Raw genomic sequence first — 144,179 nt, 5'->3', positions numbered from 1 at the left:
GTCTATATTTGCTGTAATTGCCAGTGCTTTTGGTGATACATCCAAGAAATCATTGTCAAGATCAATGTCATGAAATGTTCTCCTATATTTTCTTCTAGGAATTTTAAACTTTCAGGTTTTATATTTAAGGTTTTAATCCATTTTGAGTTGATTTTTGTATTTGTTGTTAAGGAAGAATTCAATTTCATTCTCATGCATCCAGTTTTTCCAGTACCATTTGTTGAAGAAATTATCCTTTCCCCATTGAGCATTCTTGGCTCACTTGCCAAAGGTTAGTTGACTGTAATATGCATGGATTTATTTCTTGGCTTTCTATTCTGCTCCATTGGTCTATATGTTTATCTTTATACCAGCACCATATTGTTCTAATTACTGCAGCTTTGCAATATGTTTTGAAGTCAGCAATGTGAGGCATCCAACTTTGTTCTTCTGTCTCAGGAATGCTTTGGCTATTCAGGACCCTTTGTGGTTGCATAAGAATTTTAGGATTTTTTTATATCACTACAAAAAATATCATTGGAATTTTGATAGGGATTGGATCCAATCTGCAGATTGCTTTGGGTAGTATGGACATTTTAACAAAATTAAATCTTCCAATCAATGAACTCAAGATATCTTTCCATTTATTTGTGTCTTGTTTAATTTCTTTCAGCCATATTTTATAGTTTTCAGCCAACAAGTCTTTCACCCTCTTGGTTAAGTTTATCCCTAAGTATTTTGTTATTCTTGATGCTATTATGAATGGGATTCTGTTCTGAATTTTCTTTTCAGAAAATTTGTTGTTAGTGTATCGAAACAGGACTTATTTTGAATGTTGAGTTTGTATTCTGTAATTATGCTGAATTCATTTATTAGTTCTAACAGATTTCTTTTGGTGGAATCTTTAGGGTTATCTACATATAAGTTCATGTCATCTGAAAATAGACAATTTTACTTCTTCCTTTCCAATTTTGATGCCTTCTACTTCTTTTTCTTGCCTGCCTAATTGCTCTAGCTATGACTTTCAGTACTAGATTGAATAAAAGTGGCCAGAATGGGCATCCTTGCCTTCTTCCTGATATTAGAGGAAAATGCCTTTAATTTTTTACCATTGAGTTTGCTAACTGTGAGCTTTCCATATGGCTTTTATAATGTTGAAGTAGTTTCTTTATATTCCTAGTGTTTTGATCATGAAAGTGTCTTGAATTTTGTCAAATGCTTTTCTGCATCTATTAAGATAATCATGTGATTTTTATATTTTGTTCTCTTAATGTGGCGTATCACATTAATTTTCATATGTCGTAACATCTCTGAATCCTAGGAATAAATCTCACTTTGTCATGGTGTATGATTCTATTAATGTGCTGTTGAAGTAAGTTTGCTAGTATTCTGTGGAGGATTTTTGCATATATATTCATCAGGGGTATTAACCAGCTATTTTCTTTTCCTGTAGTATGTTTGTCTGGCTTTGGTATCAAGGTAATGTTAGCCCATAAACTGAGTTTGGAAATTTTCCTTCCTTTTAAATTATTTGGAAAAGTTTGAAAGGGATTGACATTAGCTCTCCTTTAATTGCTCACCATTGAATATGAAGAATTCACCAGGGAAGCCATCTGGTTCTGGACTTTTCTTAGCTAGAAGGTTTTTGGTTACTGAGTCAATCCCATTATTACTTATTGATCTATTCATACTTGCAGTTTCTTTATGATTCAGTCTTGGTAGGTTGTATGTTTCTGGAACTTAAACAATTTTTTCTAGGTTATCTAACTTGTTGGCCTACAATTTTGCAGAGTAGGCTCTTATAATCCTTTTTATTTCTGTGGCATCAATTGTGATGTCTTCTATTTCATTTCTACTTTTATTTATTTGGGTCTTTTTTTACTTTTTTCTTAGTCTAGCTACAGGTTTGTCAATTTTGTTTATTCCTTCAAAAAATCAACTCTTACTTTCATTGATTTTTCCTATTGTTTTTCTATTCTCTATTTTGTTTATTTTTGCTCTAACTTTTATTATTTTCTTCCTTCTGCTAACATTGAGCTTAGTTTGTTCTTCTTTTTCAAGTTCCTTAGAGAGTAGTTAGATTGCTTACTTGAAATGTTTCCTCTTTTTTTAATGTAGGCAATTACTGCTGTAAACTTCCTTCTTAATAAGCTTTTATTATATTCTATAAGTTTTGGTATGTTGTGTTTTCATTTTCATTTGCCTTAAGATATGTTCTAATTTTCCTTTGATTTCTTCTTTGACCCATTGTTCAGTAGTGTGTTGTTTAATTTCTACATATTTTTGAGATTTTCAATATTCTTTCTGCTTCTGATTTCCAGTTTTATTATTTTTATTATACTGTGCTCAGAAAAGATACTTGATATGGTTTCAATCTTAGATTTGTTAAGACTTGCTTTGTGACCTAATATGTGATCATCCTAGAGAATGGTCCATATAGGCTTGAGAAGGATGTGTATTCTGCTGCTCTTGGGTAGAATGTGCAGTATATGTCTGTCAGGTCCATTTTGTGCATAGTGTTGTTCAAGTCCTTTGTTCCCTTATTGATCTTCTGTCTGGATAATCTCTCCATTATTGGAAGTGAGGCATTGAAATTTCTTACTGTTATTGTGTTGCCATTTATTTCTCCCTTCAGTTCTATCAATGTTTGCTTCATTATTTGAGTGCTCTGATGTTGGGTGATATTATTATCACATCTTCCTGGTGAATTGACTCTTTTTTATCATTATATAATATCCTCTGTTGTCTCTTTTGACAGTCTTTGACTTTAAGTCTATTTTGTCTAATGTAAACGACCACCCACTCTCTTTTGGTTACATTTTGTGTGGAGTATCTTTTTCCATCTTTTCACTTCAGCCTATGTGTGGTCTTTCATCTAAAGTGAGTCTCTTGTAGATAGTACATAGTTTGATCTTGTTTCTTTTTTTTAACTCATTCATTCACTCTACGTCTTTTGATTAGGGAGTTTCATACATTTCATTTAAAGTAACTACTGGTAGGGAAGGATTTACTATTGCCTCTTTGTTAATTTTTTCTGTCTGTCTTATAGCTTTTTTGACCCTCTTTTCCTCTCTTGCTGTCTTCCTTTGTGTTTTGTTGTTTTACATAATGATATGCTTTGATCCCTTTTTAATTTTTTTTTTGTATATTCTGTAAGTATTTTTTGTGATTACCATGGGGGTTACACAAAGCATCTTATATAACAATCTATTTTAAGCTGATAATAATGTAACTTCAATTGCATACAAAAATTCTATGCTTTTACTTTTCTTCCCATACACTTTATGTTTTTGATGTCACAAATTACATCTTTCTATATTGTTTATTCATTAATATATTTTATAGTTATACTTTAAAAAAAATTTTGTCTTTTAAGGTATGTACCAGGATTAAAAGTGATTTGTGTACCACTGTTTCAGTATTACAATATTCTGTATTTGTCTATATATTTTCCTTTACCAGTGAGCTTCATACTTTCACATGTTTTTATGTTGCTGTCTAGAGTTTTTTGGTTTTAACTTGAAGAACTCCCTGTATTGTTTCTCATAAGGCAGGTTTATTGGTGATGAACACTCAGCTTTTGTTTACTTAAGAAAGTTTTTATTTTTCTTTTATTTTTGAGGGACAGTTTTGCTGGTTTTAGTATTCTTGGTTGGAAGGATTTTTTTTCTTTTAGCACTTTGATTTTATCACCCCACTCCCTTCTGGCCTGCAAACTTTCTTCTGAGAAATTCACTGGTGATCTTATGGGAGCTCTCTTGTATGTGATTTTTCTCTTGCTGCTTTCAAAATTCTCTCTTTGTTTTTGACTTCTGACAATTTGATTATAAGGCATCTCAGTTTGGACTTCTTTGATTCCATTATAGTTAGAGTCCAATGGGCTTCTTGAATCTGAATGCACATTTCCTTCCCCCAGATTTGGAAAGTTTTTGGAAATTAGTTCTTTAAATAAGCTTTCTGCCCCTTTCTCTTTCTCTTCTTCTGGGATTCCTACAATTGGCATAATGTTGGCCTATCTTATGGTGTCCCATAAGTCCCTTAGGCTTTCTTAACTCTTTTTATTTCTTTTTGCTGCTATAACTGCATACTTTCAAATGATCTGTCTTCAAGTTTGCTGCTTTTTTCTTCTGCTCGATCAAGTCTGATGTTGAACCCTTCTAGTGAACTTTTCAAATCAGTTATTGTACTCTCCAGCCCCAAAATTTGTTTTATTTTTTAAATTTCTACTTCTTTCTTAATATTCTCATTTTGTTCATTGTTTTCCCAAGGATGTAGATCATCTTTATGATGATTATTTTGAATTTTTTCTTAGTAATTCATATACCTCCATTTCTTTAGGGTTGGTTTCTGGAGAACTGTTTTGTTCCTTTGATTGTATCGTGTTTCTGTTTCTTTATGTGCCATGTAACTTTGTGTTAGGATCTGCACATTTGAAAAAATAGTTGCTTCTCCCAGTGTTTACAGACTGGCCTTATACAGGAAGGACCTTCACCAATCACCTCACCCAGAGATTTGGGGGACCTCTCACTCATTTTCAGTGGGTGAATCTTCTCTGGACTGGTGCATGTAGGTTCACAGTTAGAGAGGTTGCTCATTTCTTTTTTTAGGATCTCATAATCTCTTATTTCCTGTGGTGTCTGTGTGTAGTACTGCAGGTTCTTTGGACTACTGCAAACCATCCAGCTCCCTTTTGTTCTCAGCAGTCTCCACACTTCTAGAATAGACTAGGTCCTGTCAGTGCTCTGAGTCAGGTAACACAGAAACCAGTCCCTCAGACACACAACTCAAACAGTCTGTATATTGGACACATACATCAAATCTTTTTCTACCCAGGGAGAATCCAGGAGTTGGTATTTTTCCTCCCACTTATTCCATATTTAGCTGGAGGGAGGAACTATAGCAAGTGTGTGCTGGTCCAAACCATTGCCTTTGTTCTCAGTTGCCTCCATCCTAGTGCTCCTTCCTGTCAGCATGAGATTCAGGTAAGACAGGCTCTGAGATTCAGGTCCAAAACCAGTTCCTTGGGTATCCCTTCAAAGTGTCTGAACATTGGATGTATATTTCACTCTTCTCATTCCCTTCTCCAGGGAGAAGCCGGGAGCTGAAAATTTTCTCCTGATCTCACCACACTGAGCTGAGGAAAGCAACTATGGCAAGTGAGTGCTACACATTTTCCTACTACTATAATGTGGCTGGTTTTACACTCACCTTGGGTTTGAGAGCCTCTTTCTTTGGTTTCTGGATTTCTCAGAAATGGAATTGATCCATGTATTATTGTTTGGTCAATGTCTCCATGGGGGTAAGGAAGGTCTGGGGCTTGCCATTCCACCATCTTGCTGATATTCAATCAGCATTTCTTTTTGACATTTTCTCAAATTTATCTTCAAATAAATTATTAAATATTACTCATTTTTGTCTGCTTTGTTTCTGATGTTAATTTTGCTTTTGAAACATTATTTTTCAGCATCTTTCTTATCTCATCCTACTTACTTTTTCTTCTTGCTTACCAATGAGGTTGTTAGACACACACACACAGTTTTTCTTGAAGTAAAATTGATATACCATAAATTACATACATTTAAAGTACACAATTTGAAAAGTTTGGCATATGTATGCATTCACTAAACAATCACCACAATAAGATAATGGACATATCCATCACCCCGAAATTTTCCTGACACTTTCTAACCTTATACGCTCCCTGGACTCCTTCCCTTCCTTAATTCCTAGGCAACTACTGATCTAATTTTTCTCATTATAGACTAGCTTGTTTTTTCAAGATTTTTATATAAATGACTCATACACCGTGTACAACTTCCTGTTGTTCCTCTCCCCATGGGCTTTGTTTTAATCCCACAGACTTATTCATTTATGTTGTTGCATGAATTACTATCTCCTTCTTTTTCATACAGAGTAGTATTCTGTCGTATGATTTGTTTATCCAGTCACTACTTGAAGGACACTTGGGTTGGTTCTTGAATTGGCTACTGTAAATAAAGCTGCTATAAATATTCATGTAGAAGACTGTGTGAACACATGTTTTATTTTTCTTGAGTAAATATCTAGGAGTGGACTGGCTGGGTCATATGTTTGGTGTTTGTTTAAGTTTTTGATAAACTGCCAGCTCTCCAATGTGGTGGCATCACTTTACATTCTTACCAGAAGTGTACGAAATTTCAAGTTCTTCCACATACTTGACAATACTTGGTATAATTAGTCTTTTATATTTTAATATTCTAATAATTGTGCAGTGGTATTTCATTCTGATTTGTTTTCTTCTCTCTCTCTCTCTGCTTCTTTTCTATTTTGTTCATTTTCTGTGTGATAATTATTTCCTGTATTTTGATTTCTTTGGTTTTGGTTTTCTTTTACTTTTAGTCTCTTTCTAGTTTCATAGTTTATTTTCCTAATTTCTTATAGTGAAAGCTAAGATTTTTGATCAAGATGGTCTTCTTTTCTAATAAGGGGTTTAGTTCTGTAAATTCCTCACTATGTACTGATTTAGCTGCATTCTGTACATTTTAATATGTTGTAATTTCATTTTCATCTAGTTTCAAATACTTCATAAATTTTCACTGTGGCTTCACCTTTGACCCATTGACTGTTTAGAAATGTGTTATTTAGTTGGCAAGCATTGGAGGATTCTCAGTATTTTTTTCTGTTATTGATTTCTACTTTAATTCCATTGTGATAAGAGAAAATACTTTGTGTGGTTTGAATATTTTAAAATTTATTGGACAAGTTTTTACAACCCAGAATGTGGTTTATCTTTGTAAATGCTCCATGTGCACTTGGAAAGAAGGTATATTCTGCTACTGTTCTTGTTTGGAATATTCTATAAATATGAATTAGGTAAAATTGGCTGATAGTGTTGTTGAAGTCCTCTATAACTTTATTTGATTTTCTACCTCTACTGATAACATTCATTATGAGAAGTATGAAATAGAAATAGTGAAATCTCTAAGTATATCTGAGGATTTGTCTGCAACAGTATTTCTCTTTGAGTTCTATCAGTTTTTGCTTTAGGTACTTTAAAACTCTATTAGTCTCCTCAATATGATACTAATATATCCATTCCAGCTTTCTTTGATTAGTGTAGCATGATATCTTTTTCCAAACTTTACTTTTATCTGTGTTTTTATACTTAAATGACTTTTTTTTTAAGGCAGTATATATGGGTCTTGGGTTTTTTAATACAATCTGATAATCCCATAGAGAATTCAATTAAGTACTGATCAGTGCATGCATCTGAGGAAATACCCAAGGATAGGGGAAAGAACCACTCGGAAGGAGTAGCAGGAACAGTACCCAGAAATCAGACAATGCCAAGAATAGTGGTGATAATCACTACCCGCATTCAAACTACCGTATTTCAGGGAGCATCATGTTGAGTAGAAAGGTCTTACCTCACCAGCAGGAAAAAAATTAAACTCAGGTAAATGCAGTTCTAGTCCCATCTAACAAATCTAAAGGCAAGATCTGAAAGCATCAAATGGTTTCTCCATAAATTACCATGTTAAAAAACAAAGTTCAGAAATATTTACTGGAATATAAAAATATCAGCATCCAACAAGGTAAAATTCATATCTGACATAAAATCAATTACCAGAAATGCAAAGAATCAGGGAAAAACCACTCACAATAATGAGAAAAATAAATAAATCAAAACAGACTCATTAGTGATAACAATGGTAGAGTTAATAGACAAGAACATTAAAGGTTAATTTAACATATGCCTGTATTCCATATGTTCTGGAAGTTATGAGAGCTCTTCAGATACATGGAATTCTCTCTTCATGCAGCTGTCTTTTTCCTGCTATTCTGCCTGGTGAAATCTAGCCTCCTTGAGTTCCCCAGACACCAAGCTCCATCTCCTCAAATGAGGGAGACTGCGGGCTCTTCCTGGGTTTCCCGTCCTGAACTTCTGAAACTTTCTCCAGACAGTAAGCTGGGGTCAATATAGGGTTCAATTTATTTTTCTCTATCTCTTAAGGGATCACTCTTCTTCATTGCCTGATGTCCAATGTCCTGAGTGTCATTAATTCATATATTTTGTTTAGATTTTAGTTATTTCCTTGTCTTATTTTTTAAAATTTATTTTGCTTCATAGAATTTATTTGAATTATGTGGAAATACAAAGTATAATTTTTAAAATATCCTTTGATTTGTATAGTAAATCACTCTAAAATTATGCTGCTGCTTAGAATTTTGAATTGATGTTCTGTCTTTCCTATTGGTAAGTATTTTCAGAAGCCATTTTTTTTCCTGATAGTACTCTCCCTTAAAAAAAGATTGCCTAATAAAGACCAGTATCTGTACAGATATGTAGCCAGTTTATTTCCTTTTGATTTTCTCACGTATACCTGATTGCTATTAGAATCATAATCCTGGACATAGAATGATAGTCAGAAGTACAGGCCGACTCAGTCAGGTGTTTCTCTGTACCACATTTTTCTCTATGTTAGGTGAAGCCCCTTCACTGTGGCAAATTGTATCTATCTTTGTGTTTAAACCAACGTTGTGCAAAGAATATGCTACGAATAACCCCAGTGTACTTCTTAGTTCCATTGGCCACTGCTTCCATGATAAGCCTTTCCTAGCAACTGTTTAAAGATTTAAATAGCTAATTATATCTGAAACTTCATGGGAAACAGGTACAGATCTGTCCTCTTTTTTTTTTTTAAATAGGATTCTATAAGCTCAGACAGGAAAGGAAAGGGCATCCAGAAAACAAAACAAGTGAAGTATAATTAAACTTCGTCTCAATAGTAAAAAGATAAAGTTGTTATGGGGAAAACCAATGATATTTTGAGAGAGTATGGTAAGCAATTAAAGAATATTGACCTCCAGGCAAATCAGAACTACAAAATCATTTGATTTTTATCCACACTCAAGACCTCTCCTGGGCAGGAGTGGGATAATTGAGGACACATGTGAACCATGAGCATGTTTGCTTGCCCAAGAGAAAGTAGGTAAAAGATATTCAACAAAATATTGTTCTTTTGGGCAATGGCTGTTTCATGGGCATTACAGACAGTGGATACTTTGCCCATTAATATAAACTAACTCACTTCATCAACTTCATAAAATACGGGGTGAAGATAATTTTTGTCCAAACAGGGAATCTCTTGAGAGTGAAAGTTTGCATTATTAAAACTTGCACCAGACATAAATAAAAACCACATCTTCGGTGAGTAAATAAGTGTATGGTCACTATACTAAAATTCTACTTTGACTTGGATTTCTCCTCCTCAGGAAACCACATACCAGATAAATTGCAAACTCTTCTGCATGGTTTTCAGGGTCCTCCATAATCTGGCTCCACTTCACTTATCTATTACTCCACTGCTATCAGACTCTCATGGAAAAGAAAAATTAGCATGAGCTTTGCAGTGTGACTAGTCTAGTAATGAATCATGGCAGTCCTCCACTTCAGCCAAGATCTCAGTGGCTGTGTCAGGTTATTGTCTTCAATGTACGGATAATGATGGATGACTTTCGGGGTTCCCATCAGCTTGTGATTTAGGATTTACTTTTCTTCCACCAAGTCAGAGTAGTAGAAAGGAGGAATCTTCTCCTCCTGGGTTGTGATAATTGGTGTAATCTGGGCATGATCTTGAGCAATGACTAAGAGAGGAATATGTGGCTTATGAGAAGTAAGGTTTAGCTAGCTATATTAGCAAGAGCTCAGCAAGACGTCAGGGGAATTCTCATGGGCTGAGGGCTGAGGGGCTCAGGCTGATTGGGAAATGTGAGTTAGAGGCAGTGAAACCCAAATGTAAACACAGCCAGTTGGTCTAGAGTGTTTGTTAATAGAGTAGGTAACAGCAGATTATACAGGAAACTTTAGCTAGGACATTACAGATGCCTTGGGGTCACTCATTGTGCACAAACAGGTTCACCATCAGTGGAGATGATTCTAAAGTTGAGCTCACCTGAGGCTACTGACAACCACACTGCTCTCTTTGGGTTTGACTTTCAAACTACAATAGATTTGGAACATGTAGGTTGCTTGGGGATAAGGGTGAGTGTGTAGATCTGAGCGGTTGGTGAAGAGGAAATAAGACAGGAGCTAACAGCAGCACAATTTTGGACAGATGGTGGATACTCAAAACCTACTTACTAATGCATTAATAAAATAATTTAGAAAGCTATTTGGGTTTTTATTTGAGTACTTGCAAGTTCTATTGACAACAGACATTTTAAACCTAGCTGTTGATTCGCTGACTTCTTATTAGCTCAGGTAGCACTTTATTTGTGATGAAAGGTATATAGATTTAGTCAGTCTCTTATCTTCTTCTCAGAAACTATAATGGTGGATCCTCCTCACTCACAACTGGACTGTGAGCATTGATTACTCTCACATCCTACACAGATTTAGGAAATTTGCTTGAATTTTTATTGACTGTGTGAAATGGGAAGTCATGCTAATTAACATGACAAAATTTGTACTTTGTGGTTTCCCATTTCTGTGTGTTATAAATCGCCTAAACTGATACCTCTGCAGTTTTCCAGTATTGCAATTGTGTTTTATTGCATTCATTTACTTATTCATTAATGTAAGAGCAAATGTACTGCATTTATGAGAATGGGTCTGTTATTCTCAAAGTATAGCCTTCAGACATTTCCTAGCATAACTCTAACATTGACTGTGATTCATAGTTTTGTTCTGTTTTTCTTTGTTCTCATCTAATCATTATCTTCTAGATATTACTTTAAAATTGAAGGATCTTGTCCATCATTGCCTTAGACTGTCCAAACATTTACTCATACATCAGTTGGAAAGTTGTCATGATCAATTCAGTTCAGGAAACTGAGGCAGAATTAGTGGAGTATTCATTGCACAAAAGAAAATAGAATACTCAGCCATTTTTTGGAAAGTGTTAGATGCAGTGGCGCATTGGGCACCCAGCGACGGAAACTGAAGACAAGGGAGTTGAAGACGATGAGATTTGTTTTTTTCCTCTGGCCATTTGAAGTTGAATTTGTCTTTGAAATACTCTTCGTCCGGCCCTAATATTTTATGATAGTCCAACATTACCAGATAAGTTTCAAAATACTTCTTATTTGGTTGCTTCATGCTTGCTGGGTAGGTTCATGAATAACCTCAAGAACACTGCAATTATAGGCTAATCTCTATCTTTTATATATTTCACTCTTTTCACATAGAATGACAAACTCTTCAAACTCTTTCTGGTAATAACGATTATATAGATATATCTGGCTTTAAAATTTATTGTGTCCTCTGCATAGTAGCTAGTGTAGGAGTCAAAGCAACATTGTAAGATTGGCAGAACAAATATTTTATCTCTGCTACATAGACAAGGAAACAGAGACATATAAAAATTAATGCTCTGTTCGTGTTAACACAGCTGTTACAAGACGAAGTCAGAACACAAACTCAGGGCACAATGGGGTCTCATAAGTGCTGCCGCTCATAATTCACTCATAAATGACTTGATGAGATTTGAATATATGTAAGTGTGTCATATCTGCACATTGACAACAAATGCATTGAACACAGCAAATAAAGAACAGTGTAGTGGTGGGAGCATGCAGTTAGAGTAAGAAAGATCCCAACATGAGTCCTTTCTTTGACACTCACCAGCTCAGTTGCTAAGCCACTTTAGACATAGTACGTTTTTAAAATGAGCATAAAGTTCATTCCAACTTCATAAAATTATGATGAGAATTAGAGGAAATAGTGCACATAAAGTGCTTAAAATAAGAGGCCAACATCAGTAAACACAATAAATTTTAGCTTTTTTAAAACTTTGAATCTAATATAAATGGACATGTTGTTATAACTGGTTATCGTTTGTGGGCAGCCTAAGATCTGAGTTTTTCCTTTTCTCTACAGAAATCTTCCTAGCTTGGAAGGCTAGCTATCTTGCTCAGCAAGTTTTCTAGCACTCTCTATTGATGATCATTCTTTTGGTAGTTGAAGTGAACTGTGTTTTGTCTTTTCTTATATGACTTCTTGTCTCCTTAGTGAAATTTTGCTCTTTGGGCCATGTCTAATTCTGTTTTATTTCCTTTCATTGAGTATAGCATTGGAGAAGAAAGTTGACTCCCTGCTACTGTACTATCTTATGATACATCTTATGAGAACAATCTTGCAGATGATGGATAAACAACCAGACCTTAGGTACCAAGCAGTAAATTCCAAGCTAGATGTGCTTCCATGGTCTCACTCCACATATCCCTGCTTATCTTCTCCCCAGAGCATAAAAATGCTAATTTGGCTCAGTTTAAATCTCTAATGACTAAGAAAACCTGGAAGTGAGTGAATTTTCCTGCAATTTATTAGTTAAGATTTTTTTGCTGCCAGACAAAATGGGTATTTGAGACAGATAGGTACTTCAGTAACAGGAAAAAAAAGTTAGGTTTTTCCATACCCAGGATTTTTGGCATGTGTCCTCAATATACATAATGTATGCATGTATTAAGCCGTAACTCTGGTAGTTACTTCTGCTGCTTGCTAAATATTTGTTATTCTCAGTCTTTTGGAAACATGATAGGATTGTACTGTCTGATCTCTTGCCGGCTGACTGAGGCTAAGTCATAATTGAAAGTGACATGGGTCCCTACTGAGACAGAACACTTACTTCCTTGTGTAAGAGTCACCTGAATTTCCTTTCTCCCTCTGTCATCACAGCTACCAACACTAAGTAATAGCTTCTCCGTTAGCCTGAGTTTCTGGGTGTCCCAGTTCAGTAGTCTGGCCTACAAAAATATAGAGAAAAATCAAAATTAAATTTCACTTCAGAGCAAGAATGTTAATGTTTACAGTCAAGTGCATTCTGCTTAAATCCCCTGACAAGGGGCATAAAAACACTGAAAATGAATCCTTCTAAGATATGCATGACTGACACATTCTTCCCTGAGGAAAAGTAAAAGCAGAAGTGCTATCCTGAGTTGAGGGGAGGAGGATGCCCTAGTGAAATCTGAAAGCAATCCTCTTTTCTGCAACAATTACAAGTGTGATCCTTGGTAAAGAAATAAGGTGACGCATTGCTAGTATTTGAGGACTCCCTTGTTTGGGTGTTTATGTTACTCTGTCATTTTATCTTTAACACAAGGATACAAAGTATGTGTTATTTATTATCGTCATTTCACAGATCACAATCACAACCTACTCATTTCAAAGATGTTAAATATTTTGCTCTTAATCAAATGACTAGTAAAATGTTGAACCACAATTTTAACCCAGATCTGTCTGACTAAATTCGATAGACACACCTTACATCACTCCATTTGGTCTCTCACAGAATGGACATACACCTGGAAAGAAGGTCTCCAAAACTAGATCAGTCCTTAAAATACGAATCACCCTTTAGAGAAAAAATATATCAACGATTATTCATAGGCACTTCTAAGCAATACTCTCATCAGAAAGCAAATTAACTTAATGGAAAAGGAGTGTAGTTAAAAATCTAATTCACTGGTGTATAACTGAATTCTATGATAAATACCAGGGCTAATGATACTTTCTTAATTTATTGCCTCAGAGTTTTCATTTACTGAATCTAGTTCATTAAATTTTCTATTGCACTATGATAATGCTAAAGATGATATAACACTCTCTGTTTTTAACTCAGGAGTTATTTATCTCTGATCAATCTGTTTCTTCTCAGATAAAACATGGATATTTCAGCTCTTTTTGTGTACAGTTGCCAATTAAACTTATTCTATTGTTTGCGTGCTTTCTATTTTGTATATTTTAAAAGAATATACATTCTTTAGAAACAGAGATCTTCTTCCATGTCCTCTTCTGAGCATCTAGTGGTCCATACCTTGCTGACTTTCCTGGACTTGTAAATAATCTATGATCTAATATTTAAGTAATCACATTTTCTTTCTTAGAATAATTCAGATCAGTTACTCAGGTTTTACAAGTTTATCCTAATTTACAAAATCCAAAACTCTTAAATGCTGTAAAGGCTGATTCATGGAAAGAGAACTGACTTTGGAAAAGAATTAACTGGAAGTCATTGAAAGGTTTTAAAGACATAAATGATTGATACCCAAATCTCAATACCCAGCCCTTAAAAACGAACCCTTCCGTTTAGATATTCCACAAGCCTCTCGGACTGAGTATCTTCAAACTGAACTTCATCATCTTTCCATTTCAACTGAGGGATACGCCTGTGTTCTCTTTGTCAGACAGTGACATTGCCATACTCTAATCTATTCCCTCCATTTAACCTCCTTCATATGTAATGACTCACCAAACTCTGTTTTCATTTATTTTTCCTTATATTTGTTAAATTTACCCCTAACTTTGATATCTTCAATTATATTCAGGGATAGACCTTATGTCTTGCCATGAATACTAGAAGGTGCCTTCTAACTGGTCTTTCTGTTTCCTTTACTGCCTATGATGGTGAACAAAATGCATTCATAGGCTGTATCCAAGTGGATAGGATATTGAAACTAACGATTTATCATTCATTTTTGGTGTTTCTCTATACTTAATGTGATAAACTATCAGGTGTTTTATGAGTCTTTTTCTCCCTTGGAGGAATAGAGGTAACCTAAGTTTCAAAAGTCCTGTCTCTATCTTTAGGAATTCACTTTTCCAATCCAATCAATCACTCTTTTATGTTTACAAGAACTCAAGCAATGATAACTTCAACCCTTCAGTACAATTATAAATGTCTCCTTGACTTGTTCCCAGAGGATTTTAATATGGGCTAACAGACACTAAACTTATATTAACTTGACATTGTGTTTACATTATATACATGCATGGACATAGTATTCTATTCATGATCTCAAATTATCTTCAATTCACCCCTCACTAGACAATAATATGCAACGAGTATAAATTGACAGTATGGACTAGAAGAACAATCATGACTTCAGTGGCATTTCAAACGTTCTATTATGTCATTTATTTTCCTATAGCAGTAAAGCCTGGCAATATTTTATCTAATGATGCACTTTCATTTCTCTCTGTGATTATCCTACACTTTCGTGCAGATTTAGCCAGGTGGCTTTAAACTCTAACCTACTTATTAACTCAATTTTGCTCCTTGTCTTTCCTTGTATAGCTGGAATGGTTTGCCAGATGGGTCTCCTCGTCACTCCCCCGCCGCCCCCCTCCCCACCTTTTCTTCTTTTCCCATGCTTTCTATCTATTTTAAAAGTCAAAACCTGGTATCTGTGTGTGACTGTGTACTGTATCTGAAAGTTGATCCCCTTTCACTTTGGGGAACTTCTGTTTCTTTTCTAATGTATGCACAATAGGTTATTCATCACATACTAAGTTCTGAAGGCCTTCTTGCTCTTTCTCTGCATCTATCTAATTTTCAGGGTTAGGGTATTCCGGCAGAGAACACCTTTATTTTTGTCATGGTCCTGGAATTTATGATAAGTCTGTCATGGATTTCTTTCCCTTTACAAACAAAGAAGAGGACAGCCTTCACAATTACACTGCCAGATTTCAACATGTGGCACCAACATTTACTCAAAATATGACAATGGGTCAATTATTTAATTTTTCTATAATTCACTTTCTTTATCTGAAAAACAAGAGTAATACTAAATATGCTATTTTTTTTTTTTTGGGTAGAAAATGTGATCTCTTTGGCCTTCTTGGAGGCAAGACAGGAGTGCAAGAAAGGAAGGATAAGAGAGAGGTAGAAGTAATTAAAAGCATATTCCAAGAAAGGGATGTATTTCTAGTTCTAGAATAATCATTAGATTATAATACGGGGTAATTTATTTGATGTTATGATTTCAACATCACACTCCTTTCTATATGTTTCTAAATAATATTAATATTTGTAAATCATCCCAAAGTAAATATTTGTATATATTAACTTCTGGGTCAATTAGTTAAACGCCATAGGCAGAAATGTGCTTCGTTTTTATTAATAAAGACCCTTTCATATCTCATCTTTAGATAACTAACTGATTTTTAGACTAAGCAAAATTAATTTTTCATTATGTTCAGCTGATAGTATCACTACATTGACATTTAATATACTTTATCTTGTCAGAATGCCTTTTTTCCTTAACATGACATTCATGCAACAATTAGTATGTCAATCTTAAGGAAGTTATCATATTGATTCCAAAGCAATCTTCCACTCAATCCATCAGTGACACCTTTGTAGTATCTGTTATTTGTTCTTCAATTAGTATCTGTGACGTGGAAATCATAACATTCCAGAAATTGACCTAGTATTGAACCAAGTAACCCAGTAAACGTCCACTTCAATAACATGCTATACACCTGAAAGAAGTAAATATTTGGACACTACTGTGTGCTCATAAAAGCATAGCATTCAGAGGAAGATAAAGGTGTCAAGATCACAAAAGCAATTTTGGAAACCACTCAGAACATCATATTTCAAATAAGCTAAGAAACAAGTTTAAAATATATCAGGTGGCAATTAGGCTGAGCACAAGCCTAAGCCTTTTCGTGCTAAAAACTGTGCTTCATCTGTGCTTTTCTATTTCTTTAATATATAGTAAAATTTAATCCATCTACACACTATAAGAATAGATTATAAATACATTTATGTAATTGACATTTATATAAGTGGAAATGCAAGAGGTTATTATTTAGAAGAATTAAGTTCTAGTTCAGATTCTATATTTAATTAGTCGAATTCTTGGGAAATGACATAGTTATAATTTCTTTATATAGAAGACTACATACAACCTGTCTCACAGGATTGCAGGGAGATTAAAATGATAAAAGTGGAAATGCTATGTAAATAATTGAACTTAATTCTTCCCTGTTATCTTATTTACTTATTTTTTTGCAGAGGAAGATTCACTGTGAGCTAAAATTCATTGCCAATCTTCCACTTTTTGTTTGAGGAAGATTTTCCCTGAGCTAACATCTTTGCCAGTCTTCCTCTGTTTTGTATGTGGGTTACCACCACAGCATGGCTGCCAACAAGTGGTATAGGTCTGCACCCAGGAACCAAACCCAGGCCACCAACGCAGAGCATGCTGAACCTAACCACTAGGCCATGGGGCTGGCCCAAATTCTTCCCTTTTAGAGAAATGTATGAGCTTATTTTTCTCCTAAGTTCAATTTCAATCATATGGCTGGGCATGGTTCCCATACGGTTTAGATGCCAAGCTAAGGGGGAAAAAAAGCAAAGCTTACCAAACCTTTTTGGCTGATACTATATCCTTGATCCGATGTATATGTTAGAGGGGTGGGGGTAATGTTGGAGTTTTTGTTTATTGAAGAGTGACCTGAATTATGTTCTAGCTCATATCAGTCCACAGCACCTAGAATAGACCTGAATTCAAAGGTCACTTCTGCTATTTACAAGTCATATGCCCTTCAGAAAGTAATATAACCTTTTAAATTTTCTTTCAGTTTCCTAATTTTAAAAAACGGCATAGTTTTGAGGAATAAATAACAAAAGAATGTATATAAAACACTTAATTTAACTGAAATATAGTAGCTATTAGAGGTCTCCTCTATTCTTTCTTGTTACTAATCTATTGAGGAAATCAATTCCTTCTTCTATGTAATACTTCTTCTAGTAATACCCCTTCATATATTTAAAAACACATAATCCTACTTTAAATTTTTTCCAAATTATTTGTCTCAGTTTCTTCAAGTGTGCTTTTAATTAACAGAAAATATTTATGCAATTTATAGGATGATCTTTCCAAAATTGTATTTTTAGGCATTTGATTACCCTTGATTTCTGAGTCATTTTGATGACTGAATGCAAAAGGAATATTTTTGGTCCCCAAACCATTTGAAATGCATTTCTCATACTTGTATACTTCTTGCTCCTCTCTTGAAATTTTATGGTTTACTTTATCCCTTTCCAAAATCTTCAGAGTGCTCAGCTGTGTGTTGTCCTCACTTGATTATTTTGAATTATGTAGATCACAAGCAAAACTCTTATGTATTTCATAAAGGAGAAGATGAATGTCTTATATGTTTATTCAAACATCTTATCCCTTTATTCTCTTACCAGGGAGATATTTTCCATCCATCTATGACTTTTTGTTCCAAAAAGAATTCCTACTGTGTGGGTTCTACCCTTCACTTTCTTTATTTTTAGCACTAGAGTTATGGAATCTCATTGTTTAGTTGGATGGATGGTCATTTCATATTTTGAGGTCCATCGCCATTCCAAATATACCACTCAAATCATATACCAATTTAGATGCCAAACTTGCTGTATGTCATCTGTAAATTTGATAAACACGACATCTCTATTAACAACATGCTATAAAAGTAGATTGGGCAGAACAATCTTTATGTAAGGTCCTGAGATAACCACTAAAAATCACCATCAATTGACCAAAATCCCGTTCGCACTTAAGCAAAATCATTTAATCCAACTGACTTCTGATCCAATAAATTGCTGTTACATCTCATCTTTATTTTCCTTTGCAGATTCAAGTATTTCATAAGAAATATTATCAAATGCCTTACTGATCCTTATGCCTGCCTGGTTTTTCTAACGTCTACTTATCTTTTATATTTCCCAAGGAAATGAATGGGCTTAATGTGATAGCACTTGTGAACCCAAGTTTATAGTAATGGTCGTTGATTACAGAATCTTGCCTAGGATCAACATTAAGTGAGCCAGCCCACAGTTTGTTCATTCCATTTGAGTCCCCAATGTAAAATTCAACATATTTGTCAATTTTACAGATATTATTCTTCTATTTGCAATAATGACTCAATGATCACCAATGGCCATTCAGAAATCACATTTACTAGTTCTTTTACTCTAGCATCAAACTTGTTTGTTGGGGAACTTGAAATGACTCCAACAGCTAGCTCCTCACATGAAATACCTTGATCCATCATAAGCATCATCTTAGGAAACTTCACCCAGTATTTGTTTGTGCTGCTATTTTAGTCCAGTGGTCATTTTATTTGAAAGAGAAGATAAAAGCCAAATATGGATTAAAATGTTCTGCTTTTCTTTCTAATTCATCACTTAGCAGCTTTAATACCTCTTTGGAAAAAGCTCAGATATAAATAACATAAGAAAATCATCACAGCAACGCCACTGGCCCCAACATAAAGTACTATATTTTCCTTGATCTTTTGAACTAAAAATAACAAAAAGAAGCATTTATGTTTAACTTAGCAATTTTATGAGCTCAACTCATTTTGTGACATTACCATTAATGCTTTGAATATTTTTATTTTATAATTCTTGATTTTATTTATCCTTGACTATCTTTCTACCTCTTTATGTGCCCTTTTGAAACATAAACACAGTAGTATGCAAAGGCTCCTTTCAGATTATACATCACATTAGGTCTGAAGAATAAATTCAAATTTCATTCATAAAAATTTATTCAATCCTGGATAAGTCAATAATTCTACTGGATCCTTGGTTGTATCCTCTGTAAATTGAATGTGATAAAAACACCTACCTCAACTTTTGATTTAAGTGGCATATAGGGCTTCCTTTCACAAGAAGACAGAGACCATTTAGGAAGTCCCTTCCCCAAATATTCTGAATAAAATATGAGATATAATATATATATATATATATACACACACACACACATATATATATGGGCAAACATGAAATCTAGAATGGCAAGTCTTTAAATGTCAGAAATTAGGACCTCAAAACAAAATCAACTTACAAATATCAACTGTGTTTCTATATACTAACAATGAATTTTCTGAAAAGGAAATTAAGAAAAAAATCCCACTTCAACAATAGCATCAAAAAGAATAACATAATTAGGGATAAATTTAACCAAGCAGGTCAAATACCTATAAAATAAAAACTATAAAGACATTGATGAAAGAAATTGAAAAGGACGTAAATAAATGGAAAGATATTCCATGTTTATGGATTGAAAGAATTAATATTGTTAAAATGTCCATACTACCCAAAGCAATCTACAAATTCAATAAATTTCTATCAAAATTCCAATGGCATTTTTCACAGATAAACAAAACAATCCTAAAATTTGTATGGAATCACAAAAGACCTGAATAGCCTAAGCAATCTTGAGAAAGAAGAACAAAGCTGAAAGCATCACGCTTCCTGATTTCAAACCATATTACATAGCTATAGTAATCAAACCAGTATAGTACTGAGATAAAAACAGACACATACACCAATACAATACAATACAAAAGAGAATTGAGAACCCAGAAATAAACCCACACATATACCATCAGCTAATTTTTGACATGGGTGCCAAGAATATACAATGGGGAAAGGATAGTCCCTTGAATAAATGGTGCCTGGGAAACCGGATATTCACATGCAAAAGAATGAAATTTGACCCTTATCTTACACCATACGCAAAAATCAACTCAAAATGGATTAAAGACTTCAATGTAAGACTGGAAGCCATAAAACTCGTAGGGCAAAACGTAGGCGAATAAGTTCCTTGACATGGGTCTTGGCAGTGTTTTTTATATAACCCCAAAAGCAAGACAACAGAAGCAGAAATAAACAAGTGGGACTACATCAAAATAAAAAGCTTCTGCACAGCAAAGGAAAAAAATCACTGAAAGGGAAAGTCAATCTACACAATGTAAGAATATATTTCAAACGATATATCTGATGAGGGGTTAACGTCCAAAATATATAAGGAAGTTATATAACTCAGCAGCAAAAAAACAAATAACTTGATTAAAAAATGGGCAAATTATAAAGATATGGTCATCCAGATAGTGTGGTATTCATGAAAGAATATACAAATAGGTCAATGGAGCAGAACAGATAGCCCAGAAATAGATCCTCTTAAGTATAGTCAACTGATCTTTGAAGAAGCAAAAGCAATACAATAGAGCAAACAGTCTTTTCAACAAATGGTGCTGGAGCAATTGAGCATCCACATTCAAAAAAATCAATCTAGACACAGCCCTCACACCCTCCACAGAAGTTAATTCAAAATATATCACAAACCTAAATATAAAACACAAAACTGTAAAATTCCTAGCATAACGTAGGAGAAAACCTAGATAAACTTGTGTATGGTGATAAGATTTTATATACAACACCAAAAGAATAACCCATGAAAAAAATTATTGACAAACTGGAATTCATTAAAATTAGAAACTCTGCTCTGTGAAAGACAAGGTCAATAAAATGAGAAGACAAGTCACAGAGTGGGTAGAAAATATTTGCAAAAAACACATCTCATAAAGGACTGTTACCCAAAATTTACAAACAACTGTTAAAATGCAACAAGAAAATAAAAAATCCAGTTAAAAAATGGGCCAAAGACCTTAAGAGATACCTCACAAAAGATGATATACAATGGCAAATAATCATGTGAAAAGATGTTGAAATAATATCTTATCAGGGAAATGCAAATTAAAACAACAGTGAGATACCACCACACACCTATTAGAATGGCTCAAATTCAAACACTGACAACACCAAATGCTGACAAGGATGTGGAGCAACAGGAACTCTCATTCATTGCTGTGGGAATGCAAAATGGTACACTACAGCCACTTTGGAAGATAATTTGACAGTTTCTCACAAAACTAAACATACTCTTACCATATCATCCAGCAATCACACTCCTTAGTATTTATCCAAAGGAGTTCAAAACATGAGTCCACACATGTTTACAGAAGCTTTATTTATACTTGCCAAAACTTGAAGCGACCAAGATGTCTTTCAGTAGGTTAATGGATAACAGAGTGTAGTATATCCAGACAACAGAATATTATTCAGTGCTGCAAAGAAATGAGCTATCAAGCCATGAAAAGATACAGAGTCACCTTAAATGAATATTACTAAGTGAAAGAAGCCAATCTGAAAAGGCTACATACTGTATGATTCTAACTATAGGACATTCGGGAAAAGATAAAACTATGGATACAATAAAAATATTGGTAGTTTCTAAGGGTTGGGATGGAGGAGAGAGGAATAGGCAGAGCACAGAGGACTTTTTAGAGCAGTGAAAATAGTCTGTATGATAACTTAATGATAGGTATAATAATAATAACATATAATATAATAATAATGTCATTATACGTTTGTTCAAATCCATGGAATGTACAACACCAAGAGTAAACTAATATAAACAATGGAGTTTGGATGATTATGATGTGTCAGTGTAGGTTCATCAATTGTACTGTACCACTCTGATGGGAGATGTTGATAATGGGCAAGGCTATGCATGGGTGGGGTCAGGAGGTATATGAGAATTCTCTTTATCTTCCCCTCAATTTTGTGGTGAACCAAAACTGGTCTAAAAAAATAAAGTTTTAATTTGAAAAACAAAACAAAGCATATTTTTTAAAAACTAGTATTCTAATGGGAAATATTGAAAAGTAATGACAATGTCAGAGAGTGACAATGAAATGGGCAATTTCATATTCAATAAATAGCAGTAGAAATTTATACTTTTAGTTTTGAAAACAAACCTGTTAGAGGGAAGGAGAGATGAATAGGCAGATCATCTGACTGCTCTGTCCACACTTGCCAGACATAACCATGACCCCCGGATGGAGAATACACAGTCAATGTAGCCATGAAGACATTTTCTTAGAGCTGTTCTAAAAAAGTAATGACAAGTTTCCACCGTATCCTGGGAGATGGAGATGGGAAATGAATGAGAGATATTCGCGTTTATAATTAATCACTTCTTTTAGAACAGATTCAACAACAGAAAGCTTCAGAAACAATGCAAGGACACTTTAGATCATGGCCTGTTGGGAACAGGTATTTGGAAACTACGTGAAATCTTTGACCTTGGTTATCCTACTGTTTGCCTATTTGCAAATCTAGTACAATACCACTTCCTTAGGCCCACAACAATCCGAATTCCAATGCATTCACATAAATAATGTGGTTGAGCTCGCCCAATGGATAGCCATAGTATTTTTCTGTAAAATATTCTATCTCAGTAATAGCCTTGATTACCTACGGTAGAAACTGCTGGCGACATCAGCAGAACTGAAGACTAAACTGTTTCCTTAGGAAATCCCGTGAATTCAGGAATTGTGGCAATAATAAGCACCATGGCAAAATGTATCTCAATTAAGTAAAGGTGGAATTAATTCCTCCATTTTTCTGAAAACTGTATGATTTTTCAATTTGAATCTACTGGTTTGGGCAGAACCAATATATCTAATGCATTTACTAGTGATATATTGATACCTACTAATCATGATATATATAGATGACTTGAATTTGATTTTTATAAATTTCTAATCATTGAAATAAAGACATACATATTTATTGGTTACTACTTACATGCTAAGGACTGTGATGGGTGATTTCACATCCTGTAACTTATTTACTCAAGCTGGGTGTGTTTATTCACATTTTCCATTCTTATGGCTGAGTATTCTGAAGGTAAGAGAGCTAAGTAGTTTTTTTGCATAGGTATTACATACCAGAGCCAGATGAAGCACTATTTAACACAACTGAATTATAGTTCTATGGACAAATAATTATACAGGTGAACGGTTCTTGAGAGATGACACAGTCCAACTTTCTGTAAGCACAGCAATGCCACTGCATAAACCTTTGAACCTTCTTGAGCTTAATTCACTGGCGCACAGTGCACTCATTTCCATTGTTGTGTGGCTTCCTTTGTTAGAAATGTCTTCTTTAAGCCACGCTGAGATAGCTCCCTGAAATTTTTACCAAATCAGTCTTAGTTTCTTCCTCTAGTATTACATACAAAACTGCAAAATCTTCTTCCCCAGGGACTCCGTGCTTCCTGTAATTGAAGACAAAATCATAATCACTCTTACTAAGACATCTCCCCTGTGGCCTCAGCTATATTAACTGCTCCTCACTTAAAGGATTTTAATTTCTTGTACAAATACAATTGCTCCTATCCAAATACACTTATCTTGCAACATCCAATGCTAATATATTACATAATTGATTATACATATATATATAAATAAAATATACATATCTATATTATATAAATTATGTTTATATATAATAATATATATATTCCATACATATAAAATAACTACATTGTGATGTGAACTTAGTAGTAGCCTATCACCTCCCTTATTCTGGATTATATAACCTAATAATGCATGTTTCAGTTTGTTTAGTTTTTTCCCTAAGTTCTTTTGAGATGATTTTGACTTGTTTCTCTCATCCAGAAACTAGTTCTCACTCTCATTGTTTAAACACACTAGCATATCATAATCCATGCAGCACTTAATGTGTCTCAGACATTTTCTTCCAACAAACAACATTTATAAAATGAGTTACTTACTTCAATATTATTACAGTGAGTCAAAGTTTTAGTTAATGTAACTAATTTACATTTCAGTCCTCTTTATTACATAACAAAGAAAACATGAATGGTCCAAAATTTTTGATCAATGAAGAATGCCTACATTGGGATTATCAAATATGTGTGCTTTGATTAAAAAGATACACAGATGACATAGATAGATAGATAGATAAAAAAATCCGCAAACAATATGTGATATTGATTTGCAAGTTCTTTTTTATTTCCCCAAAATAATGTTAAAAATTGCTTTATGTGTTTATCTTTTCAAACGTGTTTAATATATAAATATGGCTTTTTTTCAAGTTTATTGAGTATTGACAAAGTGTTTTTCATATTGATTGTAGAAATATGCACATTTTTCAGCAATATATTAGAATTCTTACAGCTCCACATTCTTCTTTTTCCTGGTTCCTTGTTTTTTTTCCAGTTTTATTGAGACACAATTGACATATAACATTGTATTAGTTTGAGGTGCACAACATAATGATTTGATGTATGTACATATTGTGAAATTATCATCAGGATAAGTTTAGTTAACATCTATCATCTAAAATAGCTACAATTTTTTTCTTGTGAAGAGAACTTTTAAGATCCATTCTCTTAGGAACTTTCCAGTATATTGTTAACTATAGTCACTATCCTGTAAATTACACCCCCAGAACTTATCTTACAAATGGAAGTTTGTACATTTTGACCCATTTCCCCTAGCCTCCCAACCCTGGCAACCATCAATCTGTTCTCTGTTTCTGTTAGTTGGATTTTCTTTAATTCCACATATAAGTGAGATCATACAGTATTTCTCTGTATATATATATAAGAAAGATAGATAGATATACATACACACCACATTTTCTTTATCTATTCCTCCATTGATGGGCACCTAGGTTGTTTCTATGTTTTGGCTATTGTAAATAATGCTGCAGTGAACATGGAGGTGCAGATATCTCTTCTAAATAGTGATTTTGTTTCCTTCAGATATAGACCCAGAAGCAGGACTGCTGGATCATATAGTAGTCCTATTTCTAATTTTGTGAGGAATCTGCATAGTGTTTTACATTGCAACTGCACCAATTTACATGCTTACCAACAGTGTACAAGAGTGCCCTTTTCTCCACATCCACACCAGCATTAATCTCTTGTCTGGCCCAGCTAACTGGGAGCTCATAAGAGACAGAGGATCAGGAGCATCAGCTGCTTCATTCTGTGTGGATTTTCCTTATATTTATCTCACTTGTTACTATTGCACACATGACATTTCTTTTGGTTCACTTGTCTACCCCTGTTTCAAGTATTATACTGTGTTAATTTTTGTTGATTTATGGTAAGACTTTCTTTTTTTTTTTTTTTTAAAGATTGCTACCTGGGCTTACAACTGTTGCCAATATTTCTTTTTTTTTCCCTGCTTTATCTCCCCAAACACCCCCATACACAGTTGTATATCCTAGTTGCAGGTCCTTCTAGTTGTGGGAATGGTAAGACTTTCTTTGTGATAGAGAACTCTCTTCCAACACAACTTTTCTTCCTGTCATCATTTCTTCATCAATTTTTAACTGATCACATCATTGTGGGCTTTTTTACTCTATTGTAATAGATTTTTAGAATAAGGCTGAAAAATAAACAACTAAACTATAACTAAACAACTAAAAATAACTATATTCCCTTTGAAAATTAAGGAAATGTTTTAAGTTCTTCTGAGATTCAATGACATCAGAGTATCTAGCAAGTGTTTACACATTGTCAGTACTTAATTAAAGCTTTAAAATAAGAGATAATGCCAGAAAATGCATTAACAAGTAGGTGAGTTATAAGCTTCTCAAACAGAAACTTCTTGTAGGCTAGGGCCATTCTACTGTTGCTTTTTGCTCCCTGTGCATTTAATAGCACAGTTAATCTAGCAGATGTTTGATAAACCGAATGATTTTATTTGGAGTTCACTGGATATATTTTTGTTGCGGGTAACAGAATATCTGCCTAAAAGTGATTTAAAAAATAAAGATTAATAATCTTGCATAATGAGATTTCTGAAAGCAAAGGTTTCCAGGCTTGGGTAATTCACCAGATCAGCAATATTAAGGTGTGTAAGGAGCACCTTTACATTATTTTGTTGGTTCTCTTCTCATAGTCACATCGTAGCTGTCAAAGCTCCAAGTTGATAGCCTCATGCAACAATGCCCAAAAGTAGAAAGAAAGGGCAGGGTTTCCCCTCACGCTGTCTGCTTTATCATGGAGTGAATCAGGCCCAGAGGCTCCCAGCTACCTTCTTTCTGCGCCCAGTGGCTACATGCAGACTCCTATCATTCACTGGCCAGGCCTAGTTATGATTTATCATAAGGTTGAGGCCACCTTAGCTGAGGATAATGCAAAGGGACACTGGAATAAAACCAAGTTCCTTTTACCAGTGACAAAGGATGAAATTTCTTTTAGGAAGAAGTCAATAGTTTCTGTCACAGGGAGTTTCATGTTTTCAAGTCAGTAAGAGGAACAACATAGCAAACATACTGAAAAGAGTGATTATTTAGGATTTTTCTTATTCCAGTTCACCCATAGAGCTCTTTTTTTTAAAAAAAAAGTTAATTGTTACTTATTAATGTCTTTAAATTTCTATAATTTAAACTATTTTTAAAGGTGTTTGCTCCTAATTAGTAACATAGCAATCTGGTTTTTTGCCCCAGTTATCTTGTCAACATAAAATTGTGCTATTTCTTAATCACTTCATACAAACTTCAGAAAAATAAACAGTATCACAGAAAAGTGATAGATTCTCCAGAATGACCTATATTGTAGGAATCCCAATAAGTAAAATATTGTATACATTAATAAGAAAATTTTCCACAGATAAAGCAGAATTTATATATCCAAAAGATGACTTTTTTTCATCAAAACTAACATGTACAATTTACGGTCTATTATGATGATCATACTAAGCAAATCTCTCCCAGAATTTCTATTTAGAGATTGTCTGTGTCACATTTAATCTCTCTCTTGACTTTCCTTTCCTTTTCTTTTTTTTAGTAGGAATAGATGAAAAAGAGTTCTTGGGACAATGATTTAATTGATTGATTCCCATCGTTAGAAATAACTTCTACATACAGTAGTTTACTCATGGACTGATCTTCTTATGGAGATTTAGGGGTCAAAAATAAGTTTTGATTTAAAAAAATGTGACTTCCTTCTTTGTTTTTTAAGCTACCCCAAAAACAGTTTTCTAAAGTAGTTCCAGTAAACTTTGAGCAATTGGAATAAATATGTAGGTTTATAGATTGTAAAGTGAAAATATTTATTCTGATCTGTTTGTTTTGTTCTCACCGTTATTTGTTACTTTGTCTAGTTTCTTTTATATATCTAACAATGATACACATTTTAAATATCTCGAGTTTTCTTGCATCAATATTTCAGTAATTTGCATTCAAGGTTGACAAGTGATCCTAACGTATCTACTGATTTTTTGTACTACTATATGTGCCTAATAATTGCAATAAATCCAGTACTGTCTTTCTGATGAGCTGGGCAATCCTAGGATACGAAATACATGATGGACAATTTCCCTGAATATCCTTGCTGGTTTCATAAAATAGGCATCTTGGAACGTGCTGAGCTTGTGAAACAGGTAACCAAAGTAGGAAGTGGTTAAGATTTCTAACTCAAATTGGCCACTACAGGAAATGAACAAAAGTAGCTTCCATTTCCTGAATAAGCTCCCCTTTTCCTTCTGTAACAGCATCTTTTCCTATGAACACTGTATTTGTCTTTTTCTACTTCTACTCTCATTATCTATAATTAAAATCTTAATTGCATCTTGTCTTATACAGTTTGCTACTTTGCTTATAAATGTTATGCTTCTCCTCTGCATTATACTATAAGCCCACTGTGAACAAGAACCCCATTTTTAATTTCTAAGAATTTTCCACATTGCTTGACATACAGTGGGCATTCAAGAATAACTGTGTGTTGAATGAGTTAAAGTGCATCCTTGAGGGCCAGCCCCAGTGGCCTAGTGGTTAAATCTGGCATGCTCCACTTTGGCAGCCTAGGTTCAGTTCCTGGGTATGGAACTACACCACTCCTGTGTCAGTGGCCATGCTGTGACAGTGGCTCACATACAAAGTAGAGGAAGATTGGCAACAGATGTTAGCTCAGGATGAATCTTCCTCAGCAAAAAAATAAATAAATAAATAAATAAATAAATAAAGTACATCCTTCAAGGCTGAGAACACTGAAAATGTATAAATGATTATATCTTGATTGATCTATTTGTCATCATAGACCAACCATTTTTCTGTGGGATGACAAAAAATATACATTAAAAAGTATATACAGTTATGTGGACAGTGAAAGTGAAGGCACAAGTTAAGAGTCTGGTTATAAAGTTGATTTAAAGTTTTAGGTCATACATACTCAATATTTCCTTCATAAACCTTTAAAACCACTCCATAAGTACAAAAGAAAATAATTTTTATTATATCTCATTAAAGATAAAATTCTTCTTATCTTTCTCTCTCATTATATATACACCACACACACACACACACACACGAGTCATACATGTGTCTTGGTATTTTAACCATTTTGCATTTAAGATAATGCTTGCTTAGAGAGAACAGGATTAGGATTATTGTTGGCTATTTTAAACCATTTAAAAAAAAGTCTGTGCTTACTTACAGTGTTTACTTAATTCTGTGTTCGTGTTAAGCCTCAAACTCTGAATAAGCATAATAATGGATATTTTCTTCATAGGGATTAAATGAGATAGTATGCTTGTTTCTCATCAGTGGGTTTTATGTATTCATCTATAGACTCATTCTCCTGTTCAACAGATATTGACACAGTGCCTACTACGTGTGGCTGGTACTCTAGACAATGGAAACAAGAAGGTAGCACTTATCAAAGCAGACAAGGTCCCACCTCCCCTGAAGCTTCAATGTCCTCGACAGACAAAAAATAAACATACAAGCAAGCAAATATCAAATAGTATTAACGTTAAGAATAACATTCAGTTGGATGTTGGTTCACTATGAGTACTGCAATGAGTCAGTATAAAGGCCCTAAGGCAGAAGACAGCCTGTGTTGTCATCTGAAGAGGAAGAAAGCCATAGGCTGGCACTCAGGGACTGAAGAAGAGAGTAGCTCCTGATGTCATCAAAGAGGTAAGCAGGTGTCAGATCATGTGAGGCCATATAGGCCAAAAAAATTAATTTGAATGTTATTTAAAATTTGAATAGAAGTCATTGGGGTTTCCAATAGGGAGGTGACATGGTCAGATTCACATTTTAGCAAAGATTACTCAGGCTGCTATGTGGAAAATGCATTGCAGGGGGATACGAGGGGAATCAGGGCAATCAGTTAGGAAGCTCTTGCTGAATTTCAGTCAAGGGATGATCTGGAATTGTCTAGGAAGTTGGAAGTGGAAATGGAGGGAAGAGAATAGATTCAGAATATATTTTAATTCTAAAGTAATTCTAAAGTGAGCAAGAGAATTAAATGTGAGTAATTATGGTCTGAATATACAGTGTGTGTCATGTGCTTTGCTAATTATTCTTATCATCATTGTATGCGTAAACTCCAGAATGACTATGGGTAATCATATAGCAGCTTAGCAAAGCAGTAGACACAGATGGCCTGGATATTAGAGAAGCTGTAAAACCTTCTGTGCTTCAGTGTTCTCATCTATGAAATGGGGAATAATAATATTACATAGCACAAAGAATTAGTGGCAGGATTAATATGTGCAAAGTGCTAGCAATAGTGCCTAGTACTACATAACATGATAAAAATTATAGTTATTTTTGTTTTCTTTTAAGGAAGATTAGCCCTGAGCTAACATTTGCCGCCAATCCTCCTCTTTCTTTTCTTTTCTTTTTTTTTGCTGAGGAAGACTGGCCCTGAGCTAACATCCATGCCCATCTTCTTCTACTTTATATGTGGGACACCTACCACAGCTCAGCTTGACAAGTGGTGTGTGGGTCCACACCCGGGATCCAAACTGGAGAACCCTGGGCCACCAAAGCAGAACATGTGAACTTAACTGCTGCACTACTGGGCCAGTCCCCTAATTATACTTATTTTTGAATGTCTGCTACGCAGTATCAATATGATTTAGTGGAAAGATGGATGACTTTGGAACTGAATAGACCTATACTTGAACTCCTTCTCCACAATACATTATTTCCTCTTGGCCTTGAACTTACTGCTAAGCTTCTCTGAGCCTCAGTTTCCCCTCCTATAAAATGGGGATATTGAATCCCGGATCACAAGAGTAGTTAAGGATTAAATGGGAGATTTATAAATCATTCAGTACTGTGATTGGCACTGGCAAGAAACAAATATTAGTTACTGTGGCAAGTTGAATGTTTTCAATTCTTCATTCCCTCCCTTCTATAGAATTTACTGATGTTGATCTTAGCCACGTCACTTTCTTGGCCAAATACGTTTTGCCAACGTGACTCAAGGACAGACTTTACACGTGCAGGTTTTGGAGCATATCTGAAGCCAGTCTGAAACCTGGAACCAAGCTCAGTGAAGCCACAGCCGACTCAAAAAAAGTGAGCAAAAAAAGAAACATTTATTGTAAGACACTGGGACTTTGAAGGTGTTATGCAGTTTTATTGTAGCAAAAGTTGATTAAAACGTTACCTTTTTTCCTTCCTTTCTTTTAAATCATGCCAATTTCCAATACTTTAAATTGTATCCAAAACATAATTGTTTCATGTGACTTCAAGAATTTTCAAGTATAGCTCTCTAGGATTCTGAACTGTGTTAATATTGTCAATAAACTAGGATTTGTTAAAAGTAACTATGTGGCTAGCATTGCGATAGATTCTCTTGGAGAAAAAAGGATAAAGACATGAAGCTTCATAAACTTAGGCTCTCTCACAGGGAACACACTATGAGTACTTCATGGGGTCGTATTTCCCAGGCACGGTGCAGAACACTGAGATGAGGGACTGGAGCAGGCAGGAAAAGTTTCACATATGATGCTGGTGTTGAGCGGGACACAAAGGGTAGGTGCATTTCAGCAATGCCGCTTGAATTCTGAAGCATTTTAGCCCTACAGATACTGGCTACGAAAAGCACAGGCATCATTACTCACTGCCTCACCTTTGTTTTCTCTGAGGCCTCAGGAGTAACAGTCCTCTCTTCTGGTCCCAGGGCCATTCTCCTGACTGCACACTCATCTTCCTCCCTAATGGGCCTGCTTCCCTCAGGGGCTACGGCCAAGATAACCTTCGGGTTTTGATCAAATTCATCTTCTGACTATCGTTTTTATCTTTAATGAGCCAAAGTGACACTTTACATTGAAAGTTAAAAGGAGAAGAGAATGGGGAAGTCCACTGATTTACTCTTTTATTAGATTTCTGATTGAAAGCAGAGATGAGCTGCAGCCTTACAGCTAAAATGACCCATCTTTCACCTCTGAAGGTTTCAGATTTGAACTTGGTGAGTTATTTATCCTAACTCCGTCAGACTCTGTAATTGCAGATATAGAGCATCCAGGGGGAGACGGGAGGCAATCGCCAGAAGAGGAATTCTGAGTGGATGCAATCCAGGTATCATCTTTTCCAACCTTTTAATTGTACCTCAACAGTAAAGGGAAGAAGGAAGGAATAAAGAGGAATGAAGGAAGGAAGGGAGAGAGGAAGGGAAGGAGGAGGGAGAGAGGGGGGAGAAAGTGGGGAGAGATGGGGAAGAGGAGGGAGAAGAGAAGAGAAACAGACATCTCTTGAGCAATTAGTATAAGCCCAGCACCAGCACATAGTAGACACTTCATGATATATGAAGTATCTGTAGTTATAGACTCAACTGATTGTACATGTTGTCCCCAAAAGCTATATATTACAATATCCATTTTACAGATGATGGGTTTAAACAAATTGCTTAATATCCTATGGCTAGTAAGAACCTATACTTAAATATGAATGGGATAATTAAATAATATAATGATTTCAAAAATAATAGTCATTTTGTTAAACTTTATAACAATTGTCTGAAGATATTTTATTATCCAGTTTTAGAAGAAACAGGCTTATGAAGGTTTAACAACATGTAACAAGTCACACGGCTTATAAATGGCTGAGCCCGGCTCACGCTTGGAGTTGCCTAACTACAAAGCTCTTGCTTTTCTACTTCTAATTAATGAATATATTTATATTTAATGAGATTATAAAGACAAACTCACTTGTTTTCCAAACACGTTTTGGAAGAGAAGTGGAGGTGGTGATTTTGATAGACCTCGCGCCGTGCAGTTTCTGTGCTGGTTCACACATCTTGCCTAATTTAAATAATTTCCAAGTCCTTTTTTTCAGTTGTTACAAGCTAAAATCTGTCTTTCCACCTCTCAACGAACCACTAATTGCCTTTCTCCTGTTTAGCAGATATGCATTTCTGTCAACCAAAGCGGTCCCCCTTCTGCTAGAGAAGCAGGGTTTCAGTGGCAATTAGGGATAATTGTTGTGATTTCTCCACCTACCACGCTCTGGCTTCCAACAGAGCAGCACCTCCCATTAGGTTTTGAAGACAAGAAGGTTGAAAGAAAAATGTATCTTTTGAAAACCAAATACCAGTGAGTTTAGGATCCAGTAATCTTTATTAATTTCCTCTTGGGCAAAACAAAATAGATGATGTGCAAAAACACAGAAAAAAGTGGAATCCAAGGTTGCTTTCTTCAGACAAGTGTCAAACATTTGAGGAATTAGGTGAGGAGGGCAAGGCAGCAACTATATTTTACGAACTGAGAAGTGAGCCCAAGGAACTCTCGAAGTTTTACCTACTTAAAATTCCATTTGAGCCATTCTTTGGAGTGATCAGTTCATGAAGAGTGCCTGTTTAAAATGAAAATTCTCTTTGAAGTGATGAAATGTAGAGCTGTGTGTGTGCATGTTGTGGGGAGTGGGGCGGGGACCATGTGTATTTGTGGTAGAGGGCATATGGCAATCTTATTAAGACATTTAATGCCTTTACACCCTTAGTGCCTGTCTCTCTAGAAGGCACAGAGCGGGGCTGTGAGGAGATGGACTCAAAGTACCGAGATGTTTTTATTGGTTACGTTCTCGGCACCCTGTCTCTCTGGATGCCTTTCACCTAAGCAATTATCTGTGCCTTCTAGTTGTAGAGAACTTCACTCATTGGCTTAGGATTTATCTAATGTTGCTTACATTTAATTGCAGTGGGCTTATAATGCAGTAGAAGGTAAAAAAAAAAAAAAAAAAAACAACAAAAAGTCACTTAAAAACTCAAGTCTACAAGGTCCAGAACATAAGAAGAAAAAATATAGAACTGAAAACAAATACTTCACTTACTCTATCAAAATATTACACTGACGTTATTTCAGTAGTCACTTATAAACATTGAAGTGTACAGTCCGCTTACTAAGCTCTTCTTTCAGCCTATTTTTAGCTATAAATACAGACCTTAGCATTTAATCATAAAACAAAATAACCTCAACGGTTAGCAAGAGGTCTTCTTGTTCTAAAATACTTCCTTCCCTCTCTTCTTACATCTCCATTATTCAAGACACCAGGTCATTAGAAAAGATAGGACTTCATCTCTTGGTAAAAGAACACAATGTTAGAGCCCTCTCCAATTGGAATTTGATCATGGATTAGTTTTATTTGATGATAAAATTAAGCAGCTCACTTTATGTTCCTGATCAAACAAAAAATAGGATGGGAGGTGAGGGTCATGGTCAGAGAGCTGCCTAGGACTTTGAACCCAGCCTTATTGAGAGCAGACACTTAGAGGTGGTGGTAAGCATGGCTCAAAACCAGAACTCTGCCTTCTAAACTTTCAGTTTTACACAGATACCAAACAAATGGGCTGTTGCCCTTTTTGATATCAATTTCAAGTATTAGAAATGCTACCTTCTCCCCACCCCATTGTAATTTTCCTTATTAACATAATATGAGTTTTTGAAATGTTAGCACAATTCCCTTGTTGGGGTAAAGTTACTCAATATTAAATTTTCAAACTTCGGTGGCAAACTTCCAGTCCGGTGTTCAGGGATTTGGTTTCTCGTCCCATCATCTTTGCTATTCTTTTACTTCAACCATAACTTCACATTCAGTTCTCCTCAACACTAATATTACCAGTTATCTTCACATAAAGTCTCCCAGTACCGCCTAGAAATCATGCGGGCATTTTATTTGGAAATCTGTGGACCTACTTCGACCTCTTGTGCACGTCCAGGACCCAGACATGAGAAGAGGTGACTCGAGAGCAGCCTCCTGCGGCCAGAGGGACAAAACTGTTCACGTGAGACCAGGAAGGCCTCGCTGTTTTCATTCTGCCTTGTGCTGTTCTATTGGATTATTCTCCGGCAGTGAAATTTATCGAATAATATTGTTTGCAACCTGAGATTTGGGGCTGCTGGACTTAAAAAAGAGAGAGAAAGTAGGGAAAGGAATCAAAATGAGTTTTCATTGAGGTGTGCTTCACTTTTCTCTTGCAATTACCTCAAAAACAAGTTCTTACCAATGGGTCCCCAAGTGACTTGTCAGAGAACATAGCAAGGCAGAAATAAGCACAGGTATTATGTGTGCAGGTGAAGAATCGGCTTCTCAAGGCTGTCTCTCTTGCCCTAATTAAGAGAAAATCTTAGAACCGAGCAGAAAAACACACACTTTCACGGCTGGATCTGGCTCCAGTGATCAAAGGCCTCCTCTTGGGGGAAACCCTAATCATTTTTAAGCCAATGGCTATTGCCTGGCAAAACTAAAGCACAGTGATTTTTCCAGCAGAGTAGCTTGAATGGGGTGAACAGAAGCGTGTGCCAGGATGAAAGAGGAAAAGAGGTTGTGTGGTCACAGAGTGTACAACGTGCAATAATCAAAGGAGAACTGGAAGGTGACTTCAGAGACTTGGGGGGCAGTCCTGATTCCTGTCTGTATCATTGGGGGTGTCACCGTTAGTTAGACTAGTGTCTACCTGTCTGATAAATATCTGTGTATCTGATATCTAAGGTATTATATACTATTTGTCAAACTTCCCTCATGGGTTGGTTCTTAGTCTTAGAAATTTGTTTTCAAAGGCAGCAGGTTTGTATTAAAGTTCTGGTTATTAATGTTCTTACTAGCTAAGGCTTAAGCAAAGGTTGAGCACTTCACTTGGAAAAGATTCTAGACATGCTATGCTGGCTATTCTCCAGTTATCTTCCTGCTCGAGTCCAGGTCCACCCTGCTATATTCCCTGGGAGGCTTGGGTTGCATCGCCCTCAGCCTCTGGTTTGAAGTAGCATCTGGCTGGATCAATGGGAAGCACTGGCAGATTATAAGCCAGGGTGAAACAGAGTTTGGAGTATTCACTTTCCTCACTGTTTCCTGCCTTGGCGCTATGGTTCTTCCAATAGCTGGTTTTGACACCTGTCAGATATCCCTTCTTCTCCGGTTCTGAATTCTCTCCAGGCCGCAGGTCTATAGGTGATAAGGTTTCCTACACCTCTGTTAACATCCCTTTCATTAAGTTTTCTTTGTTTCAAACCTGGTGAGTGTGAACTTTGTACTTGCGATGACTTTTTTGTTCCCATTGGGATTGTAAGACCTGATGGTTACATGGGGATTTCAGAGAAGCTACAGCAGAAGAAAATGTTAGCCCCTGCAAAGACTCTGTACACATCAATCTTCATTGTGTTCCCCCTGCATTTCTTCTTCTGGACTTATGTGCGGTCCTCAACACTGATATGTTGTCTTTGGGTTAATTTTCAAGGCCTCTGTTAAACTACAACTTAAAAAAGTACAGCAAATGAAGCATTTTGGCTTGGCTAAATTTGTCAAAGTGGTTTCTATAAATTATGAGGGAGCAGAGATCATTCATTCATTCACTTATTCATCCATTTGATTGTTGATAAATTCATTCAGTAAGCTTTTGGTATGTGCCTTTGTGCCAGTCTCCTGACTGGCGGGAAACAAAAGGTATGCTCTACTGGCACAGTGAAGACAGCTTAACGGAAGCTATTATTACTGCTAGGCCTGATGGTGCAAGAAGAGGAAACATTATAACCAGAGCTCAAATAGCACAGGTGCTGTCGAATCAGTCTATCAGGAAGGAGCTATAGTTCTCAAAGAATATAGCCGCTCCCAGAAGATAGGACCCAAGTACAGAGAGGATGGGAGAAACTGCTTTGACCTTTCCCTCTTTCCTTTCTCAAATTTCCAGAGTGCCTCCTTTGGATTAAACTCATTGTTAAGCCATAGGCAAGGTAGTCTGGGTGAGTCAGTTTATAGGGGTCAGGCCCTTGAAGGACAAAACTGGGGAAGGAAGAGTAGCTCTAGGTGTGTGACAAATGGAAAATAACTTGGCCTCCAAATGATGTAGAACGTAGAATATGTATGTCCTGATGAAGAAGATTATGATTCTTGCTCACAAGAAGTTCAAAATATACAAGTACAGATTTCATAGGCAAAATCATAGTAATATTTAATGATGTTCACTCCACTAGCCAGAATTATCTCCTTGGGAAAGTGTGATTCTTCTCTGTACCAATACATTCTTGTTTAGACTCAAACAAAAGAGATGCTGATAGCAAAAGAGTTTCTTCCATTCTTAGTTTGGATAGATAAGAAGTTAGGTTTGGATATTCAATAGGCCACTTCAGTTATACCAGAAGAGTTCACGTGTGTCCCTTGGCACCAGAGATAAGCTTCTTGTCACTTCCTTGAAATTATATTGCATGAGGAATATAGAAACTGAAGGTCCCTCATGGTTGAGGGGATTAGCCCTTGGTTGATCAGATTAGCCAATAGTTGGATTTCTAGAGGATATTTTTCATTGGAGGTTTCCAAGACCACTGTCAGGCTTCAGGATTCATTAGAAGAAATCCTAAGACTCAGAAGTTGTTATATTCACAATTATGGCTTATTATAGCAAAAGGATACAGAGTAAAATCAACAAAGGGAAAAGGCACACAGGGTAGCATCAAGACAAAACCGGTAGCAAGCTTCCAATAGTCCCCTCCCAGAGGGGTCACACAGAATGTACTTAATTATCCCCAGCAAAAATGTGTGACAACTCACGGGAAGGGTTGCCAGTAAGCGACACTTTTCTGAGCCTGGTATCCAGGATTTTTGTTGGGCATCAGTCACAAAAGCATCCAGCACCTGTGTGACTGACTTCAGTTACTCAACCTCCAGGCTCCCAGAGGGCAAGCAGGTGTTCAGCATAGATCACATTGTCAGCACAAACTATCTGGACAAACAGGTACACTGTGGTTCAAGGCTGCAGGCATGCAAAAAGTACTCCTATCAGACAGAATATTCCAAGAACTCAGTTCTTAGGAGCCAGCTAAGAACCAGTCATGAAAATAAACCTTTTTCGGGAATGTGCAGGGTTTGAGCAATCCAGCCCTGCTGAGTTAACCATTTTTCACTCACATGTCAAAGTGTTATATATGGGGCTGGCTGGTTGCGCAGTGGTTAGCTGCGCACGTTCTGCTTCGGCACTCCAGGGTTCACCGGTTCGAATCCTGGGTGCAGACATGACACTGCATGGCAAGCCATGCTGTGGTAGGCGTCCCACATATAAAGTAGAGGAGATGGGCACAGATGTCAGCTCAGGGCCAGTCTTCCTCAGAAAAAAGAGGATTGGCAGATGTTAGCTCAGGGCTAGTCTTCCTCAAAAAAAAAAAAAAAAAGTGTTATATTTGGTTTTCTGATTCCTCTCAATGTGAGCAGTATTTCTGGAAAAATAACTCAAGGAGCCCATGTCTATACATTCTCTAATTTGAAGCTAGCCACCACCAGCAAAATCATGAGACCAATCATGTTGGCTCTTGTGTCTCCAGCTTCTCCTCTGTATCTTTTCTCCACCTTCAGTGCTCACTCACTCTCTCATGATAAGTCTTCATCTTCATGTTCTCTCCTCTTCCCTCATCAAACCTCACTTTCAGAAAAGGTTTGGAGATTGCCACTTACTACTTACAGTGAGCCTAGGTCTTTGCTTCTCTCACAGGTACTTTACACCCCAATGTTCAGCTCTTTCTGTCCATTGGAAAGATTTGGCTCCTGTTAAACAGGGAAGGAAATCCCTGGGAAATTAACACATCACTAATCCCAGCCCTCCACCTTAGCTTTCTGATATTTCTCCTTTGGGAGTTTATTTGACACTATACAGGCGTTTGTAATTTTGACTCCAAAAGACTTGACTGTTGGTTAGCAGCTCACCACTATTCACTTGATAATTAAACCAAGCAATATAGTCTACAGTGACATCCCTGATGTATTTACTATGTGCAATATAGCCCTCTCCTTTTTCTCTGTTAGAAAATATAGTTTCTCAAATGATAAGTTGAACGAAGTATGGTGAGGCCCTCTACGTATCCATAAATAACACAGGACATTTCCCCACTTTGTGAATCAGTATTTCTCAGATATTCACCTTTAATTGACAAATTGTCTTTTTGAAATAAAAACATTACCAAGGAAACATATTTCATACATTTCACATTTGCTCTTTCCTCTATCCCTAGCTGAATTTCAACTATGAAAAATCATCGAGACCACAAAGTGACATGATTGGAAGCAGAATGGAAAACCACCCATGAAATTTTGATAGTCGCTTCATATTATGTCTTCGCTTTCTCCCTACAAAGTATCTGAGAAAAACAAAACCATTTGTTATCTGTAGATAAGTAGCTGTGTTTGGGAAAATGTAATTAGTAAAACATTCTATACTCTAGGCAAAGAAATAAGCATGTGAATATTTGTATAAATGCGTGTGTTTACTGGAACGACTGTTTGCTGCAGAATATGGTTGTCGGTCTGCATATCCGTGTAAGGCTGTTTAGCACACACTGTTTGTGTCAATATCAGTGGTTCTTGTTTCTAAAAATAATTTATAGAAAACACACCAGCATGAGAAATATAAACGCAGTTGTGAAAGAATTTTCCTACAGCCCTCTTTGGAGCATATATTTTTCTATGGTGATGTGAGAAAGGAAAGCAGGACCCCTTAAGACATTTCTAGCCCTGGATGCTTCATAGACATAGACATAGAAACAGAGCAGAAGTATTGGATTTGCTGAAACCAGGTGAGTATTCACCCCATTGTGGTGACAGCTCAGGGCTTTTGTTTTTTTTTTCATTTCCTATACAAAACCAAGAGCATATCAGAAAGTTACAGATTGAAGTCTATTGCTTCTGGCATATTTGTAAGATAATTAAAAACAGAGATTTAACAGTGTAATTTTTTTTGTAGCAAAATAAACATGCCAGATATTTATAAGGAATAAAACATACTCTGAACAATTTCCTTGACTTTAGGGTACCATAGCATTAATTTAGAAAGAGAGAAACTTCAGTTCCTCTTTCTATTTTCCAATCACTCTACTGCAGCCTGTACCCAGGATTTTCGTCCTGCAGTGCACTCTCTACACGGTAGCCAGAGTGACCTTTATAAAACACAAATTGAATCATGCCATCTCTGCTTAAACTTTTTCAGTGGCTTCACATTTTTAAAATCCAAAATCATACCACAGCCTTCAAATCTCTAGGTGATCTCATCCTTAGGCTTAATTCTCAGCCTCTATCTGTGCTGCTGTCCATCTAAGTCAACATGTTCCAGCCCACGAGGACACATTCTTGTTGATGCTAACACACCAATCATTTGCCTGCCTTCAGGCTTTTTGTAATCACTGCTCCCTCTGCCTGGAATGCTCCTTGCTTCTCTTGGCACGGCTGGTTCCTTCCTTTTATTCAAATGAAATGCTACTGCATAAAAGTAGCCTTCCATAAGAACTCTCACTTGTTTTCCAATTTAGCACCTGGATTGCTTTCCAGTAACTTTATGGAATTTTTTTTTTTTTTAAAGATTTTATTTTTTCCTTTTTCTCCCCAAAGCCCCCCGGTACATAGTTGTGTATTCTTCGTTGTGGGTTCTTCTAGTTGTGGCATGTGGGATGCTGCCTCAGCGTGGTCTGATGAGCAGTGCCATGTCCGCGCCCAGGATTCAAACTGACGAAATGCTGGGCCGCCTGTAGCGGAGCGCGCGAACTTAACCACTCGGCCACGGGGCCAGCCCCCAACTTTATGGAATTTTTTATTACATACACACACACACACACACACACATATGTATATCCCGTGTTCACTGATATCCTTCCTCTCTCCTCTTCTATTGATTTGTTGTCAGAATCCTACTTGTTCATTCACCTACTGCCTCAGTCCCACCATACAATCACGGTCCTCGTCCCTGGAACACAGTGATGAAAAGCATCGTCTTTGTCCTCCGATAACTACTGAATTGCATTATTATGGGTTTTTAAAAATTCTATTAATTTATGCACACTATTCATTGAATCTACTTTAAACTCTGTGCTAGGTCCTTGGGATACATTTTTAAGCAAAACAGACGAATTCCAGTTTTTATGAAGGGCTTATTCCAGAAGAAAAAACAGACAAATAATCACCTAAATTACTAATCAATTCCAATTTTAATAAGTGCTTCAAGAAGTTCTGAATCCTAGGATTGCATATAAACCCATACCAGTCCTGAGGATAAGAAAGACATAGCTAAGGAAGGGGGGGGCGTCTTCTAGAACAGGTGATGAGAAAGCTCTGAAACAGGGAGATGCATAGTGTATTCAGAGTACTGAAGAGGGTAGTGGAGCTAAAGCATAAAAGGCAAGGAGAGGAATCATGCAGACTGAGCTGGGAATAAAGTAAGCAGCAGATACTGCAGGAGGGGGCGACCCCAAAGAACTGGAATGCCAAAGAAGCAAGAGCAGGTCTTAGAATGAGTGACCAGATTTTTGTTTCTAAAAGATTAGTTTTTTCTTTTTTTGTATTAGAGTTGATTAAATGGGAATAAAAATATCTTAAATCTCTCTGCACCCTGCTCAGTGCCCGACACATGGCAGACACACAAAATATATTTCTTTAATAAATGACTAAACAATACAAGGAGAAAATATGCTTCCCATTAAAACTAAGATTCTTGAGGATAGGATACGTGTTTTTTTGATGTATTCAATATCCCTCCTCTTGCCTTCCAATAAAATATGTGAGACATAGCAAGTGCATCCTGTGTACTTGCTAGATTATTTTGACTCTTACCCTCTTTCCATCTCCCAGTTGTGACAAACTCTCTTCAACCCATAAGGTCACAGAAGTAGCTCCCACTGTACCTCTTGGTTCCTATTCCTGCTGCTCTGGAATTTGAAAATTAATTTGTAAGAGGACATGCCAAAAAGAAGGTAACATAATCCTTCACCAAAAACAGCAGCACACATGCACAGGTACACACTCTTAAGACGCCTATGAAAAGCAGAAAAGGGAAAGCTGAGAATGTTTTAGTGAGTCTGTCCTATGCCTTTCGCCTGGTTTTGAACATCCCTATCTTCATTTGCTGTAATCATTCGAATTGCACATTTGCTTAAGTGTGTATGTGATGGTATACGACGGGTGGATGAAAATTGGCAGTCTGGGCATTTCCACTTCAATCGATATTTCCTTTCACTCAATTAGCATGTGTTCTATGGTTTTAAAGCCTACTTATTGGTTCTGCCATTTTGCTATAAAACTTAAGTGTTGCACTTTCAAGCTGCATCATAATCACTTTATTAGTGGTTGAAATAATTTGTAAAATGCTGAGGGAATGTTCTTGCCAAAAGTCCTGGTGTGAGACTGATGTAATGAAACATTCTAACTCTTCTAGACTTAAAGGCCATGTTGCCTTTTGTTTCACATAGTAAAATCTTTAACCAGAGACAATAATTAACTCAATGTTAATTCAGGGGTTTTTCTTCTTTTTTTTTGGTCTCTTATATCAATTTTGCTCTTTATGTTACTATGAATATCATTTGGTTTATCTTTTCTTTCCTGTCCTCCTTTCCCAGGGCTTCTTTTTTTCGTTTTATGAAATAGCACTGTATCTCAGGATGTGTGTTTTTTATTGAATAAAATGTAACCCACTATTTTCAAAGTGCCTCAACTAACTGGGTTTGTGGTTGTAGTACAAACATAATCTATAGGCGAGAAAAAGGAAATTATTTTAATTTTTGAAGTCCTACCAGAAAATCTTAATCATAGTTTTCACTTTGCTGAGATTACCTTGGGTTAGCAGAAAATCTTCCGGTTTATCTCCTGATGTTAATGTCTACTTGGTGATCAGATGCCTTAAGCTTTGTGTTCCATATCATTTCCTTGAACCTGGACCGGCTGTCCTGTAACTTGGGGTTTTGAATTAGTCAGTCATCCTCCTCCTGCCCTGTGGACCTGGTTATTCCTGTGGGCACCAGTGCTGCTGGGAGACGGATTCTCACCTTAACTGTATTACAAAGTCTTAGTGGTCTATTAAAGGGAAGGCCTATCTCTTATAAAAGTTTTTACAGTTTTCTTTCTCAAGGAAATTGGTGTTATCTCATCTCTAGATGGGGACAGAACAAGTGACACCACATATGTATGCCCCTAGTCCCATTTTTTTCTACCAAGAATCAACTTGTTTCTAAGAGAGAGGGTGAATGAATTCTCCCCTCTTACCTGAAGCATTCTCTGCAGAGTTGGGGCTGGCGTTTACCTGCTGGCATCCATTAGCTACTTTTACAGGCCCCTTTGGACTCCTCCTATTATTTATTCAAGAAGACCTACCACTCAACTTGAAAACTGAATCTCCAGAGGGCTTTTCTGGTGTGCCAGCGGTCAATGGACCACACAGAGATGACAGCTTAGCACTACTATGGGATTCTCACTAAAGTCTCATGGTCTTTTGGCTAAACTAAAAAGAATAAAACAGGTAAGTTTGACTATATCTGCAAGTCCAAAACAAAAATGATACTAATTATTTTTTATTATATTTTGTTTGACATTGAATTAATATTTGCATATTGGACCAGAAGCCCTTAAGAGAATCCCATAGAAACAATTACCCTAAGATTGTGTTAAAGATTCCAGTTCTCTTGCAGTTCAAGAGTTTGGTGAAAGCCAACCATATAAAAACTAAGCAATAAAAGAAGGACAATGCCTATAACTAAAGTGAAATCATACATTTATAAAAATAGAATGAATTTACTAGATTTTCAGAACACTTTGTTCCCTGTTTTGAAAGGAGATAACAATACCAAAGCATATGCGATTCTGTCTGTAAGTCTGTATTTGATTTTTCTCCATGTATTCACATTCCCTCAGATTTTTTTTTCTGCTAGCCTCACAAAACACACCTTTTAATTGTAGATAGCATGACCAAACACAGGGGAGACCCCAGGAATTACTTTGGAAAACCCACTGATTAGACGCATTAAAACAAGACAATATAAGTAAGCAGAAGTATTTACAGTAACACAGTTTTGTTCTAATTTATGGACTTCTTTACTTTCACTCTGTCTCTTTCCACAAAGTAATAATGCAGGACATAAACTAGAGGAAAAGAGAAAAAAGCAAACAAAGTATGAGGAATATATCTTGGTTTCATTTCTGTCAAAACAGCAATAAACTGGAAAAATATATTCAGCTAAGGTGCTATTTGGATTTTATTTATAAAGGCTACTATCTCTGGCCTAATGTTCATTAGCTTTGTCCTTGTTGCCTAGTTACAGATTTATAATTTTTGTCTCTCTTGTTACTGATGGCTCTAATGGAGAGAGCAGAGACGGAGGGCCTGATGAAAACACTTTAAATCTCTATCAGAGATGTCATTAACATTTTTTGTTATGTGTCTGGTACTGTTGATTACAATGATCTGGGGAAGGAATGGTCTTAAAAGAATCAATGAGAAGCAGCTCAAAGGTGGTCTTATATGGCTTGTGTTTGTTCTGTTAGTTAAGTACATTGTTAAAAAGTATTTATTTTATAAACAGGATCTGCTTATTAAAAAAGGTATTGGACCTGGATAGTAATTCTTCCCTAAATGTACCACAGATATTTGAGCTGTGATGGTTGTATTATTAAAGGTTTCCTTACGAGAGGAATGCCAAGAATCACCTGCAGACCAAATAAAAACAATTACAAATGTTATATTGGGGTGAGTGAAATATATGAAAACAAAATTGTGGCCCTATGGTTGGATACTGACAATAAAGATGGAGGAATGATCAGATCTTGAAAAGCCTAATTTTAGAGGTTTAGAGGCACACTGGTCTTGAGTGTTTTCAAGTTCTCAGTAGTATTCCTTGCTACATTAAAATTTCCATCTCTTGATGAACTTTATTTCTAATCCAGTCAAAAACATTAGATGACAAATGAGAGGCAACCTGTAGATCAGTGGTTCACAAAACGTAGGTCCTACACCAGCAGTATCAACATCATCAGAACTTGTTAGAAAGGCACATTCCTTGCCCTCATCCTGAATCTACTAGATCGAAACCTCTGGCAGGTAGAGCCCAGCAATCTATGTTTTAAGAAGCAATCCAGTTGATACTATTGCAGTCTAAGCTGGGAACCACTGCTCTAGGACAAGTTTTCCCAACCCACTTTGGATTGGATAATTATTGTAAGGGGCTGTTGTCTACACTGGCACACTAGGAGGTTTAGAAAGATCCCTGGACTCTACCTACTAGATACCAGTAACACTCATCCCAGTTGTGACAGCTGAAAATGTCTCCAGACATTGCAAAATGATTCCTGAGGGGAAATATCCCTGGGTGAAGAACGACTGCTCTTGATCAATAGCAATCAATTTTATTTGGAACTTAGTAAAATGAAGACTTCCGGCAAAACTCTGCAGTCTGATTTAGTAGGTACATGGGAAGAGCCTGTAATCTGTATCTTCAATAAGGATCCCCAGGTTAGTAGCCTATGAGCCATATTTTGAGAAACACAGCCTCTGAAGTAATGGTTCTCAAACTTTCCTGTGCTTTAAAAAAATCTCTATGTGTGGCTGATTTCAATAGGCAACCATGTTTGAGCACCTGCTCTAACACAGTCGTTTTCTACCCTGGGCAAACATTAAAATTCCCTGGGGAACGTGTAGACCTCTTCATGCCCATGCCCTGCCTTCAAACAATTACATCAAAATCTCTGGGTATAGGACTGTGGCATTAGAAAAGTGACTTGAATTTTGCTGCACATTGGAATCATCTGAGGATCTTTAAAAAGTACCGAGGGCTGGAGACTTGATAATAACAGAGAATTTGGTATTATTTAGAAAACAGTGTCCAATATATACCAAAGAATCAGGACTGTTCAAGTTGCACCCCATACAATTACATACAATTGGGGATGATTACTGGGCATCAGTATTTTCTAAAAGTTCCCAAGTGATTCCAACGTGCAGCAAAGTTTGGGAAATCCTATTACAGGATTTTGGCCCTAACAGCTGTTTAGCATTTGTCAACAGTTTCTTATAGATCACAAATTTTTGAGAGCAAGAACCAGGCCTGCAACTTCTTTATGTATTCTGTAATTTTTAACAGTGTCTTATGCCTTTTCAACAGATACTTTTTAATGGATTGATTAACTCAGGCAGTTGAGACAATTTAATACTCCACAATTATATATTTGCCTGTATTTAACTGAGGATATTTATAAAGGATTGAGGCTAATACATTTTTTCAAGAGCAAGAAATAAAAAGTAGATTTATTTATCTCCTCAGTTTTACACTTTAATAAACACTGTGTATTTATATATATGTATGTGCATATACATTTATATATACATACATATATATACACACAGAAGCATGCAACATACTGTGCTATAGATTATAGGAGTTATAACAGAAATAATAGAATTCTTTGTTTTAAACAGGTTTAGAATTGAAATAAAAGATGGAAGTCATCTTTTTTCAATGAGCTCTTCATATAATTCCATTATGTTCTCACAATAAATTAATACAAAGTATCAAGCTTTGTAAATTTTTTTTTTTTTTAAATATCTTTGCCAGAGCATTACACTTTTGAGATCTTCTCTTTTCTCTTAGCCATTACTCAACAAAGACTGAAAGCTAACCTTTCTATTAGGCAAGGAGGAAATAACATGGAGCAAGAATTTGCAGGAATGTAGCTATTGAAGTGGAGCTCACTCTTCTGGCAAGTTCTCTAGCCTGAGTCTTCTATCTTTTGGTCACTCTGGGATTTGCTGTTTGTTGTTTCCTGTCTTGTTTCCGTGGGCTGGGTGTAACACTAGCAGTTCAGAGACAGTTTTCACCATTCTAGGGCCTCTGTTTGATCTTTTCTATGAAGTTCCCCACCTGTGAAATAAATAGTGTGAGTTCAGGAGTCTTTAGTTGTTGTTTTAAATAAATAAAATCTTATTTTTAATAAAATTTCACTAAAAGTTTTAATGTATGAAACATTCCAAAGCAGAGCTGCTCTGACTGAGCAGAGTAGGGTCTCTAGAGAGTTCCTTACACAGCTTCCTCTGCCCCTGAGGTGCCTTCCAGAACGCCTGGTCTCAGGAGAACACAATCTGAAAAGCATCAAACTAGATTTTTCTCTAACTACTTTCAGCTCTAGCATTTTTGGCTAATTTTTGTTGCTTCGTGTGAGTGATTGTAGACCTATAAAGGAATAAGAAATAGAGGATTTATGTAGATCCAGTTGAGGGACAATGTGGAGGGCGTAAATATTGAGAAACTTCCATCACACAAAGAAATTGCAACGCAGATCTCATGGAGAGACGGGAATTTTTCTATATCTGCCAGAAACATAACAGAATCTCTTCTGTGCACCAAAAGAAATTATGCCCTTTCAAATATTAAATGTCATCTATTGAAATGCCAGGCACTATTAAATGTGGAGAGAGAAAATTGGAAAAGATTCTCTCCTTTTTCGAAAGTCACTTATACACATATCTTACATTAAAGGAAAACCCTAAACCTCTCTGCAAGAGTTATTCCCTCTGCAGCTGTTGTAGAGCTATGACAGGTCAGAATGGTGTGGATTGAAGAGTGGGATGTTAGTGCAGTGAGATTTGTTTGTGCTTTGGACTACATGCTTTGTGGCTTTATGGAAGGATGTTCCATTTCTCTGAACAGTGTCCAGCAAGCTGCAGCACAAGGCATCTTAACAAACTCTATTTGGTGGGGAATAAACAGCATGCTGAGACTTCCATGAGGGCCCAATGCAAAACATTCTGTGATGAGGTTCCCAATCACAGTGTCTCAGAACATACATATAAACAAGCCGACGAAGTTCTGAACGTACCTTGTGGAATGAGCTAACTGCCTCCAGTGGAAGAGACAGCAGAGCTGAGGCTAGGCTCCCATTGTTTACTGCTGATAGTAAAAATTAATAATGGATACCCTGAGCATATATTATTTATCAGCCCTGATCTTGGACACACAAATCTACTGAGGTCACCAAAGCCATCTTTTATTTTAAATTCAGGGCCCAGCAACTAGAAAACAAAAAGGAACAAAGTAAGTTAACTGGATGTTAGATAGAAAAGATATAAGTAGAAAAGCCTCTTTTCTGGGATAGAATTTTTCTCAGCCAGAAGTGTTAATATTTTGTTCCAAGGGGCGGGAGAGGGGGATAACAATTGCTCTCTGGTTTTGAAGGTGACCATTTTAGATCGATAAGTGACTAAACGCTAGGCGTGTGATGTCATCAGAAGATGATATAAATTTCTAAATGGATTGTTACCTAACTTTTAAGGCTTCTTTACATGAAATATCCGTAAGTAATTTTACTTCAAAGACAGGAAAAAGGCTCCCCAGCCACTCACAATGCCTGGTTCATTTGTTCCCTGATGTGGGAGATCTTTTAGCATGAAGCAGCAGGGTTCAAATTAAGTCCTTTCCACACTCGCTTTTCCTTCTTTACAAACCTAAGGTAACAATTGCTCTCTCCCCGGAGGGCCTTTGCATTTCATGTATACCCATTTACCCATGACTAGACTGAAGCCAGTTTGAGGACAGGCCCATACCTCTTATTTCTCTGTGTATCCAAAAAACATTAAATCATACAGTTTTCCATGTAGGAAACTCACATTGGATAAATGAAAAAATTAATGAAAAGATAAAAATATGAACAAAAGTATGTGTCAAATATGAGTCAATATAAAATTTTCTTATAAAAACAAACATGAATCTCTACTGGAATTTATGACATTTCTATATATCATAAAATCTCAGAATTTTAAAGGCTTCTGGGAGAAACAACTCATTATGAATATAAATATTTTTTTAGGCTACTGGGTGTGACTTGGGTGATACCATGGTTTAGGCTTTTGTATATAGTTCACTTATGTACACTGCTTATGTGCCCAACAAGATAACTTTGTGAATGTTGGGAACCTGTGAACATTTGTAGAGCTTATATTTTCTTGATTGTCGTGGAAGATAATTGAGGCATAGAAATTTTGCGTCTTGCCCAAGGTCATCTAGATAGTAGATGTAACCAGAATTAGAACTAAGGTCTACTCATCTCCAAAGATCTTTTTATCATAAGAGGAAGCCAGCTCATCTACCTATCATGGTTGGTAAACTGATAGTTAATGCTCATGTCGTGAAAAAGGGAACTGATCAGAGGAAATACCAATGAGTTGAATAATCACTCAAAATAGTAAAGGCTAAAAATAATTCAGCCATTTTTTGTTTGTTTGCTATATCTTATACTTTCTTGGCATCATTTAATGAGAATCCAATGGTTTTCAAAATGGTAAAAATCAATGACTGGAGAAAATATCAACAAATATAACTCCCTTTCCCACATCACATACCCACTGATAATTAATATTGGACATTAGTTCCCAAGCACAATATTCAATATGTTTAGATTATAGTGTCTTAAAATTATATATCTCCCTCTCCTGGATATTCCACTACATAAATTACACAAACTTTGGAAGTTTTCTCTCCTATCACTTTCACTGTAAGTCAGACTATAATTACTATTCTAATTGTTTCTTATCCACCCCTTAGATGAAGCTTCACCTGGGTAGTGATAACTATTTTAAGCTACAGTGGAATTATCTGCCTCACTTCCACATTGACATCTTTACTTAGCTCTTTGTTTATTGATGGAAATAATGATGCCTTTCTTTCAAGAAATGAAGAAAAGTGTTCTCAAGGGGGTTGTTTGAAATAAGTGCTTTTTCTTAGTTGCAACAAAAAAGCACATTTTGGAAAGAATTGGGCCAAGTAAATTGTATCTCTCATTCATACCATGTGATATTCAGCCATATTTGTAATGGGATATAGGTAACCCTCAGAGTTCTGGGAATAGAAACAAAGATAGAGAAAGGATAGCATGTTCAGAGATAAAGATTGGGCTATATAGTTTTTCCTCTCAACTAAGGCAAATGCGCTGTTTATTTGGTCTTAGTTAAGGGAGAGTCAGCCGACTCTAAACATCCACAGCCACTCTCTAGTTGATCCAATTTCTTAAACAATTTATTCAGGGACAATTCTGAATAGAGATTTATGGGTTGTATTGTTGTTATTGTTTGCTTGTTTGTTTTGTTTAAAGTCCTTTCCCAGATCAAATATAAATTCCCCAGCTACAGATTTATAAATTTTTCAGTTTTTCTCCTGCTAGTGATTTCTAGTTTCGTAACATTGTGGTTAGAAAAGATACTTGACATGATTTAAATCTTCTTCAATTAGCTAAGACTTGTTTTGTGGCCTAATATATGATATATCCTGGAGAATTTTCTGTGTGCCCTTAAGGAAAATGTTTACTCTGCTGCCATTGGATAGAATGCTGTATATACGGTTATTAGGTCCTTTTGATCTAAAGTATAGTCCAAGTCCAATGTTTCCTTATTTATTTTTTTGCTGGATGATTTATCCATTGCTGCCTGTGGAGCACTGAAGTTCTCTATTATTATTGTATTGTTTTCTATTTCTCCCTTTAGATTTGTTAGTTTTTCCTTAATATATTTATGTGCTCTGATGTTGGGTGTATATATATTTACAATTGTTATATCCTCTTGATGATTTGACCCCTTTATCAGTATATAATGACCGCCTTTGTCTCTTGTTACAATTTTTATCTTAAAATCTTTTTGTCTGATATAAGTATATTCACTTCTGCTTTCTTTGGGTTTCCCTTTGCATGGAATATCTTTTTCTATCCCTTGGCTTTCATTCTATGTATGTCCTTAAAGCTGAAGTAAGTTTCTTGTAAGAAACATATGGTTGCATCTTGATTTCTTTCCATTCAGCCACTCTATGCCTTTTGATTGGAGAATTTAATACATTTATATTTAAAGTAATCACTGATGGGTAAGGCCATTGTAATGTCATCTTATTGTTTTTTGGCTGTTTTCTATTTTCCTTGTTCTTTTCTTCCTCTTTTTGCCTACTTTTGTGAATTGATGATTTTCCATAGTGGTATGCTTTGATTCCATTCTTTTTAATTTTTGGGTAGCTACTACAGGTTATTGCTTTGTGGTTGCAATGAGGCTTACATAAAACATCTTAAAGACACAGCAGTCCATTTTATTCTGACAACAACTTAACCTCAATTACATAGAAAAATCTTACCCTTTAATTCTCTCTGCCTATGTTTTGTTTTTGATGTCAGAATTTACACCTTCTAATGTTTTGTATCCATTAACAATTATTGTAGCTACAGTTATTTTTAACACTTTTGTCCTTTAACCTTTATACTAGAGTTATATGATTAACACACCACCACATTACAATATTAAAGTATTACACGGGTTTCACTATATACTTTCCTTTTTTAATGTTGCATATTTTCATGTTTTTCTGCTACTAATTAGCATCTGTTCATTTCAGTTTGAAAAACTGCTGTCAGAATTTCTCATAGTGGTAATGATTTCCCTCAGCTTCTGTTTGACTGGGCAAATCTTTCTCTCTTCTTTTCTAAAGGACAATTTTGCTGGGTAAAGTACTCTTAGTTGGCAGTCTTCTTCTTTCAGCACATTGAAGGTATCATTTCACGCTTTCTTGGCCTGCAAGGTTTCTGCTGAGAAATCTGCTTATAGCCTTCTAAGAGTTCCCTTGAATGTGAAGAAATTTTTTTTCTCTTCAAACTTTAAAAATTTTCTTTGTCTTTAATTTTAGAGAGCTTTTACTAATGTGTCTGGAGAAGATGTTTTTGAGTTAAACATTTTTGGTGGTTTATGAGCTTCATGAACTTCTATGTTCACATCTCTCCCCAGATTTGGGAAGTTCTCAGTCATTACTTCTTTAAATAAGCTTTCTGCTCCTTTATCCCTCTATTCTCTTTCTAGGACTCCAATAATGGATAAATTGTTTCTCTTAACGGTATCCCATAGTTCACATAGGCTTTCATCACTCTTTTTTATTCTTTTTTCTTTGTTCTCCTCTAATTGGATAATTTCAAGTGACCTGTATTCTACTTACAGATTCTTTTTTCTCTTTGATTAAGTATGTTGTTGATGCTCTGTATTATATTTTTCATTTCACTTATTGTATTCTTCAGCTTTATAATTTTTGTTAGGTTCTTTTTATGATTTTTATCTCTCTGTTAAACTTTTTTTTATTCCAGTATTGTTTTTCTGATTTTATTGAATTATCTTCCTGTGTTTTCTTGTAGCTTACCAAGCTCCCTAAAAACAACTACTTTGAGTTCTTTATCAGGAAAATTGCATACCTCCATTTCTTTGGGATTGTTTATTGGAAAACTATTGTGTTACTTCAGTGTGTCATGTTCTTTGATTTTTTGTGTTGATTAAAGTCTTGCATTGTTATCATCACCTTTGAAGAAACTGTCATCAACTCCAATCTTTACTGACTGACTTTGGAGAGAAATACCTTACATCACCCTGTTATTGATTTCAAGGATTTCTAAGAACTTTTCTATGGATATGCCTGTTGCACATTTCTTGTCCCTTCTTTGGGGTAAGGGAGATTCTTAAGCTTTATGCCTTTTCTTTGACCTTACAAAGTTACGCTGGGTGATGACAGACTCCCATTTGCTTTCCCTAGGGATGGTGCTGAATGCTTAAGTTTGTGTGGTTTCTCCCAAAATTGAAGAGTCAGTCTGACTTTCTATGTGTGTTCACCAGTTATTGACAAAGTCTCACTTTCACTGCCCTCAAAATCAAGCAAAGGATGATGCTCATGGAGATGAGGTCCATGTTAGTGAGACACATAGAGTGTTGGGGGTGCCCACAGGCTACTTGGGGGATATACCGGTGATGTATCTCCAGCAGCCCAAGGACATGGAGTCTGCAAAGTGCTTAGTAGGATCTGCATCCCTTTGATGCCTTCTGAGAGCCCTGACTGCTGTTCTCCCAGCCATTCCCTTCCCCCAATTCATGCAGCACACCTCAGTATTCTGGATGGGGCAAGAAAAACATTGGTCTCTGGCAGTGTCTGCAAAGGTGGGGAAGCCTGGCACTCACTCACATGCTTTCACTCTCCCCCGTGGGAGAAATCACAGGCTAATAAGGTCACTTGGCACTGAACTGTGCCACCTCGAAAAAGGGCTGATGTGGGTAAAGTAAACTCTACCTCTTACCTTCTTCAATGCTTCTAATTTCAGATTTTTTTTTTCTGCTTTCTTTCCAGCCCCTTGCCCCGGTACATAGTTGTATATCTTAGTTGCAGGTCCTTCTAGTTGTGGGATGTGGGACGCCGCCTCAACGTGGCCTGACAAGCGGTGCCATGTCCGTGCCCAGGATCCGAACCCTGGGCCGCTGCAGCGGAGCGTGCCAACTTAACCACTCAGCCATGGAGCCGGCCCCCAGACTTCTCTTTGTTCCAATGGTGTACTGGAACTTCTCCACTGGATTCCTGGACTTCCAAAGGCACTGTTGTCCATGGGTGATTGTCAACATCAGTGTTCTTTGTAGAGGAAATGGTAGAGAACTACTTTGCCATTTTGAGGACATCACTCTACCACATTTTCTTTATCTATTCATCTGTTGATGGGCACTTAGGTTGTTTCTACATCTTAGATATTGTGAATAATGCTGCAATGAACATGTGGATACAGATATCTCTTCAAGAGAGTGATTTCATCTCCTTTGGATATATATTTCAATAAAGCTGATTCCTTCTTTGAGATATATACACATATATACCAATAAAGCAGAATATACATATGTAAATATATAGTATATATACATCTATATTTGAGCTGTATTGATGTATAATTGACAAGCAAAATTATAATATTTTAAAAGTGTAAGTGATGATTTTATATATATATATACACACACACACCCCTATATATATATATATACACATACACACAAATTGTGAAAGGATTCCCACAATCAAGTTAATTAAGACACCCATCACCTCACATATTTACTTTTTTTGTTGAAAATGCTTCACATCCACTATCTTAGTAAATTTCAGTTATACAATACAGTATTATCAACTATAGTCACCATGCTATATATTAGATCCTCAGAGCTTATTCATCTTATAACTGAAAGTTTGTACCATTTTACCAATCTCTCCCAATTTCCCCCACCTGTCATCCCCTGACAGCCATCATTCTACTTTCTGTTTACATGAGACCACCTTCTTCTTTTTTAGTTTCCACATCGAAGTAATATGATATAGTATTTGTCTTTCTCTGTCTCACTTATTTCACCTAGCATAATGTCAGAAACTTCATGCATGTTGTTGCAGATGGCAAGATTTGCTTCTTTTATAAGGCTGAATTACATTCCATTGTCTATATCACATTTTCTTTATTCATTCATCCATTGATGACTTTTAGGTTGTTTGCATATCTTGGCTATTGTGAATAATGCTGCAGTGAACATAGGGGTGCATGTATCTTTTCAAATTAGTGTTTTCATGTCTTTTGGATAAATATGCAGAAGTGAAATAGCTGGAATATATGATATTTCTACGTTCAATTTTTTGAGAACTCTCCATACTGTTTTCCATAGTGGCTGCACCAGTTTGCATTCCCACCAGCAGTGTATATGGATTCCCTTTGCTCCACATCCTCACCAACATCTCTTTTCTTTTTAATAGCCTTTCTAGGGACCAGCCCAGAGGCACAGCTGTTAAGTTTGCATGTTCCACTTTGGTGGCCAGGGGCTCACCAGTTTGGATCCCGGGTGCGGCCCTATGCACCGCTTGTCAAGCCATGCTGTGGTAGGCGTCACACACATAAAGTGGAAGAAGATGGGCATAGATGTTAGCTCAGGACCAATCTTCCTCAGCAAAAAGAGGACGATTGGCAGCAGATGTTAGCTCAGGGTGAATCTTCCTCAAAAAAACAAAAATAGCCCTTCTAACAGGTGTGAGGTGATACCTCATTGTGATTTTGATTTGTATTTCCCTGATGATTAGTGATGCTGAGCACCTTTTCGTGTACCTGACATGAAATGTCTATTTCATAGGCATGTCTAGGTCTTCTCCGAAAAAATGTCTATTCAGATCCTCTGTCCATTTTTTAATGGAATTATTTGGGGTTTTTTGCTATTGAGTTGTACGAGTTCTTTATGTACTTTAGATATTAACTCTTCATTAGATATATGGTTTGCAAATACTTTCTCCCATTTCATAGACTGCCTTTTTATTTTTGTTGATTGTTTCTTTTCTGTACAGAAACTGAAAAAGCCTTTTTTTCTTTTTCCTGAGGAAGATTCACCCTGAGCTAACATCTGTGCCAATCTCCCCTTTTTTAGTATGTAGGCAGTCATGCTTTGCTGGTGGCCAGCACAACATAGCCACTAACACAGCAGTGCAGTTCCCCACCCGGGAACCAAACCTGGGCCACTGGAGCAGAGCATGCAGAAGTTAACCACTAGGCAACCAGGGCTGGCCCCAGAAGCCTTTTTTCTTATTCCATGTTCTATCCTTAGACCCAGGACAGTGTGTAGAATTAAGTAAATGCTCAGAAAAACTTACTTTTAATAAATGAATATCTAGCAGAGATCGTTATCAAAGGAAGAAGTCACTGTGAGCTGGGATGCTTGAGAAAAAGATTCAAATAGAACTTCGTTTTCAAAATGATAATGTGTCTCTCACAAATGTGTGTCACTTTACTTAGAAAGGACAAGTAAAGGCATCTAAATTTGGGGAAAGACTAAGCAAATATTCTTGGATGCTTGGATGATGAGACACAATGTGGGAGATGGTGAAAACCTGGATTGCTCATATTTGTGGTAGGACAATTTAATAGAGTGACATTTTTAAGAGCAATCAATTTCTTACTTTCTGTTCATCAGGCACAGTTACTCATTCCACAAACATTTAACAAATGCCTAATTTACATTGGGAAATGCTCTAGACACTAAGGAAATATAGTAGGGAAAAACAGCCCAACTTTCTGTCCCTGAGACAAAAAATATGGAAACAAATACAATAATTAGTGTATACTAAATGATGGGAAGGAAATAAACAGGACACGTGATAGGCACTGAGGTTAAAAGGTTGAAGACATACCTTACTCAAAGAGAGTGGTTCATGATTTATTGATTTAAGTGGAGAAGCAAAACAAGCAGAAGTTAAAAAAGCAAAAGGTAATCAACTAAGCGCTATAACAGAAGTCTACATAAAGTGCAGTCTACATTAGGGGGCACTGCAGTCAAGAGCCTAAGTCTGAGGTCAGAGAACTACCTGTGAGATCTGGGCAAGATTCTTCAACTCTCTAAATCTCAGGTTCTTCATTTATGAAATAGGTGTAATTGCAGTTGAATTTTTAGGAGGATCAAATACACCATGCAAAGCCCTTTCTTTCTGGTATACAGCACATTCTCAAAAACAATTATCTCATCATTATTTGCATTTATTTAGTTTGTTATTATAGCCCAATTACTGTTTTCTGTATCAATTAACTTTTACAGTTCCCCGTTGATTTACACCTTCTTACCACAATACGGAGCTCAAGCCGCAAGAGATTATGTACTTTGTGCAAGGTCACATGGCTGGGAGTAGGTGGCAGTTCAGGTCCTTGTGCTCTTAACCACTATGCTGTTCAGGCTTTCTGGGCTCAGGAGTGGAGGTAAAGTGTGGGCTTCACATTGGATGATGACCAGGATTTCACTAGGCAAAGACAGGAAGAGGATTACTGATTCACTGTTGGAAAAGACACAGAAACTTGAAAATATTCAGCGTATTAGGAAAATAGAGACACTTCTTTATGGCTAGAGTGTGTTTGTGCTGGAAAGGTGAGGGAATGTTGGAGAGGAAAATGAAAAAGTTAGGATAGGGCAGTGGTTCTCCACATTTTTAACATGCTTAAATTAATGAAGCTTCCCAAAGAGCTTTTGTTCATGTTATTTATCGGTATTAACTGTTAGAAATTGAAACCTAGAAATGTTTAAAAAGTTCATTTATTCATTGAAGAGTAAGAATAATGGACCCATTCCATGTTAATATGAAAAGTATATATTTTACAAATCTCTTTACTGTGTGGTGCATTAGTTTCCTATGCAGCCTAACAGATTACCACAAGTTTAAAGGATTAAAACATCAATCGCTTGTCATCTCAATTGCTGTAGCTGAGGAGTCCAGGCTTCACTGAACTGGATCCTCTGCTTAGGGTCTCACAGCACTGCAGTCAAGGTGGTGTTGGGCTACGTTTCTAACTGAAGGCTCAACTGGGGATGATCACGTGGATTGCTGGCATAATTTACTTCCTTGCAGCTGTAGGATTGAAGTCCCTGTTTTCCTCTAGGCTGTTGCTAGGGGGCACTTTTAGCTCCTAGAGTTCAATAGCAATTCCTTGCCATATGGTTTTCTTACAACGTGGCAGCTTCCTTCTTCAAAGCCAGCAAGGGAGCCTCTCTCTCTAGTATGCCAAGATGAAGTCTTACATAATGAAATACAATCATGGGAGTGATAGCCCATCACTATTGCCATATTCTGTTGGCTGGAAGAAAGCTACAGATTCCAAAAGGGAGGGGATTTTACAAGGGCATTGGATACACATCAGGGTGTGTCTTATACATGCAGCTTAATAAAAAGCAGCTACATTTTTAGATCTGCTTTTATTTTCAACTTGTAACTGAATATTTTAACAATCTTTCAGAGAATTATAGACGTTCTTCTTTAACGCTACATCAAAACTCAACAAATGGTAGTTTCTTAGAGATTAGTTGCAAAATAAAAAGTGAAAGAATATTAATGAGCTTTTCATACAGTTATATTAAAATTCATTGGTTTGCCTACATGCATTATTTTGACCTCAAAGATCCTCCAAAAGGTCTCGGTGGTCCATGAGTCCCCAGAACCACTGGGTAAGAGGCCTGTATATAAGTGTAGCAATTTAGGGAAGCCTTCTGTCTCTTTTTGTTTATAGACAGAACAATATAGAGATTAAGAGGATGGACTCTGGAGTCAGACTTCTTATGGATGAATCCCTGTGCCATCAGTTATGAACCATGTGAGTTTCAGCGAATTAGGTAAACGCTATGAGTTTCATTTTCCTAATCCGTGAATTTGTAACACTATTAGAACTTATTTGAGGGGATTGTTGTGAGAATTAAAATGTATGTATAGTGCTAAGCCCAGTGAGTGATTGTTAGGCAATTATACCACCATGCCGCAGTAGGTATTTGACTGTATGGAGGTAGAGGAACTGACCTACTTCATGGAAGTACTCACATGACTCATCTGGCATGTGAGTTACAAATTCAATCCAGCACATGATCTTCCTTATGAGCCCCAGAGATAACGTTTCCCACAAAATCTTGGTCCCTTCTGATAGCTGGGTTTCATTACTTGCTTTCCCTCCTCTGTGGAGGCCTCTATTTAGTTACCACTATTAGTTACCTCATTTTCATGCTCATCTTTTGACCTTCTGGATCAGCTCAGTTGTGTGAAAAGATACTACAGAGGTGGGCATTTCAGCATCTACAACCTTGTCTATATCTGGAAATGTGTGGCTTTTCCCACATGATTGTCTTGTTTTCACATCATCCTGAAATTTTCTATATTCATCAAGCAAGCTGTTTTCCAAAGCTCATGTTGTTGAATGATCTCTTGGGCTTGGATTAATATATAAAAGGACTCTATCCTCAGAAGATTTACCAGTCTTGGAGGTTCTAAATTACTTTCTTTAGTACTACATTTAAGCAAACCATGAGACAAATGAATTTAAAAACATAGAGAGAAATGTTGAATCCTTTTAATAGTCATGTAATCTGGATGCTTCTAAGAAGGGCAATTGAATTGTACTTGGATCAAGAATGTCCTCATCCAAGGCTATGATGCCAAATTGGCTCTTACAGTGGTCTAGGTAAAGCCTTAAAAAGAGGCTCATGATGGTCCCATGACTGATATGGCATAGTTCAAGATGTTGGCATCAGTGCCAACTTTGTCCAAAGAAAAGGACCACTTTGTGAATCCAAGGGACACAGCACATTAGGTTTCAATTTTGACTTATCACCCTACCACAATAAAGACACTATCCTTGTGGTGGATGGAAGCCTTAAGATTAGCACATTTCTTTTGCATCAATCCCTACCTTGCTCTAGACACCACTATGTTCTACAACATGGTTTCTCAGCTCTAGCTCTATTGATATTTTAGACCAGACGATCTTTTTGGGGGCGTGGCGTGTGGGGATGGTGGTGTGGGTGTGGGTGTTTTGTGCATTTCAGGATATTTAGCAGCATTCCTAACCTCTACTCAGAGGATGCCAATAACACATCTCCCTCCCCAAAGTTGTGGCAACCAAAAATGTCTCCAGACAATGTTAAACTGCCAAATGTCCCCTGGGGGGAAGCATCACCCCATCTGAGTTGCACTGTTGTATATCAATAGCATTCTCTTCCCCCAAGGGCATGACTCTGTAACTGTAAGTTTGTATCACAGTTTTAGGTGGGGCTCTTCAAGGTTCATTGCAAATAATCAACATATTTACTGCCTCAGGTCCAAAAATAAATGACCAAAAACGCATGTCATTCAGAAATTAGGTTTAAAATCCTTCAAGTTTTAGATATTTACACAAACTTTTATCCCAACCACTAGCAACATGATTTGTCTACCTACTTCCCTACAGTTTATTGCCTAAAACAACTCACTATTCCCCTTTTCCTTGTTTCAGAACAACTATGGTTTTTAACTTTGATATTTTCTTACAATTCCCAGTACTAGTAATAACCTCCAAGCAGGCTAGTACCTGGAGGAAGTATAGCTAACTAAGAGATACCTCAAAATATCTTTCATCGTACCATAGTACATGGAATATGTCTACCAGACTACAAGAATGAGCAGCTGAATGAAAGCAGTGTTCTGGTTCAAATGGAGACATATCACTACCCATCTACGCTTAAGTGTGGAGGACCTGTTCTTGGGACCCTTATTGTGACACTGATTATCAACCCTATGGCTTCCTGACCTTAATTTCCCCCATCCATAAGCACTATTACTATCTTCCACTGCCTTCTGTTATAGCACTGTAAAGTCAAACTCTTCAACACCTCCTCTACTGGAGGTTGTATCAGAGGGCAGAAAAAGATAATATGTTAGAGAAAGTGATAGTCTCCTGGTGGAACTACTTCCTTTCCAGGTGTAAGATGAAGGTGGTAAAATGAAGGAAAATTGCAAAAACCACTTTTTACATCAGAAATGTGCCAGACTACCTAGACCCACTTGGCTTTAGGGAGGAGCGATCGGAGGGATTATAGCTGCGCAGTCAGCCTGTTGATTTGTTCCCAGAAGGAACACATAGAGTGTGAGGCCATTATAGAAGAAACTGTAACAATCTCAGAGCCATGTCTCCGATAATTTTTCTGGGTTCACATTCTTTTTAGTTCTTGTGTGTTTGTTTATTCATCTCCTCTCCCTGCTTTCTTAAAAATATTTTTTCAAGTATTTTAAACATACTGGAGAGAACAGGGAATAATAAGACACTCCAACACAGACAAATCTCAAAAAACATAACAGTGAGTGAGTAGAGGAAGTTGGGGAATAATATATTGAGCATGATATATAAAGCTCGAAAACCTGCAAGACAACATGAAGTAATATTTCTCAATATTGAATGCTAACATTTTGACATACTAAATCAATATTTAAAACAAGAATTAAAAGGTTACCGCACAGCTGAAACCCTCATGCTTCCTCCCTCTCCCCTGAGAAAATAATTCTATCATGATTTTGGAGTTTATATTTCTATCACGTTTTTATGATATTTTTGCATATGTATATATTCATATAAAATATATAGCACAGTTCTCTATGTTTGCATCTTACAAGATATATCATGCATGTCATTGCGTTTTTTTGAGATTTTTTTTTCCATGTTGATACATGTAACCCTAATGTGTTCATTTTACTGAATATCCTTAGGTAACTGTATTAAAATGTATCTGCTTATTTTTGTCCTATTAATAGACATCAAGATGTTTTTTCCTCTAATATTTTGAAATTAGAGACACTGCTGCAATTGGAATTCCCATTCATACCTCTTGGGCACACCTATAAGAGCTTTAAATATTAGACACACAATGGACTTAGCAACTCTGTAGGATAATATATGTCAGGTTTTAGTATCCAAACTCAGTACTTGAGGACCTGTATTCCTATACTCAGATCAAGACCAAGGATACTGCTGCAGGGGTTTTCAATACCCCAGCCACATTTTCACATCTGGTAGGGGACGTCTGGTACTCCTCTTCTCACTGCCTAAATAATATTCATTTCCATGACTTCAAGTACCATCTATATGCTGACATCATCCAATTTGATAGTTCAGATTTAAGATCCTGGGCTTTAAATAGCTGCTTTATTCATTCATTCATCCAAAGAGGAAATATTTATTACACCTCTACCAGAAACATCAAAATCAACATGTCTAAACTGGGTTAATCACTTGCCTCTGCCAAACTTATTTTCCAAGTTTATTACTAAACCTGTCTTTAATTTTTTTCTTTGTCCTCAATTCTGATCTATTTTCTCCAATCTTTTCTTCCCACTGGAGTGGGAGTAGTCTTTTTAATTTGAAAATTTGATGATGTATCTCCCCTATTAAATAACCTACAATAGCTCCCCATTGCTTTCAGGACCCCAAGGTTAATGTAACAGACATGATTTTTCTCTTCAACCCCCACGGCTCTGTAACTCCAATTTACAGATGAAACCACTAGTCTCCAACTCCAGTTTACAGATGAAGCCACATTACAGCTACATACAGTTCGTTGTGCCTTCTTTCACTGCTTGTATTTTCACTGCCTAGAATTCCTCACTCCCCTCTTCACCAGGCTGACTCCTTCAGGCCCTTCAAACTCAGCCTTCCTCAAGAAGTCTTCTCTCATCTCAGTTAGGGTCCAGTGGCTTTGTTCTGATTTCCTGTAGCATATTCTGGGCACCTCTTTCATTTCACACATCATACCATGTTTAAATTGGGAGCTCGCTTCCTTGTCTCCCTCACTAACTCAGTGCTCTTTGAAGTTAGGCGAGAGCCTTATGTCACTACTCCCTATATCACTACTTACCTAAAATTGAGGTAATACTTAGCAGATTTTAATCAAATGATGAGACAAGCACAGTTGAAATGGTTTCCTCAAGATCACAGAGTTAGATTGGGCCTGGAATTTAAATCTACTTATTTCCAGTGCAGGTCTCTTTTCATCACCAAACAGAGAAAGCGTCATTTTTCAAAGGTAATATTGAAATCTTTCTGTGTCATATGATATTAGAATTGCCAAGGAAACCTTTCTGTGTCCAAAATGTCATTTTTCTTTATCAACTGGTTCCTAAAATTGCATCAGCAGGAATATAAAAAGAATAAATATTTAAAATGCAAAACTTTAAAAAGAGGGAATAGTAATTTACACTCACCCTATAGTATACACATTTGTAATCAAGTAAAAATGATGATATAAGAACCTCTCCCTTGGGGCCAGCCTGGTGGCGCAGTGGTTAAGTGCACGCACGTTCAGCTTCGGCTGCCCAGGGTTTGCTGGTTCGGATCCCAAGTGCAGACATGGCACCGCTTGGCACGCCATGCTGTGGTAGGCGTCCCACATACATAGTAGAGGAAGATGGGCACGGATGTTAGCTCAGGGCCAGTCTTCCTCAGCAAAAAGAGGAGGATTGGCAGCAGATGTTAGCTAAGGGCTAATCTTCCTCAAGGAAAAGAAAAAAAAAAAAGAGCCTCTCCCAGTGGCAGATAAGGAGACAGGATGAGGACCTTAAGTACTAGGAACTTGAAGAACAGGTGAAATGGCTGGAGATGCTAAAAGTCAACTCCATTTGCCTCATTTGGGGCTGGTACGTTTCTGAATCACATTTACCAATGTGCTTCTTCAACTGTTTTACTTGTTCTTGCTTGTTCTTTGACATCCACACTCAAAGAAACTTACTTACGTGTTGTCTTTTCCTGTAGGAATAAGTATGATTTTTGAAACTCATTAAAGATTGATATCTAGTCTACTAACAAAGATAGAGCTATAAAAACAGTTAAACAATTTATGTTAATTAAATAATTACCACCAAATTCTGGGTGGTGGAGACCTTTAGGGAGAAGACGATGATGTGGCTCGGGCTAGAACACAGGAGACGCCGTGGGAGCAGCAGCTCCTCCCCCTGCTCCTTCTCCTTTTCCTTTACTTCTTCCTCCTCATTTTAAACTGGGGAGTATGTCTTTACATCAGTGTCGACCTTCAGATTTGTGTTTTGTGTATTTTTCTATATATGTGTTTTATTTCAAACTAAAAAAATATTTATGAAAAGCACAAAAATAAAAGCAAAAGGAAGATAGATTTTCAAGGGTAAAATAACTATAAGGGAAAATTTATCAGTCCAATATAAAGATTAGGAAACTGAGATGTAGAATGGGAAGGATCTTTTAAAAGGTAATGATGGAATGAGGCTGAAATTTATTGAGCTCCAACTAAATGAGTTTTCTCTTAAGAGAGTCTATTAGTATTATTCTATCAATAATTTTATTAAGCAAGTATTTTTTTTTAACGATTGGCACCTGAGCTAACATCTGTTGTCAATCTTCTTTTTTCTTCTTCTTCTCCCCAAAGCCCCCAAGTACATAGTTGTATATTCTAGTGGTGAGTGCCTCTGGTTCTGCTATGTGGGACACCACCTCAGCATGGCTTGATGAGCGGTGCCATGTCTGCACCGAGGATCCAAACCGGCGAAACCCTGGGCTGCTGAAGCAGGGCACGCGAACTTAATCACTTGGCCACAGGGCCGGCCTTGTAAGTAATATTCTTATACCTCCACTTTAAAAGGAAGAAAACTGAAGATGAGGGAAATTAAGCAATTTGTTCTAAGGTAGGGAAAAAAAGAAAGCAGTTCCTGACAGCTGGGGCCTGGTACTATCAGCTGTGTTTTGGTGCTCACCTGTAGAACATAAACAAGTTCGCCAAACATCAAGGCTAAACAAAGCTGCTCTGTGATCATGATGGATACAGCAAAACCAGACTACTTGTGTCTGAACACACACACAAAACGTAAAAAATAGCCACATCACGAAATGACCAAACACATCACTTTCCTGGCTAACGAATGACTGCTGTTTCTCATCAATTATAATTTTAGCCTTAGTTTATTCTTCTTTATAGATAAGAATTATTATAACAAGGAGTCATGTAATTAACCACACTTCATAATAGCATCTAAGCCATGGCAAAGCCTTGCCTCTTTCAACTCTCCTGAAAACTAACACAACCCCAAGTTTTGTATTAATTCTTTTTTAACACTCTCTGACTGAGAAGCCCCATGATGTGTGTTTTTCATCATTGCAACAAGCAGCATACCCAACCTGTTCAACCACAGGTGCACTCCTAGTTGTCTTTGGCTGAAGGGCATTGACTGAATCATATGTGACTGCTTGCTTTGAAGATAAGTTGCAATTAATACGGAATTCTGTGCTCTGTTTAGAGGTGGAGAGCAGAGGATAACAGAACAGGTTTTGAGGTAGAGATGAAGAAACTTGTAAGCATGACAGATTTCCTATACTGCCAAGTATCATGGCTTCTTGAATCTTCTCCATGCTCTATAATTTGCTTCCTTGTGCTGAGGCAGATATTTATGTTTAATACCAATGGTATACAACAGTTTTAATATCTCAAGAAGATACTGTGACTCCATTTTAATAGGCTTGGTAATGAATTTAAAATTTATTGCTTAATGATATATTTTTGCTTTTGCTTAGGATACACTGGCAATTTACAGAAGTCAGATGTGCTCACAGTGAATGTAATGCTGTTTATAGTTACATAGAAAGTAGCTTTCCTTTTTTCTTTCCTCATTTCTTATCTCTAAAATCTCCTGCATATGAATTTGTAAGCCCTTGTTTATAGACACATGCTGTGTGCTTAAGACCTCCCACCAGCTCATTGATGCATTAGATCTTTGAGATAAGGAAGAGTAATGAGGATGAGCAAGATAAGGTAAATGAAAGCCTGAAAATGATGAAAGAGAAGCATGGAGACTCAAAGGTATGATGGCTTCAGTTAATGGTCTTTCATGCTTTGAACTTGCTGCATTTCACTGTGACTAGACAATTCTGAAGCTAGAGCCAAGAAACCATTTGAGAAACCGATGAAAATGAATATAAAGAACTCTTAAAAAGGTATAACTACATTAGTGTAAATGAGAGAAATACGGAAAAGGAACCAAGATAATACATAGAAAAGAGAATGCAGAAAGAGAAAGACAAGTTTTGCTGACTTTTTAAAATTTTTATAGTCATGTGGTTTTTAACCATACTTAACAATATTTCACATTCTTCCGTTGAAGAAGTGGATTCTATGTTCCCTGTCCTTGAACTTGGTCATGACTTTGTGACTGTCCCGATGTATAAGTTTCAGTGAAAATGATGCTGTGTGACTTCTAAAATTAGGTTAGAAAAGGCCATGCAGCTTCTGCTGATTCATCTTGGAACATTCACTCTCGGAGTCTTCAACAAACACTTAAGAAGCCTGACTATCCTGAGGAAGCCATGAGGAGAGCCTATAAGGAGAGACAATGGAGAGACAGAAAGATGCCCAGCAGTTTGAGCCCCAGTGGTGTTAGACTGCCCAGCCCAGGCTCCAGAACATGGAAATGAGGACCTCAGCCTCAGGCAACACTGGACTGCCAATGCTTGAGAGACTCAAATAAGAACTTCCTGCTGAACTTAGTTAACTCTTAGATTTGTGAGGAAAATAAACGTCCTTGTTTCACACCACTGTTACAGAGTGGTTTGTTGAGCAGCTATAGATAATGCAAACATAAGGTGCACTGAGTACCAGTCCACAAGCCATCCTTGGGTAGTATGGGGACCAAAGATGTTTATATAGCACATTTTCCCCATCTCTTCCTCCCTTTTCCTCAGAAACTTTCATTTGAAACTCAGGACCAGATATCCAAATATAAAATTAATTTCCAATAATTAACATTTTCCACATTTATAGAATAGGTATAATAATATCTATTCTTTCTAATATTGTCAAAGAGGCTTGAATGAGGCAAAATATTTGAATTTTTTTAGTTCAACAAGGAAGCACTATGTGAACACACGGTTATTAATATTGTTAGCAGGAATAACCGTAGCTAACATTTATTGAATACTGAATATATTCCAGAGACTCTTATGGGTGCTTTACTCATTATGGGAGTCATCCTCTAAGATGACTCCCAATGAGCCTCAACTACTGGTATTCATGCCTTTGTATAATACCCTCCCCTTGAGTGTGGGCTACACTTACTGGCTTGACTTCTAAAGAATAGCATATGGCAAAAGTAATGACATAGGCTACAAAAGACAAGGACTTCAGCCTTGCTTGCAGATTCTCTGTCTTTCTGACTTTGATGAAGCAAGTTGCTATGTAGAAGAGTCTCACAGGAAAAGGAATGGACATCAGCCTCCAAGTAATAGCCAGAAAGGTACTGAGGACTTCAGTCCAAAAACCCACAAGGAATTGAATTCTGCAACAACCATATAAATAAATTTGGAAGCAGATCCTGCCCTAGTTGAACCTTTATTCCAGCCTTGTGAAAGATCATAAAGCTGAGGACTCAGTTAAGCCATGCTCAGATTCCTGACGTATAGGAACTCTGAGATAATAAATGTGTGTTGTTTTAAACCAGTAAGTTTTGGGGTAATTTTAATGCAACAATAGATAACTCTTATGTCTGCAATGAGGAAACTGTGACACAGATGATTACTAACTTAGGGTCTCATAATTAATAATCACTATATTTTCAGTGCTGGAGAAGTCATGTCATTAATCTAAATTATTCCTTTCTGCTCTGCCATTGGGAGAGACTGAGGAAGCAGTCACATTATAGTGTTATTTAGCAAAAACTTTTGAGGAAAAAAATGCTGCCCCACACATCTCAATTATTTGAGTTAGAGAAATGAGTAAAAAATAAAAATATAAAATGTACAGGTCCTTTGCTCTGAAAGGTGAGGCAGAATGCCAGCACTATCACTGTGCAGATCAAGTTACTGTAACTCCCAGACCTTCCATTGGGTGCCCATCTGGTATTGCAAGCCTCCCAATCAGAGAAGCCAAGGGGGGGATCTCTCGTCAAAATGGCGGTGTAAGCAGACTCTGAACTGATCTCCTCCCACAAACTCAACCAGATTACAACAATTTTTGGAAAAATTACCCCAGATTGAAAACTGAAAACTGGATAAAAAGAACCCCCACAACAAGGGACAGTCCTGACTAAGGCAGAAGAGGCAGAAATTCCCACTGGAGAGGAAAAAAAACACCTTTGAGATCAGCGGAGCTTCTCAGCTGGCCAGGAAGGAAACATCCTAAGGTATGTGGCCCTCCCTGGAGGAATGAGGTCTGGAGCAGGCCGATACTGCTATAAGCATCCTTCAAACTCAGTCCAACTGAGATGGGGGTCTTACTGTTTGGCTTTGCTGGCTATTAACTGTAGCGAGGACACCCCCAGAAAAGCTATAGGCCAACAGCCAAAAAACCTCAGGTCTTAAAGGGCCCACGCACAAACTCACTCATTGCAGCAACCTAAATTCACCTGAGAGAAGGCTGACCGTCCTCTGGTGAAATGACACTCACCTGGTGGGCTCTGGGGGCAGCTTGGTGAGAGGAGGGACCTCTCTGGAGACTGAGACATTGGTGGGGGCCATTGTTCTGAACTGGTCCAGGCTTGCTGACACAGAGCCCCAGTAGGTGCCACTGAGGTAAATCCCTTGGCCTGTTAGCCCAGGGCTCTGCCACACCCACTAGAGCACAGATTTAATCCAGTTCAGCCAGGGCAGGCAACCTGCCCTAGGGACTGGATCCACCTAACAGGAAGCCCTCAGGCTACTTTTCAGCCTGCATTGACTGGGTGCCTTGATCCTCTACTGGCAGGCAAGGTGTCTGCCTCTGTGGGGCAGGGCCTGTGTGAGGACTGTGTGAGAACTGTGGGGGACACTGGGGGAGAGGTGGGAGCCTCTGCAGTGTGGTGTTGGGGTACGCTCCAGGGGGTTGAGAAGTGTGCACAGACCAGGACTGTGTTGAATGTGTGTGTGGTCCTGTGAGGGGTGAGGAGTATCAATGGCACAAGACCTGTGCTTCACCAATAGCCATAAAAAGGATCAGCCCCACCTTCAAAAGCCTGAAACAATTGAGTGCTCCCATGTCTAGGGCCAGCCCCACTCAGCTACACTCCTAAGAGAACTGACAATAGCCTTGTAGACCCGAGGCCTATCACAACTTTAAGCTCCTGACCCTAACAAATAGCTACACTGGGTACCAACCCAATTAAGAGGAAAACTGCAATAGGAGCGTGCTGATAGACTTTGTAGCCAATGGCGCAGAGGCTCCCCAAACATGATTTACAAACAGCTGGCCAGGGAAGGAAAGACTACATTTCCTGGGTACCTGCAGCGGGAAAAACCCTGCCACAGCAGAAGGACACAAGTAGCCCACAAAGGGGTCACTCCTAGATCTTCTGCACTGGTGATGAGAGAGAAGCATACTGCTAGGCCTCATAAGGCATCTCGTACATAAGGCCACTTCTCCAAGATCAGTAGACATAGCCAAGTCACCTAATACATAGAAATAAGCACAGAGAAAGAGGCATAATGAGGAGACAAAGGAATACCTTCTAAGCAAGGGAACAGGACCAAACCTTAGGAAAAGGACTAAATGAAACAGAAACAAGCAACCTACTCAACAAAGTGTTCAAACAAAATATCATGAGGATGCTCACAGATATTGGGAGAAGACTGGATGAACACAGTGAGCTCATCAGCAAAGACTGGAAGATATAAAATAAAAACATCAGAAATGAAGAATACAATACTGGAAATGAAAAACTCACTAGAGGGACTCAATAGCAGAGTAGAGGATGCAGAAGAATGGATCAGTGAGCTAGACGAAAGACTAGAGGAAATCACCCAAGCAGAAGAGACAAAAGAAAAAAGAATGAGACAGAATGAGAACAGTCTAAGGGAATTCTGGGACAATATCAAGCATGCTAACATTCGGATTATGGGTGTCCCAGAAGGAGAAGAGAGAGACAAAGGGGCAGAGAATTTATTTGAAGAAAAAATAGATGAAAATTTTCCTAACCTGAGGAAGGAAACAGATATCCATGTTCAGGAAGCACAGAGAGCTCTAAACAAGATAAGCCCAAAGAGGCCCACACCAAGACATATTATAATTAAAATGTCCAAAATTAAAGATAAGGAGTGAATCCTAAAAGTAGCAAGAGAAAGGCCACAAGTGACATAAAAAGGGAAACCCATCAGGTTATCAGCAGACTTCTCAGCCAAAACCCTACAGGCTAGAAGAGAGTGGGACGACATATTTAAAGTGCTAAAAGGAAAAAACCTACAGCCAAGAATACTCTATCCATCAAGGGTGTCATTCAGAATAGAAGGAGAGATAAAGAGCTTCTCAGACAATCAAAAAGTAAAGGAGTTTATCACCAAGAAACCAGTTCTACAAGAAATGCTGAAGGGACTTACTTAAGTGGGAAAGCAATAACCACAAATAGAGATTTAAAAAATTATCAACAAAACAAAACAACAACAAAAATAACCTGGTGATAAAATCACTTGTAAAGGTAAAACTATAGTAAAGGTAGCAGATCAACTACCTGTGAAGACAATATCAAGGTTAAAAGACAAATGTACTAAAACCACCTATTTCAATGATAAGAGGGTAATGGATAGACACACACTAAACAGAGACTATATATGATTTGATAAATGTAAAATGTGGGAGGAGGGGAGCAAAAAAGTACAGCTTTTAGAAAGAGGTCAAGCTAAAGAGTTCATTAACTTGATATAGACTCTTATATACATAGAATATTAAATAGGATCCTCGTGGTAATCACACATCAGAAACCTATAATAAGCAAGCAAAAAAGTAAGACAAAGGATATCAAACATATTATTAAAGACAGCCATCAAATCACAAGGGAAGAGTGCAAGAGAAAAAGAAAGGAACAGAGAAGAACTACTAAAACACCTAGGAAAAAAAAAGAAACAAAATGGCAATAAATTCATACTTATCAATAGCTACTTTAAACATCAATGGACTAAATGCTCCAATCAAATAACATAGGGTGGCCAATTGGATAAAAAACAAGACCCAGGTATACGCTGCATACAAGAGACACACTTCAGACCTAAAGACACTCACAAACTAAAAGTGAAAGGATAGAAAAAGACATTCCATGCAAATGGCAAAGAAAAGAAAGTGGGGGTAGCAATACTTAGACAAAATAGACTTTAAAACTAAAACTGTAACAAGAGACAAAGACGGGCACTACATAATGATAAAGGGAACAATCCAACAATATCTATGCACCCAACATAGGAGCACCTAAATATATAAAGCAATTATTGACAGACATAAAAGGAGAAATAGACAGTAACACATTAATAGTAGGTGACTTTAACACTCCACTTACAGCAATGGACAGATCATCCAAACAGAAGATCAATAAGGAAACACTGGCCTTAAAGGACACATTAGGCCAGATGGACTTAGTAGATATATATAGAACATTCCATCCAAAAACCGCAGAATACACATTCCTTTCAAATGCACATGGAGCATTCTCCAGGATTGATCACATATTAGGCCACAAAAAAAGTCTCAATAAATTTAAGAAGATTGAAATAATACCATGCATCTTTTCTGACCACAAAGGTATGAAAGTAGAAATCAAGTACAGGAAAAAAATCAGAAAAACCACAAAAGTGTGGAGATTAAACAAAATGCTACTGAACAGCGATGGGTCAATGAAGAAATCAAAGGAGAAAGTAAAATTTTCCTGGAGACAAATGAAAATGAAAATACGAAATGCCAAAATCTGTGGGATACAGCAAAAGCAGTTCTATGAGGGAAGTTTATAGCAATTCAGGCGTACTTCAACACAGAAGAAAAGTCCCAAATAGACCATCTAAAAGTGCATCTAAAGGTACTGGAAAAAGAACAAAAAACAAAGCCCAAAATCAGCAGAAGAAAGGAAATAATAAAAATCAGAGCAGAAATAAACGATATAGAAACTAAAAAAACAATAGAAAAAATTAATGAATCCAAGAGATGCTTCTTTGAAAAGATAAAGAAAATTGACAAACCCTTAGCTAGACTCACCAAGAAAAAAAGAGAGAAGGCTCAAATAAATAAAATCAGAAATGAAAGAGGAGAGATTACAACGGACACCTCAGAAATACAAAAGATAATAAAAGAATACTATGAAAAGCTATACACCAACAAATTAGATAATCTAGAAGAAACGGATAAATTCTTAGGAACATACAACCTTCCAAAACTGGACCAAGAAAAAGTACAAGATTTGAATAGACCAATTACCAGTAAGGAGATCGAAACAGCAAGCAAATACCTCCCAAAAAATAAAAGTCCAGGACCAGATGGCTTCCCCAGTGAATTCTACCAAACATTCAAAGAAGACTTAATACCTATCCTTCTCAAACTCTTCCAAAAATTTGAAGAGGAGGGGAGGCTTCCTAACTCATTCTACGAAGCCAACATTATCCTGATACCGAAACCAGACAAAGACAACACAAAAAGAGAAAATTACAGGCCAATATCACTGATGAACATCAATACAAAAATCCTCAACAAAATACTAGCAAATCGAATACAACAATACATTAAAAAGTTCATACATCATGATCAAGTGGGTTTCATTCCAGGGATGCAGGGATGGTTCAACATCCACAAATCTATCAACGTGATACACCACATTAACAAAATGAAAAATAAAAATCACATGATCATCTCAATAGATGTAGAGAAAGCATTTGACTGATACAGCATCCATTTATCATAAAAAGTCTAAATAAAATGGGTATAGAAAGAAAACACCTCAACATAATAAAGGCCATATATGACAAACCCACAGCAAATATCATTCTCAATGGAGAAAATCTGAAAGCTATCCCTCTAAGAACAGGAACCAGACAAGGATGCCCACTGTCACCACTCTTATTTAACATAATATTGGAAGTCCTAGCCAGCGCGATCAGGCAAGAAAAAGAAATAAGTGGGATCCACATTGGAAAAGAAGAAGTGAAACTGTCACTCTTTGCAGACGACATGATTTTATATCTAGAAAACCCTAAACAATCCACTAAAAAACTTTTAGAAATAATAAAGGAATACAGTCAAGTTGCAGGATCTAAAATCAACGTACAAAAATCAGTTGCGTTTCTATACACTAACAATGAAGTAGCAGACAGAGAAATTAAGGATACAGTCCCATTTACAATTGCAACAAAAAGAATAAAATACCTAGGAACAAACTTAACCAAAGAGGTGAAAGATCTGTACACTGAAAACTATTAAACATTGTTGAAAGAAATTGAAGAAGTCACGAAGAAATGGAAAGATATTCTGTGCTCTTGGATTGGAAGAATTAACATTGTTAAAATGTCCATACTTCCTAAAGCGATCTATAGATTCAATGCAATCCCTTTCAACTTTCCAACAACATTTTTCACAGAAATAGAACAAAGAATCCTAAAACTTACATGGAACAACAAAAGGCCAAGAATAGCCAAAGGATTCCTGAGAAAAAAAGAACAAAGCTGGAGGTATCACACTCTCTGCTTTCAAAATATACTACAAAGCCATAGTAACCAAAACAGCATGGTACTGGCACAAACATGGACACACAGATCAATGGAACAGAATCGAGAGCCCAGATGTAAACCCACACATATATGGACAGCTAATATTCGACAAGGGGGCCAAGAGCATATGATGGAGAAAGGAGAGACTCTTCAAAATATGGTGTTGGGAAAACTGGACAGCTGCATGCAAAAGAAGGAAAGTAGACCATTCCCTTACACCATGCACAAAAATCAACTCAAAATGGATTAAAGACTTGAATGTAAGACCCAAAACCATGAAACTTCTAGAAGAAAACAAAGGCAGTACGCTCTTTGACACCAGTCTTAGCAGCACATTTTCAAGTACCATGTCTGACCAGGCAAGGGAAACAAAAGAAAAAATGAACAAATGGGACTACATCAAACTAAAAAGCTTCTGCACAGTGAAGGAAACCATCAACAAAACGAAGACAACCTAACAATTGGGAGAAGATATCTGCAAACCGTATATCAGATAAGGGGTTAATATCCAAAATATACAAAGAACTCATACAGCTCAACAACAAAAAAACCAACAACCCAATTGAAAAATGGGCAAAGGATCTGAACAGAGATTTTTCCAAAGAAGATATACAGATGGCCAACAGGCATATGAAAAGATGCTCAACATCATTAGCTATCAGGGAAATGCAAATCAAAACTATAATGAGGTATCACCTCACTCCAGTCAGAATGGCTATAATTAACAAGACAGGAAACTACAAATGTTGGAGAGGATGTGGAGAGAAGGGAACCCTGGTACACTGCTGGTGGGATTGCAAACTGGTGCAGCCACTATGGAAAGCAGTATGGAGTGTCCTCATAAATTTAAGAATAGATCTCCCCTATGATCCAGCTATTCCACTGCTGGGTATTTATCCAAAGAACTTGAAAATGCAAAGGCATAAAGATACATGCACCCTTATGTTCATTGCAGCATTATACACAATAGCCAAGACTTGGAAGCAACCTAGGTGCCCATCTAAGTACGAATGGATAAAGAAGATGTGGTATTTATACATGATGGAATACTACTCAGCCATAAGAAATGATGAAATCCGGCCATTTGTGACAACATGGATGGACCTTGAGGGTATTATGCTGAGTGAAATAAATCAGAGGGAGAAAGTCAAATACTGTATGATCTCACTCATAAGTATAAGATAAAAACCATGACAAACAAACACATAGCACTGGAGACTGGATTGGTGGTTACTGTAGGGGAAGGGGGGAGGGCAAAAGGGGTGATCAGGCTCACATATGAGGAGATGCATTATAATTAGTCTTTGGGTGGTGAACATGACATAATATGCACAGAATTCAAAATATATTATGATGTACATCCAAAAGCTATATACTGTTATAATCCAATGTTACTGCAATTAAAAAAATAAATAAGTAAAATTAAAAAAAATTTACAGTCAAGTTAGAGTCAAAGCGAACTAAAATGTATTGTGCACTTAGTCTAAGCCAGGTAACCAGGGTTGATATTTTACACACTGAGTTCCTGAATCAATGCCTGTGTTGCCTGAATGTTTTCAGGTTATTTATTTCATAGATCATTTCTAGGTGACACAATCCTGCTTTGCATGATTCCTGGAAATATCCACAGTATAGGCATTTCCACTGCAAAATTATGGTAAAACCTGTAATCAATAGTAAAATTCATATGCCACAGCTCAGATTTTAATTTTGTAGTTTGTTATAGACAATGAGAATCATTGAGATACCGTAGTCTGAAAAACCTGTTCACACAAGTGGCACCTTGCACAATCTATTCCTTCCCCTCAAACCTTGGACTGTGCTTGCTCCCGAGTTCAACACAGCGGATCAGCTGGAGCTTCACTGCAGGCAGTTGCATCCACAGCGTCACAGCTCTGCAGTACATGACACTTCCCTGGGGTAAGTAACAGCTTGAGTATGTCACAAAGTCCAGCCCTTGCTCAAAATATGCATCAAATAAAGGGCTGGAGCAGAAAACCCTCCCTTATTCATTCTAGCTATATCTCTATCTTTCTGTTTCCTCCTGGAAATCTAGATGTTGTGTAGCCAACACCGCCTGACTTCCTTTCTCCAATTAGCTCTATATTGTGGAATGCAGGCCAATCACACCAAGGAAATGGACCCCAGCGAACTGTGTGAAAGTTACTTTTATCTCCTTCATTTTTAGCTTAGTATGCTTGCACAGATCATTTCTGTTGAGTGCTATAAGCCTTATGTTGTCAAAATCTTAGTATGGTTGATATTTTTAAGAAGAAACTGAAGTGTGTCTTTTTGACTATGAAATGGACATTACTGTGTGGATTTGAATAAATGAGCATCTCCATTCAGCTAGAATGAAAAACTGGCCAATGATCTATACCAGGAACAGATCCTGAGCAACTATCCTTAGAGAAATGATTTCTCCAGACTGAAAAAAGAACGTCTGAAAGTAATTCAGTTAATGTTAGAAGAAGAGTTTGTTGGTCTTGGCAAAAAATAGAGGACTAGAAGGATCTTAAGCTGGTCATTTTATTCCATGTGTGAAAGGAAGGCAATTTAATCTAGTGAGTGGGCTGTAGGCAAGGGAGTTCTGGGTTTAATTTCTACCTCAACTGCATATTATCTGTGTGCTCTAACAGCAAATTTACACTCTCAAAACCTCATTTTATTTATCTGAAATGTAAGATTAGAATGTATATAGAAAGATAGGCCAACTTCAGGATTACTGTGAAGATTACATACGACAATGGTGTAAAACATTTAGCACATTATTATACACAAAATGGTTAGTAAATGGTATAACTTTTCCCCAGTCTCCCAAAGTGAGCCTTCTCTGTAAAGTTTCACCCTCCATACATTGGAAATGCCAATGAAATATCCAACTAATTACAGTCAATTGATATGACTCTGGAAATAAATTGTTTCTAAAATAACTAGCAGAATAGTTGATGACAGTCATTAGATATACACAAATGAAGCAATAAAATGTGATGAACTTATCTTTACTCTCTTCCACCTAAAAGTCCAGCACTGCACATTCACAAACATACAGTTGTCCCGTAAAGGTGTAAGAATCAAACATATCTCATATTTCCCATTAGCTGTACTACATGCTTAAGATAGCCTCTGAAATTCTGAGGAAAGATTACTTTGAACTTGGAATCAATCAAATGTGATAGTATAGATATTTTCTAAGACACAAGAACTCCACAGTATTGATCTTTCTTAACAACTTTTCCTGGGAAGTTACTTTAAAAGTTGATGGGCTCCTGATTAGAGGTATCAGAGATAGGGGGACAAAGAGTGGGAAGTGAAGGAAATTAGACTAGTCTAGAGATTCGATACTGTCTTTTAGAAATTGAAAAATCTTAAGGATGTTGTAAGAAAAATGTTAACAGCTGTCCTGTTAATCATTTCTTCTCTATTGGCCAGGCAAAATGAATGACTAAGATAACATTTTCTTGTAAATCTGCTAATGAGCTTGAGCAGGCATACTTGTACAATTGTAAATAGCATTATTAATGGAAAGATACCTGGAAGTCCCTTTCCTGTAAAAGTTTCCTAACAGAATATATCTTGTTTGACTAGAGTGCTTATTGTACATATATCTTGGATTATAAATTCATGGCACATAGCTAAGTAATTGATGGGTCATAAAGGGGAGGAGTATTGAAATGGGAATTGTTCTTTTGCAAACATTGTTTCTGTCTATGTTGCTCAGGATTTATCTGTTACTATGAAAACAGATCCTAATGCAGGAGAAAGGGATACTTTTTGAGGCTTTCATGTGACAGTTTAGGATTCTTATGGGGAAATAATGTTTTGATCATGCCAATGTTTGATCATACCTATATCCTTTTTATCATTACCAAAGTTTGGCATTGAGTAACGTCTATGCTTCATACAAGTCCTTTTTGTCAATTCAACCCTCCAAATTAACACAGAATTAAATTCAAACAATACAAGTAAAAAAGCAATTTAAAACCGTAGAAAAAGCAATGGATGTATAACAAAAGCATTACAATAATAATATATTAACTGCATAGTAAATATTATATGCTTAGTCATAACGAAGCAAACACTTTATTGATTTTCAATCTTTAGAATCAACATATAGACAAAGCACAGAACATGCAATTAATTATGGACTATAATGTAAATGCTATAAACCTTGTTAATAAAAATACAAATAAAGGCAGTTCAGAGGTGGTAGAGGGACAGAGTTGAAGGAAATGATTGATAGTTTTCTCATCTTATGAAGTGGGTAACCTAGACACAGCTTCGTTTCTTGACAAAACAAGAGCCAAAGGAATAATGACATGATAAGGTTACAAAACTAACAAATTGAAGGAATATAAAATAGTGATTTCATTTTTTTGAGGAAGAAAAGGATATTCAGCAATAGTTAGAATAGTCAATTTTTATATATCACATCAGGAGGTAAATAGGGACAACTAAAATTAATAAGCGAAAAATAGAAATATATATAGACAGATGGAGATAATCAACAGAACAAATAGCTTTTATTTATAACCCTGTATAAACTACATAACTTTAAGAATATTACCTCAAGAATATACACACGCACACACATACACATATACACTTATACATATACACATGCCCATGTGCACATATATTATAACACACACCTACAAACACATGTACATATTTGTAGGTGTGTATATATACACATGCACTCATATATATATATGTAAAGTTAGGAAAAGAAAGAAAAGAGAAGAGCTTGAAAGTAACCAGAAAACAAAACTTAAATTTTTACCCAGCTCTGCTCAAGAGATGGAGAATCTGATACCAAAACATAATAATTTGTAATGATACTGGGGCAGAATATTTACAATTATCTTAGTTGCAGAAATGCTGCTAAATTCTGCTAATTGACCTGTATTTACACTCTCTATCCAAAAAGGAACTTCTGATTATAGCTAAATTCCCATGTAGGTCAGAAAACAGAGAAAACATGTGAACTGTATATGAAAATTACAGTGAAATTAATAAATTGCCATTTGCGTGTGTACCAAAGAATCTCATGAATTTTATGGTGTTAAAGTGTACCCTAGTCGATGATTAATTTTGGAAACACTGAGTAAGCAGAGTATCTGGACTTGGGGAACTATGGACAATGGGCTACCTAGGACTCACATTTCTTATGGAGATGATAGAGATGAAGGAAGTAAGCCCAAAAGAGTAAGCAATTTTAAGGTTCTGTTTATATCATATTTGCTAACATTCCATTGGCTAAAGTAAGCCACATGATCAAACTCAACTTCAAATAGTGTCAAAGCACACTTGACCCATGGAGGTGGAAGGCACTGAAAAGCCACATGGCAAAGCTGTGGACAAGGAGAAGGGGAGGAATTCAGTCCAATGGAGCAATCTATTACATATCTTAGGGCTAGGACTATTACTTGCATATAAGGGTTACAAATTAATATGTGTTGTCGAACTTTCTTATAATAGATTTTCTTTCTATAGGTTTAAGAACTATTTCTTGCCCATGCCATACTGTCTCTTGAGATAATATACGCTAAATAGACAAATTGGAAAGTGAAGAAACATTAAGCAGGATAAAATGGGAAGACATATTCCATTTCTAATCCACTAATAAACAGCCAGAAAAAGCTTACATTTGGGAAGTGCAAGTCAGCATTTGACTCATGCTGACTTAGCAGTAATAACTCAACTAACCTATATTTATGTAAAAAAAGTAGGAAAGATTGTCTCATTCTAAATGGCATGTTCTTGTTTCAGCAACACAGAAAGAGAGGCACCTGGGTCAAGTTTACTTCACTATAAGCAAATCAAGAACTATGCATCTCTAAAAGCTTCTGAAAGAGGACTCTTGGGATGTATGTGTATGGTGGGGTAGGAAGTAGGTGGACAATTCAGATGCTATGGAGAAGGTAGGGAGATAGGAATGGTTGAAATTGAGATTATAAATAAAGTTAAGTGTTGGAGGAGGCAGGAACCCCCTTGTCTATTGAGAGAAGGAAATGGAATAAAATACTTTTGAAGCATATGGCAGTGAAGATGGAAAAACTTAGTCCTGGCAGAATTTATTGCCCTGGTCAAGTCAAAGACTGGATAACATATGGGAAGAATAGAGATTGGGGGTGGAATTAGTCCTGGAAGAAAATGGCTATTATTACAGGGGAGCACAAAAATCTCACAAACATCTAATAAAGGGGTGATAAAGGAGCAGAAGAACCTTATTCATGTTAAAAAGCAAGCATTCAGAGTGAGACAAGACAGTTAGCATTAGAGCGTTTGATCCAATAACCAAAATAACAAGATACAATTTGGTTTTCTAATTACACTAAAATAATTTTTTTTAATTGCTTCTTTAAATCTGTCAAGAAGACTTACAGTCTTCTAAACAAAAATTTCAGCATCTCTGGATCTTGAATCACATGCATTATATGGTTTTATCAAAATATAGTTGGGCATATAATGGAGAAATCATGATCGAGCCTAGGTTTTGTCACAAGTGATCTAAATTGTGGTTTAAAAGTGTGAGTTAAACTGATTTGGTTTAAATCAAATCAAATCCACCCTGGATCCTGCTGCTTATTCCTGCAAACTTACATACGGATTCTTGTATACCAGGTGGATATATTAAGCATTAGCACATGTAACCAGGAAACAGAGTGCTATAAATCAACTCTTACAACAAGAAACAGAGCGTATTTTCCCAGTGACTGTGAAAATGGATGTGTTAGCTGCAAATACAATAAAATAACAGTATGAATATTTGATATATCTAAACGATGCCTTCAACCTAACCTCAGAAAACACTTGGTCTGGTGTAATCTCACACACCACAGCACGATTTGCAGGAGGAGAGCCCGCACATTGTCTACTACACTTTGTTTTCCCACGTTACTTCAATAGATTTGTACTGAACAATTAAAACTATTATCCAGGAGTATCCAGGTGAATAAATGAGGGACCTGTCCTCAAGGGGGAGAAGAGACACATGTGCTGATAATTACTGGCACAAAGATAGGAGTATGTCCTCGGTGTTGGCAAAACACGGAGGAGTGGCACCTAGCCTGACCTTAGGTAGCCATGGGAAGCTTTCTAGAGGAGCTGATAATTGAATTGAGTCTTTGAGGATTAATAAAAGTTTGACAGCCAAGAACCAGGGAAGTGTGTTCTTGGCAGAGGGAAGAGGACGAGCAAAGGAACCAAGATAGGAAACAGCTAAAGGTATGGAAGCAATTATTTATCATTAGAGTAACTGGAGTATGTGTAGCTGCCAGAGGATAAGGTGGTAAAGGTCACATAACAGCCTCACAGGCCACAGTAAGGCTGTTTCTTTGGCAAATGGAATCCTAACTTTAAAAAGAAAAATTGTTTTAACAGCTTTAATGAGGTATAATTAACATACAACAAACTGCATATATTTAAATTGTCCTAAGTTTTGACAAATGTATATGCCCATTAAATAGGAATTCCAATGCAGATAAGTGAATATAGCCAATACTGACAACATTTCCTTATATCCTTTCATTATTTCCCTTTCCCACCTGTCCCCTTTCCTCATCTCCAAGCAACCACTGATCTGCTTTCTTTTCACTGTACATTAAATTTCCATCTTCTAGAATTTTACAGAAATGGAATCATACAATGTGTACTATTTTTTCTCTGGCCTCTTTTTGCAGTTGTGATTATTTTGAGATTCATCTGCATTGTTTGGTACCAGTAGCTCATTCCTTTTTATTGCTGAGAAGTATTTCATTAAGTGCACATACCACAACTCATTTACCCATTTACCTGATCATGGAAACTTGGTCTGTGCTCAGTTTTTGGCTGTTACAAATAAAGCTGCTATGAACATTCATGTAGAGGTCTTTGTATGGACATACATTTCCTTTTCTGTCGAGTAAATACCTGGGACAGGAATGGCTGGATCATCTGGTGGGTTGTAAATTTATCTTTTTAAAAAACTGCCAAACTATTTTTAAATTTTGTTGTACCATTTTACATTCCCTCTAGCAACATATGAAAAATCTAGTTCCTCAACATTTTCACCAACACTTGGTAAGGTCAGTCATTTTAAATTTAGCCATTCTAATATGTGTGTAGTGGTATCTTATTTTGATTGTGTAGCTTTATCACTAATAATATTTTAAGAATACATTTTTAATATAAATATATTTATTTATGAATGATATCAAGTATTATTGTACCAATATATTGAAAACACTATAAAACATTCACACAAACAGAACATACTTTAAAAGGATGTGATAAATCATAAATGGAAATTCTAATATCTTATTCCTACACATGAATAATTTGTCAAGTTTACTCCTGGGCAGGAGAATGATACACTCACTTTGGAAATCACTGTTCTAAGCACTAGGAGTAATTGAAGGATTTTTATCAGATAATTGTCTTGTTCACTCTAAGCAGCACAACAGAGGTTAGAGTCAAGAAAGCCAAGCTCAAAGAGGTGCAAGACAAATTAGGAGAAGGAGGATAAGAGTAATACTGGGAAAATGAAGAGTGAGTACATTTTGAGGAAGAAAAATTAGCTGGATGTGTTCATTATTGTCTTCACATGACAACACTTATGTTCATAATTTAGCATTAATTAAATGATTAAGTTAGTTAAACAATTCAGGAGGAAGGCCAAGTTTAAGAAGTCAGTGCCTCCTTTTTCCAGAAACTTGTTCTCTATCTGAACAACCATGCAAAAATGTTAGCAAGAAAATTGTTTCAATATGTTGTGGTAATCTAATAATTTACCAAAATAACAGGCTGCATTTAAGGCCTTCTAGTTAGTGCTTAACTTACTAAGGAGGAACTAAGTGGCTATTTAAGACAGAGAGACATAATGGCAAAAGAATAAAAGTCTTAGTGATTTGTCCTCAGGAAGTCTCTCTAAATCACTAACTAGATGCGTACATATGTATGCCAAAATATAGGGGTTGGTCATGGAGACTAACAGAGTAGGTTTGGGGACATTAGAACATTTTAAAATCCTCTCCCTTTCTGAATGGTTATTGCATTCCAGTGCTGAGACTAAGAAAAGTCCCAAAAGCAGGGCAGACTTCCTATCTCTCTAATAATCTTCTGAAATTCTAATATTGTCTATGGCATTTGAAAAAGCCCACTCAACCATGAAAGCACTTTTGATCTAGCAACCTTTTATAAGTCGTTTTCTTTTTGGAGGATCAAGGCCCTTTAAAAATGTTTATTTCAATCTGACAATATCTCTGCAGCAGGAAATACATGAAGGTAGGTCAGTTTCATTGGCTGAGGAACGGGTAGTAAATGCAGATTAGCATTGGAGCTGGAAAGTATCTCAGTGATTAGTTTTGGTCTGGAACAGCTTTTTTTTGTCAAACTTCTTCAAGGATATGAAGGAGATTCTTTTATGATGATAAGAAAATAATATTTTCTCACATTTTCATGAGAAAAGAGAAGTGGTAAATTATGGAGAAAAGACAGAAATGGGATAGAACTAAAAGAAATAATGAGTACACAGCTGATCCAAAATCTTAATTCTGGGGGGGCCAATCTGGTAGTGTAGTGGTTGGGTTCATGGGCTCTGCTTCAGCGGCCCATGGTTGGTGGGTTCAGATACCAGGTATGGGCCTGTATGCTGCTGATCAAGCCATGCTGTGGTGGCATCTCACATACAAAGTAGAGGAAGACTGGCACAGATGTTGACTTGGAGACAATCTTCCTCAGGAGAAAGGAGGAGGACTGGCAATACATGTTAGCTTGGGGCCAATCTTCACCAAAAAGAGGAGAAAAAACATCTTAGTTCTGAGTTGACACCATAAAGTCATAGCACACAGGCAACTCAAGCTTCAGCTGGTCCAGCCACCCACTGGATCCATAAGATGTAGTTATTTCCATTTACTGATGACAAAACAAGAATCAAGAGAGGTTAGGACTGTGATCACGAGTAGCAAGTTACTGGTGATGGAACAAGAAATTAGGCTACTGCATTTTACAGTCAATCATGAGATAATTGTCAGGGACCATATCTATAATGCACAAATTAATTATGTTGTTCATAATATTTGGTTTTTTAAAAATTTTAATTTGGTAAAGAAATTGTTTAACTGAAATATGGGTGTATGTATGTCTGTGCATTTATCTGGACATCTATGTATCTATCTACAGCTTTAAAAGCCCTATTTTGGTCAATAAAACAAATGGACTTAAATTTTATTTGGATCATATATTACAACTATTTTTTTTACAAAATCACTGAATCTAATACTCTATGATTTAGTTTTAAATGTATTGATTTTTTAATTCACTATACAAATATTGAGAAGATATATTAATATAGATTATTCCTGGTGTTTTTCTCGTAGAAGACAACATTTTAAATCCTAGATACAAAAATGGAGTGAAAAGATAAGGAGATGAGATAGACATCTTGCCCCTCTCGGGGTCTGAATCATCACCTTCAGAAAATAATGAAGACTTTGCAAACACCTTTGGGTAATGCATTGCCTTAGCCTGGATCTCCAAGGCTTAAAAGAAAGGGTTGACATTGGAAAAGATAAGTAAATCTGATCAAAATCTGGAACCAAGTGCATTTTTTGAGACAATGATTTTCGAAAAGTATTTTGGAGGCTGATAAATTTTTTGGATGGGAAAAACTTATAGCTCTTTTGCCATATTTCAGTACATATTGATATTCTTTTGGGCAGACTCTATGAAAAGTAAATAAGAGTGATTTTTAAATGACTCCTTTCCTGTGCCAAGAGCTACTAAGTATACTCTTAAATATTTTTAATGGTGGAAATACACTGTCAGTATCGTTGGAAATGAAGCCTTTTATGGGGAATATTAGAGAAAAAGAGTAACAATAATAAAAAACTGTCAACTTTCCGGTCGCTCATCATTCTCTGCAACGTGCTTATCATTTGTTTTCTGCTTCAAACATTTTTTTAACATTTATTTTTATTTTTTTCTATTTTTAATTTTTTATTTTTTTGAGGAAGATTAGCCCTGAGATAACATCTGCTGCCAATCCTCCTCTTTTTGCTGAGGAAGAATGGCCCTGAGCTAACATCCATGCCCATCTTCCTCTACTTTATATGTGGGCCCTACCACAGCATGGCTTGTCAAGCAGTGCCTTGTTTGCACCAGGGATCTGAACCGGTGGACCCTGAGGCTACCAAAGTGGAACATGTGAACTTAACCACTGCACCACTGGGCCAGCTCCTGCTTCAAATATTTTTGATTGAAAATATTCTTCACCCTTTTGTAAGGCATCCTAGAGGCGAGTAAATCATTTCTCCATGGGAAGCATCAGAAAGAAGAACAAATGAAGATGAGAGAGAGAAGAATATTTTAGAATCTCTCAACAGTTGTAAATATACGAAATTATAAGGCATGTGTTTGAAAATATGGGACAATTCCATTGAAGGAGAGTTCTAAATAATAATAATCATGTCATTAATGAAAAATATTGCAACCGTAGCTTTTTAAAGAAGTATTTCTCTTTCTCAGATTCATGCAACTCTTTTTATATATGTGATAAATTCATCACTAATTAAAAACTATGTTTATTTTAATATATCTTTCTATACATGCCACCTTGAGGAATATGCATAGGTATCTACGTTTTCACTAGCGTTCAAAATTGAGTAAGCTATTCATTTTCTAAGAATTAAAAGGCAACACGATATACTCTATATTGTCTTCTTACCTCAGACACAAAATAAGACAAGTTATTTCCTAAATTAAAAGAAAATCTGTCAGGTTATAGATGTACTAGTCTTAAAATTTTAAAACTTGGATTTAGTTCCAAAGCCTGTTATTTTCTTCTTCTGTTAAACCTGCCTGTATATCCAGTTGCTTATCTATAAATCGGGTTAATGGTGCCTTTTTTGCAGGGTTGTTATGAATAATAATAATAATAAAAGATGTCTTGAAAATGCTTTGAAAATGACATTATGGGTACAGATAGCACAATTATAATACAGGTCATAAGGGTCTAATTTATCAGAGTAAAGAACGTTCTCAGAGAATGAGAAAGTACATTTAGAATGTGGTAGATAAAAATGGGACATACCCAAGAGGTATTCTTTTGTTCAATCTTTTCTCTTCATCTAGAGTTCTATCCCTCTTCAAGGTTCCTACCAAAGCCCACCTCCTTCAAGAAGCCTTCCCCCGTTTCTTCATACTTAATTTCTCTCTCGCTCTTTCCACTACACTTTTATAACTCAAAAATTGTGCTACATATAAAAATAAGATGCTCAATGCCACTAAGTAGCAGGGAAATGCCAATCAAAACCACAATGAGATGTCACCTCACACCTGTTCAGATGGCTATTATCAAAAGAAGAGTTGACAAGTGTTGGTGAGGATATGGAGAAATTGGAAACCTTGTACATCACTGATAAAAGTGCAAAATGGTGCAGCTGCTATGAAAAAGCGTCTGGGGGTTCCTCCAAAAATTAAAAATAGAACTACAATATGATCCAGCCTTTCCAATTCTGGATATTTATGCAAAAGAATTTAAACCAGGGCCTTGAAAAGAGATTAACACTCACATGTTCATTGTAGCACTATTCACAATAGTTAAACTGTAGAAACAATTTAAATGTCCATCTATGGCTGCAGGAATAAACAAATGTTGTATATACATAAAATGGAATATTATTCAGCCTTAAAAAAGAAGGAAATTCTGCCATATATGACAACATGGGTAAACCCAGAGGACACTACTCTAAATGAAATAAGCCAGTTACAGAAGGACAAATACTGGATGATCTCACTTATACAAGGTATTTAAAATTGTCAAATTCAGAATCTGAGAGTGGAATGAGGGTAACCAGGGGCTGGCAGGAGAGGGAAATGGGGAGTTGCCAATCAATGGATATAAAGGTTCTGTTATGCCAAGTGGTAAATTCTAGAGATCTGTGTACAACATTATGCCTATAGATAACAATAGTTATCTATACACTAGTATATATATAATTTTGTAATATATATTATATAAAATATATAAAAATATAATTTTATATATAGTTCCCTACACATTGTGCTGTTGGAGTTCAGCATACAAATGACCACTGAGGCCTGAGTTAGCCTAGAAAGGCTGAGACATAAACCAAGTTTGGAAGCATTTCTAGGACAGAGAAAGAGGACATCACAGGCAAAAAGAACAACACGGAATCTTTCTTAACGGGAGAAAGAGCAAGATAACTTGTTATATAACACAAACGTCTCCTGCCTCCATCCACAGCACAGCTGGTTTGGGGATTACTATTTGAACTGTGCCACGTGACAGTGCCTATTGTCTGAGTGGTAGTGGCCCTCGGAGGGTAGCATCTTTTACTTAAAAACAAAAGCTACTGTTAGATGTGGATCTGCTCACCCTACAGCTTCTCCGAACTCAAGGAACCAATGCTTTGCCAATTCTTATTTAATTTTGTGTTCTTCCATTTCATATTTTGCCATCTCCTCTTATTTTCAGTACTTAACACTTATTTTCAGTACTTAAACACTTATTTTCAGTACTTAAAATATTACCTACCCCCATCTTTTTCTCTTCTTTGATCTCTACTTTTTAAAAAATATTTCTCATTCTTTATGCCTATTCATGCATCCATTTTGGCAATTTGGCAATAGCTTTCTTTTGTAGCTACGTTTGGCTGTGGCATCTATCAGAAGAGAGTAGGAGAGATATACAGCAGTAAGAATACCACTGGCCCTTCTGAGAAGCTCAATGCACAGCTTCACAATTGAAGCCTCTCCTGGTTTTGAGAAAGTGTGGAGAATCTCACAACTTGCAGTGAAAAGTTAAAGCTTGTTCGAAGGGGCCCCATTGGATGAAAGAAAAGAGAGAGGATGAGACTAAGGGGAAGAAAAGGGATGTGAAGGCAGGAGGAGATTAGGAATGTTGTCTTCAGAGCCCTTCCTCCCAGCTGGGGGTCCCTCAGGTCTCACATGCCAGGGTAGGGGGAAAGGATCCTTGTCTTAGGCAGCCCAGGCTGCCAAAACAGAATACCCTAGACTAGGGGACTTAAATAACAGAAATTTATTTTCTCACAGTTCTGGAGTCTGGGAAATCCTAGATCAAGATACAGGCTAACTTGGTTCCTAGCATGGGATCTATTCATAACTTGCACAAGGCCATCATCTTGCTGTGTCCTCACATGGCAGAGAAAGAAGTCAGAGCAAGCTCTCTGGTATCTCTTCTGATAACGGTGCTAATCCTATCATGAGGGCCCTGCCCTTGTGACCTCATCTAAACCTAATTACAGTAGGCCCCCGTTATCCTCGGGGGGATAGGTTTCAAGACCTTGACCCCTCTCTGCCCAGTGGATGCCTGAAATCTCAGTACTGAACCCTATATATACTACGTTTTTTCCTGTACATACAAACCTACAATAAAGTTTGATTTATAAATCAGACTAAGAGATTAACAATAACTAATAATAAAATAGAACAATTATAACAATATATTGCAATGAGACTTACCATAGATCTTAGAAACCTAAGCATACAAATTCTTTTTCTTTCCTTAAGTCGAAAACTTTCACTTTTTCACTTAAAGGAAGCACTTTACAGCTTCTCTTTGGCATATCCAAATTACCAGCATCACTACTCTTGCACTTTGAGGCCATTATGAAGTAAAATAAGGGTTACTTGAACACAAGCACTGCCATACCGAGACAGTCAACCTGATCACCGAGACAGCTGCTAAGTGACTGAACAGCGGGTAGCACATACAACAGCTGGGATAAGTTGGACAAAGGCATAATGCAGGTCCCAGGCAGGATGGTGTGAGATTTTGTCACACTACTCAGACCAGCCCACAATTTAAAACTTACGAATTGTTTATTTCTGGAGTTTTCCATTTAATATTTTCCAACTGCAGTTGAGCACAGTATCTGAAACCGTGGATAAGGGGTGACTACTGTACCTGCCAAAGATTCCATCTCTAAATACTCTTTGATTGCGGTTATTGCTTTAAAATATCAATTTGAGGGGGGATGGTACAGAATTCAGTCCATAGTAATTCTGAACTGAATGAAAGATGTGCATTCAGTGATGCTGCCACTGACGAGTCTTTCTTCATACAGATCCTCTATCAGTCTGAAGTTCTGTTGGCCGCTCAGAGAAATGACAATGGAAAGGCAGGATTCCTGCACGCTACGAAATGTCAGAATAGCTTGACTTCCTCAATTTAACTCCAGGGGACAATCAAAGTAGGCACTTAAACAATAATTAGAAGCTATAGGGATTACAAATTTCCTCTCAGACTCTTAAAAGTGATTGACTTATTTTAAGAACTGTTTGAGATTTTTCCTTTTTCTTCTGTCATAATGGTTAATTTAATGGCAAGCTGGGTGTGAATATATCTGGAATCTGTTATCTGACTATTGGCATCTATTACCATCTCAAACTACAAATTCATTTTCTATTTCTTCAATGATACTCGCAGCTTGTGCCTTTGTGGCCTCCGAAGAGAATTGATGGGGTTTCATCAGTGACAGAAACAAGTCAAATGCCTCCTAGCTGATTGCTGCCAGGGATGTTATTTAAGATATACCTAAGCCATACTGTTCCTCTAGGATTACGTCTAGGTTCTCCCCCACTGGAGCTATGGATATATGTGGATAAATCCTCAAATATCTGTGTGTGGGAAATAAGCTGGCAAGAGGTAAGCATGACAGAACTTCAAGTCCTTTATGGAAGAGACAAAGCACTCTTTCTTATGCTGTTTCTTAGGATCTCACTTGTCTGACCCTAGAACAGATGCCCTGCATCATAGGGAGGGGCCTAAATTTGCAAAACAACTTTCCTTTACTTATTGTAGCATCTCATGGAATTCACTTAGATGCTTTGAGCTCATTTCCTGACCCATAAAATGCAGTAATAATACCTAAATTACAGAATTGTCAATATGAAATGTAATCATTGATGAAGTTTACTCGGTGTAATTTCTGTGTTCAATAAATGGTGGCTGGTATTATTATTTCCCATCACTGTTATCATCATCATCATCATCATTATCATTCTCTCTGGAGGATTCATAAGCTTACAAATCACAGGGCAGGTCTATAACATTGTGAGACTTACAACGTGGGCACCAAATATTTGAATTTGTGTGAAAGTTAAGAGCATGTGATTGAAATAAATGAGACTAGCATTTTTACCTCAGAGAAGTAATTTAACTTTCTAGGTTTAAACATAGAAAGAAAGGCAAAGAAAGATTCTACAGGCTTTACAAAAAAAGCCCCATTTGAACTAGCATAGGATTAAGAATTGCCTCAAGGAAGGGGAATAGGAAAATTTTTATCAAGACCAGTTTGCTACCCAATAAAAATGAAGCTTTCAATCCAATCTGTTTTAGAATAAATTTATTGGATGCTCACTAACTTTCTTCTTATTTTCTTTACCCACAGCTAATGTTTCTTGACACTTAACTAAGAGTTTAGCCTCTACCCAATTTCTCAGGCCAGTACTGAGGTTGGTAAACCCTCCCCAACATAATTCTAAGGAATTCAACATTGTCACCTTCTACTCATGGATTGCCTCCGACATTTGAGTACCTAAGTTCTGATTGCCACGTCTTGCCTTGTTCCTGGCCCTTGAGCTTCAGCTCATGCTCTAGTTCTTATACCTTTTTATTTTTCTCAAATGCTTGAGGTTCTCTCTTTAAAATTACGTAGCACCCAAATTTCTCTGAAGTATCCAGTCTCTGATGGCTGGTGCCCCATGACCTGCTTACAAATTCCACAAGGCCAACTGTTCACCTCCGTCTCCATCTTGAATGTGGAGGATTCTCAGAACTGATTAGATGTCTAGACACAGCCATTCCCTCTTGTAAGTAGATCTATTATTTGTGACCAAACACTTTTGATTCTTATCCTGCCCACTGTTCTGATTTACCCCACACCTTCAGCCTTGCCTACCTCCCAGTGCCAGTTTCTCCTCCGCGTATATGTGTGATTCGAATTTCCGACCCCTGCTAATCCAGTCCATCCTCCCCCTGCCAATACACTCCATTCTCTTGCATTTAACAACACCTTGCCTTAAATAGCTGTGCCCTGAGGTATAAATGTGCTTCAGATATATTTTCTGCTGAACTTATTTTGAACAGAAATTTGGGATATGTAGCTGTGATGGGGTAGGGAAACGTGTTGGATTTGGGATGGACTAAAGAAAAGGAAGCTATATTCTGTGTTGGATTATGGAAATCCACAGTAGGATTACTCTTTTCTAACTCCAGATATCAGAATTACTGCCACTCTCTACTTCAATATTTGACCGTATTTAGCCATGATACATTGCTGAGAACATGATTCTGAGTTCCTGTATGGCAGCTCATGATTACATTAATTACAGAGTGTGTGTCAATACTGTTTGGGACTTCGAACTCACATTCCAATCCTGGTGAATGGGGTGGGTAATTAGTGAGTCAAGGTGACTCATTATTTGTAAATTAAAGCATGAGGTAGTAGGAAACAGAGTGACATATGGACCTATTTTTCTTAGATTTACTCAATCTTCTCCCTCTGATCCACTCTAATTCTTACTTTTAGATGAGAAAGTAATTGTCAAGACTCCTTCCTCCTGACACAACCAAATGAAACTTAGCTTTTTCCTAGACCTTTCCTCCAGAAAATCCTCAGACCAAACAATAGAGCATGTGTCAAAGGTATGAAAACACACAAAAAGAGAATTGTTTAAAGAGAAATGAAAGATTATTTTTCCATTTACAAATCCTTTTTAATTCTAAAAGTTTTACTCAGTATGGTGTTGTCATTTTATATTCCTGATGACTCTGTTCTGGCATTGACCACATCAGAACTCCTCCTATCTTTAGCTATGTTTGTATGATCACCAGGTAGCAATTTAATGTGATGTGATAGCTATGTACAGAGTTCTTAGGAAGAGAAAATACAAATTAAAGACTTTCTAGTATTAAATAGTTTACTTCCAGAGATTTATTTTACTTTTGTATCTAGTGGACTGCTTTTGCTGGAGATTCCTGCTGCATGCCCGACTGAGATTCAGGCAGCTTCTCATTTTTCTATTTCTGTGATGCATAGAAAAATGGGAAAAATAAACATAGTGTCCAAGATACCTATTTTTGACTCTTTCAATACCCTTCTTTCTAATTATGGCTACCTATCACCTCCTTACTTCCCCTGGATGCCTAACCTGAGCCTAATTACTATGAAGCCCTGACCAGCTTGTACCTATTCTATCACTTCCTGACAAATAGTGGGTTTTTCTATACCACCTTAGACCAATGTGGAAAGGATCTTACATGTTTCACTTGTATTACAAATTTTAATCACCTTTTGACTTCTCAGTCCCCCTAAAGTGACTATAAACTGCAAGACAGCAGGACTGACCAGAAGTCAGCTTTGCATATCTGCTCCCCTGTGGTAGAGTGAATTATGCTTATCAATCTACCAATCCCCTGTAGGAATTATATACATGCTCACCCTCACATTTTGCCATGGTCTCCCCATGACTTGGTGCTTAGCTGTATAATTTTCTTTGACCAACATAATCTTAATGGACAAGAAATGAATAGACTCTTGAAATGTGCTTGTGTGGTTGACCTTGTGCTCTTCTCCTCTTGTCTTTTGCCATCAGAAGAACTACCTTGAATTGCCCCTAATCCAAGGATGATGAGCGATACTTGGAGCACACCTAGAATAGAATCAGAGCTTGGAATAAAACCCAATTAAGCCCAGCCTAGATCACCTGATCCTGAAATGCTCTGCAGGCAAAATGATAGAGAAATAAATGCTTATTGTTGTATATCACTGAGGTTTTCTAGAGGTTATTTTGTAGCATTATATTTAACTATATATTTAGTACAATTTTTTTAAAACATAGTAAGTATTTAAATGTTGTTGACTGTGAACACAACGACTATTATTTAAATCAACCTACTAAACAAACACACATGTGCGCACACACACACCTTCTTCAGATAGATGCTACCACACTCAATTCCCATGACCAAAGGTGAGAGTTTTAAAGAAAACCAATAAATGAATAAATGTATCACAATATGTCTCCATCAGTTGGCCAAGTACTGATTGAAATTGTTAAATAAAAAAGATGACATATTTCCTATTCTTGTGAAAAAAAATCTAGTTGGAATGGTAGAACTGAAGTGGAGAAACAAATGGAAGAGTTAAGCATGGATATGTTTAAGTTTATCAGATAGCCAGTAGAATTCCAGAGAAGATGGAGATCAGTGTAGACCAGAGAAGGAGTCATCGAAGAGAGGATCTCGAGCAGCACTCTTAAAAGCTTGTAGGATTTAGGTAGGGGGAGAGAGGAGTCATTTTAGACAGAGGGAGGAACATAAAGGAAGGGGTATAGGCAGCAGAGACTGGGCTGTGTTGGTGGTAAAGGAGTGGATCTAAATTTTAAAAAAAGATAAATTTGCATAATTTGAGTAGGATCAGATACTGGGGACACTGAAAGCCAGTTAGGAGTGTGAAAATGGCCTACATGAAAACAGGAAAATACAGACAAACCTTGGACCACAGAGTGATGAAGTAAAAGAAAACTTGCTCTGGCAGGAGTATTTAGAGCTATTTGAAGAGGGAGAAAATGAAAGTCATTGAACCAAGGTGATAGCTGGTGGCCCTCTGTAAGGCTTGGGGATTTCATTTTATACCACTGAAGAAAATGTGTGTGTTCTCCAAAGTTATCACTTTCTCTACTATGTAAATTTTTAAGTGAGTCTAGAAAGTCAAGCAGCAGGATGCTGAATTATTAGGAAAGAACAATACTTTGGTACGTTTTGACTTTCAGCCAGATTCTTTTCTCTGAACTACGTTCATTATTTGAGTCACTGATTTAAAGACCACATTGCCCAATGGATGTGCAAAGGAAAGAGATCACCTAAGCTATTCTTCAAGGAAATTAGAAGAAACCTTTTTTGTTGCCATGCAGTAGGAGTAATGGGTTGCTACTTTAGTGTTTTACTTATTTCTTGAGGATGACTGTCAGCTGGGATTCTGGAGGCTGTAACCCAAATATAAAACTTAAATCTTACAATGCTATTCATGTTGGGTAACAGGAAAGTGATGCAGCTGTTGCCAGCAAGTTATGGGTCACCAAATTGCTGACAGGGACATAAGAACAAGAGTTGATTCAATTATCTCAAATTTAGGATTATTTTCTGTAAGTGCATGCTTACAAATGCTATGTAAAAATGTCAGAATTTGACAGAGGAACATTTCCCAACCTACTACCAACACCTATGTCTATATATTCATTATACTTCTGTTACGTTGCCTTAGTTACTTTTAATTTCAAATCTATTTTTATAATATTATGGAATATTAGAGCTGCAAGGGACCTCAGAGGAAGTTCCTCTTGTCTTGTCATTTTCAGAAGTGGAAACAGTTGTCTTAGTAGTGACTGCCATGATGGAGGGGGCTGGAGAGCTTATTTCAGTGATTCTCATTAACAGTACCACTGTCCACCTACTACTTAAAGGCTTAAAGGCTCACCATCAGCCCTGGCTTCTTCTGCTCTCTCATTCTCACCTGCTATTGACTCTCGAACTGAAATACCCCTTGTTTCTGACTCCTCCTTTAAACTCCTTTGAAACACTCATTTAAACCTCCATCGCCTCTCACCTGGACAATTTTAATAACCTCACAATTCATTTCTGTGCCTATTTTCTCCTTTGTCATCCATCTGACACACTGTACTTCCTGAAAGTCATCCCTTATTATACTCCTGATTAAAACATAAATTCTAAATATCATTACATGTCAAATAAAATTCAAAGTCTTTAATATTCATAACAGTACTCTTTGATATGATCTCAATCCCCTTCTCCAATCTTATACCTAACTATGAGCCAGACACTGCTTGTTACTGGACCAGTATGCCTCACATTTGTCAACTTCCATAATACCTTACAGCACTAGAACAAATAATTATAATGCCGACTCTGAAAAAAAATAGCCTAATTTATATTTCATATCCTCTGGGATAGAAAAAAAGCTATGTTTTTATATGCAAGAAATATCTTATTTACATATGTTTATATATGTGTGTGTGTGTGTAACATGATTTTAAAAGACTGCCACCATAAATGGTTCGAACCTGTAATATTTTGATACTTAAATATTAATTTGTAGAGAATGCTTGAAAATTTTAAAAAGGGTAATTATTGTAATTGCACCATCCCAAATGTTGCTTTTTTCTTTTTTTACATTAAAAATATCTCCTTTTAATACTAATTTTGATAGATAATTACAAAGTTTTATCAAATTTCTATTGATAGTCCATTGTCTACATTATTTCACAATGATGTTTTCCTTTGAGAAGCAGATTTGTTTCCATACATTAGTTAATATTTATCAGACAATCCCACGGAGTTGTTGCCTCTTGGTGGTGAGCTCTTTCTCAATTATGGCAAGTAGTCCATTGTCATGATTAAGAGCTTGTGCTCTGCAGGCAAATTGCCTGAGTTGTAAACATTGCTCTCCCGCTTAGTAGTTGAATGACTTTAAGCAAGCTTTGTAACTTCTGGATACCTCAGTTTTCCTATACAAAAATGGGGAAAATAGTACTCCATGAGGTTTTGGTAAAGATTAACTGAGAGAATACATACATGGGCCTCCAAAGAGAATCTGACAGCCACCACTCGATACGTACTAGCCGTTAATATTGTTCACAACTACCTGCCCTAAAACTTTACATTAATAGTCAACTATCCCCTTGATCTGTTAGATCCTCAAGTTCTATTTGAAAATCATAGCATTTACCAGCAACTTTCTAAAGACCTTCTTCATTATGTTCTTAGTTAAATAGACTGGGATTTACTAGAAAAAAATAATATCATACTATTTTAACAATAGTAGGTCAAGTAAGTAACAGTTTTAAGAATAAAATTATTACTTTAGATTCTTGAAAGTGGGAGTTAATGCCTCTAGGAGAAAATTTCTTAATATTAGAGTCAGTTCAAGAATTTTGACCTCCTAATCATCAAGATTGTTCTGCTATGTAGAAGGGACTCTTAATGGTTTCAAGGAGAAATCAGAGGCTTCTGATAATTAGTTGTCTGGATATTGTCTTTGTATCTGTCAGTTTTGTACTTGATATTGGAGATTAACCCTCTGTAGTGTAGACACATTCTACTCAAGCTGTCCCAGTTGATAGAAAAATTGAGATGCCTTTACAGACTCTATTTCAGTAGTTATTAAATGTTACTATACATAAGAGTCACTGGAAGGCTTATTAAAATACTGGATGATTCTGGGTGAGCATTTTTTGAGTGAAGCTGGAGAACTGCATTTCTAACAAATTCCTAGGCGTTGCTCATACTGCCCTCTGGGAACCACACTTTGAGAACAACTGCTCTACTCTATTCAAAGTTGTCTTCTTGCCTTCACATCACTGTCTCCTTTTACACTTGTTCATTATCCTTTCCTTTGTGGCTGCATTTTTCTTGTGCCCTCTGCTTGGGAGGGAATTCGGTCGTCCATGGGTACACATTCAATAGCAGGTATTAAAATTTATTGAAATCTCCTGTGCTTCAGACATGGAAGAATCAGAAGCAATTTCGAATAATACTTTTCCCAGACAGGCTCACTTTCCAACTATTCATCCTCTCCACCCCCTTGATTACTTCTGCTCTGGCTAGTCAATGCTGTTTTCTGCCCTTTGTAACCCACAATCTAGTACTTACCAGCTCCTTGTCTTTTACTATTCTCTGTTACTTCCTCTGGGTTATTTTTGTCTATAGGACCTGACTATAAACTTTTCAAGAACAGAGGACCTTGTCTTATATATCCCTGTTGCAGCATGGTCCTTAGCAAGTAGATTTTGCTTTCCAATATACGCTTATTGGTTATCAAAATTCTTCTGATAGAGCTTTTCATGATATCTATGAACGCATAGGCAAAATGTACGGCAATATGAATAGATCATGGATAGGACTGCCAGATTTAGTGAATAAAAATACTAAATTTGAAATTTACATAAACATAGAATATTTTTATTATAAGATGTCCCATGCAATATTTAGTACATACTTATAATAAAAGATTATTTTGTTTACTGAGGTTTAAATTTAATTGAGCATACTATATTTTATCTGACCACCTTTTTCATGGATTTTCAGAATTTCACTTTTCAAAACTCCTTGAGAGGGTCATCGGAACATATCTTGCTCCTAGAAATAGCTTTTCCATAATATTTCACCATATCTTAGTAGTGTGACTTTGTACAAGATACCTAATCTCTCTGAGCTCTAGTTGACTCATCTGATGAATAGCAATAGTGATTATAATTACCCAAGCAGGTAAATCATAATTTCATCAGGGTCCTTAATTTTAATGTAAGTAGTTATTAGCGGGATTCTAGACATATAGTGACTATTAATATCCTTGTGAACTGGTCACCTAGTAAAGATCCAAGGTATTATATTTCAAATACATACATACCACATAGTATTTTTCAGGCTCACGGTAGATACTGTTAAGGCATATTTCTGTCCTCAAGAAGCTTAATGAAATGATAAGCTTTTAATGTATCAGATCTAGACTAAGAAAAAAGTTGTTAATGATTTTAGAGCTCCTGGGCCAATTGGCCACAGAGTTTGGAGCCAAGTCAGCTGGTGAAGAGCGACAGTGAAAAGCTAGACTTTGGCTATTTCCTTGGATCAGGTTTTCTCTGACCAGACAGGTCCCAATATTATGTTTTTCATTCTCCCACCACCATGACCACACAACTGTAGTTACTGAAATTACACTCTGGGGTCAATAGTCTGAGCTGGTCTCATTGGCAGAGAACCAGGAATCTGACCACAAGGTGTTGTCTGAGAGTTTTGGTTTTTCTAAGTCTTTTATTAAAATAAGTAAGTAATGTTCTGAGGCTGAAAACTTATTTTTTCGTTTACAGATATCTTGGAGCAAGTCCTCATAAAATTGGAGTTTAGAAAATAGCTTCCTGGAAGGGGCAGATTCCTATAGGGGCATCTATAAAATTAATGCATAAGCATCAGAGACAAAATTTGCTATCCATCACTATTTTCCAAGGCTATCTCTGTTCCAGAAATATGGACAATTGTTTGGTTAAATCCTAAGGCAAAAAGACAGAAAGTTCATCAGTTTTAGCCTTTTGCATTTGATCTGATGCCCACATACTGACCTAACTTTGCTTTCAATTTCTGAATCTTGCACTTGTGTCTGCTAATATGAACTCCGTGGTTTTGGTATATTTGACCCCACGTTAAAGGGGTGAACAGTCCTGATTTGCACTTTACTTACCTTGAAAGGAGACCCATGAATGTTTATGGGTCTGAAAAGCACCCTAGGTTCAAACTATGATGTGTCAGTAAATAATAAATGAGGATTTCCTAACTATTTGCAATTATTTCTTAGCATAGAGAAAATTTTTGTCTGGTTCCTTAGGGTTTGCAAGTTTCTTCATATTGTTTTAAATCGTGTATTTATTCACTATTGGTGAAGTAAACATTATTTTCTTCCTTTTTTTTGTTCCTGATATCACATGTGCTTCTCAGTTGGGCTGTACTTGTCAAGTGCCTTTCATGTCACCATTGCAGACTCCTTCCAAATGTGTTCCTTTGTTAATGTAAAATTATTTTCTTGCCAAATGTGTTCTCCTTTCTCTTTTCTCTTGTATTCTTAAGTCTTCTTATGTTATAAAATTATACCAAGTTAAGAAATACGTATGTCCATGTCCTCTTATTTAAGAAATGGTTACATGCAAGCACTTATCTTGTATAATTATATTTTGTGACATGCAAATTTGTTCACAGCAAAACCTTGACTAGAAACAATTTAATTAATTTTTCCACCCATCCCTCAAAATGAACATAACTCCAAAGTCAGTGCTTTGGAAATGAAGGAAAACAAAAACAAAAATAAAAGACTCTTGGGGCCAACCCTATGGCCGAGTGGTTAAAGTTCTGCACGCTCTACTTCAGTGTCCCAGGGTTCTCGGGTTCAGATCCTGAGTGCGGACCCACTCCACTCATCAGCCACGCTGTGGAGGCATCCCACATACAAAGTAGGGGCAGACTGGCACAATTGTTAGCTCAGGGCTAATCTTCCTTAGGCAAAAAAAGAGGAGGATTGGCAACAGATGTTAGTTTAAGGCGAATCTTCCCCATACAAATAAATAAATAAATAAAAGACTTACATTTTGGCAATTTAGGAAGTATGGAATAAAAGAGAATGTTCATGTTCTTTTTGGAGAAATTAAAAAGAATTTCTAGTCCAACTCCTCTTTTGAGTGGAGCTTCCCTTACCCAACTGTAGCAGTATAATTGTGAGTCTTTGACTTAAATATCTGTAGAACTGAAGATATTAACAATCCTCTTTATGATCCATCTTAATGGCAACAATCAGGGAAAAAATAATGAGTATTAAGATCCAGAAGTTAGTTATTTCAATAATTTCCATCAGTCCTCATGTTAGTATACAGTTTGAAGTGTCTACATGTTTCCATGTTTTGGATCCACAGAATGGAAGTTTTGTCCTTATGTACATCTGGTTTTCATTTTTGACAGAACTGTATATTTAAGTCAATGCAGAGTTTGACTGATTTCACTACTATCGCAACAATTGAAATACATCTGATACATAATTGCCAAAGGTTCATTTCCTGATTACAAAATAGTTGAATGAGAGAGATTTGTTTTACATGTATACTCCTGGGATCTCATACGTTGTGCAGTAACAGAAACAGTGTTACTTTCATTATCTCAATTTCCCTTTAAAATTCTCAAACCTCTTCTTTAATATGGTGCTCTGCACCCACACATTTACCCTTTAAAGTTTCCTGATTTCCACAGGTAAAGAGGTAAATCCTATAACAACTTTGAAACCAAAGTAAGTGGCTTCCACTTACTTTCTAGTTCCACAACTAGAAACCTTGGCACTAAATATATTGTAGGTAAAGCTAGTCTGAGAAGAGAAATGACTGGAGATTCACCATGTGTGAGGGAAAAATCAATCAATCAAGAAACAAATGCAAGCAAATCCAACAGATGGACATTTTACGTGGGGGTTTGGAGTAAGGTGCAATAGTGGGGTGCCGCTGAGCTACTTTAGAACCTCCTAAACCCTTCAAGAGGACCAGCGAATTCTAAAGCATACTAAGCAATTGTGCCACCATGGCTTTGCTGCTTTACTAAGTATGGATGGCCTGCTAAGTACAGTGAGATAACTTTCACTAACTTGGGCAGTCGTTCAAGAGTAAAGGGCATTTTGTCAACAAAGGAGAGAGATTTAACTTGACGCTTCTCAAAGCCCTAAGTGACAAAGGCCGAATAAACATCTACAGAATTGTAAAAATTAATTTCAAAGAGGGATGATTTACAGATAACAAAGTTCACCCATTTTAAGTGTACAGTTAGATAAGTTTTGAAAAAAATGTGTACAGTTAGGTAACCATTATCAAGATATAGAGTATTTGTATCACTCCCCAAATATCCCTTTGAACTTTTGTGGTCAGTCCTCTCCCCACCACTCTGATTCCAAGCAACAATTGATCTGCTTTCTTTTATTGTGGTTTTTGGCATTTATCTGATGATGAATTATGTTGATCTTTTTTTGTTTGCTTGTTTGTTTGATTTTTGCTGAGGAAGATTAACCCTGAGCTAACATCTGTTGCCAATCTTCCTCTTTTCATTAGAGGAAGCTCGTCCCAGAGCTAACATCTGTGCCAGTCTTCCTCTACTTTTTATGTGGGTCGTCACCCCAGTGTGGCTGTCAGGAGGTATAGGACCGCACCTGGGATCCAAACCTGCAAACGTGGGCCACCGAAGGAGAACATGCCGAAGTTATTCACTATGCCACAGAGCCAACCTCATGCTGAGCTTCTTTTTGCGTGTGCTTTTGCAATTGATAGATTTTCTTTGGTAAATATCTTTTCAAATTGTTTGCCCATTTAAAAGAAAGTTGAGTTGTTTGTATAATTATTATTGCCATAGGAAATTTTTATAAAAAATATATGTTGGATATAAATTATTTGCAAATGTTTTCACCTATGGCTTGACTTTACATTTTTGTAATAGTCTTTCAAAGAGTGAAATATTTTAACTTCAAAGAAGTCTCACTTAAGACTTTTTCTTGCATATTTTTTGTGTGCTTTCTATGGAATCCTTGCCAAATGTGATGTCATGATTTTTTCCCTATATTTTTTCCTAACAGTTTTATTGTTATCCCTGTTATGTTTAAGTCTGTGGCTCAACTTAATTTTTTTTTTTTTTCCCCAAAGCCCCCCCGGTACATAGTTGTGTATTCTTCGTTGTGGGTTCTTCTAGTTGTGGCATGTGGGACGCTGCCTCAGCGTGGTCTGATGAGCAGTGCCATGTCCGTGCCCAGGATTCGAACCAACGAAACACTGGGCTGCCTGCAGCGGAGCGCGCGAACTTAACCACTCGGCCACGGGGCCAGCCCCGAGGCTCAACTTAATTTTTGTATATCATGTAAGGTAACAAGGTTCATTTGCTCCCCAGTATACATATTCAATTGTTCCAGCAACATCTGTTGAAAAGAGTATCTTTCTTCTCTTGAGTTACCCTGGCACTTTGGTTAAATCAACTGTTCACACAAGTGTGAGTGCATTTCTATTTCATTGGTTTACCCAACGCCAATGCCACACTGTCTTGATTGTGGTAGTTTTATCATAAATCTTGAAATCAAGGAGATAAATTTTGCTGTTCTTTTTTACAATCGATGTGGATATTTTCAGTATTTGTATTTTCATATACACTTAATATTCGGCTTCTCAGTTTCTTCAAAATGCTGATGGTGTTTTGGATTACATCATACCCCACATCAATTTGAAGAGAATTGCCCTGTTCACATAAAGGTTGATCTTCTTTAAGTTTTCTCAGCACAGTTTTGTTTTTTGTATTTATTATATTTATTTCTACGTATTTCATGTTTTGGTGCAAATGGAAAAGATATTTTGAAATTGTAATTTACAATTTCCTTGCTAGTATATAGAAACACTGTTATTACATATTGATCTTGATTCTTGCAAGCACGCTAACCTCTTAGTTCTGGTAGCTTTGTTATAAATGCTTTAGGAATTTTTATTTATTTTTGCAAATAAAGAAGGTTTTACTTTCTGTTCATTGTGTACTATTTTCATTTCTTCTTTTTTTCCCCTTCTGCATTGATTAAAAGTCCTATACAATCTTGAGTAGAAATGGTGAGAAGGAAATTTCTTGCTTTGTTCCGGTAAGCTCAGTGGTAGTGTCCTCTATTTCATTCCCAATGTCAACAACTGATGTTTCTTCTTCTTTTAATATCAATCTACCTAAACATCTTTCGACTTTTATTGATCTTTTCAAACAACTGGCCATTAATTTCATAGACATTCTACATTATTATTCTGTTCTCTATTTAATTGATTTCTACTTTTAATCTTCAATATTTCCTTTCTGCTTCATTTGGGTTGAGTTTATTCTTTTTTTTTTTTCCTACATACTTAAAATCTTATAAAATTAATTTTAGACTTTTATTCTTTTCTAATGCAAACATTTTGGGTATAAGTTTTCCTCTAAGCATTGCTTAAGTTGCAGTAACATTGGATTATAATAATATATAGCTTTCAGAAGTACATTATAATATATGTCAAATTCTGTGTAGATTACAGATGTTCACCACCCAAAAACTAATTATAGTCCATCCCCTCACATGTGAGCCTAATCACCCCTTTTGCCCTTCCTCCCCTTCCCCTATGGTAACCACCAATCCAATCACCATTGCTATGTGTTTGTTTGTCGTTGTTTTTATCTTCTACTTATGAGTGAAAGCATATGGTTTTTGACTTTCTCCCTCTGACTTATTTCACTCAGCATAATACCCTCAAGGTCTATCCATGTTGTCACAAATGGCTGGATTTCATGATTTCTTATGGCTGAGTAGTATTCCATTGTGTATATATACCACATCTTCTTTATCCATTTGTCCCTTGATAGACACCTAGGTTGCTTCCAAGTCTTGGCTATTGTGTATAAAGCCGCAATGAACATAGGGGTGCATGTATTTTTATGCCGTTGCGCTTTCAAGTTCTTTGGAAAAATACCCAGCAGTGGGATAGCTGGATCATATGGGAGATCTATCCTTAATTTTCAGAGGATACTCCATAGTGCTTTCCATAGTGGCTGAACCAGTTTGCAATCCCACCAGCAGTGTACCAGGGTTCCCTTCTCTCTACATCCTCTCCAACATTTGTTGTTTCCTGTCTTGTTAATTATAGCCATTCTGACCGGAGTGAGGTGATACCTCATTGTAGTTTTGATTTGTATTTCCCTGATAGGTAATGATGTTGAAAATCTTTTCATATGCCTGTTGGCCATCTGTATATCTTCTTTGGAAAAATCTCTGTTCAGATATTTTGCCCATTTTTTAATTGGGTTGTTGGTTTTTTTGTTGTTGAGCCGTAGGAGTTCTTTGTATATTTTGGATATTAACCCTTTATCCAATATATGGTTTTCAAATATCTTCTCCCAATTGTTAGGTTGTCTTCGTTTTGTTGATGGTTTCCTTCACTGTGCAGAAGCTTTTTAGTTTGATGTAGTCCCATTTGTTCATTTTTCCTTTTGTTTCCCTTGCCCGGCCAGACATGGGACTTGAAAATATGCTGCTAAGACTGATGTCAAAGAGCATACTGCCTATGTTTTCTTCTAGAAGTTTCATGGTTTCGGGTCTTACATTCAAGTCTTTAATCCATTTTGAGTTGATTTTTGTGCATGGTGTAAGGGAATGGACTACTTTCCTTCTTTTGCATGTGGCTGTCCAGTTCTCCCAACACCATTTATTGAAGAAGTTCTCCTTTCTCCATTGTATGCTCTTGGCTCCATTTTTCTTACGAATTTGTCTTTGATCCATAGATTATGTAGAAGTGTGCTGTTTAATTTCTAAATATTGAAAATTTTATAGATATCTTTCTATTATTTATTTTTAGTTTAATTCCATTGTAGTAAAAGAATATGCTCTTTTTATTTAAATAATTTAATACTTACTGGGACTTTTTAACAGCCTAGACTATGTCTTTCTTGATGAGTTTTCCATGTGCCCTCATACTGTTATTATTTTTAATGGCAATTAAGTAAAATTGTTCAATAATGTTGTTGAAGTCTTCTAGATACTTACTGATTTCCTATCTACAGATGTACCTCATTTTATTGCCCTTTGCTTTATCGAGCTTCACCAGTATTGTGTTTTTTACAAATTGAAACTTTGTGGCAACCTGGTGTTGAGCAAGTCTACTGGTGTCATTTTTCCAACAGCATTTACTTGTTTCATGTTTCCATGACACATTTACATAATTCTTGCAATATTTCAAACTTTACTATTATTATATTTGTTATGGTGATCTGTAGTCAGTTATCTTTGTTATTATTGTAATTGTTTTGAGGTGCCGTGAACCACGCCCCATAAGATAATGAACCTAATAGATAAATGTCATGTGTGTTCTGATTGCTCCACCAAGTGGCCGTTCCCCAGTCTCTCTATTCTGCTCCTCAGACCTGCTTACTCCCTGATACACAACAATATTGAAATTAGGCCAATTAATGACTATACCTTTAAGTGTCCAAGTGAAAGAACGATTTGCAAGTCTCTTACTTTATTTATATATATATATTTTTTTTTGGTGAGGAAGATTGGCCCTGAGCTAACACCTGTGCCAATCTCCCTCTATTTTGTATGTGGGACGCCTCCACAGCTTGGCTTGATGAGTGGTGTGGGTCTGCGCTGGGGATCTGAACCCATAAATCCCAGGCCACCAAAGTGGAACCAGCAAACTTAACTACTACACCACTGGACCAGCCCCTACAAGTTTTCCACTTTAAATCAAAAGCTAGAAATGCTTAGCTTAACGAGGAAGGCATGTCAAAAGCTGATATAGGCTGAAAGCTAGGTGTCTTGAGCCAAACAATTAGCCAAGTTGTGAATGCAAAGGAAAAATTCTTGAAGGAAATTAAAAGTGCCATTGCAGTGAACACACAAATGATAAGACAGCAAAACAGCCTTATTGCTGGTACGGAGAAAGTTTTAGTTGTCTGGGAAGAAAATCAAACCAACTACAACATCCCCTTAAACCAAAGCCTAATCCAGGGCAAGGCTCTAACTCTCTTCAATTCTATGAAAACTGAGAGAGGTGAGGAAGCTACAGACAAAAAGTGTGAAGTTAGCAGAAGCTGACCCATGAGGTTTAAGGGAAGAAGCTGTCTCCATAACTTAAAGGATTAAGGCAAAGCAGCAAGTGCTGATGTAGAAGCTGCAGCAAGTTATCCAGAAGATTTAACTAGGATAACTAATGAAGGTGGCTACACTAAACAACAGACTTTCAATGTAGATGAAACAGCCTACTATTGGAAGAAGATGCCATCTAGGACTTTCATAGCTAGAGAGGAGAAGTCAATGCCTGCCTTCAAAGCTTCAAAGGACAGGCTGACTCTCTTGTTAGGGCCTGATGCAGCTGGTGCTTTAGGTTGAAGCCAGTGTTCATATACCTTTCTGAAAATCCCAGAACCTTTAAGACTTATGTGAAATCTACTTTTCCTGTGCTCTATAAATGGAACAGCAAAGCCTGGATGATACCACATCTGTTTACAACATGGTTTACTGAACATTTTAAGCCCACTGTTGAGAACTAATGCTCAGAAACAAAGTTCGTTTTTAAAATATTATTGCTCGTTGACAATGCACCTGGTCACCCAAGAGCTCTGATGGAGACATACAAAGAGATTAATGTTATTTTCCTGCCTGCTGACACAATATCCATTCTACAGTGCAGGGATCGAGGAGTAATTTTAAGTTATTATTTAAGAAATACATATTGTAAGGCTATAGCTGCCATAGATATTGATTCCTCTGGTGGATCTGGGCAAAGTCAAATGAAAATCCCTGGAAAGGATTCACCACTCTAGATATTAAGAACACTCATGATTCATGAGAAAAGGTCAAAATATCATTAACAGGAGTGTGAAGAAACTGGTTCCAACCCTCAGGGATGACTTTGAGGGATTCAAGACTTCAGTGGAGGAAGTAACTGCAGATGTGGTAGAAAGAGCAAGAGAACTAGAATTAGAAGTGGAGTTTGAAGATGTGACTGAATTGCTGCAATCTCATGATAAAGCTTGAATGGATGAGGAGGTTCTTTTTATGGATGAGCAAAGAAAGTGGTTTCTTGAGATGGAATCTACTCCTGGTGAATATGCTGTGAAGATTGTTGAAATGACAGCAAAGGATTTAGAATATTATGTAAACCTAGTTGATAAAGCAGTAGCAGGGTTGAGAGGATTGACTCCAATTTTGAAAGAAGTTCTATTGTGGGTAAATGCTATCAAAGAGCATTGCATGCTACAGAGAAATCATTTATTAAAGGAAGAGTCAACTGATGTGACAAACTCCACTGTTGTCTTAAGAAATTGTCACAGCCACCCCAAACTTCAGCAACCACCACTTGATCAGTCAGCAGCCATCAACATTGAGATAAGACCCTCCACCAACAAAAAGATTACAACTTGCTGAAGGCTCAGATGATGGCAGCATTTTTAGCAATAAAATAGTTTTTAACTAAGATATGCACATTGATTTTTTTTAAGACATAATGCTGTTGCACACTTAATAAACTACACTATAGTGTAAACATAACTCTTACATGCACTGGGAAATCAAAAAATTCATGTGACTAATTTTATTGTGCTATTTGCTTGATTGTAGTGGTCTGGAACGAAACCCACAATATCTCCAACGTTTGCCTGTAGTTGTTAATTGCTGAGCTTCTTGAATGTGTAGGTCAAGGTTTTTCATCAAATTTGGGAAGTTTTCAAGCAGTATTTCTTCAAACATTCTTTCTGTCTCTTTATCTCTTTCCTTTCTCTCTGGAGACTCCCATTATGTGTATGTTGGTATGCTTGATGTTATCCTACAGGTCTCTGAAGCTCTGCTTTTTCCCCCCTCATCCTTTTTGTTTTTGCTTCCTCAGATTGGATAATCTCAATTGACTTTTCTTTAATTTTGCCGATTCTTTCTTTTGCCAGGTCAAATGTGTGGTCCAGTCTTCTAATACACTTTTTTTTTAAGTAATTTTATTTTATTTTTTTAAAGATTGGCACCTGAGCTAACATCTGTTGCCAATCTTCTTTTTTGTCTTCTTCTTCTTCTTCTCCCCAAAGCCCCCCAGTACATGGTTGTATATTCTAGTTCTAGGTCCTTCTCTGCTACGGAGGATGCCACCTCAACGTGGCCTGATGAGTGGTGCTAGGTCCCTGCCCAGGATGCAAACTGGCAAAACCCCAGGCTGCCAAAGTGGAGTATGTGACCTTAACCACTTGGCCACGGGGCTGGCCCCTTATAGCACATTTTCAATTTCAGTTATTATACTTCTCAAGTCCAGAACGTCTATTTGTGGGGGGTTTTTTTTTGTATAATTTCTATCTCATTTTTTATATTCTCTAGTTTATGAGACATCATTCTCACACTTTTGTTCAATGCTTTTTTTTCTTTGTTTTTTGGTGAGGGAGATTGGCCCTGAGCTAAAATTTGTTGCCAATCTTCCTCTTTTTGTTTGAGGAAGATTGGCCCTGAGCTAACATCTGTGCCAATATTTCCTCTATTTTGTATGTGGGATGCTATCACAGCATGGCCTGATGAATAGTGTAGGTATGTGCCCAGGATCTGAACCCACGAACCCAGGCTGCTGAAGTGGAGTGAACTGAACTTCACCACCACACCACCGGGCTGGCTCCCTCCTTCAATTCCTTAGACATGGTTTCCTTTATCTCTTTTAACATATTAAAGTAGCCATTTTAGTTTTTATTTTTGTCCAGTAAGTCCAGCATCCTGACTTCCTAAGGGACATTTTCTATTGACTGCTTTTTTCCATACAATTGGAAAATTTCCTTGGCTCAAATTGTTACAAATGTTAGTAGTTCAGTTCTTTCTGCTTTCACACTTACAGTCTTTCTTCCAAAGAGCTCAGATGAGCGATAGAATACCAGGTTATTTTTCAAGGAAGAAATCTCTATTGTTCTCTCTGTTAAATGGCCCTGTCAGGATCCCTCTAGTCCTTTAAACACAATTAACAGAGTTGAACCTCACAAAGAAGACCTCAGGTTTCTCAATCTAGCCTTTACTCAAAAGACTACTCCTACATCTCAATATGCTTTTGTATTAAATTACTAAATTAGGGAGGCAAATTAAGCTGTTCTTCCCAGAAATACACATTGAACTAAAAGCCTTAAATATATAGCAGTGGAAGGCTGAGCTGCAATTCTTCCAAATGAAGCTCCAGGTCCTTGAGCAACCCCCAAATTCTGTTACATATAGCATCTTCATATAACACAATATCGTAAGAATATTAAGGTTGATGTGAGATGCAGAGTCATCTTAAATCCTAAAGAAAATCATCATAGATGTGATAGCTGTATATTTTGTGATGGTTTTGGTATAGGTGAAGTGAGTGATGGGGGTGGGAGGTATTGCATGTTTTATTTTATTTTATGTGTTATTTTTGTATTTCCTTTTCTTTCAACAAGTTTATGTTACTCTTTCAGGTAAAGTCTTAAAATCGAACATATATACATCTATAAACATATTCACCCTACTGTTTGTGATGAATGTTTATTCCAGTTATATACTCTTACTTTTGAATTGTGGAAGTGATGATATGTGATTTCTGAAACTAGGGCGTATAAGTATTATGCATTTCTGCTTTGCTTGGACTGTTCACTCTTGGAATTCAGCCACTATGCATAAAAAAGCTCAAGAACCTCGTGGAGAGGCCCACATAAAGAAGAAACAACACCTTCGCCCAGAGCCCTGGCGGAGCTCCTAGGCCACAGCCAGCACTAACACGCACATCAGATGAGGCAGTCATCTCAAAAGTGGATCCTCTGGGCCCCAGATGAATAGGAAAACTCCATTTTTGCAGAGCCCTGGTCAAATTGATGACTTGTGAGTAAAAGAATTATTGTTGTTATTTTAAGACACCCAGTGTTGGGATTGTTTGTTATTCAGCAACAGATAGCCGAGAGATTTTGGTATCAGGAAGAAAGGGATTGCGGTGAGGGAAAACCATGCCAAGACATGTGGCATTATCTTTGGGAAAAGGCAGGGGGAAGCTGGATGGGCTTGGAGGACACTTTTAGTCCTCGAGGAGAGTATCAGTGAGGGCTTAAGAAAAAGTAAAGAAAAGGTTTTATGAAGCTGGAGAAAAAGAGACCCTTGTTATGTAGTCACAAAATGTGTGTCAATACTGTTTCCTGCAATAATGTGGAAATGCAAAATGTATCCTTCAGACTGGATGATTAAGCTAAAAAGATTTTAAGACAGAATATTGAAAGTATCATCTAGCTTCTTTTTGCTGAGTATAATAAAAGAAGAGGACAGAACAATCTAAAGGACACTGTTAAATATCTAAGTTAAGACCTCCTGGGTTTGAAAATAAATTATTTCTCATTCCTAGCCTCTCCTGATAGAAAATTATTCTGAGGTTAAGGAAGGGCCTCAGGCCAAAGGCACATCCATGGTGAGGATGAACAGTTCTAGGTTTTACAGCCTCAGAATGATCTATGGTGTGCCTCATAGGATTGCCCAAACAGACAAAACGCCCTGTAAGGAGATGAAGGGCATGCCTTATAGAACTTCTTTATGAAACAATAGGATTTCTAAGACTTTTAATGATATTGTTCCAAGGCAGTCTTACACAGAACCCCAGGGAGAGAAGAGCTTATCTTGAAGAGATTTGTGGGTGTGGCTTTTATGTAATGGAGTGGATTATCAAGTATTATATTAGAAGATCATAGCATATTTTACAAAAAAATACACCAAATGGGCTTAAAGGATAGAAATTGTACAAAATGCAAAAATACCTTTAGATCCCAAATTTCTGCAGGTAGGAATCAGGGTGGAAAGCTATTCAGTTATAAGCATGGGTTACTTTTTGCGGAAAAGGAAGATTGTCATAAAGTATGGAACTAAAATCCCAGAGTGTGGAGCCTATAGCCATGAGGAACAACCTCTTGGGAGTACAGTTGGCTCTAGTCACGTCACTGGCAGCAGGGACCATCTGGATTTCAGTATTGTTATCAAACAGTAATTGCTCTGTTTCTCCTGTTTTCCACATGAGTGGATGACATTGTCCATAGCCATTCCCTAGTCCTTTCTCACCACTGTTTATGCTGCATTTCTGGAGAAGATAACCTGTCTCATTAGACCTTCAGATTGAGAGGAATAGAATGAAGAGCCTTGTCTGCACCCAAACCTGATGTAGATAACCAGATCCTAGACTTGGAGCTGATGCCATCATGGCATGAGACTTGAGAGCCCTGATGCAGAGAAGAACGTAGTTTTTTTTACGGAGCAGATGTAAACTGTTGTAATCAGAGGGTGGACTGTGGCAGATTGAATTTTCCCAAGACAGTGATTCATGTCCTTGATGGATAGTTTTGATTCTCACAACCTGTACAATATAGAAGCGAGGCTACATGAATTCTGAGGCTGGTTTACAAATATGCCATGCAATTTTGCCTTTTGCTTTGAGGATGCTTGCTTTTAAAACCCAGACATCGGGCTGGCCCAGTAGCACAGCGGTTAAGTTCACACTCTTTGACGGCCTGGGGTTCACCGGTTCAGATGCCGAGTGTGGACCCAAGCAACATTTATCAAGCCATGCTGTGGCAGGTGTCCCACATATAAAGTAGAGGAAGATGGGCACGGATGTTAGCTCAGGGCCAACCTTCCTCAGCAAAAAGAGGAGGATTGGCAGTGGATGTTAGCTCAGGGCTAATCTTCCTCAAAAACAAACAAACAAACAAACAAACAAAAAACCTCAGTCATCATCCCATGAAGAAGCCCAAATAGCCCACAAGATCTTCATTCCAATGTGGCAACACTGAGAGGTCACATACGGATGTTCTGGAGAACAACTCAGCTGAGACCTCACCTGAAATCCAGCATTAACTGCCAGGCATGTGAGTGGAGCTATCTCCAGATGATCCCAACAAAAGCTGAGTCACCACCAGCCTTTGAGTTTTCTCAGATGAGCTCCCACACATTGCGGAGCAGAAGCAAGCCCTCTACACTGTCCTTTCTCTCTGCATTTCTGACCCACACATTTGGGGACTGTAACAAAATGATTGTTTTACTCTTCTAAGTTTCCTGTTGATTGTTATACAGCAATAGTATCTTGAGCACCGCCTTATTTCTTTCTTTGCAGTAATTATCAATGCACATCCTTCCAAATGAAAAGAGATTCTATGTTTACAACAGAGATAGTCCCTTTGCAGCCAACAACGTAAGAGTGAAAATCAATGGTAACAATTTTAAAAGACAAGGAGGGAAGGGTAAGAGAAGGAACCACGGGATAACAAGAAATCATCTGGGAATAAAGAAGGAAGCTGGGGATTGAACTTCTAGGGGATTCTAGCTTCTTCAGCAATCTTTAAAACATTTTCAACTCTTCAGTCTTCCTTGGAATGATATAAATAACAATCCATTGTTTAACTGTATCTATTTATGTCACTGTACAATTTCTGTCCAGCTAACTTTGTATTTCACATCTATATGCACACACACATTCTCTCTGCTTTTTCACTCCATCATTCTGACCACTGCCTCTACCACATACACTATGTTCCACGCCAAAAGCCAAAGACAAGCTAAGAACTTCAGAAATGAGCGATTCCCCAAAATGTTAGCAACGTGGTTGAGAAAAAAGTATAGTGACACCATGGATGGAAAGATAACTTCATATTAAAAATGGGGTGGGAAGAAAAGGGCAGGAGGCTGGATTGGCAGAATTTAGACATATTTTTGTCACAGAAGCTTTAAAGAAGTCTCCATAAAATACAGACTATAAAACAAAAAGTCTGACATCTTTTTTTTTTTTTAAGATTGGCACCTGAGCTAACAACTGTTGACAATCTTCCTTTTTCTTTTTCTGCTTTTTCTCCCCAAATCCCCCCAGTACATAGTGGTATATACATATATATTTTTAGCTGTAGGTCCTTCTAGTTGTGGCATGTGGGATGCTGCCTCAGCATGGCTTGATGAGCGGTGCCATGTCCGCACCCAGGATCCAAACCAGCGAAACCCTGGGCCGCTGAAGCAGAGCAAGTGGATTTAAACACTCAGCTACGGGGCCGGTCCCAAGTCTAAGACATCTTGATCTAAGTGTAGATGGCTATGTTTGAACTCCTGTGGGTTAGCTCCCCTTGACACATCCTGGTGGCCCCAGAGAATCACAAATCTATGAGGAACACAGTTTGAAAACCAAAACCACTGAGTTAAACAATCTACACAGCCCTGTCCTGCTCCAATAATCAGTTTATGACTAATGGGCAATTACTAATACACAAGGGAATGGGGTGAAGCTCCGGTGAACTTGGGTAAAGTCTTGCAACTGGGCAGAATAGTCATCAATATGCTTGATATGCTTTAAGGAAGCCAAAAGAGAAGACTTCTAACTTCCAAAATACATGCCCATCTGCCCCACGATATTTGTCAGTGGTGAATACTGCACATTAGAAACGGCACAATTGATATTAAACCCAGCAGGCATCACAAAGAACAAGTAATTTTTAACCAATGTCAGTTTCTTGTCTGACAGACTTAACATACTTCTGTGACAAGGATTTAATAGACAGAGCTGAATTCCAGGGAGGCAGTTGTCAGAGTCCCTTGTGATTGTCTAGCCTATAACAGAGACTCAATGGAAGGGTGGCTAGTAGAATAGAATCCAGTCCAATAAACTCTCAAATGGTACTGTTCAACGCAGCACTGTCAGCCTGAGTGATGTTTCTGAACATTTGTCTCAGGGCTGCGACCTCTACCCCAGCCTGTCCATATCAATGATTTAGATGACCATAAATAAATTGTATCAAAAGGACAGACAAATATGTTAGATGACGGAATGAGGATCCCAAAAGTCCCCGACAGGCTAGGACAGGAGATAAATCCACTATTATGTAATTTAGCAAAAATAAATTCATTTGATCTGTTGAAGCCAGTTATTATAAAGACTAGAGCAGAAGTATCATAGCAGAGACACATACAAAAATCACTACAGATTTTTAGGAACATTAAACTCAAGGTGAATTAGCACAGTGACATGGCTACCACAAAATCATTTTTGGTGTTCATGTTCAACTTGGATCAATTTTTAAGGATGCAGCAAAGGACAAATAGGTAAATGGAGTTTTGCAATAAAAGTTGTAAAATGATATTTACATATTAGATAAATGGTATTTATAAAATGAAATCCCATATAACACTGAAAATCCATTAAATAAAGCTACATGCAACAGTATTAATGAATCTCAGGAATACAATATTTAGTGAAAAAATTCAAATGATAGAAAAATAGAATATTACTCTATTTAGACAAGTTTTCAAAATGTAAAACTGTAATATATTGTTTAAAGATAAAAGTGCAAGTATTTATACTAAAAAAAACACAAAAGAATGATAATCACAGACTAAAAGACTATAGATGCTTCTGAGTGAGGATGGAGTGAATTGTAGTAGAGAAGGAAGCACATACTAAACGTAAAATGTATTTTTAGAACTGTGTGTTTGGTAAATGTATTTCATTGAAATGTTACATTTTACTTCTTACAAATGTTTAATAAATATATTTTTGCCACTTTTAATATTTGATAAAGGCAATCATTAAAAATAATTGCTAAAAATCTTAGGACAGCTAGAAAACTTATTACATGAACAACAATTAAACCCTCCTTTGGGGAAAGAATTTTGTTAGGATTATTTCACTTCAGTTAATGAGAACTTATTTTAAGAATACATGTGAGTTACCAGAAAGTGAATTAACAGCCTCCAAAATCTTGGAGAAATGGAATATGATTCAGGAAGTTGTACAGGTCTGGGGACCCGGTGAATTCAGTATCCTTGCAGCACCCAGGATTGACTGCTCTTACTCTGGGTTTCCTCCACTGTGGGCCCCAGCTGATCTCTGCCTTTACTTACCCTTACACAACCACATACTTGCCTCTGCACGCCCTCCCCGTTAGACATCCCCAGAAAGAATTTCTGATTGGTTGGGCAGCCACCATCCAATATGGATTGTCCCCGAAAAAGTCACATTTTAGATTTCTGGGGAGCCTCTTTCAAGGCAAGCCCTGTCCCTACTCTACTTAGGAAAACAGAGTCATCTTTTGTTTCCCACCAAAACAACTGCAAATATGGAAGTCATTCAAAGAGTCACATCCTAGATCAGCTATAAGGACAAGATGGTCTATATGGTCATTCTTTTCATCTTGAAATTTAATAACTGCCGCTTTTCCAAGGCTAGTATAATGCATTATCCATCAATGTGTTATGACCCCTTTCATTGCATATAGTGTTCTGTGAATATATGAATTTAGTGCTTGGTGATACAAGAATTAATAAATGAACATCTAACCAATTAAGTAATTAATACATTTAAGGAAGATCATTGTGTCTGAAAGATAATGGAAATTAACATATCAGCCACTTCTTTGTTTTCTGAAGAATGGTTCATCTCATAGCCACAAAGAACTCTGTATATACAACTGTCTGGCCAAACTCAGCTTTACTCTGAAATTATAGGCACCCAATACCAGGTAGAGTACAGTAAATTTTTTTTTTAGATATCAAGGAAGGAAAAGCCATATTCTGCCAGACAGACAGAAAAGATCACCAGTTCTGTTTTTCCAAGACATTTTTTCAAATGGAACCAATAAACTGCATTAATAGGAAAGCTCACCTTATCTGCAAGCTAACTACAGATGGCATAGCTAAAACACTGTGTAGTTTGGAAACTGCAATAGAAGATTATGTTTATTTAAAATCTTTTTTTTCAGTTTAATTTGCAAAAATTGTATTGTGTTATATGTTTAATGTGTGTGTCTTTTTCTGGCCCTGGGATTTTAAGTAATCTTGTACCATAGGGAATTTGACCAAGTTTCTCTCTCTCTTGTTTTTTCCTCTTTCTCTCTTTGGTTCATACTTTTAATAATATTGCAATAGGGGCTGGCCCCGTGGCCGAGTAGTTAAGTTTACGTGCTCCGATGCAGTGGCCCAGGGTTTTGCTCGTTCAGATCCTGGGTGTGGACATGGCACCGCTCATCAGGCCATGTTGAGGCGGCGTCCCACATGCCACAACTAGAAGGACCCACAACTGAAAATACACAAGTATGTGCTGGGGGGATTTGGGGAGATAAAAGCAGAAAAAAAGAAAAAAGATTGGCCACAGTTGTTAGCTCAGGTGCCAATCTGTTTTTCAAAAAAGAAATAATATTGCAATGGATATTTTCTAATGGACTATAACTAGGGTATAGAATTCTTGCCAGTTTGTCTCTGAGCCTTCGGCTGTCTGAGCAATACCCCAAATTTCATGTAGTCAAGACTGACTTTGTTTTTTCAATCACAATCCTCTTCCAATGAAATCCCATTCTGTTTAATAACTTCAGGATTCAGATATTTTACTAGAAGACAATGACGATCACATTGCCCTAATTTCTCAGAAAAAAAGAGCTCAATCCTAAATGCTCATAAATTATAGTTTCAATGGGATGGCACGGTGTCTAGCACCGAGTAGGGGATTAAATTCATGGGAACTATGCAGATCTTAACATTGGGGTATTAGGGAGAGACATCTTAGCTTGATGGGTAAAATGAACTCTCAATTTCTCTTAATTGTGGGTAGATGTTACTCCCTGGATTGGGGCTGGATCTACAGATGGGAGTCATGATATTTCTGCTCTGGGAGAAGAGGTGAGCTAGCAGGGGATGAAAAACAAGCAGTTTTAGAAACAGTTTCTCAAAAATTTGAGTCATTGTATGAAGTTATCTAAAGAAAAAATACTTTTATTTTATGAACTCAGTCTATACACAATGATTTTCAATATCATTGCTGTTACAATTACAGGACCATGTTTTGGTGGGTTGTCAAGTACCACCTCCCTTTCCATCTGAATTCTGCGTATGATTATGACAAATTGAAAAAGATTAATTGAGGCAAATTTAAATATCTTACAGATAGATGTTAAATAGATAGATAGATGATAGACAGGGAGAGGCTTGGATAATGTGATAATGTGGCATGGTGAGGAGACCAAAAGGGAGCCTCCTGCTCCCTCCACAGTCTAAATATTGGGACCCTTCTCTGGAGAGGATCTGTTCTGCATAATATTTACCAATATCAGCCACGTAAAGAATACAACTTATTTCATCATCTGAAGCAATTGAAGATCCCAGAGCCCTTGAAAAAGGAAGAGCACTAGGCTTCTAGGTTTGACTCTAGAAAGAACATTTACCATCTGGAGAGAGGGCAACAAAGGGTAGCCTGAGAATTTTAATAATCTATATTGTGAAAGGGAGAGAGAGAGAGAATTGATTTCTTCTTTTCTGGTTCAAGGAAGGACTGCACATTTTGGGAGAGGAGATTTTCCTGCTCTGGTGGCAACCGGGATTAAATAAAATAGGTAGGATCTCCAAACATCATGTTGGCAGGTGTTCTACACCGTAGAAGACAGACTTATAATAATAAGAGGGGAGTGGGAGGCCAGCTTATCAGCTGACAGCATTTGTATTTCTTTTCCTGTCTATGAAGAAAATCGGTCCCATTGTGTGGAGCCTATGCTATTTCACCTATTCTAGACTTTTCAGTTATCTTAGACTCTGCCTGCAAATTTTGGTACAGGATCATTTTAATACTGCACTTACCATTGCGTTAATGAGGCGTTACTACATCTATCACGAGTCTGCTGTCAGACGGACATGGCCAGGCACCCCTACTACATCTGATCAACTTTTGTGCTAATGTTTTTTATTATATTTATATTTAGAAATTTAAGTGTCTACTAAACAAAAGGATGAAGATTACCCTTAACTCCAGAAAGAAAGAACAACTACATACTGCCTTGAGTATGCCCAGTTTATGCACTATGAGGCCCCAAGGACAGATGTGGGCTAGAGTCCCTGTCAGAGAAACATGGAACAAGCCACTTACTAAGTGATAATAACTCAAGTCCTTACTCTGGTCTCTAGTTTATGGCTGAGGCTTCCACTTTCAGGAAACACTGGTTGCCAGTCTTTGTTTTTGAGGTATTTCTTCTTTATAAGCAACGTCAGAGGACCAGTTCTACCCCTTGAGAGTATCAATAAATTAAGGCAGTGGGGCCGCTCAGTAGCGCAGTGGTTAAGTTTGCACATTCTGCTTCAGTGGCCCAGGGTTTGCTGGTTCGGATCCCGGGTGTGGACCTACGCACTGCTTACCAAGCCACGCTGTGGCAGGCGTCCCACGTATAAAGTAAAGGAAGACAGTCGCAGATGTTAGCTCAGGGCCAGTCTTCCTCAGCAAAAAGAGGAGGATTGATGGCAGATGTTAGCTCAGGGCTAATCTTCCTCAAAAAAATAAAACTAACTAAATAAATAAATAAATGAAGGCAGCAAGATTAGCTTAATTTTCTGGAGAAATTGGTTTCATTACACTAAACAACACAAAGTGTTCTATTAAAGTTATAAACCAGAGATGAAAAGGTTAAATGAAGACCTTAAAAAGGTAGAAGAACAAAAATACAAATCTTAACTACCAAAAGAAGCTTCAAAAAATAACAGACCACAGAAACACATCACATTATCAGATAATTCTAAAATAAGCTAGGCACAATGTAAGTAAATAATATTACTTATCAATAAATGTGAATGGGCTTAACTCATCTGTTAGGAAGAAAAAAAGATTTTTAATTTGGACTCAAAAAATCCCCACAACTCTATGGTGTATACAAGAGAAATTTATGCCAATCGTTTAAAAAGCTAAACATAAAGGGATGAGCAAAGGTGCGCCAAACTGAAATAATAAGGAACCGTGGAGAGTGATCATGATATTAAATAAAGTAGAATTTAAACCACAAGGCATTAAATGTTATACTTTCCACGCTAATTAATAGAGAATACATATTCTCTCAGGTGTGCATGGAACAGCCACAAAAATTGACCATACCTCATGTCGCAAAGAAAACAACAGAAATATTTATAAAGTAAAAATATTACAACATTCTTAGATCACAATGCAATAAAACTAGACATTATTAACAAAATTTAAAAATAGATTCAAACTAGAAATTTAATAACTTTCTATTAAATAATTATTGTTGAAAGAGAAAACTGATCTTTAAATGATAGTCTCAAAGTTTCTTTGTAACTTTTTTTGTTGCTATTTTAAATGGAGTAGAGAAAACTCTGTGATATCCTCTAACTGATTATTATTTGTGTATATAAAGGTTATTGATTTGCATATGTTAACTTTATAATTTGCTACTTTATTGAATTCTTATAATATCTGAGTTAGGTTTATCATTGATTCCCTAGTGTTTTTCAAGCACATGATCATATACTCTGTCAGTAGAAACAAGTTTAAGTTATTTTCCCCCAATTTGTACACCTTTGATTTCTAGCTATGGTCTAATTGCATTGAATAATACAAATGTTGATAGTAGTAGAAATATCTTGTCTGGTTCCTAATTTTAGAGGTGTCGGAATGGAATTAGAGATATCAACGTGAACTCATGAACTTAGATATAGAAATGCACAAAAGTCTCTGTGATTTCCATCACACCTATTTCCAAGCTCTTGATACTAAGGCACTTAGAAGGAATGAAATCCCCATGCAATGAGCACTCTTAACATCCTGATCTTGGTTTCCAAACCAATGTCATGTAAAAGGCACCAGAGCTCTTCAGAGAAATGGGTGATTGCAAGGTTGGGGCAATGACCTAGAAAGTAAAAAAGTGCTCAAAGAATTATGGGGACATATTAAAAGATATAAGGAGCCAGTTTAAAGGGACTCCCATGTAAGTGTATGTATGTGTTTATACATATATGTGTGTGTGTTTATACATGTGTTTATATATATATGTATATGCATATGTGTATATATATTCTAAGATATCTATGTAACTCTAAGAATATATATATGTGTGTTCATGTGTATGCATATGTATATACACATACACAGAGAGAGAGAAAAGAAGAAGATGCTCTTTACCACAAAGCTCAAGAACAAATGTAGAAGAAAGGATGAAATTAGAAAATCAACACTTGATAGTCATCATCATCATAATTAATTCAAGCAAAATCATCAATGGATATTGAAACTAGTGAGTGAAAGTTTAGGGACTAACAAGATATTTACATAGTCTCAAAATATCTCATCACAAGTTATCTATTAATTACAAAGCCCCAAATACCAACTTTACAGTGGAGAAAACTGACAGATACCACTTGGACCAAGAGATCAAAGTTAACCGTGCCAGCTGTAACACTCAGCAGCATGTACCTCCTCATAGGAAGCACTGAGAAAAACTCAGCCTCATGCTGTGTTTTTACAGCCAAATGCGTATAACCTGAATCTATCCATGTTAAAGTATCAGACAAGCCAAAGTTAAGAGAGATTCTGTAAAACAACTGCCCTGCTCTGTCAAACATATTAGTTATGAAATACAAAAGTGAACTCAGGAACAGCTCCAGATTAAAGCAGATGTGACTATAAAAGACGTTATTAGGATAAATGATGAAATCAGAATATGGTCTGAGAGGATATTGATGTTAATTTCTTGATTTGGATGATTGTTCTGTGATTAATTCATTTAATTTTTTGTTTTAAGGGAATACATACTGAATTATTCAGGAGTAAATTGGCATCTTGCATCATGTCTGCAACTTAATCTTAAATGGCTTAGAGAAGACACAATAACGAAAGAAAGAGAGAGAGAGGAGGCAAATATAGTGAAATGTAAACATTTGGAGAAAACTGGATGAAAGAATTCCACAGATTTTTGTAGAGTTCTTGTGATTTTTTTCTGGAAGTCTGACATTATATCAAAATATTTTTTAAATGAAAAATATTATTCAGATTTAGTGGTAATTATGAGACTGAGTTTCCTCTACTCTTGATTCTGCTTCTGCTAGTGTTTTGGGGTGAGGTCTATTCCTAAAGCCCTTTGCTGATTGCACATCTTCATTTCAGACTCTGGTCAATATCTCCCCTCAGTGTTTCCAATTTAATGCTTCGACATTTCTGTACCACAAAAGCATATATCCATACCTGCTAGAACTGTGAGTAAAATGAAAGCAAACAGACATATTATGGTTCCAAAGCATTTTATAAGCATTTTTTTTTTGGACAACTCTTCAAGCATATATTTACATATTATTTATTGGGTCTATATGAAATAGTTGAGGCTGCCAGATACAAGATCTTAGTTTTAAGAACGCTAAAAAAAAATTTGAGGTCTATTTAAAAGGCACAATTCTATACTGTGTATGTGTGTGACTCTCTGACCCATTTCAAGTGTGTTTTCCTGATTTTACAATATGCCACAATAACCTAGTTTAAAATAGTATGTGACGATTAGGGGGCTCTTCCATTTTGTCCGGAGAGAAATCCATATAGTAATTCTCCATGGGATAAGGGAGAAATTCAAGTGGGATAATTTAATCAGGAAATATCATGTCTAGTACTGGCTAATAAGTAATTGAGTAAATACTCTAATCCTTATTTTCTTCATCTATCAAATGGAGATAAATCTCTTATTTTCACCTTCAAACAGCATTCCACATGGAAAGAAGAAAGAGGGCTGCACATGGAATGTTGTGAGAGTGTGAAACTTAGTATATCTGACGTTCAGTGGATGTACCAAGCATCATTCTTCATCCTTTCAATCAATCAACAAATAATTACTGAGCTGCACCTAGTACCAGACAATGTGCTAGATGCTCGTGTTATACAAAACAGACACAATCACTGCCCTCACTGAGCTTATAGGCCAGTGAGAGAAAATAATAACCATAATAACATGTAAGATAAATGAATATGTTGTCAAAAATTATGAATGTGATAAATGCCAAGAAGATAAAAGAACTTTAGTGGGAATAAAGATAATATTGGCAGGAGGATATGGTGTAACTACAGAGTGTTTTGCATGCCAGATAAAGGACTTTCGATTTGATGGACAGGTAAGGACACTTAGGACACTTAGATTCCTAAGTAGGACAACAAGTTTTATGGGCTTCAACGTCATCTGTAAAATAAGAGATTTAAGGTGATTTTCAAAAGTGCTTCCAGGTCTGGCATCCTATGATCTTATCACAAATAATCATTCAAGAAAGATTTTGACTAGAGGCCGAGGCGGAAATGGGGGTGGATCAGATATGGATTCTGTTGCTAGCCGGTAGTGGTGGTGACACTGGAACATATGGCAGAATGCTGGGCAATCAGTGGTCTGTAAGGAGGATGCTAGGAGACTGAATGAGGAGATTTATGAGCATCAAATGGATGGAGTATGTAGAAGTCCTTTGAAAACATAATGGCCTGTATGAGTGTGCCATTATTCACAAAGCTGACCCTCTTGTAGTGCATATATATATATACATGAGCTTATCTTAGAGATTTTCGACTATAAAGAGCTTTATAAATCCGAGAAGTTATTTTTACAGAACAAAAAGAGTTCGTGATAGTGCTTTGAAGTCAGCAAGCTAAGTAGCTCTAAGTAGGCTTAGTCCTCTAGACAGAAATTCTCAAGGGCCACAGGCATATCAGAATCTCCAGCGAAGTAGAAAGGCACAGTTTGGAAAAGTAAATTCTATTTTATTATTTATTTATATTATTTATAGTGGTTATTTTATTAACTACTATTTTAGAATAATTCTAATTTCAGTAAATATAGTTATAATCTATTTTTAGAGTTTGCTGAGCCATTAAAAACAGCATTATTGAGGTAAAATTGATATACAACAAACTGCACATAAAGTGTACAATTTTATGTTTTGAAATATATATGCACCCATAACACCATCACCACAGGCTAGATCATGAAGCACTTTCATTACTTCCAAAAGTTTTCTTTTCTTCCTCCCCAAGGCCCCAGTACATAGTTGTATATCCTAGTTGAAAGTCCTTATTCTAGTTCTTCTATGTGGGACGCTGCCACAGCATGGCCTGATGAGTGGTGTGTAGGTCTGCACCCAGGATCCCAACTGGGGAACCCCAGGCCACTGAAGCAGAGCACGCAAACTTAACCACTATGCCACCTGCTCAGCCACCCACTTCCAAAAGTTTACTGGTGCTTCCTGTACTCTCTTGCTCTTTTTCCCTCCCCTCACCCCCAGACAAAAACTAATGTGCTTTCTGTCAATACATCTTAGTTTGTATTTTTCAGATTTTATATAGATGAAATCATACAGTATGACCTCTTATCTTGTCTGGCTTATTTCTCTTAGCATAACTATTTTAGGATTTATCTATGTTGTTTTATATATTAATAGTTCATTTCTTTTATATTGCTGAGTAGTATTCCATTGTATACATATATCGCAATTTGTTTATCCATTTACTTGTTGATGGAGAATTCGAGTTGTTCTACAGTTTAGCTATTATAAATAAAGCTGGTCTATGTGAATAAGTTTTCGTAGAAACATATGCTTTCCTTTCTCTTAGGTAACTACCTAGGAGTGGAAAGACCAAATCATATGGCAGATGTATGTTTAATTTTTTAAGACACTGACAAATTGTTTGCCAAAGGGGTTGTACCATTTTACATTCCTCTCAAAAACTATATAAGAGTTCTGCCTCCTCACCAGCACTTAGTATGGTCAATTTTTAAATTTTAGTCATCCTAATAGGTAGGTAATTATACCTCATTGCGGTTTTAGTTTCTGAATTTTCTTCCCCTTGTGATTAATGATATTGACAACCTTTTCACGTGCTTATTTATCATCTAAATATCTTCTCTTGTGAAGTTGCTGTTCAAATCTTTTGCTTACTTTTTATTGTCATTATTTCTTATTATTGCATTTTGAGACTTCTTTATTTTAGCTATGAGTTCTGTACCTTCTTTGTGATTTTCAAATGATTTCTCCCAGTCTACAGACTGTATTTTCATTCTCTTAGCAGTGTCTCTTAAAGAGCAAATGGTTCAAATTTTGATAAAGTCCAGTTTATCAATGTGTTCTTTTAGGGTTCACGTGTTTTGTGCCTATTTAAGAAATCGTTGCCTAACTTAAGTTTATGAAATTTTTCTCTACATTTTCTTCTACAAATGTATACTTTTAAGTAGTACATTTAGGTCTATGATCCATTTTGAGTTTACTTTTGTATATGGGGCGAAGTAGGAGTCAGTCTTCTTTTTTGTTACACATATATCCAATTTTTTCAGCTCCATTTGTTGATAATTTATTTTGAAATTTTAAGTACCATTAAGGAGGACATTGATTTTGTTTTTGTTTATCAAAATGAGAATGGGGTAGAGAGTATTGAAATACACTAGTCTAGTTCATGGAAGAAATTTTTAGTGCCATGTCACTACTTACTAACATTCACTACTAAATGAAAAAAGTGGCCACTGTCTTATTTATTTTAAATATTCCTTCTTTCTCAGCCTGTAGTCTTGTCTAAAAATTGACTTTTCTAAAATTACCGAGATCTAATGTACTATTAATGTATAAATATTACATTTATTTTGGTTTGATAAAACTTTATAATAAAACCATAATCAGTCTGTTTGTTAGCTCCTTTTGCTAATTCTTTTATTCGACCAAGTAATGAAAAACATCATTATATTCCTAGCAGGCACCAGGTTAGAAAGACAGATGGTTTCAAATAGCACAACTGCTAGGAGTACAGGCAGTGAGGTTGAGAGACAAAGAAACAGATGCAGTAATCAAACCCAGGAGGTATGATAACAGAACATTTATGTTCACCCACTCTGCTAGCTGATAGACAAGGACTGTATCAAGTTAAGGACTGTATCAAGTTTGAATAAAGGTTAAATAGAGAAAAATCAAAGCAGAACTGGGGAGACATTTATATTAAACATGAAATAGTATAATATAGTGTGGTATGGTATAGTATGATATGGTGTGGCATATTCTTTCTTTGAAAATCCCTACTTTTTAATATCTCCTCAACAGGCATGGTTGATCTCCATGATGTAAATTAAATTCTATTTTATATCATTATTATTCTGAGGCCTTGGAGTTAAAATAGTTACTGAGAACCACAATAGTAACTTGCGACTAAAGCCCTTTTCTCAGCATTGGCATTTTAAAACATTGATGGAGACGAATGGGAGGTTCTTGTCCCAGTAAGTCCCCAGAGTTTTTGTCTTTCCCTCAGTGCTTTCTTTCCCCCAAAAGACACCATCTGATATTGTGGGGCCATTTGCTGGCGCACTTGTGGGTTAGCCAGAAACACATCTTTCAACTAAGAGGTTGGCCATTCTGCAGGTTCTAGAAGTAAAGCCAAAGTGTTCCAGCTTAAAAGTCAGTAGAAGCTATAAGGCACCTTTCAGATCAATCATTCCCATGGTCTTCTTTAGGCTACTGTTAGCCTAGGCTCTACAGTATGCTGCAGCATTTACCTTTCAAGCTTCAATCTTGGCAATTTCCCTGGCTCTTTTCCAAACTGTAAAATCCTCTGCAACTATATGATTCCTTGGGCTCTAACATCTCATTACTGACATCTACGTGGATTCTGTAACTTTGTGCCTCGTGGTGAAACATGGGAAGAAGACCTACTCCCAAGCTTTGAGAATCACATTATGTAAGAGCCGGATGCTGCCAACGTTAATCCATAGTACCTCAGTGTGATGGGGCACCAGGGAACAGTTCTTCCCAAAGCTAGATAATAAATGAAAATTCATCCTTAGTGTTTGCAATTCAAATAGCCCATTCACCACCATCTGGACAACGCTCTATAATGTTCTCTAAGGCAAAATATTCTTTCAAAATTATTTGTGCAAAATAGCACAACCCAGCTTTTCTGTTATGAAAAGCTTGTCTTAGTAGTAATGTCCTTCTCCAAATAAAAAGTAAGTATAACCAGGTAAAAGCATTTTTGGTCTCTTCCTTTCTCATTTCATCTCTCTCTTTCTCTCTCGTCTTTGGAAAGCATTCATGGAGCCTGAAAACACAACTGTCATAAACATAGCGACCAGTTATACATTACCGTCACTCCCAATATCCAACACCCCTTGTTCACAGATATGGATGTGCAAAACTATACTCATTGCCCCATATGACTGAATTTGGTCAATGAAATACGAACAGAAATGACATATGTCCCTCTCAGCTGAAAAACCCCCATTGCACTTTCCTATCTCTACCTTTGCACTGGGGACCATGGAAGCATTGTGCAGAGATGGCCGACCCAACAGATGCAAGTGGCTTGGATTATTTTGTCATTGCATGGAGGAGAGCTACCTTGGACATTCATTTGGATGCACAGTGGACTTTGCATGAGCAAAATACACTTTGATTGTGTTGAGCCCCTGAGGTATAGGTGTTCTTAAATATCACAGCATTTTCAGGCCTACCTTAAGTAATAGAAATGGTGAGCATAAAGATGAAAGCTTATGTACTAAAGATAGTGCAGCAAAAATATTAAAATGGTCCTGCTCTCAAAAGCATTATCGAGCTTCAGTAGCAGCCCTGGATGTCGACTGCCTGCTCCCAGACTTCTTATTGAGTGGAAAAAAACCTATTAAAGTGACTTAGTCATTTTTATTCCCTATTGTTTTGTTTTGTATTTTGTAACTGAAAGTATTGCATGTATATATGTACATATATTTACTATATATATAAACTACGTATATATTTATATATATACAAACTATATATGTATATATATTCTACCTCTTCATGTTACTTAATAACACAATATAACACATGAATATTTATCTTATTATTCACTTGCTCCAGGACTCCTGACAGCTATCTTCATCCCAATGATGACCCAGACAAATAACGCGGGTCTGTATTGCCATTAGAGAATACATCAGGCTAGATGACCCTGACTGCATCACTGAAATTCAAGAAGTCTCTCCTTACTTCACAGTGTGATCTTTCCTGTTTTAAAATAGCCTTGCTTAATTTTTTTCACTAGGCTGAAGGCACAGAGAATAACAATTGCTCAACATCTGAAAACTCTGCACCTATTTGAATAATATTCTTCTGCAATGTGGAAAAGAAATCCACATTCTACTCTGTTTTATGCCAGATTGATGTGTGCTTTATTATTTTCACTAGATAAATGTAAGAACTATCAAAGGACAGACTTATCAAATGAAATAAACTATTTGTTCCTTTCTTTTCCTGTCTCAATGCCAACAGCTTTCAAGATTTAGTTTCCATTTATTAGAACAGATTGAAATTATTTATTGGAATTTCTCAACATTCTTTTATAAGCCCAATGAACAGGTGTAATTGTGTTTGGTAGATCAATCCATCCATTGCACCATGCCCTGAAAATATGCTGGGATTACCAAATAACAGCAAATAGCCTGGTTGTTTAATTACATCAAGTAAATCTATGACTCTTGGTTAGAAGTAATCAATTCAAAATGAAATAATAAATCTTACAAGTTGTACAATCTATCCAATTAGTTATATTTTCTTTTCCCAAACTCACATTTCAAATCAATGGGCATAAACTTACCACCTATACAACCTACTGATAGAATCTTATCAACATAATGCATATTAGTGTCTATATTATTAAAATTCTACTAAATCCTAAAATGGAGAGGACAGGCATGAATAATCATTTAACAGTAATTCTAATAATGAACTTTTCCATTGCAATGGGAAATTCTATTATTTTATTTTTATTTCTGCAAAAAAGAAGTACTTTGAAGTATCCTATTCAATCATGTGTATATCCGTGTAATATTTCAATGTTTTCATTACTGAGATGCAAGAGTGTACATCTTTCTTTCTCTTATGATCTTTTATAGTAAAAAAGCACTGCATAAAATCCAAAACATACCATTCAATTCAACAAATATATATTGAGAACTGATTAGTAACCAGCACCAGGATCTTTAATGCTCCCCAGGTAATCTTGATATTGGCATCACCTATCCAGATCCATTGAATTCTTCCATTTAATTAAATCAACCAAATCACTTTTATGAGAATATATTCTACTTCTTCACTACTGCTAATCTGTGGACTTTCCAGGAATAGTAATGTTTGCTTTATAGACAGATGTCTTAGCCCGTTCCTTTTACGTAGTAGGTATCTCAAAAGCACTTGTAGAAATAAAAATGAATTGATGTCATTTTATGTTAATATCTAAATGATAAGGAGGAAATTTTAAAAGAGAAACAACATGGTGGCTAATGATTCCAATTTCTAGGGCTAGCTCTTTAGATTGAGGGAGTAAGTATCAAAAGATACAAGTAAGGAAATATTTTTAACGTGATTCTTCAAGAACACTCTGAGCTTAGCATTAATACCCACGGTTGCCTTATGTGTTGAGCAAACTCTCCAGCCAGGAATTGTTTAATGATATTATCCTCCAACAACAACTCTAAAACATGAGTTAATAAATTGAAGAAAATTTTTAAAAAGCCCAAATGTTCATTGATGGATGAATAGATAAAGAAAATGTGATATATATACACAATGGAATATTATTCAGCTGTTAAAAAAACAGAAGGAAATCTTGCCCTTTGTGACAACATGGATAAAACTTGAGGGCATTATGCTAAGTGAAATAAGTCAGACAAATACAAATAAGATAGACAAATCCTTTACGATCTCATCTATATGTGGAATCTAAAAAATGCTGAACTCAGAGAAACAGAGAGTAGAATGGTGGTTGCCAGGGGCTGAGGGGTGGGGGAAAGGGGAGACATTGGTCAAAGGATACAAACTTCCAATTATAAGATGAATAAACTCTGGTGTACAGCAGGGTGATTTCAGTTAACAATACTGTATAACAAGATTGTATCATATACTTGAAACTTGCTAAGAGAGCAGATCTTAAATGTTCTCACCACATAAAGCCAAAAAAATAAGTCCTGAAATCATGATAATGGTTACCTTTGGAGAAAAAGGAGGGGGCATGAAAAAGGTTTCTATTGTCTCGACAATGTTTTATTTCTTGACATAGGTGGCACTTCATTGGGTGTATTTACTTTATGGTAATTAACTGCACAATCATTATTCTATACTTTGTGAATGAACAATTTTAGTTTCTAAATTTTATCTTAAAAGAGGATATAGAAAAATAAACATTTTAAAGATGAAAGATGATAAGTTCAGTTTTAGATACGTTGAAAGTGAAGTGCCAGTCACAGAGGTGCCCAGTAAATAATTAGATACACACTCTTTGAGTTCAGGGAAATACACTAGGTTAGAGATTAAGATTTTTAGAGTTCACGAAATAGTTCCATTAGAACTCATAAAATGGTTAAGAATTTGTGATTACAAAGCACGACCAGAACAAAGCCTTGGAATGCAGTCAAGACAAGCAATTAGCTAAAAAGGACCTTTTGTTTGGTGCTATCCTCTGTGCATCTCCTAGAATCATCAGAAGGCAAGATGAGTAGTCAGGCACAAAAATTCACCCAGTTGAGGGGAATGACCCAACGTAGTTTTCAATGTTTAACTCTTGTGGACAAATCTTGTAAGTGTAGTTGTAGAACACATGGAAAGAGAAATTTCTGAAGAAGCTGGGATTGGTAAACACTGCTGTGTTAGATGCCGTGATGCACTACCTAGATCCCCTTCAGAATTGAAGGACATATTTCGCCAGCATCTGGCAGTGCTGTGGGTGGACAGCCCTGAGCTTTTAACCCTCTTCAAGGATTTTCCTAGTGGGAGAGAGCTCTCACTCAGGTTCACACCTCCTTCCCAACATCTGTGTACAATGACTGATCAGTGTAAAGCTCCAGTCTTCACGCCCTAACTCAGAACAACTCTGAAGAATCATCTCAGCTTCAGAACGCCACATAGGGCTGGCTTAGGCCTCCAATGAGATTGCACCACAGCTCAGCTGTGCCTTCTGCCCAATCATCTTCCTTCTCTCAACAGGTGTTGATCCCCAAGAACCCTCTGCATGCTCATCTGCATCTCAGATTCTGCTTTCCAAGGAGCCTAAATTGTGACAATTGCCTAAAGCTGCAGAAATATGGAATAAAAATATATTTTTAAATTTAGCCACAAAGTAGTCTTTAACGAGGTTTTAGAGCACGGTTTCAGCGGTGTAATGGTATGTAAAGAAGCCTTGTCAAACTGTACCGGAGAGTGAGTGAGATTTGAAGAACCCCATTCGTCAAATACAGGCGGTTTCTACAAGCATATGATTCTGTAAAGACAATGAAGTAATAACAATGTTTCATTAGAAAGATGTAAGATCAATGTGTATTTTTTCCTTTGAGGAAGATTAACCCTGAGCTAACTGCCGCCAATCCTCCCCTTTTTGCTGAGGAAGGCTGGCCCTGCGCTAACATTCATGCCCATCTTCCTCTACTTTATATGTGGGGCACCTACCACAGCATGGCTTGCCAAGTGGTGTCATGTCCACACCCGAGACCTGAACTGGCGAACCCCCGGTCGGTGAAGCAGAACGTGCACACCCAACCGCTGCGCCACCAGGCCGGCTCTCAATGTGTATTTTTTTTTCTTTGGGGTAGTTTGAATATATTTATGTCCTGAGGTGAGAGAGGCAGAGAAAATGTAAATGGAAAAAGTCAAGTATCAGGATACACAGCAGGATGTGAATGGAGTTTTACCCCTAAAGAGGCACAATGTTGTGGAATCCAGAGAATAGTGTAAGGGGATAAAACTTAGATAGAATGAAGGAACTGTTATATCACAGAAGGAAGAAATGGAGATAAAGACAGATATAGCTACAGTTAAGTATATAGAAGAGATAGGTAGTTTAGAAATTTCTTATCTAATTGGTTTATTTTCCCTGTGGTGAAAAAAAGAGGCAAAAGCTCCCTGAGGGGTGTTGGGAGTTGGGGAGAAGGGTATGGTTGGGTGATTTTTAATTTTTTTAGCTACCCAAGTCAAGAATGGAATAAGGCAAATACTTACATCAGTCTAAGTGTGCAGTTTAGTGCAGGGAGAGCAATAAAGTTGCAAGTGGGCAAGGGGATGGAGGTTGCTTATAACTGTGAATTTAAAATTATGGACTAAGAATTCCATACTGAATAAACAAAAATATCAAGGAAGGAGGGGTCGCTAGACCGAAAGCAAAGAAAGGGAGGGAGTTAAGCACTATTAGTAAAGCAATTTCTGAGGTAGGATAATGGGAACAAGAGTGCTTGAAATTAGAAAGATACAGTCAGAAATGGAGTTATTGTGGGAAGCAAAAAACAAGAGAGCTTGAGTTTGAAAGACTGCAGTCAGAATGTGATATGGTAATTAGATACTACAGAAGCACAGTGATTCCAGGTGAAACAAGATCCAGGGCATTGTGCATTTATAGAATGAAGGTCACAAGAATTGAGCATGTTAAAGAACAGAGAGAGAGAATCTTGGATAGGTCACCTTCAAATTGTTGAAACCATTGCAGGATCAGGATAGGACGAAATATTTTACCAAACTGTGAATTTCAAACTTAAAACTAGAATTACCATGTGATCCAGCAGTTCTGCTTCTGGGTATATACCCCAAAGAATTGAAAGCAGGGTCTCAAAGAGATAGTTGTATGCCTATGTTCATAGCAGCATTATTCACAAGAGCCAAAGAAGGAAGCAACCCAAGTGTCCATAAACGGATGAGTGGGTGAGCAAAATGTGCTCCATACATGCAGTGGAATATTATTCAGCCTTAAAAAGAAAGGACATTCTGACATATGCTACAACATAGATGACGTTCAGAATATTATGCCAAGTGAAATAAGTCAGTCATAAGAGGACAAAGAGTGCCAGGGGATAAAAGGAAAGAAATGGGGACTTTTTATTTAATAGGTATGGAATGTCAGTTGGTATGATTAAAAAATTCTAGAGATGGATGGTTATGTCGGTTGCAAAACGATGTGAATGTACTTAATACCACTGAACTTTATACTTAAAAAAATGGCTAAAATGGTATCATGTATCTTTTACCACATTTTAAAAAATCAGTAATAAAAAGTAAACAAAACAAAACTGTGAGTTTATTGTCAATACATTCAATGAATATATGGTTAAGACCAGAAGGTTGATAGATGGGAACGATGAAATGATGAGCTGTCATAGTCAGTGATATAGCTGGAGGGAAACATTAACTTCCAGGATTCCAGGAGATATGCATTTCTAGCATTTTGGCTCTAGAAACATGCTGACTCGTGTTCTGATCCAGTGGTACTGGAAGAACGGACAGTATTCTATTAAAATGACTGCAGTCTGAAGAAAATGAGAAAAGGACAATCAATAAACAGTACGAAGATATATGGAAATTTGTGTGTTGAGGAATAGAGATCCAGAGAGTAAGGAGAGGAGCAGACAGTTGGGACATGGGGAAAGGAAGCTCTGAACAGTCTGGGAATGAGAGTCCAGAGAGGATCTGACTATAATAACTTGAATTGGAGCGATAACAAGGATGACAGATCTGTGATATACAGTTGGGTTAACTGGCTTCACAAATTCTGAATAGAACCCTGGTATGTTATTTATTCAGTGTTGGCATAAGTTAAGGTCCTTGTAGTAGCAGGGTTATAGTGATACTAAGAGCCACTAAATATCTACATATTTGTTGCATTGAATTTGTTGTATCTCTGAAATGATAACATCTTAATCTAATCATAATAGAGCTTTACATTAGGATTAAAAAGGGGTAATAGATACCAGTCACTTTAGCTGTTTGATACATTTCTCTATAATTTACCTATGTATCTATCTCCCTATCTGTCTACTTAAGGCAGTGCTGTTTTAAGCAGTCCATCTTCATAAATCAGTTAATTCGCGTTTAATATAATTACAGATATATTCAGGTTTAAATATACTATCTTATGACTGTTTCTGTATTTGTCTCATGTTCTATATGCACAAATCTCTCCTTTCTTAACTTGTCTTGGGTAAATTAATTATTAATGTATTGTTCTATTTTCTCTCAATTATTTTATTATTTATACATCCTCATTTTTTTCTTTTAGTCATTACACTAGTATTATGGACTATTTTATATAATAATTCCATTATTTCCATGTATCTTAATTCTCTATATGTTTTGGATGACACAACAAATTATTATTATTGTTTTATACTATCAATATTTTATGAGATGTTCCCACATGGATACCTCTGTCCATTCTTGATTCCATCCTACATCTCTAAGTTTATTACTGGAAGTCATCTTCCTTCTGCTTGAAATACATTTTAGGTAAGTGTGTGTGTTTGTGTGCGCACGCAACTCATCATTAAAATTTCATAGTTATTGTTTCTCTAAAAAGCTCTTTATGCAAACTTCATTTCAAAATTTTTTTTCAGAATAAACAATTCCTTTGGTTTCCATATTTGTGTTGAAAAAGCAGTGAATCTTTTTCTTGTTCTTTTGAAGATTATACTTTCTCTTCCTTTGGCTGCTTTTAGGATTTTATGGTGTTCTTTACATCTATCTTGAACAGTTTGATTATGTTGCACTTCTTGAATCTGTGGCTTGATGTATTTTCTGTTTTGGAAAATTCTCTTTCATTATTTATTCTATTATCTACCTTGTTCTCACTCTCCTATTCTTCTAGGATTCCAATGATACATATATATTAGACATTTTACTTTCTCCCTATATTTTTACGTTCTTTTCTGCATTTTCCATTATTTTTTATTGGCATTCTTCAGTAAGCATATTTTCTTCTATCATATCATTCAATCTACTAATTCTCTTCAACTGTTTTTACTCTGCTGTGAAACCCATCTGTTGAGTTAATTTGTCATTTCATTTTTTTAGTACTAGAATTTTTCTTGTGTCCAGTTCTTTAGAATAATTTTGCATTATTTCTTTCTTTTCTTTAATATTTCACTCAGCTTTTTTTTTTTTTTTTTTTTGCTGAGGAAGATTTTCTCTCAGCTAACATCTGTCCCCAGTTTTCTTCTTTTCATTTGCTTGAGGAAGATTCTCACAAACTAACATCTGTTGCCAATCTTCCTCTGTTTTGTATATGGGTCACCACAAACATGGCCACTGACGAGTGGTGTAGGTCCATGCTGAGGAACTGAACCCAGGCTACTGAAGCACAGCATACTGAACTTAACCACGAGGCCACCAGGCCGGCCCATCATTCAGCTTTTTAAAAATTTCATTTCAGATACCTGTGAGTCTCCTTTCCTTTTTATTTTGGTCAGTTCTTATCCATTCTTAATCTTAGTTGTTATAAATGATTGCTGAATGCTATAGAAAATGCATAGGGATTTAAAGCTCTGGATGATCTAGAGAAGGATATACTCTTGGTTTTTGTCTTTCAGATTAAGGATGCAGCTCCTTTGTATAATTAAGGCTGAAATGATTCAAAACTGGGATTCAGTCTTTGTGTGGTCTATTTTCAGTCCAAATTTACTCCTAGGCTGCAGCCCTTTTGGGTGCTTGGTGAATGCCTGACATTTTCACCAGGGAACTTCTTCTCTGGCAGGTCTTGAATTCATTTTTTTTTTTTTTTGAGGAAGATTAGCCCTGAGCTAACATCCATGCCCATCTTCCTCTACTTTATATGTGGAATGCCTGCCACAGCATGGCTTGATAAGCAGTGTGTAGGTCTGTGCCCGGGATCGGAACCAGCAAATCCTGGGCTCCCAAGGCAGAACATGTAAACTTAACTGCTGTGCCGCCAGGCCAGCCCCCTGAATTCATTTTTTATTCCCCAAGATCCATAATTCCTCTAAGAGTTCGGCTTCATTTCTGTAATTCTCAGCTCTAGCTTTTCTTCCCTCAGCTTCTTTATATTTCAACCACTGCTTTCTCACAGATCAAGGGCACATCCACATCAATGCATAGTCTCAATCCTCAGAATTTTCTACTTTTTCAGGTCTTGACACTACAAATCCTAGCTTCCTTGATGAATCTGTGATGCCTTAAAATATTAGATTTTCTAGTTGTTCTTAGCAGGTGAGTTGGCTTAAAATAGCTAGTCATTTTGCAGTATCAGAACTTCCTTCCTCTGTATTATTTCAGTAATTTTTTTCTCTCAATAAATGGTACTACACTGAATTTTTTCCGAAACCAGAAAAATTAGGAATCATGTTTGTATTTGCTTTGCCCTGCCCTTTATTTCTCCACTAAATCAATAAATTCTATCAAGTCCATTTCTTTGATACCTTTCAATTCTACCCCCTCCCCTCCCTCCTCAGCATCCTCATGACCATTGGATAGCACCCTTAATTTCTCAACGGGATTAAGAATGCACCCTTCTAAGTCATCTCCCTATCTTGATTTTTGTTTTATTTTTACCCTGCCACTCAGAATGTTTGTCTTAAACTTCAGTTCTTATTGTGTAATCCCCTGCTTAAATTCTTTCAAACTATCCTCATAACATTCAAGATAAATTAAAAATCCTTTAACATGATACATGATATTCTTCATGAACTGATATGTGTTCATCTCAGCTATGTCAGCTCTCATGCTTCCATGCGTACTGTGTATGTTTCTGCCACACTCAATTAGTCTAAGTTCCTGAAAACACCATACCCCTGACTTTGTGTACATTCTCCCCCAGTGTTTTTAAAGGACAGATTTTGGTATTTGGTCCTCAAGAATGACTTCTCTGATCAATACCCACTCTCCTTCTGCCTCCCAGGTATACCTGGGTGTCCTGTCCCAGCTCTTCCTCAAACTACTTAAAGATCAGGAAGAAAAGAATATGAAAGAAAGTATTTGTTTATAAATAGATATATGATACATATAGCTGAGATATAGTAAGTGGGGGAGAGAGAGGTATAGTAAGCTCAGAGATGGACAAAAATTAAAAATATGGGTGGAAGATGCTTAAAGCACTTTTAAAGTGCCATGGAAATCTCTGGAAGGTTTATGCAGGGCATTAACACAATCTCCAAAACTAGGTTGCAGCTGGCATATAGTACACTTCAATATTCTTGAATTGAATGAATCATTTGACTAATTTATTATTGAGTTGAATACAGGTTATATGCAAATATTCTATCAAATATTGCAACGGACATAAAAATGAGCACAGTCCTAAAGGCCCTCATGTTTCACTAGTGCGCTCATAACATGAACACAAATATATTTTATGTATACAAATATTCAAGTTCAATTGTGAAGGTGAAATACATTAAAAAGGCCATAGCTTTTAAAGGAAGAAACATTCATATTCTAATGAGAGAGATTTAAAGAAATAAAAAACTGTTGTGAAACAGTTGTCTTTAAAATACTTGGAAAAATATCTCAAATCTGCAAACATTTGTTGAAATCAGTGTAATGATATCCTGAATACCTCTTACCTAGGACCTAGGTTCACCAACTTAACCTTTTGGCATATCCTTCTTCTTTTTCATCTTAGAAGTCTTAATACTTTGCTGGACTTCTGAGAGTAAGTTGCAGATGTCATAACCCTTCAACCTAAATGCTTGAGCACATATCTACCTCAAACAGGATATACTCCCACAGGAACACAGCACAGTTAGGAAATCCAGAAAATTCAGCATTACTATAATACTATTACCTAATACATAGTCCATTTTGAACCTTCACAAATTGTTCCAGTTCTGTCTTTAATTGGATTTTTTTCAGCCAGGATCCAATCAAGGACCATACATTTCATTTAGTTTTCACATCTTTATAGTCTCTTTCAATTTGGAACAGTTTTCAGTAATTCTTTTCTCTTTCATAGATTGTCAGTTTTAAAGAGTACAGGCTTGTGTGTATGTGTAACTCTGATTGTTTCATCATGACTGCATTCAAGCTATAAATTTTGAGTAAGATTATCACATTCTGGCAGGTGGGATTTTATACAAGTTTTGAAAGATGGAAAACATTTATATAGAGAGAAGCGTGGCACAGAAGATACTTAGAACTAGGAAATAAACTGAAGAGTTTTAACCCTCATTTAAGGCTCTTACCACTAAGTATAGATGCTGTGCATGGCTTACTTATGGCCTGAGATTTTTTCTTTTGATTAATGTGAAATTATTAAAAATTAGATGTGTCAAATAGAAGGTTTGAATTCCATGCTTTCAGAAGATAGATTTAGGTATGATGTAGATAGAGCTGGTTCCCTAAAGAAAACATTTAACACTAGTCCCTAGTTAATTGAAGCTATAGGGCACCTCTAGTCTCTCAGAAATTCAGTTTTAACCTTTAAGGTATTTATGCTTTTTGATAGGGGAAAACGGAGTAATTTTGTCTTTGGAGCAAAGAAGCTATATCCAGTAATAAAGCAGGCCTCAACAAACTAATTATAAACATCTGCAATTTCGGAACATTTTAATTGAGAAGAACGTGGTATCTTTACTGGATATTACAGAATCACAGAAGCATAAAATAGTCACATTTTTGTAGACCATCCCCTTATTTGTTAGATAAAGAAAACCTAGAGAGAAGATAATTTGCCCAAATTTACAGAACTGGAAAGAGATGTAGATTAATCTCTTATCTAGGATTCTCAATCCATTGCTCAACTGACAGACCCCTAGAATATGCTTGCAGAAATCACAGAACTGCTGCTTCATGGACAGCCTCTTGCCATGATGTCACATTGTTAGATCAGGCCTTTCACAGTTGGCCCCAGTCTCCCAATAGTAGTTAGTAATAGAATGGAGTGTGCCAGAAAAAAATCATAAACGCTTTATCAGAACCACTTTTTGCCTTATTTATCTTGACCTTCAAGTATTTACTTGTTTAAGTGGTCCATACCATGAAGTTTCTTTTCAGATCAGTGCCAAGTCTCAAATGCCACAGACCACAAGAGAAATCAATTTTTTCATGTGATTCCCCAAATATGAACTCAACAATACTTTTATCAGCCACGTTTCTAATCCATTAGCAATATTGACTTTGCCGTGAAATCAGAGTAATTCAATTTCAGATTATATTATAAACTGAATTTCTTATAGCTTTGCCTGCTAGTTTTACAGTAGTTAAGGCTATGTCAGGGTTTTCTTGCTGAAACTTTATATTTCAAAGTTTTGTAATCAGATATTAAAAAGAAAAAATAAAAGCCAATGGCTTTTGAGACTGCACTAGCGCCTGTGAGAAATCCATGTTGGGCTTCTTATTCAAAGAGACCCATATTGATGGGCAAGTCCCTCTGCTTAATAACTTTCACTATTAGATTGGCTATGGGTACCACAGAAACATTTTCCTAATGCTATAGAGGGGTCCATTGTTGGGTTTGTTCAGCCTCAGTATCAGATGGAAAGCTCTATGTGGTACTGTAAACAAAAGGCAGAAGACATGGTACAAGTCACCCAGTCCCTTACTACCTGTCTGACTATGGGCAAGTTACTTAATATTGTTGGGACTCAAGTTATTTAAAATAAAAAATGGGGTAAAATTTATCCTATCTTCCTGAAAGCAGGGGATTGGACCTTTTGAAATCTTTTCCAAATTCATATACGAGTGTAAGTTAAAATGAGGAGGCAGCTAATACATGGGATACCTGGGAGTAGGAGAGAGATTGCTACCTCCATCTCATATTTGAGACACATTAAAAAAAGATCATGCCCCAGAATATCCAATATGAGGCAGGCATCTGACTTAAAACATATTTATTTAAATTATCTCCCCAATAAACTGCAAATGAACATTGCTAGCTATTAATAACTTTGCATGAATATTCTGAAGACAGATCTGTATTAAATATACTTGAAAGGCCATGTACAGGAAATGGTCATAAAGGGAATTACTGGTCACTGATGGAAAGCTCCCTGAGGTCAGAGAGAATAGTGAACTAAGAAGACCGTGGAAGGCAGTGTTGAGAAAGTTGAGACTTACTGCCTAAGTCTGCTCAACATCACTAGTCCTCATTCATTTATACTTCATTCAACTTCACACAAATTTAAGCCCCTTATAGGCAAGGGAACATTCTGACATCATGCTGGGTTTAAATAAATAAGATGGCCTTCACGCATCCTAGAAATTTATGACTTAATGTCAAGGAAGCTATGTAAATTCTTATTAACAGTAATAGTTTCTATCTCTTCTACATTAACTAAGTGGCTAGCATGAATTTACATAATTCATATACAACAGCTAAATTAATAATCACAACAATCTCATGAGGGACTTAGCATATTCATTTCAGTGATAATGAAATGGAAGCTTATAGAGGAGAAATAACCTCATCAAGGTCATCTGTGCGCGGCAAATACAGTATCAGGGTCCAGTCTTCTGAAAGCCTGTACTCTTAAACTCCACTTTATCTAACCTCTCATATTTCAAGCTACACCTTTCCTAGGAGGATGGAACAAAAGAATTTATCCATCAGTGAAGCTGAGGAAAACATTCTGGAAGTAGAATCTCTAATGCTCAACATTCCGTAAGTGAGACCAACCGGTACAATCCAGTCAGTCTCTAAGCCCTGCAGTTTCTATTTCTAAACACCTATCATCTACTCATTTCTCTCTATCTCTAGAAACCCTACATTTGTCCACATCATTCTCTTGCTTTCATATGAACCACTGAACAATCTCATAGAAGCGCCTCCCCCTCTTGCAGACAATCCAGGTTGAGATCCTGATATATGCACTGAGTTGTTCAGAAACAAAAACTAATTAGAAGTCTCTGCAACATTATAGTTGACTGATTCCTAGTCTCTTTTAATTGAGCACGCTAAATAAAAGGTGCATCTTCTCAAAATAGGAGAACCCGAGGGGAAGTTTTCAGTTAAATTTTCAGCCACATCACCAGTCACTCGCCACTCTCTTAGCACCAGCCATTATGCCTTTCCTTAAATTCCTCAAACAGCTCGTCCTTCTTCCTGCCTTAGAACCAAGAAACGTGCCTTTCTGTTTTCTATACTTGGCCCCCAAGTGTAACTAATTCCTACTTTTCCTTCAGACTTCTGCTTAAACACTATTTTCTTTAGTCAGCCTTTCCTGACTTGACAGACTTAGTGAGGTTTTTCTTTTAGATACTCCCAGAGCATTTTATACGTCTGCTTGCCAACAATCATCGCAGAATCATAATTGTAATTCATTCACTCACAAAATATTTTTTAATGCTTATTATGTGCCAGGAACTATTTTAGAGTTCTGCTTAATCTATTAAAAAAAGACAACAAAATTTTATAGATAGATCAAATAAATGTAATGAGAAGAAAAAGCAGAAGTGGAGCAGGTTTGAAATCAATAATGATGAGTTGGGGAAGTGACTTGGAAATAGGTTGAGGAATTAAATAAAGTGGCAAGGGGTGACAAAGGTAGGCCCCATTTAAAAAGTGAGAATTTAGCTTGAAGAGGTGAAGACATCAGATGTGTACAGCTATGGGAAGAGCAGTCCAGGTAAAGGAGAAAACTTGAAAACTTGCTATTAAGTGTGAACATGATGGCGTATCCCTTAAGGATAGGGATACGTTCGGAGATATGTGTTGCTAGGCAATTTTGTCCTTGTGTGAACATCATAGAGGGCACCCACACAAACCTAGATGGTATAGCCTACTACACCTAAGCTATATGCTACTAATCTTATGGGACCACCATGATACATACAGTCTGTTGTTGATCGAAACTTCATTATTCAGCGCATGACTGTACTATGTTTGAAGGACAGTAAGGAAGCCTGTAGGGCTGGAATGGACTGAACCATCCATGGGATGTACAACTTTGATTTACAACAGGAACCAAAGTTGTAATGGAGGACGAAAGCAAGTAGGGCCTCAAAGCACTTCTTTTTTATTGAGCAGAAAGAAGGGCCATTTGTGGAGTTTAAAAGGAATATCTGTATAATCTTGGGTTTAAACAGATCCCTTTTGTGGCTATTGAAGCAGACTATAGGGAGTCAGGGGTAGGAACAGGGTGACATGTTATGAGACTATTGCAGTAATCCAGATGAGAGATGATGGCCAGGATCATGGTGGGTGGAGTGGAAATGGAGGGAGATGAACGAATACTGTAGCTATATTGAAGGTACAGTCAACCAGATTTTTTTTTTTTTGACAGTTCAGATAGGGCATGTAAATAAAGGAGAATAGTTAAGAATGGCTCCAGGTTTTAACTGACCTGAACAACTGGATGGAGTTCCTAACCAAATTGGGGAAGACTATGGCTGCAAGGCAGGAATAAGTTCAGGAGTTCACTGAAAAACATAGTGCTAAGTGACATCTATAGTGGGAAATGGCTGTATGGTTTTCAAAAAACACACAAATGCGGTATACATGACTAAAATATAGATACCATTATACTTCTTGCATAATGCTACTAAACATGTTCCCCAATGACAGCAGCACAGCTATTTCATGTTTCAACCATTTTATATTCACTAACCACATAAAAGGGGCCGTGAAAAATGGCAGAAATTGAAAATGTTTGACCAATAAATCAATTGATAAAGCATATAAGGAAGAGAATGATACATTCCATTATGTGTATTTGCCATTACACACATTATAAAGAATTGTCTAGGCATAATCCATGGGGACCCATTTTTAATGGCAGGATTTATGTCAAAATAGATACACTAAAAGGCATATATCTTCTTCATCTATAATTAAGATCATCAGGGGGCTGGCCCCGTGGCCGAGTGGTTAAGTTCGCGCGCTCCGCTGCAGGCGGCCCAGTGTTTCGTTGGTTCGAATCCTGGGCGCGGACATGGCACTACTCATCAAACCACGCTGAGGCAGCGTACCACATGCCACAACTAGATGGACCCACAACGAAGAATATATATGTACCGGGGGGCTTTGGGGAGAAAAAGGAAAAAAAAATAAAATCTTTAAAAAAAAAAAAAAGATCATCAGCAAAATTCTGAAATAAGAGTAGTGAATAAGAGGTTTACTACATAGGCACAGTGGAAATTTTTGTTGTTGTTGTCGTTGCTTTTTTGTTTTGGGATTTGTTTTCAGATTATCTCTTTATCTCTTTTTAGCCTCCCATGTGGTAAATACTATTATTTTCTTCAATTTCAAGATTGGGAAGCTGTGGGACATGGCAATTAAGCAAATCCCCAGTTCACACAACTACAAATTGTAGAGCTATCATCTATATGTAAATGTGAACCTCTGTCCTTGGCCACTAGGAAAGAATACCTTTGACTAGAGACCTCCAAAACATCATCGGAGCTTTGCAACTTCAGATTTCAATAAACTGTTCAGTTGTAATCAGACCCCATTCACATTTGTTGAGAAGCCACTCTCTGAGTTTATCTTCTCTCCCTCTCAGAACACCAAAATTATGGCCAGTTACAATCCCGCTTCCTGAATAAAGCTTTCCCATCGTTTCTAACTCTCAGTATTTTTCCTCTCTGACCTCCTCTAACACTTAGTCTGAAAAGTAATCCATTTACCGCTAAATTACTAACTATTCTATAGCGCATGTTACTAGTTTTAGATTATTTCACACACTGGCACTAACTCAGAATTTAACAAATTGACTATTGATTGAATAACTCTGGAGTAAGATAATGTTACTGGCTCTTAGTTAATATCAGCCCTGATATTGGTTCCCCTACAGTAAACCCAGCATGTATGGGTCAAAACTAAAAGTACATATTCCCAGGTCCCTGGTTCTTTAGTTACACTCATATGTAAATACTTGTTTCTTTAACCTCCGACTCCCTGAGCTATAGAGTCAAGCAGAAGTTACAAATTGTTAAAGTCCAGATGACCTCACACTGGGCTCCCACTAAAGTTGTGGCTAATCACAGGACCTTGACGTTCTTTTACAGAGAAACTAACATCCAGAGAATATCAAGAAACCGAAGCTTCCCAGGCCCAACTCCTTGGCTTCCTGACATCAGTCTCCCTCCACCATGGAGATAAACAGCCAAGGACATTCATCTGAGAAATCCTTTGTCTCCTTCGCTGGAAGCAGCCCTAGACACAGGCCAATGGGAAAATGCTGACCAAGAAGGCCACGGCCCCACTCCCTGACTTAAAACCCCAAATAAAAACCCCTATCCGTTCCTTAATGGGGAGCAAGCAACTTTTTTTTCCCAAGACTTTGTTCTCATTATTTAGATTGCCATGGGGATCAGATATTGAACATTCTGTAACAATAAAATTAAGAAAAATAATTATTTAAAATGTTAACTACAGAATTTTCTCAATGCAAGACTCTCCTCTAATACCACTTAGTCCAAAGGTAAGCCATCTCGTAATTTAAATCAAAAAGAATTATAATGATGGGGGGCCTGGACTTTCATGGTATGAAGCAATTACATGCTACTTTATGGGTCTTTTTCTTTTCTTTTTTTTATTGAGTTCATAACAGTTATATATCATTGTGAAATTTCAGTTGTACATTATTTCTTGTCTGTCATCACACAAGTGCTCCCCTTTACCTCCTGTGCTCACCTCCCACCCCAGTTCCCCTGGTAACCACTGGACTGTTTTCTTTGTCCATGTCTTTGTTTATATTCCACATTTTAGTGAAATCATATGGTGTTTGTCTTTCTCAGTCTGGCTTATTTCGCTTAGCACAATACCCTACAGATTCATTCATGTTGTTGCAAATGGGATGACTTCGTGTTTTTCTGGCTGAGTAGTATCCCATTGTATAGATATATACCACATCTTCTTTAACCATCAGTCAATGGGCGCTTGGATTGCTTCCATGTCTTGGCTATTGTGAATAATGCTGCAATGAACATACGGGTACATATTTTACTTCGGACTGCTAATTTCAAGTAGTTTGGGTAGATACCCAATAGTGGGACATATGGTATTTCTATTTTTAGCTTTTTGAGGAATCTCCATACTGCTTTCCATAGTGGCTGCACCAGTTTGCATTCCCACCAGCAGTGTATGAACATTCCCTTTTCTCCACATCCTCTCCAACATTTCTTGTTTTTTGTCTTGGTAATTATAGCCATTCTGACTAGTATAAGGTGATATCTTGTAATTTTTATTTGTATTTCCCTAATAATTAGTGGTATTGAGCATCTTTTTGTGTGCCTGTTGGCCATGTGTATATCTTCCTTGGAAAAATGTCTGTTCTTATCTTCTGACCATCTTTTGATCAGGTTTTTGGTTGTTTTTTTGTTGAGTTGTGTGAGTTCTTTATATATTTTGGAGATCAACCCCTTGTCTGATAAATGATTTGCAAATATTTTCTAACAGTTGATGGGTTGTCTTTCCATTTTGTTCACAGTTTCCTTTGCTTTGCAGAAGCTTTTTAGTCTGATGTAGTCCCATTTGTTAACTTTTTCTTTTGTTTCCATTACCCTAGTAGACATGGTATTCTAAAAGATGTGGCGAAGACCAATGTCGAAGAATGCGCTATCTATATTTTCTTCTAAGATTTTTATAGTTTCAGTTCTTACGTTCAAATCTTTAATCCATTTAGAGTCAATTTTTGTGTATGGTGAAAGATAATGGTCTACTTTCATTCTTTTGCATGTGCCGTCCAGTTTTCCCAGTACCATTTATTGAAGAGACTTTGCTGTCTCTCTTGTATGCTCTGGGCTCCTTTGGCAAAGAATAACTGTCCACAGATGTGTGGTTTTATTTTTGGGCTTTCAATTCTGATCCATTGATCTGTTTGTCTGTTTTTGTGCCAGTACCATGTTGTTTTGATTACTATAGCTTTGTAGTATGCTTTGGAGCCAGGGATTGTGATCCCTCCAGTTTTGTTGTTTTTCCTCAGGACTGCTTTGGCTATGTGTGATCTTTTGTTGTTCCATATAAATTTTTGTATTCTTTTTCTATTTCTGAGAAGAATGTCATTGGGATTTTGCTTGGGATTGCATTGAATCTGTAGATTGCTTTCAGTAGTATGGACATTTTAATTATGTTTATTCTTCCGACCTATGAACATGGAATATCTTTCCATTTCTTTATGTCTTCTCAAATGTTTTCAATAATGTCTTATAGTTTTCAGTGTACAGGACTTCCATTTCTTTGGTTAAGTGTATTCCTAGGTATTTTATTCTTTTTGCTGCAACTGTAAATGGAATTGTATTCTTGATTTCTTTTTCTGCTAGTTCATTGCTAGTGTATAGGAATGCAACTGATTTTTTAAAATTGACCTTGTATACCTGCATCTTTGCTGTAGTTGCTGATTATTTCTAATAGTTTTCTGGTGGATTCTTTAGGATTTTCTCTATATAAAATCATGTCATCTGCAAATAGCGAAAGTTTCACTTCTACCTTTCCAATTTGGATTCCTTTTATTTCTTTTCCTTGCCTAAATGCTCTGGCCAATACCCCAGTACTATGTTGAATAAGAAGGGTGAGAGTAGGCACTTTTGTCTTGTTCCTGTCCTCAGAGGAATGGCTTTCAGTTTTTCACCATTAAGTATGATGTTGGCTGTGGGTTTGTTATATATGGACTTTATTATGTTGAGGTACTTTCCTTCAATACCCATTTTATTGAGAGTTATTGTCATAAATGGATATTGGATCTTGTCAAATGCTTTCTCTGCATCTATTGAGATGATCATGTGTTTCTTATTCCTCATTTTGTTAATGTTGTGTATCACATTGATTGATTTGCAGATGTTGAACCATCCCTGCATTCCTGGAATGAATCCCACTTGATCACGGTGTACAATTCTTTTAATGTATTGCTGTATTTGGTATGCCAATATTTTGTTGAGGATTTTTGCATCTAAGTTCATCAGTGACATTGGCCTGATATTGGAGGAAGCATACTGTTGGGTTTTGTTTTTTAATCCATCCAGCTACTCTGTTTCTTTTGATTAGAGAATTCAATCCATTTACATTTAGAGTGATTATTGTTATATAAGGGCTTAATGCTGCCATTTTATCTCTTGTTTTTGGTTGTTCTATTTTTCCACGGTTTCTCTTCCTTTGTATTTCTGACTGCCATTTCATTTTGCTGGTTTTCTGAGGGGAACTTCTCAGTCTCCCCTTTTTTCCAACTGGCCTATAGTTTTCCTTCTTCATGTCGTCCTTCTCTGGTTTTGGTATCAGGGTAATATTGGCCTCATAAAATGTGTTAGCAAGTGTTCCATCCTCTTCAATTTTTTGGAATAGTTTGAGAAGGATAGGCACTAAGTCTTCTTTGAATGTTCCGTAGAATTCTCCAGAGAAGCCATCTGGTCCTGGACTTCTGTTTTGGGGGAGGTTTTTGATTACTGTTTCAATCTCCGTACTTGTGATTTGTCTATTCAGATTCTCTGTTCCTTCTTGATTCAGTTTCAGGAGGTTGTATGAGTCTAGCAATTCATCCACTTCTTCCAGTTTATCAAATTTGTGGGCATATAGGTTTTCATAGTATTCTCTTATAATCCTTTGTATTTCTGCAGTATCTGTTGTAATTTCTCTTCTTTCATTTTTAATTTTATTTATTTGAGCCTTCTCTCTTTTTTCTTGGTGAGTCTGGATAAGGGTTTGTCAATGTTGTTTATCTTCTCAAAGAATCAGCTCGTAGTTTCATTAATCCTTTCTACTGTTTTTTAGTCTCTATTTCATTTATTTCTGCTCTGATTTTTATTATTTCTTTCCTCCTGCTGACTTTGGGCTTTGTTCTTCTTTTTCTAGCTTTGTTAGGTGCATTTTAAGATTACTTATTTGACATTTTTATTACTTGCTGAGGTCTGCCTGTATTGTTATGAATTTCTCCCTTATGACCACTTTTGCTGCATCCCCTAATAGTTGGTATGCAGTATTTTCATTTTCATTTGTCTCCAGTTATTTTTTAACTTCCCCTTTGATTTCTTTGATTTCTTGAATGTTTGTTGAATAGCACGTTGTGTACTCTCCAGATATTTCTGAGTTTCCTAGTTTTGTTCTTGTGGTTTATTTCTAGCTTCACAGCATTGTGGTCAGAAAAAAAGGTTGGGATGATTTCAATCTTCTTAATTTTCTTTTTCTTTTAAAGATTGGCACCTGAGCTAACAACTGTTGCCAATCTTCTTTTTCTTCTGCTTTTTCTCCCCAAATTCTCCCAGTACATAGTTTTATATTCTAGTTTTAGGTCCTTCGGGTCGTGCTCTGTGGGATGCCAACTCAGCATGGCCTAACAAGTGGTGCCATGTCCATGCCTGGGACCCGAGCCAGTGAAACCATGGGCTGCCAAAGCAGAGTGCATAAACTTAACCACTCGGCCATGGGGCTGGCTCTATAATCTTCTTAAATTTATTGAGGCTTGCCTTGTCACCCAACATATCATCTCTCTTTGAGAATGTTCTATGGGCATGTGAGAAGAAAGTATATTCTTCTGTTTTTGGATGGAATACCCTATATATATATCTAATAAGTCCATCTGGTCAAATGGTTCATTTAAATCTACTATTTCCTTGTTGACTTTTTGTCTGGATGATCTCTCCCTTAATGTAAGCGGGATGTTGAGCTGCCCTACTATTA

The 144,179-nt window shown here is 36.7% G+C and overlaps 1 long non-coding RNA gene across 1 annotated transcript; it reads right to left on the bottom strand.

The window, feature by feature from the left end:
- Positions 1–44,769: 44,769 nt before the first annotated feature.
- On the bottom strand, positions 44,770–136,167 carry LOC139075620 (uncharacterized). Its single transcript, XR_011526226.1, has 3 exons — positions 136,035–136,167; positions 55,866–56,002; positions 44,770–46,294 (listed from the first exon to the last, which is right to left on the bottom strand). It is a non-coding gene; the product is annotated as an uncharacterized lncRNA (long non-coding RNA).
- Between the last annotated feature and the right edge of the window lie 8,012 nt (positions 136,168–144,179).

The sequence above is a fragment of the Equus przewalskii genome, chromosome 14 (assembly GCF_037783145.1).
Source record: "Equus przewalskii isolate Varuska chromosome 14, EquPr2, whole genome shotgun sequence".
NCBI lineage: Eukaryota > Metazoa > Chordata > Mammalia > Perissodactyla > Equidae > Equus > Equus przewalskii.
The sequence above is the reverse complement of the archived record's forward strand: the minus strand, read 5'-3'. Positions and strand labels throughout refer to the sequence as shown.